The sequence below is a fragment of the Aulonocara sp. 'chitande type north' Nkhata Bay genome, linkage group LG14, assembly GCF_057382095.1.
Source record: "Aulonocara sp. 'chitande type north' Nkhata Bay isolate Kocher_YH1m ecotype deep benthic linkage group LG14, A_spYH_male_GT1.1, whole genome shotgun sequence".
Classification (NCBI taxonomy): Eukaryota; Metazoa; Chordata; class Actinopteri; order Cichliformes; family Cichlidae; genus Aulonocara; species Aulonocara sp. 'chitande type north' Nkhata Bay.
In genome coordinates, this window is record NC_141357.1 from 25,568,178 (window position 1) to 25,693,158 (window position 124,981).

Here is a 124,981-nt window from a genome sequence, read left to right on the forward strand (position 1 = left end):
GCTGCTCTTTTCCCTTCACTCTTCCAGGGCATGTCTAAACCTATCCTCTCTTACTTGTCACCGTTTTCTTCCTTTAAAATGTTCCACGATGGGTCCAGATTTAGTAAAAACATGTTGCCATCAACATGTTTTTTGATGGCATGGTAACGTTTGATTAAAGAGAAACTTTTGTATTTTGAAGTTTTACCATTTTTGACCATTTTAACCTTTGTGTTTAGCTAAGAGGTTATCTACGGGACGATTTCCTGGCTGGGTACGTGATAACAAGACTCTGTAAAAGGCACCGTGTGTTGCCAAGAAATAGTCCAGCACACAACCCCATCATAAACCACAAATCATTACTTTGTACAATTTTATTGGGCTAAACAAACAAGATATAATTTGTGAAGTGAGCCGTGGACATAGTGGTTTACTTTGAGGAGAAGCTTTTGTTTGCCCATTTCCATTCTGCATGATAAGCTAAGAGTACCAGTTGCATTTGATGTTTTCACTTAACACTTGGCAAGAAAGCAAATAACCAGATTTCCTGATCTCAAACTGTTTATTGAATTTGCCACCAGATTAGGTTAGCAGGACTTTTCTAAAATGGCAATAAATTCATAAGAAAATAATGCTGTCCTAACTCTTGTATAAAAGAATTAATTTAACATATCAGTCCCTTATTGGGACTCAGGTGTTTCCAAGTATTTAAGGCCACTTGAAAATACCCTAGTCCCACCAAAGAGCTGAACTTAGAAATAGAGAGAGTTTGATAAAGAGCCCATTGTGATGATTACTTAGAGGTATCTAAGTACAAGCACAAACTCCTAGCATTATTTAGTCAGCATTATTAATAACCACTCTATATTTCCAAGATAACAGACTGGGTCCATCTTTAGGATTGAGAACATAATGACTTGTTGAACAAAATGAGCATGGGAACCGGCATGTTCAACGAGCAGTTTAAAGTGTTTCCACAGTGACTTAAGTCTAAAACGCCTCTGGGTACTGATATATATACAGCAAGCAATCGAGGTACTTGTGTGCTTAATAGTCCGTATACTACGCCCTGACAGTTCTTGCATCCTTTTCGTTACACCACTGAGTTGTCGTGCTGATAACTGGGATGTTTAGTTAAAATCCTCCAAGATGGCAAATAGGCCTAAATGTTATAGTTTTTCCCAGAGTGTAAGATAAATGACAGAGGGAGGGGAAAGAGGAGAAAACACAGGGGTGTTAAAGATAGGAGGAGCCCAAGCAGCACGTCTGTCATTCCATTGTGGCAGTTTGTTAAATAGCAGAAGGAGAATTTTATCTGTTGATGCCATTAGTGTCACTGTGCAGTAAGATCATATGACATACGGTCATTACTGCTCTTTATTTATTTATCCCCACACACAAGCTCATACATAAATTCCATCGTGTCGCACGTCACGCCGATCAATCAAACGCACTAAAACCTTGAAGCAAAAACAAACAGATGCGCAAACACAGAACTGTAACTTGCGCTTTCCCTAGAATACGCCCTTCATTCACATTTCTGAACGCTCTTAACATGCTGCCAGTCCCCCCAACCCCCAACCCCACCACCCTTCCCCAAACACCACCCAGTTACCCCTGTATCTTCTTCCTGTGGGCTTGCCTTCACGTGGCATTTCAGGGTCTGTAAGCCTCAAACCATATGGGCTCCAAGGGGCTTAGTGGACCTCCAGCCAGTCCCCCCCTGGGAGGACCTACTGTCTGAAGTGAGTTCACGGAGGGCGTCTTGTCCTCTCTTCAGCTATTTCAAACTCTCTGTCCTGACAAAAAATAATAACTCTTGGTTAGCTACTATTGTTTTAGTTTCTCACTTTCTCTGATTCAGTCCGTCTGTTCTGCCTGTTGGATTTTACGTAAGCCCAAACATTTTGCATATTTGCAAATATAATTCACTGCTTGTCACAGGGCAATGTTAGTTTGTTGTTTAATTATTATTTGGTTTGTGATTTGTGGATCTCAGCAATCCAGGCCGGGCAGATGGCTCTATCGCGCTCACCGATGACTCTCTGTCTCTCTCTTCCTCTTCTTCCTCTCTATCACGTTGTGTGCGTGCATGCATGTGTGTGTGTATCTCCGCAAATGTCTACATTCGTGTGTGAGCTTGCACGTCTTTGTATCTAAGTGTGAGTGTTTGTGTGTTGTTTTAGGAATATCTACTCTGTGGACCATATGGTACAACACTGCCTGCTGGGCAAAGATAAATCCCGCATGCAAAGGCAGCAGAGACACCAGTGCACACACGTTCACACAATTAGCCTATTCTCTGTATCATGTACTTGTATTGTATATTGTAATTAGTCTGCACCTTCACGTCTGTTGTTGTATAACAGCGATACCCAACAGGCCTGTCTTGTGATCATCTGTCAGTCTGTCTGCTCGTCTCGCTCTTCCCTCCTCCTTTTCTCAGGCTGATTTGCTTTCTACCTGCCTGCCTATACTTGTCTACATCCCTTGATTTCCATCTTTCTCCAAAGCAACTTGCCCACAGCCTTCTGAGTCATCAGCCCTTTCCTGAGTTGTAACATATAAGTCCGGTAATATACATTCTTCCCACACATCCAGTGGCTCACATTTAATTTGCTGCTTCAGAAAGTTTTGCCTCTTTCTCTCCATCTCCCTCTGTTTGTTTCTCTCCCTCCATCTGCCTGACTATGTGTATTTATATCATATTAAATATCAACTCTTCCACTTTTTCTTAGACCTTGCCAAAAGTAACTAACATTGCCCTCACCAAGTAAGTTACTAATGTCTCTTGATAAGAAACAAAACATGAACAATCTGCCGCAATTAAGTGTAGCCAAAAGGAGATGAAAGGTAACTTTCATATCACATCATGACATTAGATTGTGCGGCTCCTCTTTCTTTGTTGTATTCTCAATAGACCAACTGCAGGAATGACGTCATGTTGTCTCTTCTCAGCTGTTCCCTATCACTACAAAAGTATTTGTATTTATGTATGTATTTAATGACAATCGGCATAAAATCTATCCATGTTTTCAAGTTTAGGAGCTAATATTGATATGATCCTGTTGTGCATATTGCTGTCTGTGTGGCTGTCTGCCTGCGTGTGCAAGGTCACTAAAATCAAAATACTCCAAAGCTCCCACGCTTCTCCGCTAGTCAGGCTTTCTCTCACAGATTAGGCAGATCACATAAAACCATTTACCTCAGTGTCTCTGTACACCAGGGTAAACAATGAAACATGTTGTTTCCTTTAGAAATGTGGGGGGAGACAGACTGTAAACCCCCTGTGGCACAAATCCTCCACCCCCACTGCATCTTGTGCCACAATGTCTGCTAACTGTCTAACGTGGCAGCATGGATGAGGGCACAGCTGGGAGAGAAACTGAAAGAGACATACAAAGAGTGAAGCAGTGCACGAGACAAGGCATTTGAAAGCTGGTTAACTGGGATTGTTTTTGATGTTTTTCAGCCAGTCAAAGAGATACAGGCGGGGATGAAGTAAAATGCATGCACTGAGGAGGGAGGTGAAGAATAGAGACGTGCACAGGAACAAAAGCAATGGCATTTAATATGAAACAGAATTTCAGAGGTAGCCCACTAGCTTAGTCACCATGACAACAACACACTTAAACCACCATTTAATTGGTGCTGTCTGCACTTGTCTGTTGTATCTCAATCCACTCCTTCTATGTACAGTATATAATTGCACAGTGATTTGTGGGTATCACAAACAAGCACAAACCCACTTATCTATGGTATATATCATTTTCATGGTTTGTAATGTAATACAGTAGTACGCATCAACTTTCATCACAGTCAGATCATATTACGGCTGAGTATTTGGATCAATAAAATGAGGATGAACGATTAAGTCCAGTGGTTAGGATCACTGTGCCTGTGATACATACTGAATTTAATATTTATTTTGCCCGATGTATTTATTCACTGCAGTTTGAATGATGTTTTTCAGAGATGTTTGAGACACTGTAGATGAGTCTGTAGCCATAGTTCAGGTGCAGGCTTCTTTTCAGACAGAACAATTTATTGTAAGAGTTCGTCCATGAACTCTGAACAGGGTTGGTTGAATCAGGTCAGAACACTGTTTGATGTTTACACAGACAGCACACAAGAGAAGATGGTATGCTTCAGGTGTGAAAACAGTCAGCTTCTCTACTGAAAATACTCCTGCCTGGACAAAACTTGCAGGGCATATGACGAATGCTGTCAATACACCAGACAATTACTTGAGCAGTTCTCACGTTATCACAAGCCGGCAACATTCTGTAGTAGAAAATTGTCTGGGTATCCATCCACACAACCATCCATATAATCATGCATACATACATTTTTCTCCACTTATCCAATTCAGGGTGATAGGTCATCAGTCTATAGCAGGGCCAACATAGAGAAACAGATAATCATTTATATTTACATTCACATACAAGCCAATTTAGAACTGCCGAATAACCTAACATGCATGTCTTTGGACTGTGGGAGGACGTCAGAGAGAACCCATGCAGGCACAGGGAAAACTGGCATTCAGATTAAAACCCAGGACCTTCCGGCTGTGAAGCAGTGCTAGCCACTGCATCACCTTTCTGCTGCTATCAGAGGAAAAATCATTTAATGTTTAACTAACTAACAACTATCATTTGCATTTTCACCCAAGCCTTATAATGTCTAGAGGTTTTAGCAGCTTAAGGCTCAATCTTGCTTGCAGTAGACGATGTGATGAATACATTTGCCACACACTCAGAATCTGTGTCTGACAAGATACTTTAGGTTTTAACATTTCACTTTAATTATGCCTGTCCTCCATCCTCTTTAATATCATCAGGTTTTTTAAACACACTCCAGAAAATGTAGGAAAAATGACAACGAGAGGGAGAACTAAGAGCACGATGATATGATGGTAATGTGCATGGCTAAAGACAATTTACTGTGTCTCAAGGTGCAGAGCCTTAAATGTGTTTTTCAGGCTCCACTGTGAGTTATTTGTCTATTTTCAGAGAACTGTAGGCGGTAAGGAGTAAATGTTCAAGCCAGGGCATGATGGAGCTATTCTCTTAAGATTGTAACAGCTGCAGTGACAGAGAGGTACAGGCATGGTTAGAGGACAATAAGAAGACAAAAATCACATGTTTACATAGGATGAAAGGAGCCCAAATGCTCACTGTGCTATACATCTATGGAGTAGATTCATAAAAAAAAAAACAGTAATAGAAAGCAAAGCCTGCATAGGATTTAACACAGCGTAACCACAACTAACCCTGTCTTTATCTGTGAATGGAAAATGCATTGTTTGTTAACTTATGTAGCATTAGATGTTTCCTTAGCAAACATTTCTACCCATCCTGTAGATCCTGATCAGGGCAGTGACATAAACTGGATTTTCAAAAGGTCAGAAGAAAAAAAAGAAATTATTTAAGAAAAAAATATTCTTTTAAAAATTGTTTATTTTTATCCAAAAATACAACTTTGGGTTTTTGCTACCTCAGAGAATAGGGGAAAGAATCAGTGGAAAGCACAACCGATAACAAAATTAGGAGAAGGTAGAGAAGCTTTATCAAAAAACATACAGTATGTGTTTTGTTGTAAAAACACCCAGACTCAGCTGTGCATTCCTGTGAAGTGAATTCATTCCCCATGCCTCTTGGGGAACACACACCAACACACTAACGGACACACACACTCTTTCTTTCTCTCTCTCCCTCACATACTGTAGAGTTTTGTGGCTGTGTCTGAGCCTGCAGTTGATAAGATAGGGTTGGGTTACACAGCTTGCAGGCAGATACCATTGTAGCCGTTGACAGGAAGCTAAAACAGGGTGGAAATGTGTGCCTTCAAATTTGTGTCTATGCGTATGTGCAGCTTGCTTGAACATTTGCCCTCTCCCCTCCTGGCCAAATGGTTTCCCATATTCACTGTTTTCCCTTGATGAATGCTTCTACTCACTCCTGGACTGAGTAGGCTCTTGTGCGCTGTGTGAATGAGTATGCCTGCCCCAAAAAAGTCTAAAAAATGAAAAAGAGAAGCCATACTGTAGGTCACTCTGCATTCTGCCGTTTGGCCACCAGACGGGACAGTAGGGCGACTGTCCTAGCTGGCACCATTGTATTCTGGTGAATGGAGGCCCTGTCAGAGACCCACAAACACACTGACCTCGCTTGTTTTTTTTAATGCAGCCTCTTGTTCAACTTCTGAGTTAATGTGATCACATGCTTCATTCATATCATTCTAATGTGATTACAATGTTAATATGATAAGGGAGTAAAACACATTTTTCATGTGACAGATTTACATGACCAACATTTTGATTGTAAAGTCATGAATTTGAATGTGTGTTGGGAACAAACATTAGTTATTTACTAATAACTAACTAATGTGGACTAAACCTTTGTAATAAATGGAGTGAATAGTTTATCAGATGCACTATCGCTAGGACTTTCTTCAAAAAGCAACCACTTTACATTACAGCCCATAGTTATAATTTGACCATGACCATGGCTGTGTGATAGTAAAATGTCCATGGTTGTTGTCACCTGTATACATGAGGCAGAAAACAGCAGCTTGAGAAACACAAGTTTCTTATATGTGTTTAATGGTGTACAAGGACCTGTTTTAAGTCTAACTGTGATCTTTTCCAAACCTTAACAAGGTAGTCACCCGAAGTGGTTTTCCAACAGTCTTGAATGAGTTCCCAGAGATGCTGAGCACTTGTTGGCCCTTTTGCCTCCACTCTGCAGTCCATCTCATCCCAAAACATCTTGATTGGGTTTAGGTCAGGTGACTGTGGAGTCACTAGCAAAGCACCCCCGCACCATTATACCTCCTCCTCAATGTTTCACAGTGGGAACCATGCAACCCTGTGTGGCATTTATCCAGGCTCTAATCTGAAGTGCTGTCAATTTGCGATTTCTGAGGCTGGTGACTTGGATGAATTTATCCTCAGCAGCAGAGGCGACTCTTGGTCTTCCTTTCCTGGGGCAGTCCTCACATGAGCCAGTTTAGTCATAGTGCTTGATGGTTTTTGCGACTGCACTTGGGGTCACACTCAAAGTTTTAGTAATTTTGTGGACTGACTGACCTTTAGTTCTTAGAGTAATGATGGACTGTTGTTTCTCTTTCCTTGCCTGATTCAGTCTTGCAATCATATGGATACAAGCATCAAATGGTGGACTCCAAGGGCTTTTTTTTAAATGCAAAATTTTATCTATAGCAAGCTATTTATAACATATATTATATATATTTTTAGACAGTTTAAGTTGATTTGGACACACCTTTAGTATTTTACACAGTAGATCTATGCATATGTACTGTTAACACAGAAAGTGTTTTCTCCATACCTTGTTCAGTAAAAGTACACACCACCTATTAACTACTAAATTCTTTCATTTTTGCTCCAAACAAAAGCAAAGAATGCAATGAATAAAAAGAAAACAAAAAACTATGAAATTCTAAATCTTCTAAGACTCACCTGATACTGCTGAGGCTTGAGGCTTCAGATATTTGACAGGAAACCTGTATTCTCTCCTGGTGGTGTGAAATTTGAAAGTGTAAGTTCACTGATGCTCATATGTAAAACAGGTGAAGTGACGCCAGAAAGCTTTCTTGCATTCAAAGAGCACCATTTAAGGTAAACTGCTCTTTCATTAATGACGTGACAAAGGCTGGTCATATTACATGCAATTAGTCTCTAACACGAGTATCTTCCATTATACTTACCACCATGCAAGGCAGAGCATTATTAGACTCCACGTGGCCTGTTTGAAATGCTTGAAGTCTTAAAGGCCAAGCATGAGTAATTTACTATCCGCTAGAAAATATTAAAGATCATCACAATTATTATCATCTTTGTCCAAGTAATTTTATAAACCCCATCTTGTTTTATGATAGATAGATAGATAGATAGATAGATAGGCATTGACAATGTCAAGCAGAAGTGTTTTTTAATTTTTATTTTGTGCCTTTCTTTCACTTTTATAAGAGATAAAATGAAAAGCTTAAGGGTCCAGAGAACTGTAATCTATTTTTCCTGCTCCTACACACTGTGAGTCATCTATTCACACTCATCTAACCCCTCCTTTATCTACGATAGCACATTGGAAGAGAGCCTCTAGTTCCAGACGAGCTGTTTGACTGTGAGCCCCACAGACTAATGGAACCCTTCATCGTGACACCTTTTCACTTCTCAAACAGAATTAGAAACCTTTATGTAAAACAGGCCACAGGGTCCATTTTGCCTACTGATGCCTCTGGAATGCAGGTAGTGTTTGGACTGAACACATTCAGCACTTGCTCTAATAGCTACCTTGGATAAGTTATAGCGTCTTATTTCACCATAAAACCCGGGACCCATGTCATTATACTGTATATTTTTCCCTCATGTTTTACATACAGAAGGGTGTGAAGAAATAACACAAAGACTAGAACTGTGAGAATTTGGCTCCTGAGTCAACATAGAACTTATTATCTCAGCAGAGAATGTGTATGGTCTGAGCTTTTGCAATAAACCCATTTGACCTTGTAAACTCCAGATCCTCCCAGAGCTTTAATCTTTATTAATATATAATATATATTTAATGTGCATTCATTGACAGTGAATTTTCAGGTCAGCCTGTTTTATGTAAATAGAGACAATGGAAAGCTATGTTGAAGGAAATGGGTTAATTTTATGTTCTTGTTCCACAGTTTTTCATATTTATCATTTAATATTCTGTTCGCTACACACCAGTTTATTTCAAAATGCTTGTAATCTCAGTGTAGTTTCCTTAAGTAGTAAAGAAACAACAGTTTATCATTACTTCAAGAACTGAAGGTCAGTCAGTTCAGAAAAATTACTAAAACTTTCAATGTGTCCCCAAGTGCAGACGCAAAAACCATCAAGCGCTGCTGAGGATAAATACATCAGAGTCACCAGCTTCAGAAATCACAAGTTAACAGCACCTCAGATTAGAGCCCAGATAAATGCTGCACAGAGTTCCAGTAGCAGACACATCTCTACATTAATTGTTCAGAGGAGACTGCGCGAATCAGGCCTTTATGGTCAGTGCTCAGCATCACTGGGAACTCCTGCAAGACTGTTAGAAAACCATTTCAGGTGACGACCTGATGAAGCTCATCAAGAGAATGCCAGGAGTTTGCAAAGCAGTAATGAAAGTAAAGGGTGACAAATTTAAAATACAAAACATGTTTTGAGTTATTTCACACTATATTTGTTTACTACTTAATTCCATATGTGTTCAGTCATAGTTTTGATGTGTCCAAACTTTCAACTGTTAGTGTAAACCAATATGCAACGTTTCCAAAAATCTAAAGTATGGCTCACTATTATACTATTAAATATTATTATTTAGGACTACCACTTTAAGACATGAGCTCACTGCTTTTAATGATGAGCTCATCCTGCAGGGTCTTTGTTCACTCAGTCCAGCATTGCTTCTGCTAGAAAAAAACCCCAAAAAACCAAAACAAAAATCCATCCACCTTCTCCTTACTGAGCTGACTTGTAATTCCAACCATTCACCCTCACAGATTCCCCAGTTGCTTTGGCCACACTGCAGAAAAAGATGTAAATATGCCAGTGATGTCAGTCCATATGCCCTGATGATATCATTGTTTTTATTTATTGTAAATGTCTTCAGCACCCTGCAGATTTTAATTATCTGACTGTGACTTCATGCTACCGTCTCAATCTCGGCATGTGCACTGTGTCAATACATCCCGTCGGGCATTTTCAGAAAAGCACATTTAAAGAGGGGCAGAGAAAATTTCCACTGTGCCGCTTTCATAGTGTGTCACAAGTGCTGGAAAAAGAATCGACTGGGCTGTGAGTGTCATGTCTTTCCTCCAGCTGCTGTTGTTTGCGTGTGTGCTTTTTTTTTTTTTGTCACAAGGTAGGTTTATGTAACAAAAACCCATTCGCGTTTGCAACTTTGACCAAGGGAAACATAGACCCTCACATGAAAAAAGAAAAAGCAACAATCTGACAACTATGACAGCGTACGAGGAAGAAAAGGTCTTGGGATGGAAAACCAGCTGAAAAACATGGAATTTAGCCTGAGAGGAAGATGGTGTGAGCAGATGATAGAGAATGAGATGCTGCCAAATTTGTCAGCGGCAGACGTGGCACGTTGCGCAGAACTGTCATTCAGCTGTATTCTGGCATGCTCAGAAACAGTAGATCTATGGCAAGCTGAGGGGTGTGGGAGGGAAGACTGACAAGAAATGGGGGGGGGCTCTATTTAGAGATCCTCTCTGTGTTATGACTGAGTGACAGGACAGTGAGGTGTGTGAGATGGCTGTATATTCAAGTGATTTTTAAGGACAGTTTTACTGAGCCTGCTGCGCGCTCATGTCAAGCAGAAGAGAAATGTCAAAGTGGATTTTTTTTTTGTTTGTTTTTTGGCTCTCAGTGAAAATTTGTGTGCGCAGCATTTGGAATGAAAAAGAGCAATTTTGTCTGTCCTTGAAAATACAGTCAGATACATTTACGACTTCCTCAACTGCTGAGAGTTCAGATTGGCCTATAGTGGCAAACATCAATAATAATCCGCATCAGCAGTCTTTGACTCACAACCATGTCACCAAGAAAAACAGAGTGAGGAGAAGAAAAAAAAAGAAATATGGAAGAGGTAACAACATGGTGTGGAGATGCCGGAGGAAAATGGTCTGGAAGAGGACTGGAAATAGCCTTTGGTGCAGTATGACTAACACTTTAATTGCAGAGGGACAGAGATGTGGTCCTCTGTTTTATGTGCATGTGAGTGTGTGTGGTTTGCTTGTCTGCAGTGTGTAGCCATTTCCTTATTCATACCCCAATACAAAGATACTGCTTATCATGCAGGTTGGAGAAAATTAGTTTCATGACTGTGTGTTCCCTGATTTACCTGCTTGGGTTATAAACTTGAGTGTGTGGTGTCTTCACCCTATAAGAAAATTAAACAAAGTATGTTGGATTGGGGGGGGGTTGTCATTGTTTGTTGACCTCCTGCTAAACACACCTGCTCACACACACCATAACTCTACAATACATAGACATCCCCACTTCTTCTTTCTTTTTAGCGGTTAGCGCTCTCCTCTTTGCTTTGCTTCTCCTCGTGAGGCTTTATACTAATAAACAGACAAACCGAAGCTTCGTGATAAAACATAAGTCTGTCGCTTGCATTATATTTGCATGCACATTTCTGCGTAGATATAAAAAAAAGGTGCCAAAACTGAGACTTATGTCTTGGCTGTAGGAGATCCCAGAGGTAATCAATTGCCTCTAATAATTCTCAGTTGTTGCAGCAATTTACCTAAAACACAAAGATGAATCAGTATCTGCAGAAACAAAACAAAGAAAACTGCACTGTAGAATTATCACAGGAATATCAGGATTCGCAGTTTTCTCACAGATTCAATAAAGGGATTTCATTTTTCAGTGTGGTGAAGCTCTGTATCAGGGTCCCTCCAGCAGTGTAAAGAAAAATGAATCAGTTTCCCACTCATGTGCAGACATTTGCAATTCTTTCCCAGAGCCACCAGTCCAGAGTTATCACGAGGAAGTGATGATATCACTGCTTCCTGCTGGATTCGTCAGTACCTCTTGTTACGTGTGTTAGACTAGACTGTATATAAAAGGTGGATGACATGTGGATGAGAGGGTGGAGTGGTCACCAAAACTGGAGGACAGACTTCTTGGAAGGAACATACAATTTTTTGCTTGCAAACTGCTATATATTATTTCCCAGATAATTACATATAAAAACAACTTCAGGAGGAATAAGCAGTAGATGTGAGCATGCAAATATAGTGATTTTATTTAACCAAGGAAGACTCAGCAGTGCAACCAATATTGCTAGTTTTGCACACATGCTTGGTGAGTAAGACCATCCATAGCCCCATAAATACACCTGGCAGTTAGGCTAATTTGAAACAATACCTGAGTAAACCCTCATTTCTCATACCACCTCATCCTCCTGTAAACTTTGTCCAGACCAGCCCCAGACTGTGTGTTTCTGTCATCTGCATGTCTGAAGAAGGTGTGGGTTATTGCATCTATGGGAGGACAGGCTTCAGTTTTATTGCAATATAATAAGTTTATCTAGATCTAGTCTATTTATTTTTCATGCAAACACTTTTTATGGCCATTCATAAACGGAACTGCTATCAGAGTTCTGATTTGCCTACGACATATGTCAGCACGCCAACTACAAAATAAGTTAGTAAATGCTGTAAACATTATGCCTGCTAAGCATCATCATATTCCTATCACTGTGAATATATTAATATGGAACAATAGCATGAATGTAAAATCTTATAAAATTCTGTCTGTGAAAATGATTGCACGTGTACAGTATATACCAGAGACATCTTTTGAAACAAAAGAGCAAACCTTTTTGCAAATATTTGACTATACAATGTTTATGTATTTAAAAAGTTTCATCACACAGTGCTGTTCCAAAGAGCAGGAGATGATGACTGGGTCCTTGGAGTCTAGACGGTGGTGCAGAGTAAGCAGATGGCTGACAGAGACTCTGGATGAGATGACCGGGACAAGCCAGATGAAGTGGAGAGATGTTAGATGCCTGAAAGGCAGAGTGACGGCTCGCGATGAATAGAAAGAATAGGGTAACACCACCTGGGTCTGGGTGCAGTTCCCCCCTCCAGGGGCAAGGGTACCTAGACCCGGTTTGTAGAGTACGCTTGGGGAGTGTGATCGTGTATACAGCGTCCCTTTATGTCTGTCTCCACGTCGGTTGAGTGTGAAGTACATATGAGAGCATGAGGGTGGGAATGGATGTTTGTGTCTGTGTGTGCCTGTATGTCTGTGTCTATATGTCAGGTTGGGTATCAGACGCCACCTCTCTGGGGACATCTCGGGCCCTCCAAGGTTTGGAGGCCTATCTCCACCCACCACCACTTCCCCTGCCGGTGGCGGACTCCCTCAGGTATCGGTGCGTTGGTGGTTCTTTGTATCTGGGGGTGGGCGTCCGGGTACACACCGGCTCACTCCTTGGCGGCCGCTTATTGGGGCTCGCTCGGGCCACTTTGGAGGTGGGGTGCCCCCCGGCCTCTCGGCCTGGGGCTCGGTCACTCAGGCACAGCTGGCTGCCGGCGGAGCTCACGGGCGCGTCACTGCAACTCCCCCCCACAGATGCGGACTACAGCTTTCTTGGCTGCTGCCTCAAAGCACACTGTGCGCTGTCTATCTTGCGTGCTGCACAATATCGTTTATTATTTAGTAACTATTGATATCTATGACTAGCTAGTTTATTGTGATGGTGCTTTTTTTTAATTATTATTATGTTGCTCTTTGTTGTTTGCTGTCTCCCCTGTTTTTTTTTTGTTTTTCTTTCTCTCCATACAGGTGACCCAGGAGTTTTTTTTTTTGTTTGTTTTTTTTTCTCTCTTCCCCCCTTTCTCACCGTCTCTTCTCCCCTTTGGTTTTCTTTCTTCCTCTCCCCCTCTTTCTTTCATTCTTTCCCCCTGTCCTATTAAAAAAAAAAAAAAAGGATGACAAAGGATGAACTGAAGCTCCGCCATCACGTGATGTCACATGCTGCTGTTTCTGATGTCACTTCCAAAAAAAAAAAAAAAAAAAAAGAATAGAAAGAATAGGCAATAGATACAGACTGACCTGTAGAGCAGGGACATTGGATCACTGGACAAAAGTAGTGATGATTACATTTTAAATGAGGTGAATTGGATAGTGTGGAGCATGGAAGTGATTATGAAAAGCAGCATCTCTAGGCCATATCATCGAGAGCAAAGAGTCTACATGTACGACAGGAGAACTTCATTTCTGATCTTAAAAACATTTAGTACTTTCACTCTTTGTTTAAAATCGAATAAGCACAAAAAAAAGCACCATCTTCTATAAAAGACGTCTATTTACAACCAATTCCGTTCCAAACACTGCTCTGAATACACTAATCAATCAATCAATAAATAAATACAAAAAACAAAACACTATTATGTGTTATTGTTTTCAGTGAATGGAGAATCTGAATGGACTGAATGGGCAATAAATGGTCTAAATACCATTTAAAAATGTTTACGCATAACAGTGAATAAAGTGATGCTTAAAACAAGCAGATTATATATTTGCTGGCCGCTTTGTTAAGTACACCTTGCTAGTACGCTGGCTACACTTTGGTCATGAGGTAATGGACAATCAGCAATAATACTCAGAAGGCTTTGATGTTCAAATGTTGCTTAATTGATACGAAGGGGCCCAAAGGGGTCCAGAAAAATATCCCCAACATCATCCCACTACCACCAGCACCGGCATGCACCGTTGCAGGATGGATCCATGTTTTCATGCTGCTTATATCAAAATGTGACCCAATCATCTCAATATAATCAAAATCAAGACTCGAGATTTTTTTCCAGTCTTCTGTTGACTAATTTTGGTGAGCCCATTATAAAAATTGTAGCCTAAGAGGTGGTGGTGTTGGAAAATCCCAGTAGATCCACAGTTTCTGAAATATTCAGAACAGCTCATCTGGCACCAATAACCTTAAAATTCACTTAAATCACATTTGTTTTCATTCTGACACAGCTGAGTATAGATTTTGTATGATTTTTTTTTTTATTTGTGGGTTGTTGTTTTTTTTGCTGTTGACATTTGACAGTTTAGCAGTAAAGAGACGGGAAAGAGGGGGAGAGAGCAGAGGAAGACGCGCGGCAAAGGGAAGCAGGTCAGATTTGAATTGGAGCCGCTACATTTTAGCCTGTATGATTATTTTAAAACAAAGTTTTAAGTCATATGATTCATTTCTGAAGTATCTCTAGAAAGCAGTTATGTTCAAAACCCTGAGTTTATTATTCTATTTACAGAATCAATGGGGTTAACTGTAAGTTTATCATCTCTTTAAAGAATGAAATCAATACAACTAGAAAGAAACACAACAGCATTTCCCCATTTTTCTTTCAATGGGTTTTAGATCAGCTGAATTATATAAGCGTGTAGCTTTAGATAGCATTAGATAACACTAGACATACTAGAGAAATAATTGGAAAGGTTGGCGATCTGAGCAGGTTTGAGTCCAAAGCGTCCCTTTGATATGTGACTCTTAAAATCTTCCTCACTTCGCAATCTGTGGTGGCACAATAAGCGCCAGTGGGACTTATAGAACTTAAGACTGAAAGGCAAACAAAATGTCTTTGGCGTTTCAGAGCTTTAAAACAAATACTGTTGATTACAAACACAGAAATGACAGAAATGAGAACAGTTGATGTGCACTTAGATCTACTAAAATACCAGAGAAGCTGCAGAGCAGACAGCTGAGCATAACAAATGCATGTTTGTTTCAAAAATACAGCAATCATATAAGACCAGATGGCCTGAAGGATGCAAGATATTCAAAATTGTTTTATAATTGATGAATATTTATATGCTAGTTTATTGTCAGTATGATGTGACAGGAATATATTGTAACAGACTCTAAGACTAGAGAAATAGCTCAACCAAGACAGGATAAGGACACCTTTTGAATAAACTGGAAATTCAGTCCATCTAAATGTAATTTTCTCTCACTACTATCTCACTAGCTCTTGTTTCTCTCAGTCAATTTAAATGCCTTCAACTGATTATAGCTGACATTATTTCAGATGGCGGGGCAGTTCTATACTCCTGAGCCACCCCGCTGATCTACCAGGAAGGCTGATCCAAGTGAAAAGCTATCATACACTAGCTCTGTGAGAATCACACACCTTTGGGTCTGACACATCTCCTCTTAGGACACTAGTTTGAACATTTTGCAGCTGTCACCTCCAGCTTTGATCTAATTTCGCGTTCTCCCTCCATGCCCAGTAGTGCATGTCTCAATGCAACTTGCCAAACAAGATGACATCATCATCCTGGGGCAAACAGCCAATGGAAACCCACAGGGGAGAGTCAATCACGGGTCATCGCAGTAATCTAGGCCAATCAGCACAAGCCAAAAGGCCTGTAACCATGGTGATTAGCTTGGGTTCAAATATGTGTATATGTGGCAGATACCCCCTGTGTTGGTTCCATATGTACCAATGTACATAGTAAGCATTTGGCATCGTAGACTGTGGATGAGGATGTGTATTAAAAGGAGACAGAGTTATGAGCCAAAGTGGACTCAATCATGGGACAAATAGTGAACTGCTGTCCTAGTTTTGTAGCATATGGCTTATACATGTGATCAAAGCATCTATCAATATATCTAAATATCTATTTTTCTTTTTTCTCCAGCTCCTGCTGGTTACACACTTTGTCAGCCTTTGTAATTTATCACTGTGGCAATTACAGTCGTTACCTCTTCTCTGTATTGTTCTGCGAGGAGGATGGCTGAGGAGACGTGTGGGTGGCCATGAAGGGTGAGGGGAGGGGAAGCAAGGACAGCCAGCAAACAGCACTGCTCAGTAGGAAAACTACAATAGGCTGTGAGTCAGAGGAAAAACAGGAGCGAGGAACAGAGAGGTATGCTCAGGAAAGGTCAGCTTGTGGAGGGCTTTTTTAAAATGCCAGAAGACTGAAAAGCGGATAAATGCTGTGCACAGTTCGTCTCTGTGACTTACATCTTTAATGTTCATATTTGGCTTGGAGGAATTCAAGCATGCACAATAGGATAAACAGAAAATAGAGGCAGGAAGTGCTACTACCGAGGCAAAACATAAAATCTATCAAATGCCACAACAGTATGACTTCTTTTCCTAGAAAACTTCCAAATGTATCAAAATCCATTTCCTTAACTGGTTATTCAATTTGTGGTCAAGCAAGGTAAAGTTGGAGCATATCCTGATGTAACTGAGCAAAAGCCAGGGTGCATCCTGGTCAGATCGCCTGTCTATCACAGGGCTGACACAGACAGCCAGACGACCATTCACACTCATATTCACACCTATGTTCAATTAAGAATCTCGTGTTAACCTTAGTGCTGTTAGCGGTGGGTTGGAATCTACTGGCCTGTGTGGAGTTTGTAAGGACTCTAATCTTCCTCACAAAACCATGGACGTGTTTTACACATAATGGGAAATTAAATATAAGGTGTTACTCTTCACAGTTTACTTTAATTACTCGTCTGTCCTACTTCCTCATGTTTTGATTATCATTAACAACACAGTGATCACAATGGGAAATTATCTGACCCTTACATTCCTCACCCAGGAAACTCTGTTTTTAATCCTTATTATGTGCTTCACACCCACGGTAAATTAATCATCATTCAAATAGTTTAACAGTTGGTTGTTTGAGAGATACCACACTTCTACTTCATTCCTGTCACAATACAGGTTAATGAGATTTCATCTGTGGTGCTCACAGACTTGGAAAAAGATCTATGAAATTAAACAACAGTGTGTCTTTAAAAACATGTCCCTATCTGCATAATGCACATATCTTGTTTTGAACAATTGGAACTTGTTGTTAAGACAAAAGAAGCTCTTATCAGAAACCACTGACAGAGACGTCCGTGATTGTCCAGAGAAACCTGTTTCAAAGCATCGCCTGCAGTTGTAATTCAGTTCTTCAAAGCAGAAACCTAAAGAGAATAGCAAAAAATGCATTTTGGGTTTGTTTTTCCTGAAATTATTAAAAGTCTTGACATGAGAAACCTCCTCCCGCTTAAATTGAGACACTATTGGGTCTTGTATTGAAGAAAAAGCCCTAAGGTCGCGTTTGCTGAAAATAAGAGAGCTGATTTCCCCATGTAGCTTTAAAATGTGATTTCAAAACTTAACACTTGACACAGCAAAGTGCTGCAGAGATCTCTCCCTAGCAGAGTCTGACACAGTTTTATGCAAATGCACATTGCACTGGTTAACAGTTAAACCCTGCAGGTTAAGCGGCTTAAATACGAAAAGAATGAAGGCTAAGGCAATAATCCTTGGCACTTGGCATAACAAGATACTCTTTTATTTCTGTAATTTACACTAAATTCAGTCTATAAGCCTATTAAAGCATTTATGTGTGAGTTTTTCTTTTAATCTTGTTTTTTTTTTAATTTACATTTATGGATTGATATTCTTTGCCGAAATTGAGGATCTAGATGACAAATCTGTTGCTGACAAGTATGCATATACTAGAAATACTATTCTGTGCTAGCATTTTGCTGATTTATAGAAGAAACCAACACTGAGGCAATGATAAACAGCACAGTGCAGCAACAATGGAGCTAGTTTAGCAAGCTGCTGCAGGTATTACTCATTTCTGGAGAAGACTTCATAAATACATACGGAGCATGACCAAAAAGACATTTGTGAGCCATATTAAGGGAATAGGGACAGAGAACTCATAGGTTAGTGGCACTTGTACTTTTAGACCTCCACATTTCTCAAACATATATATTTGAGCCATGATTTAGATTTCGGAAACACTCCTACAAAACCCTGTGTGTGAACACATCTCACCTTGATGCTTAAATCAACACAACCTGTCTGTTTCAAGATGACATTTAAATTCTTCCCTGATTTAAATTCATTAGAAGTGTCTTCAGGTCTTAAGTATTTATTGGTGGGGTGCAAAGACCAGAAAGAAACCCTCCTTTTCTTCCTTTCCTCAGTAATCCCAGCTGCTTTTCTAGAAACAGTTGCCTTCTAGTAGCATGACTTTAATGCTTTCTGTCAGAGTTGTCATTTTCACTCGCACCACTTTAACCTTAGTTCTGCTTGTTGTACCTCTGCTGCTCCAAATCGTTTTGAAGCATGCTCTGCTCAGACAAGCACAAGCCCGCACCGAAAGACTGAGATAATGCTCTTGCCTTATCAATCACTACATTTAGAAAAACTTGGCATCTAAGATCAGCCAGACATAGCTTATCCCTAAAATGTTTCTTTTATTTACACCTCCCTAAAGAATTTATCACTAACTCCTTAAACTCTACAGATTTTTACTAGTTCTCCGTTTATAAAAAGATTATTTGGGATTTGTTTTTTACATCCTCTGACACAGGGGGGTTGTATTTGAATCCTCCAGTTGGAGGAGAGTGTCTCTAATGGTGAAGTCGCTATTTTTATTTTTATTTTTAACCAGACAGTCTGAGGAAATATACAGCTCTTTAAACAATACAACAGGATAGCCTGCCGCACTTCCTCAATATAACATGATGAGGAAGACCCACATGGGACCTCTATGACAAATACAGTCATGCAAACATAAAATACACTCATGATGATGCAGATTTTACTTTGAATTTACTTAATAAACACTGTGCTGGTGATGTTTCTTGAGGTGACATTAACATGGTTCTGGATTCATGTTGGTAATTTTGCACTGTTGCGTAAACAAGTGACTAACAGCAAGAAAGAATACCATGACGATTATACACACTTTTTGAAATGTGTAAATACAGCAGAGATGACAGTGATTCCATTATCTGACATGTGACTTACTCAAGGTTAAAGATTTAGTCTCCTCTGCAATATTGCGCAAAAGTCTTCTGCTAGGAAAATGAGAAGGAGGTGCAACGGTTTGTTGACAAGTGCAAACATTTATGGGAATACAGTGTATAAGAGTTTGTACAGTTCTAACCAGCATAAAAGTCAATATTTGGCATGACCATCTTTATTATTCAGCACAGCCTGATTTCTCTTAGGCAAACTTCTTATATCTTTAGGTAGTCTTCAGGAATATTTCTCAAGGACATTCAAAGCTCTTCTTTAGATGTGGGCTGCTTTTTGTTCTGTCCTCTGTCAAGATGGTCCCACACTGCTTCAATAATGTAAAGCTCCAGGGAGGCCAATCCATGACTGATAGTGTTCCACTGGAGTGTTTTCTATCCAAGTATGCTAATGCTACATCGACAGCATGTTTGGGATCATTGTCATACCGAAAGATGAAGCTGTTGTCAATCAGATGTTTCCAGAGGTTGTGTCAAAATATGTCGGCACTTTTCTGTATTCATGATTCTGTCAGTTTTGACAAGATCGTCAACACAACTGGCTGCAGCCAAACCATGACAGCACCTCCACTGTGTTTCACAGATGACTGCAGACACTCACATCTCTCCTGACCTCCTCTATACGTTGACAGTGATACAGTGTTAATCAGTCATTTTATATTTGGATTCATGACTCCATTAGATCAGTTTGTGTGTATTTGGCATACCTCAGCCTTTTCTCCCTCTTTTCCTTCCTTAAGGACTTCAAAAAGCCACTCAGACCATTTCTGATGAGGCTTTGGTAGGTGAATCAACTGAAGCTCCAGATGCATCTCTCAGCTCCTATGTCAGGCCTTTGCTGGATTTTTTTTTCCTGTTTATTGAGGATATGACTTTAACCCTTTAAGACCTACCATAGAACCAAGTCCGCCAGAGCTTATATTATATTTTTACATGCTGTGTAGCCATTTTTGGGAGCATTTCAAGTTGCTATACATCAATACAACCATTATAGCCCAAACTTTAATAATATGTCTGCATTAGGTGCATAGTAATTACATAAATTGCAAAAAAGTGCAATAAACTACAAAAAAATTGAAAATCGTTTTTGTTTTTTTAACATATATTTCTAGTTAGAGAAATTTAAGAGGCTCATCCCTCAAAACTGTAAATACAAAAAAGTTGCACAAACTAGTTTCCCACCACAGGAAATTTATTTTGAGTGTCTTCATAGTTTTCTTTTTGAAATACACCAATTTTTATACACTGCAGGAAAAACGAAAATAAATATTATACTGCAAATTTTCAAAATAACAGCATATGCATCAAAATAAACTATTTCCAGCAGTGCAATATGAGTCCTAAGCATCCCAGAAACGACACAGAAAGTCATAAACTCAAACATAACTTTTTAAAACACAAGTATAGGCTCATAAGGCCCCGATCATAAAAAAACTACATTTCCGCAAATGACGTCACTTCCGGTTTCGGGCAGGTCATGCGGTCATGTGATAGTTCGCGCTGATGGACGTAGGAAGTGTTACAAACAGCTGATCGGATCGGCGAAGCGTGTTTCTGGAATATCATGTTTTTGTTGCTGCAAGTGATTTTTATGCAGTTTTTGCAAAGCTATATGTGGAAGGAAACTGTGACCTAGGACAAGCTGATGGCATAAGATGTAAGTACAACTCCTCCGGTTTCATATGCAAAAAAAATTATTGTGCTAGCTTACATGGTTGCAGTGCTACCGGGATTTAAAAATAGTTATGCAAAATGGAGCGTGCCCGCTCAAATCAAATCAAATCACTTTTATTGTCACATCACATGTGCAGGCACACTGGCACAGCACATGCGAGTGAAATTCTTGTGTGCGAGCCCCACAAGCAACAGAGATGTGCAAACACAACAACACAAACGAGCAAAATACAAGAATGGCCAACCTGAAATTAATAAATATATGTACAATATATAAGTGTGTGAATGTGTGTGTGAATGGGTGGATGACAGGTTGTGTAAAGCGCTTTGGGGTCAATAGGGACTAGAAAAGCGCTATACAAATACAGGCCATTTACCATTTACCATAATAGTGTATGCATTTCTGGATGTGTATACTAAATATTTTCCTACGTGTGTGTATACACATTTTTACAAATTAAATAGTAAAAAAATCTGATCCGATCGGCTGTAAAGGGTTAAGCTGCTGTTTATCAGTTTGGTTGGTCTGATATAAGTTTTTTCTTTTTCTCTTTTGTTATGCTTGACACTTTGTTACGGCCCTAGCAGGGCCTCCTCCTGAAGTTGCCTGTGTGGGCGTGTCCTACCATCTCTCTTGTCTTGGGTGCCACCTTTTTATTTTATACAGCTGACTCCCATCACCAATTGAAGGTATTTAAGCCCAGAGAAAGGTGAGCTCTGGGCCAGAGTGCCATTTGAGCTGTTGCAGCTAGTGAGCTGTATTTTGTGATTGTATGCTCCTGCTTGGTGGGGAGGAGTGTGTTTGGTTACTAACCCTTTTCTGTAGTGATGGCCAAATGAAGCTTTCCGAAGCACTGAAGCTTGTATTGAAAAACGGTTCATTACTCGAAGCTTTTCAACACAGTCCTCTCCGGTGACATCTGGTGGTGAAAATTTTGAAGAGCAGCTTGAATCTGCAAAATAAAACGGACTGCTCAATTATCACTGCTCACTCAAGAGTGGAGTTCTCTCTGATATTGGGCCACCGTTCCGTTGCTTTGAACATGTAATTGGTTTTGTTTTCTCGATTGGGGGGCTGAAAAAAATGTAATGCGTATTTGCGTAATACATTTTGATCAATAAACTTTCCCTATTTAAACATGCACTATGGTGTGGCCTTTCTTTGCTCATAACTCCTTGATGTTGGTAAATACAATAAGTGAGCAATATATATAATATACATATGATAATGCACAGCACATTATGGAGTATGCCCCTGCTGTGAAGTCCTGCCTCCATCTACTTGTCGTTTAATCACTGGACAGCTGGACAGGTTCATACAAAATATTAGATTAGGCCAATTGTCCTATACATATTTTTGACCTAGGGGTGGGATTGATTGTGAACTGGAAAGGGAAAATGCTTAGGAAGCTGAGTACGGCTGCATCGTCACTGATTTGTAGAATCATTTTGATTCGATACAGGATCCGATTCAATTTGATTGGAATCTGGAAAGTTTTGCCTCAGTCAGAAATATTACAAGTCTGATCATTTAACAGTATATATCCATAATTTCGTATCTATTAAAAGAAAGCTGACACATGTGAGACTTAATTAGAGATGTAAACAGAGAGTTATGAAACCTGCAGCTGCAGAAGCCAGCGAAAAAAAAAGAGGCAAACACAGCGCGGACCTGACGACACATCAAAATCTGATTCTGACGCGTCGGGTCCGCGCTCTGTGTTCACGTTTGTATGCAGAATCCGTAAACCTGCTCCCAGTTACTGTTTTAGCTGCATGGTGTTTGACGACATGTTGTGAGGTTTAACCTGAGATGCTGGCGTTTCATAACGTTAATTTAATAACGTTAATTTACAAATCGACACGGGATTTTAATGAATCAATATCACTTTATTCAATTTAGCATGGATTGTAATCAGAAAGGCGATAATCAAAACCCACCCCTAATCAAGAACTTGCAAAGTAAAAACATGATCAATGTAAGGTAGCCCTTTTGTTATTTACATTTAAAAAGAGGATTAGTGTTACTGTGCGCTGGCTGAGTCTGTTTCTTTTCTTAGAAATAGTTTCTCCTGCCCTGGAGAAAATCCACTTGCATGGAACAGAAGAGGCTGTGGAGTGCAGGAACTACACTGCAAGTTGGTAGATATGCAGGTATTCCTGGGTCCTGCAGACTATCACCTAAAAACAATAAACAAAATGATTTTCTAAACTGTGTAGCAATGTAATGTACGTATACACTGAAAAAAATAATCAGTGGGATAAACATAAAAAAATTATTGTAATCGGTTGCACGAAATTATGTTTGGTTAACCTTAGTTTTTTATGTTATACCTGCACACATTTTTCTGGTAACACGAACATGACTTTTTTATGTTGTTGTTATGTTTTTCATTCCGGTCAAATATTTATAGAAACCACTTGTTTATCAGACATGAACTTTTTGTGTTAATTGTATTGGACTACTATGTGTTATAGTGACAAGATTATTTTATGGTAAGCTTATTTTATTTTATAACAAATTTCTAATATATAATATATAATCTAATATATAATTGAGTGTTCAATAAATAAAACTAAATTAAGGCTGATCTTACTGTATGTACTGTACACTTTCTCTTCAATCAAAGAAATAAGCAAAACATTTCTGAACAATGACCTGTATTTTTGAAAATACTACACAGTTGTAACAATGGACTTTCAATTCAGGCTTCCAAAATATACATGAGTCATATTTGTACAATGCATCTCTTGAAAAACATTCCACAACATTCCTCAAAGTTATCTGCTGTAACCTGAATTCAACATTGTGGGGCCTTATGACATCGCGCTTATGTAAAAAATTGTTTTTTAAATGTAAGAGCCATGAGGTAATATGGCAACAGGGGTGTAATTATTAAAATGACACAAAGAAGAGACTTAAAATGACATCATAACCCACAGGCACACAACCAAGAGACCTAAACTGATTAGTATTGGCTTGCTTCTATCACTAAACATCACAATCACTAATACTAGACAATGCAATCTGTTTGTAGTGGTGCACCTTGGGAATAAAATTGCAAACTGGTGAAATTGGTGCAAGGCACCATTTCCATTGAGAAAAATGGACATTCAAAGTTTGAATTTTTTTAAAAGAGCCATGGCTTGAAAAGTGAAAACTGCAGTAATAAAGGCCCCAAGTTGAAAAGTGCCAGAAAAATAAGTTTCACTATGTACTGCAACTTTACCAGTGCTGGCTTAAAAGAAAGGATGGTACATATTCGAAGAGGTAAACATGTTGTTCCCACATCATAACTGGAAAACTGTTCAATCATACAAAACCTGGGCCTTCTTTGAAAGGCTGTTCCTTTTGAGCTCCATAACCAGTTTCTATAATACCTCGAAGGTATACTTTTCCAGTGGGTAGGTGAGGTTCAAAGTGTACATTAGTCCAAACAGCATTGCAGCTGCTAGGGTATAGTTATCCAAATCCTGCCAGACTCTCTGGCCTTCAAGGACTATCCCGATGTCCTCAGGGCTGCCATTGGCATCTCTTGACTTTATGATGTAAATTCCCATGGTTGTTTCCTTATTAGATCGTTGGATAATGGCTTCATCTGTGGCCTAGAAAATGCAGAATTCCAAAATTTAATTAAACAGAACACTGGTCAAAGAACATTATACCAAATCTTATTTTAATCTGTGTCACTATTCCAAAAAATGTTACATTAACACATTAGGTGAAAAAAAAATGGATTCATTACAGCATGTGACTTGAGTCCTCAGAATGCTTAAAAAGGTAATGAAGTGAAATCTCCATGCAAAGAAGCAGAATACTGTCAGAGCATAGAGAGGTGTTCAACTATGAACTCCACACATAGTTCTAATGCAGGTAAAAGAAAAAAGAAAAAAGAAAAAAAAAAAACGCACCCATGGTAAATTGTGAAAATCCCAGGTGATTTTCAACATACTCCTGGCATAGAGTGACAAGCAGCCTTTTGTTAAAATTATTATTTTCCCTAAAGTGTATACACAAATTATTTTTTTCTTACCTGGGCCGTGGGCTCCAGAATGTTCTGAAGTCTTCTTCCTATTTGTCCTCCTCGCCTTTTGAACACCTTTATTAGTTTGTCAGATAGCACATCTATCTGCGAGAGTAATATGGACTGCAGTGGCATGGTGGTAATGCGCTTAAACTCTGTATCTAAAAAGAGAAGTTGTCACATAAAAAGGCTGTCAAAATCTCAAATCTCACAAGGTTACATCCACACAAAGTTGTTATTTTTTGTCATATTACTATTTATTAGCTATGGGTCCCATGTTGCTGAGCAGTTCCATAGTTGCCCTTACTTCCATACCACCCAAAGCCTGTTTGCAACCACAGCAGTTGCCTCCTTCTGGCCATTTTGCAGTTCTGCCAAATGACCCAGAAACTACATCTATTATTGTCATATACACATCAAGGTCTTTCATTAATACTTAGTTAAATTAGTTAATTTGACTTTTCCAGAAAATTTACCTTACAGATGCAAATCTTCACTAGTAAATAAAATAATGTTATTAAAACCTTAACTGTAACACCTCTACATAACAGCGCTAGAGAATTGTTCTGAAGCAACACCAATCTGCCCTTCAGCAGCGATAAGCACCATATATCGATACAGAAAAAATAAATTTAACATATTTATATTGTCATTATTTTTTATCTCTTTAAGCCCTCCTCTCAGTCTCTCTATAAATCAGTTAAAACAATTTGTTGGGTTTTTGTGTGTCTTTAACATGTTATCAGTAGATTACATTCACTGCCCCAGAACATGAAATAAAGCCCCACGTCATGCACTTCCTCTCCTAATGAGTACTGCATAGGTGTCATGCCCTAAATAAACCGACTTTAGTGAAGACCCCCACCCCCTCTCCCGAACACACACACAGAGCCCACCCCATGGCAAACTAGCTTATTTAACTGTTAACTAAATGGACACAAGTTTGTTAGTCTGTATTCACTGAGAAAAAACAAGCGGATGTGACTGGGCACACACTGGAAAAAAGCTAATGCACATAATATTGTCCCGCAGCTTAAGCTAGCATTATCGTTAGTTAACTTAAGGAATGACTTGTTTTTTCCATTATGTTGCTCAACAGCAATTCATGAGAAAAACTTCCCCATCTAATGGATGTTCTCTTCGTTTCCTCTCAAACATGTAGTTTTCAGTTTACCTCGACAAAGTAAAGCTCAGCACCAAACGTAAACGAAGCGAAGACAAAAAATGGCGGATCGCCACAGTGAATTTTCCCTCGTAGAACACACCCTGGGGGTGGAGTTTCAACAGAAAACATAACTATTTTCTGTTATTTTGATATGACTGGTTTTAAAAGACTGAACATCCTTCTAAAACAAGTGAAAGGCGTGAGACTTAATTATGTTTAGACCAAAAATATAAATGATTCATGTTGGATATATTTACTGTATTTTTACTAATTTAACAACCTCATCATTACATTAGTTGCTTTATGCTACTAGCATTAGCTTGAAGCTCAAGGTCGTCATTTTATTTAATTTCTTTTTCTGGGCTTACAAACAGGACACACAACATTTAGATAACCGTTACACTGAATCTTGGGTCTGTGTTGAGTCTTCCAGCTGCTGACTACAGAAGCTAGATTGACCTTTCAGCATGTTTTTAGCGGCTGTGGCTATGTGCTGATAATGTTACCGTGTGTGAGCAGTCACATTGGCAGCAGACATGTTTCAACAAACTAGTCATATCCCGGCCCTACATTAGCTTGTTTAATGGTTAAGACACTGCAGGTACCACCACTTACTACAGACACCGATGCAAGTTTGTAATAGTCTGTTAATTTAGACTGAAAGAATATACAAACAATATTAACTCACATTATATATGTTAATTACTAATTTGCTTATCGCATAATTTCGGTTACCATTAGCTAACTGGAGCTAGCTAACATTGGCCTTTCATGGTTTTCGATAAACAGCCCACATACCTGTAAAATAACAACACCCAGTAAAAGTCCACATATATAAAGGGTCTACACTCTTTCTCACTGGTGTGTTAGCTTTAAAATCTTATTTACCTTCAAGTGTAAAACTCCAGATGGTAGTAGATTTTCCAAAGCGAGAGACAAAAATGGCGGACAGTGCAGCCGATTTTTCCTTTCCAGGGGGCGGAGCTTGAGGATAAAACACGACTAACTTGTTTCTTTTCAACATGATTTGTTCTAAAAGAATGAATATTCTTAAAGAATATGTGAAAATTAAAAGACAAAAATATGTTTAGATGTGAAATTTAAATTAGTCATGCTGGATATATGAAGTAATTCTATGCAAATTCAACAACCACCCTATTGCAATTTTGTCAGTGTAGTGTCAAATACATTTTTGTAGTCTTCATTAGCTTTAATTCACATGGAAGTGTTCCTAAAGTCATATGCTGTAATGATATTTACATTATGAAAACATGATTTTGGACATTTCAAGTTTTTCACTTCGGCAGATAAAATGAATTGAGCAAAATCAACTCAAAATATTCCCACACGCCAGAACGTCCTCTCTTCCTCGCTGGCTCCATATCTGTCAGTGGAATGATCACCTCGTCGCTATCTGTCACCATCAACACACTCCACGAATCCCGTGGATGATTCACTTTCTTATATCTGTTTGAATCAGGTACCGAAGCAGTTACGTGCGTAATGAAGCTTCGGACGTGACTGGTCACGTGACTTTTGCCAAACGAAGCAAGCCTCGACACAGTGCTTCTGAACCAGTGTGTTGTTTTTTTCGACACACGCTCCGGAGCGTCAGCTTCAAGCGGGCCATCACTACTTTTCTGACTTACTTCTCAGTTTACCGACCGACGTTTGAGTTTTGTTTTGTTTCTTTAAATGGGGATAGCGGCTTGTCTGTCTCTTTTAGTTGAGTTATTAATAGAAACTTTAATAAAACTCTTTAATTTAACCATTTTGCCTCTCTGTCTCCTTCTTGCGACCCGGACACTTTTTGTTACTTTCCCTAATCGCCTGGACCCTTTTAGGGGAACGTAACACACTTCTTTTGTTCTCCACTTGCCCAGCTTCCTCAATTTTTTAAGGGCACAGTACACACCATGCCATGGAGGGGAGAGGGGGGGGCAAATAAACATTTTGAAAGGTTTTGAGAAGACAGAAGATAATCTGGTAAGAAAAGAAAGAAATGAGGGCTGGCTCAAAAATGTTGCACAGCACTATATGTGTTTAAAACACGGCAGTACACAACAATACTGACAACTGGCTGTAGGAGCAAGCGTTGCAAAATTCTGTAGGAGCCATTTTTTTTTCTTTTTGTGTATTATTGTGTAGGGGACACTTTTAATCCTGAGCATGTTATTATTTCAACACCACCTTGTCAAACAGCAGCAGGCCCACTCTTACGGATGATTCACAGGTTATGGAGAAAGTGTAGACACGTGTTTTGGCGGACTGCAAGCACACAGAGTGTAGCATGTGATCAGTGCAGGCTATAAATAACTTGAACTCGGTTTACACTTAATAGGTTTCCCAGTGTGTGGAATGATGGTCGACCTTCTGAAGTCTCCTCAGAGTACACTTCAGTTTTAAGAGCAGTGATGAGCAGTAAGCGCGACAATCGCGCCCCTTGTTGGTCAAACACATTAAGTACTGGCAAGCTGAATGCGCCACACATTACGCCCTAATCAGTAAGCACATAACATTTGGCATGTGCTTAGAAGATTTCGTGAGCGGTTAAACTGTGAGTCAAGTTTTTGAAGTTGAAAGTGGAGCATCTTGTTTAATGCGTTTGTATAATGAGAGAAAAAAGAGAAAACTTATTCCGCTGACAGTATTACGCAACGCAAATACTGGTTGTGATTTAACCACAACCACGGGTTGCAAAACACATTTTATTTGAGTGGGAATGAAAAACTATAAATCCTTTAGGGGGCTTTATTTACTCGGTATTTTTAGAAGGCTTAGCAAATGCCATTGCAAAACAACAAAACGGCGGGGACATTCTATGAATTCCACTGCTAGAAGAAGCTTAAAACGCCATGGGTTTATTATGGAGCAAGAATTTGGGGGTAAACACCGGTGGTTTTACAAACCGGGAGGAGGGGGTATATTTTCCCGATATTTCCAGCTGCCTCCAACAGCTTTGACAACTACCTTTGCACTCATCCGTGCTGTGCAAATGATTTCCATTGACTGTTTATCACAGATCATCACGACTGAGAAGGCCTGTTGCAGTTGCATCACAGAACACACGATGGCGCACAGCAGCAACAGGTAATGTTGTTTATATGCTTTCAGTGGCCACATTCCGTACTCCACTCTTTAGAGGTAATACGGCGCTTTAGGTATTTAGACTTGTTTTTGTTCCCTTTAACGTCACGCAACAACATCTTTTGACTGGCCCCGAATGTACTCTTAAGCTTAAAAAGCGTCAAAACTTTTCATTCGTTAATGACGTTAGACTCCTTATTTCCAAAAAGCAGCAGTTCCAAACATACAAAATAGATTCCTTTAAAAAGAGAGAGGAAAATACTGCTGTCAAACGTGTTTGCTCCTCTTTTCATATTGAGCTTGCTGAATAAAACCTTTTAAAATCTAACAACGCTTTATTATTTGATTCATATAAAGTGTTTCCTGCTACTTTACTGTCAGAATGTTTTCACGTTTACGATCAAACCGCACTGTCTGTCTTTCATGGAAGTCTCTGCTGATCCGTAGTATGAATCGTTATGAATCGCCTAGCAGGTGAATTCCTGTGAACTTGGGAGTGCCATTTTTTTTTCTTACTGTTCTTGCTCCCCTCCCTTCCCCTCCTCTCAGTCATAGAAACTCCCCAGCGCGCACAGAAGCGCTTCAGACGCGTTCAGTGCCCCGCACGGGAGTCGGTTAGTAACTTTCGTAACTCCGGTTTCACAAACCTTTTGTTGATTCCGCGCTGAAAGCACGTTAATTTTATCAGTTTCGCTAAAGAGGGCCGCCACTCGAGAGGGCAGGGAGGATGAACGGATTCTGCATTGGATCGACTGATTAAAGGTAAGTTGGAGACACTAATTAACCTGTGGAAAAAATCTTTTAAAATCTCGCTAAAAAGCTCTCAGTTACACGCCTCTTTATAGCTATACGCATTTTTGCAGACAGAAAAACACAGTTAAAAAAAGAAAATTGTGAATAAAGATTCTGAGAAGATTAAAAACAAATGTGGTCTGTAAAGGCACTGCTGCTGCTTAACATTGTTGCCCTTTTATAGTAGTTTAATTGCAACATTGTCTTGTAATTGGGGCATTTCACCTCAGTGAACATTTACAAAAGGGCTGTTTCTCTCCTCACTGGCTTGCTTATGTGTGTTCTTTAAGTTTAGCTGCCAGTATCAGCACTAAATCCCTGTTAATGATTAAACTCTGGGAATTTGGACACCACACTGAGTTCTTTGATATTGATTGGTATCTCTCTCTTGTTTGTTTTCAGGGTTTTTTTCCTCCCGACTCCGTGAGCTTGTGAGGTTGGACACGAATAGGGAAAAAGAGACGCTCGCATTTCAACCATGGATTATGGCAATGATGTAGATTTGTCCAACAATAATATCATGCCTTTGTGGAAACTCCGCACTGATAACAGTAAAAGGCCCCAGGACTCAAGCAATCCTAAACTGCGGCCCCACAGTTGCCACATAAATGGGGTCATGAAGACAAACTTCACCGAGGAGGACAACAAATGTTCCTTTACCTTGAGCCAGCCTGCTGAGAGACTTGTGGTCACACCCCAGTGTGTTGACAATAACACAGCGGTGTTAAAGCATGTTTTACATAAACCCTCAAAGAAAAACAGAGTGGTTCGAAGCATCAGCATCAGCCACTTCTCCAATGGACGCTTGTTGTCCAAATTTAGGTCTGAGGATAGCAAATCTGCTTCACTGGACAATAGGGTATATAATAGGAACTCTGATGGGGTGAAAGCGAGTAATGGGGAGATGATATGGCCTGAAAAGCATCTCTGGGATTCACAGACATGCATGTCCTGTCCGTTAAGTCAGAGTTCTCAGAAGGGCCAGATCGCATTTCAGAAGAATTCACCTTCAACAGAAAATACTCCTCTTAATGGTTCCTCACCTGTCTTTTCACCAGACACTCCTAACAACAACTACAATCAACCTGAACTGTCCTCCCTTTCATCCACATGCAGCTCATCTCCTCCAACCCATCGCATGCTCACCCCCTCCTACAGCTCCACCTCCAGCATCCCCTCCCTCAACTCCTTAACCTCCTCAGACCCCCCAACCCCTCGATCTCCATCGCCAGAAGACAGAGGGCAGGCACTGCTCAGTCAGTCCCAGTCATCCTCACCTATATCCCCACAGGACACCAGGCATACCTCTTCATCTTCTTCCATGTCCTCCACATCACCCTCACCGTCACTCTCCCCATCCATCTGTCCCTATAACGGCATTGTCCTAAGCACCCATAGCGCGGCTGCTCTCAAGATGGGCACCCAGCAGCTTATTCCCAAGGGCTTAGCATCCGATATTCGGCAAAGCAAGGCACCTTCCCCTGGGACACAAGCTCAAGGATCGGCAGGGCTGCTGGGATGGGATCATTCCAAACGTTCCTTGAAAGCCCTGAGCATGGTGGAAACTGGAAGCTACTTTTCTACAGGAGGCCACAATGAGGGGGAAGATGGTGAAAGTGAGAGTCCAGGGGCTCTTAGAAGAGGCTTGAGGAGTACATCGTACAGGAGAGCAGTTGTGAGTGGAGTAGACTCAGAAGTATCAACAGCAGATCCCAAAGGCCATCGGCTGTCCCAGCCCGTCATCAGAGGGCTAGGCAGGGATAAATTAGATTCACTAGTTAGCCCAACAAGTCCTGGCTCTATCAGTCTGCCAAGTGTTGCAACCAACAAGCCTGACAGCCCCATGACACCCAAAGATGTCAGCACCAAGAATTCAAAGCCTAGCCTTGGAACGGAAAAGACTAAAAGCAATGGGAAAAACAAGGTGAGTAAATCAGTTTCAAAGAAGAGAGTGGGTTCAAATTGTACGTGTTAAGAAATCGCACATATTTAACACATTTGTCATTCACTTATAGGGGAGTAGGAGAAATTTTAATATTCGAATCAATGTCTTAATATCTAGAAATTAATTTTAACCGTGTTGTTTTTTCAGAAAACAGTTGAAAAAACATGAAGTTTATATATAATATAATTAATAGAATGAATTATTGTGTATTTTAGTATATTCAGGTGACTTCAGAGAACAAGCTGTAGAGAAGTGCCATAAGTGATCAATTTTAGAAAAGCAAGCCTTTAGCAAATGATATTTGTCAATGAATACTGTGTGAACTTTTGGCATTACTTTCCCCCCCGTTCTGCAGCACATTAAGATTTCTCAACTCGGCAACAATCCCTCTGATGGTTTTATATTTAATTGTGCACAAAGATTGCTTCATGGTGGACTTTTGTTATCTGGGGGAAGGGGGAGGGGTAAAGCTCAAATTGGAAAATTACAACACAACCAGTAAAAGTACAGTGGAACAAGCTTGGTGGCAACAGCCGCAGAGGTTAGAACAAGGCCTTACAAAGAAACGATTAATGTGGTTGATGGAAGACATGACGCAACGTGACACATACACTTAAACACACTGAGGCTCTGTAATTAGACAGGGGTCACTGGAGGAGGCAACTTGCAAAAGGGTACGGACAGGTAGTGAACAGGTGAAACAAGTTTCTTTCTTTAATGGTTTGCATGTGTCCCTACTTGGTTTTTCAGAGTTCATTAAACTCATGCTGTTTTTTGTCTGTTTCAGAGTCCAGATAAGAAGAAGGTTTTGACCAGTCAGCTGACTTTTGACAGCGAGGGTGAGAAATTCTGTTTGCGTTTCTGTGTTATATTTTTGCTATAAAAGATCAGAATAAAAAAAACCTGTGATTTTGCAGAGGAAGAGCTTTACCAGAACTACAAGGAGAATGCATTACATAATGACTCAGATGAGGATCCCGATTCCAGGGAACCCAAACCCGATAACAACATTGTAGTGCAGTACAGGCCCATACGTACCTCCTGGAGCCAGCTTAGTGTGGTAAGACATAACACACACAGGCACAATAGTAGTCTCTGTTCTTCCTCTTATATTTTAAATCCTTTCTGGATCTTGGAGTGTGGTTGTGTAGTTTTGGAATGCTAGTGCTCCAAAGAATGCTGTCATATCCAGTTTGGCCACCATCTGTACCCATCCTCCCACTGTTTTCTGCTTTCCTTTGCCCCTCACTTTGTTTATCAGGGAGTACAGGAGCAGTTTGTCAAGGGCTTGTGCAGGCTGGGAGTCAGACAGTCAGCCAGGCCCACAGGAAGTCTTGGAAGCACTTCTGGGATTAATGCCAATGTGTTGGCAAACTCTGTACGCTCGTCAGACTGCAAATATGCCTAAAATGTTGCCTCCGGGGAGAGTTGTGGTGGCTTTGCATTACATAATGTAGTTAGTGATTGGAATTGAGCAGCAGAGGAATATAAGGGGAATTGGCTAATTTAGCTTTCTACTAATGCAGCCCCATCTGTTTGTTTACTGGTAGAAGATGGAACGTGTGGGAGCAAAAGCAGGCCATAGCCCAGATTGAGGAATTGAGGATTGTACTGTCTGCACATGGTCTATAATAAGTAGGAGATTGGACTGAAGGCTGAAAACATTGTAGAGAGACTTTTTGTTTTGTTTATATTTATGTCAGCCAGACACTAAAGTGAACTGGGCACAGACTGCCCAGGATTCTGGCAAAGTAAGCGTTCTTTCTATCACAGCTGCTTTACAGCTGTTCGTCTTTGTGAATGCGTTAGAGCCTTCAGCCTGTGATCTAGTTCTGAAGAATTTTCTTCACCCTACAGATTCAGGAATACTTGTGTGATTGGTCACTGTCCTGGTGTGACGGGAATTTTTTTTTTTCCAGTGGAGCCGAGAACCGAATGTACAAGTTGTCATCTTGTGACTCTTGCTTAATCCTGAATCTGAGCAGCTCCACCCTTCTACTATCAGTGTCTCATCTTTTTGATGAAATGTCACATCCCAGAATTATCATGGTTCTAAGAATTACCATTCACGCTTTCAGAAGGTGCGGCTGTTTTGGAGCTAACTTGCGCAATTGTTTCTAAATTACCTGAAGGCAACCTGATCAAGTGGAAAAAAGGAATAAATAGTTGCCATTTTATAATGACACCTGATTAATTATGCTCAATTTCAACCAGAGAAGGACGATGCTCAATTGGATAAAACCTCTTTGCTCATACAGAGCAATTCAAAAATGGGCTGCCAGGAAAGTAGGAGCAATATCTAGTAACACTGATGGCTGTATGTGTGAAAGAAATCAAATAGTGTGTGTTTGACCTGCTTCAGGTTTATTTGTTCTCAGTGTTTGGAGAGCTGCGGGGCAGATACTCCTGCAGGAGTATCTCTTCCTTATTGCTTTGCACAAAAATGGGTTGAGGAGCTAGTGCAAGTAAGGGAAACTATCTTCAGGATTTTTCATTACTTACATGTATCGGTAAAGTATAATGTGGTTGAGCCCCAGGTCATATTGATTAAATCTGGTGTAACGAAAGAAGGTGTTTATTACTCAGCCTCATATTCAGTTTGACAAAGCCACAGGCTGATTAATTCAATAGCACTCCGCACCCAGTCCCTTTCAAAACGTTGCTTTGTTTCATTCTCATTCAAACATCTTTCGACCAAAGCTCTCCAGCCACATACCAATGCAGTTTCCTTTCAGCTATATTCCACTTTCAAAATGAGCAGAAGTGGTTCCTGTTTAATCTTAGTGTTTGGATCCAACAAATTTCTATACTCCTGTAGTGTTTCTTGCAAAGACTGCCTTTCTTTGTGCTTCTTAGATATGAAAAAAAAAAAAGCCACAGCCTACACCTGTGCTCTGATTGCATGTAGTTAAACAAGTGTCTATCAAAAATGATGCAAGAAATGTTTCTGACTTATTGTTCTGTTTAGGTTAAGAAAAGTGGCCTGTGTGAGCAGATAAGTCAAGAAGAACGCAAAAGACAAGAGGTACGAGTCGTTCTTTCTAGCTCATTTTAAGTTATTTTTTCCGATTCATACTTTAAGTACTTAGATGTGTAATTAGTTTAAACGCATACCTCATGTGATTGAAACCCAGGGTCATCGTTACCAGGACCTAGTAGGATGACAGAATCCCATATATCTGACTTTTATGTTTCCTCTCGGTTGATGTGTCTCTTGCTCCTCCTTAGGCCATTTTTGAGGTGATCTCGTCGGAGCACTCCTATCTCCACAGTCTCGAGATCCTGATCCGCATGTTCAAGGATTCTCCAGAGCTCAGGGAGACCATGACCAAGACTGAACACCATCACCTGTTCTCCAATATCACTGATGTCTGTGAGGCTAGCAAAAAGTGAGTGTTGCTGTTTTGTAAGTATATTTGTTATCAGATGAGCACCTTTATTCGTCTTCATATTTGGTAGTCATGCTGTTGGTTTAAAGAATTTGTTGGTTTAGAGCAGGCGTATCAAACATAAGACACAGGGGCCAGAATTGGCCTGGGAAAGACTTCTGTCCGGCCCACTGAATGGCTTTGGAAAAGTGAAGGAGGACATAGATTTTAGACTTTAAGTTGTTTTACAGCTTGGCCTACTGATAAAGACCCCCCCACCCCCCCCCCCCCATAGTAATTTGTACTACACTAAAGTAATTTATTAGTAGATAAACAATTAAATACCATAAAAGTTCCAGTTTTTTCACTTCTATCTACTATAGAATATGTATATTTTTCTACTACTACTTGCTTGCTCATAGGGCGTCATATGAGTGTTGGGTTTTCTCTGAATCTATTATTGTACGATCTACCTTACAATATAAAGCGCCTTGAGGCGACTGTTGTTGTGATTTGGCACTGTATAAATAAAATTGAATTGAACTGAATTATTATTGGTCCACAGTAAAATAAATAAATAATAAACAAAAGTACATTTTTTTTATGAATTCACAAAAATCTTCAGTTTTGTGATTACAGGTGAGCTATCAGAAGTTTCTCTGTAATTTTACAGATTTATTTATTCTTGCTGACAGATTTCTTTCATTTAGTACAGCAGCATTTCTTTATCATGTTAAAAAAAAACCTGAGACTTATTCATGCAATTGCACTTGCTTTTCCTGAAAGATTTTCAATGTGTTGTTAAATGTTTTTACATTTATACAAAGGGGAGTTTCACTGGTCCGGCCCCCTTAAGATCAAAGTAGGCTGCATGTGGCCCACGATTTTAAAGAGTTTGGCATCACTGATTTAGGGGAATTGGTTGGTTGTTTAATTTTTAGGCTTCAGGTGTCTTTCATCACCTTGGTTTTGCTTAATTAGCTGGATAATTTGGCATGCTTAACTATCCAGTGTATGCTAATACAGACTTTCAGCTACTCTCCTCCCTTCAGTAAGGGTTGTTTTCATTGTCAAAGGATTTGTGTTTACGCTGCGCTGAGCTCTTTTCTGGATGCGAGTGTAAGTGAAGTCGCATGCTGATTGACGAAAAGCAGACATGGAGAAGAAGCAAGGGGCAAATTGAGTGAAACGACAAGGAACAAAGAAGTCTTCCTCATAATTATGGTTGCATTGTTAAAGTGAACATTCCTCACTGATTGAAAGCACTGAAACAGGCAGCATGTCTGGGGGTTTTTTTATGCGTCTATGAAAAATTGCTGCTATGGATCCTCTGAGGTTACCTGTCCATCATGACTTTATAGTTCACTGTTTAATAACATTCCTGGCCACGTAGCATGACCTTCCAAAAATCGTATAAAGTGATGGAAACAATCATGCATGAGAGGCCATGAAAGCTGAGACTGATGAAAACTGTGATGGCTCAGCAATTACTCTGGTGGATCCGACTCCATTATTTCTACGAATGATTGGCAGAGCAGTTTCTGGCCGCCAGTTGCTCTTCCTCGAGTTTATCTCCGAGGCCACTTTTAGCTATGACATCATTTCTTAGACGCTTTCCATGATATCAATATGACAAAGGTTGAACGTTCAGCTGCAATTCAGCCTGTTAATATTATCACATCAGTGTTTCTATATGATGGTAAAATTCTCTCAAATCACTGTTCACTTTTAGTGCAGTCCTGTTTCTTCCTTCACCTGTTTTAGAAACATGTGATTTCACTTTGGTTAAGACCACAATTAGCACAAGATGTACAATACTTTTAAGTAAATCACTTCAAAATCAAGAGTATTTTGAATATGATAATCCTGATGTTTAATTTTCAAGTTTGACTCTTTAATCAGATTTGCATTAAAATCTCAGATTAAAAAAAATCTGAGCATGAAATGAGATTATGCTGTCATTTTCCAGTCTCCTAGGGCGCTTGTTGGTTTGGGGCTAAAATGCAAAAACAACCAAATTATCTTAATACTGCTCAGTGAGATGTGTGTGTGCACATATGCATAGAAACTACCAGTTATTCATGACATTTGATGAAGATTACAACTTTACATGAAAGATTTCACCCCTGGTATATAGTACACATATACCTGGTGCATCTCCAGTACGCATACGTCCTCCTCAATATTTTTACATCATACTAATATGTTTGAATTTCTTGAGAATCATCTTACACACAGGCCAGACACAGTAATGAGAAACTACCCTTGATACTTGGGAAGGCAGATCTTAAGATACACAGAGCCCTGTAGCACTGGTTAAACCAGATGCTTTACTAGGAACAGCTTTGAGGTTATTATCTTAAAACATACCTGAATATCAATCTATTTTCAGCCTTCTGTGTAGTCTGTGTGTGATAGCAAGTAGGAGGGCTGTTGTGTATTTTATATGCAGATGTGTTACTGATTATATTTGACTTGTGTTCTCGGGCTATTACATGCTTTAGTCCCACCACATTTCATAAATCGGACTGTATTCCTAATGCAGCATCTGTGACGCAGTGTATAAAATGAGGAATTCTTCTGCACTTGGAGGTAGACCAGATTTCATTTCACTTGACTTCACTCATGATCCTCGATTAGAGGTCTAAGTTTGAATAATTAAATTATTTTACACTGTTGATTTGACTCATTTACCGTGACCTCGATCCTCCTGAGGACATCCATCAGGAGATGCTTTGCCTCAGAATGAACAGCTTTGACCTGTAAATGTCCCAAATACATCGTTTAGGATGTGAATTAGCATGTGTTTCTTTCTTTTTTGTTATCTCGTGTGCACATGCCTTCATCAAAAGGTTAAGCGTACTGGGTCAGGCATGGGCACAAGGCTACATAGCCACAAAAAGTTTTTTTTTTTCCATAGATAGTCACTGTGTGTGTATGTGGAGTAGGTATGGGGGGTCTGGTTAAAGGCTCTAGAGGTGCTTCTGCAGATGAGCAGGAACCTGTTCCAGCTTGGTCAAGGTCCACATCCTGTGTCTGTGCAAGTTTCCTGTTTATCACCTTAGTTGGACATGTGGCATGCCTTTTGAAATGGCCATCTGCTGCTGCTCAGGAAGAGGAAAAGCCTCTGTGTTATGGCTAATGGCTTGCTATGTCTATTTTAAGTGGTGGAGAGTTCCTCTTTTGTCATCTTATGGTGACTTTAGAAGTAAGTTGTTGGCAGCTCTCCTTGTCTACCGGACGTTGTCATTTTACTATTCTATATTATTCCTCAGTAGGGAATGACTCAAGTTAGTGAGTCACACTAACCTTTATTCTTTCACTTCCACTTTGGTGTCTAGGTTTTTCAAGGAACTGGAGAAAAAACATGAACAGAATATAGTGATCGATGACATCACTGACATCGTTTGCAAGCATTCCCAGTCTAGCTTTGATCCATATATTACATACTGTTCCAATGAGGTCTACCAACAGAGGACCCTGCAGAGGCTGGTGTGAGTGACCGAGCAATCACACACATATACGCTCTTATCTTATCATTCGTGGATTTGATCCAACATGGCTGTTCCACTTTTGCCTCGACCAAGTTCACTTTTTTCACCCAGTGCTGCATCTGCCTCCTTATTCCCATACAGCTCCAAGAATCCAACATTTAAGGAGGTGCTGACCAGGATAGAGGGCCACCCTGACTGCAGGAACCTCCCCATGATCTCCTTCCTTATCCTGCCCATGCAGAGGATCACTCGCCTTCCCTTGCTCATGGATGTAAGTGCACTGAAAACATACAGCAGGGCTAGCTTAGGAATTACAAGACTGCCTCTTGCACAACAGTTTGTTTATCTGTGTTGCCCTTGTTAAGTCAACACATGGTTTGTTCTAGTGTTAAAGATCTTTCTTTGACCTTACATAATTCTTTAATAATCTTAACTGATTTGTAATGTTTTTCTTCTTCTTCACTTTCATGCTTACTTTGGCAGAGCATTATTCCATTTTTGCTTTGCTTCCCTTTCTTCCTTTCGCTTGTTCTGCTTTTATCCCCCTCTTCTCTTCCTTCCGTCATTGTCTCCTTAGGGACCTCTTGGGTTTATGCTTTTACATTTGGAGGGTTTGGATCCTGAGAAAGTTTGGTTTCCATTCATTTCTTCCCACAGCTTCAATATGTGATCAGGCTGCTGAGAGTGACGTGCATGAGTCCAGTGAGCTGTTGTGGGTTGTTGTGAACTAATGACTTTAATGTGTGTTTTTAATTATACAACCTGTGTGAATCCATGTTTTACAGACAATTTGTCAGAAGACAGCCAAAGACTCACCGCAATATGAAGCTTGTAAGAAGGCTTTACAAGCAGTTAGCAAGGTGAGGGCACTGTTAAACAAAAGTTCAATGTTAATGGCTTGCACCTTTGTTAAATTATTTAACAAAATTATTATTGACGTACGGTTATTATTTAGACAATTAGTTTGTAAAACTAGAGTAACAGTTCCTGTTCTGTTGTATCACTGTGAGCCACAACAGGAAATGATTAATTACTATGCAAAAAAAGCTAATCTAGCTTTCTTGTACTCTTAATTTTGATATGTGGATATGAAATGACAAGCAGAGTGCCTGCATGTTGACGTTTTTACACATTTTATGTGTGTGTGCATTAATAGGTGGTTAGAAAGTGCAATGAAGGAGCTCGGACGATGGAGAGAACAGAAATGATGTACACCATCAACTCTCAACTGGAGTTCAAGATTAAGGTATGTGGGTTTTTTCAGTTTTTTGGCAAGCAAAAATATTTTTGATTAACAAATGACAATAATAGAATAGCCCTTTATTGTCATTGTACGTGTACAACAGGTTTGTTCATCACATAGTGAATTCTGAAGTAAGTTGGATAAAAGAGAAAATAAAAGTTTAGAAAAATTATACCTTCAACTGCTGAAAGATACATTTTTTTTAATTGCTTCGGGCTTGGTTGCCTAGCAACAGACATATCATTCATACACTTTGTTATGAAGGCTGCTAGAGCTAGCTAGATAAGGTTGCTAGAGGAATATAAAGGGAACTGTAGTTAGATAAAAGGCAAGTAATTATCGCAGAGCTGAATGGGTCGGGGATGGTTATTGAGCCGTGGCAGAGTGGAGGACGGACCCGTGGACAACTGGATGAGTTGCTGGCTGTGAAAAGCATTACGGCAACTTTAGCTGAACGGAGCAGAGTACAGAGTGTGGAGAACTAATCCAAGTAAGCGAACGGTGAAATCTGCAGCAGACCAGCTGAGTCAAATGGGTTTCAGGTGTGAGGAGGTAAAGGGATGCACACTGTGGAAAAATTTGAGAAAAATTTACAACTTACTTTCTTCAAGAAATTCCTACTGCTATTGTTGCAGCATGGGGTCAAAATGACCCTCCCTAGTAGTTCTAGGGTTAAACAGATACTGGTGATGGATGTGTATGCACCGATATCACTAGAGTTCAAAGGCAGTTAGGGAACGGCAACCCTCTGGAAAGACTCCCATGACATTATCTGCTCCTATGTTCTCCACCACATTCAAGAAAACCTGGCTGACTAACCACAAGACTAACTGGTCAATGATAACACATCTCACTGAGGCTTTCCTGTTATGGGAGACTGCAGGGAAATAACATGAGGAAAGAGCTAGTCTGTCACCCTTAACTGTAACAGTGTGCTTGTCCCAGTTAGGCTTCATTAACATAACATGTGTTTTGATGGCGTGACAAAGTGGAGTTTCTAGAGAAAATTCGTGCAGGCTTGTGAAAAACATACAAACTCCACACAGAACAGCTCTGCCTGGGTTTGACTCATGTACCTCTCACTGTGAGGTGGTAGTGTTAACCCACCATGTTTTTGTATAGAGTTGTATGCTAAGTGTATCACAGTCAGTTTTAATGCTAATAGGCCACATCTGCTGATCATATTTAGCAAGTGGTGCATGCTAACACGTATGTACACGTATCTGTCAAAAAGAAGAACTCACCCCTGTATTGTCATGAGTATCGACAGTAAACACAGGGTTTGGTAGGTTTAAGTGTGCGTAAGCCATGTGGGAAATTGCTGTTGGCACATTTGGAGCGCACGGATGCCTAGTGAACCGTTTTTCATTCTCCAGCTGTTCATCCCCAACATTACAGACATTTTAAAATTTCTTTGATTAATTAGATTCACCATCTTCCCCTGTTCACCATATTTTCTTTCTTATGCTCCTCTAGCCTTTCCCCCTGGTCTCATCCTCCAGGTGGATGGTAAAAAGAGGGGAACTGACTGCATTTGTGGACAACAACATCTTTTACAAGCGAACATCACGGCAGCAGGTCTATTTCTTCCTCTTCAATGACGTCCTCATTGTCACCAGGAAGAAAAGGTGAGTCTCGTCGAAGTTGTAGAGAACTGCCAGGCCATGCATGGGAGGGTCTGCATCTGATTTACTTGGTGTGAGTTTGAGCTTGGTCTGCTGGCTCTGCTCATAATTCACATGTCGTGGCATGTTGAGTGTGAAAGTTTAACCGTAAGTCTTCAGGTTTTCACTGCGTGTGAGCACTGTATGTGACCGAGATCCTGAGTGCAGGGTGTGTAGATTTGTCTTCTCTGTCGTCATGTTTGAACTCGTCCTGGGAAATGAGCCTGTTTAAAAAAACAAAACAAAGCAAAACAATATTTCTGTGCAAACCGAAAGCAAACCACGAGAAGTGTTGGTAGCAGGTTTAGAGACCGTTAAAGGAGTTTGATGCCACCGCAGATGTAGACTGCACTTCCACCCTGGCAACATTATCACGTGTGTTTTTAGGTAGATCAGGTGCAGATACCTGAACCTGTTGCTATTTGGCACTATGAGAGGTTTTTTTGGCTCTTGACATGTCTTGTTGCCATGAATCACCTGGAGCTGTGAAACCTGCTCTATTGTCAGACCCGTCAGTGAGTCTGCTTTCCTCTTCCCCTATTTCCTCTAGTTTTAGGCAATACCATGGAGAAAAGAAAAGAAAAAGAAAAGCTATAAAGAGGACATCCTTGATATGACTTTCATTTGTGTGTTTGTGTGTGCATGCGTGCGCCTGCTTGTCTGTTTTTGCCAAAACAAAAATTCCCGGCCATCTCCTTAGTGTCTGGAAGTAATAATCCCGCCACTCGCAGACTAAGAATTCCTCAGAACTGTATAAAAGAAAAGAAACGTTCCATATGATATTTTTCTGGGAATCTGATCTGCCACGGCAGACTCCAGCAGTGTGTGGTGTCAAGCCTGTGTTTGGAAGACGGATTCGGGAAAAGGGAGGGCTCCGGAATCACAGTGTGTATTTATGTGTGTGCGTACGTTTGGATGGGGGAAGCTGTTATAATATTGGTTTGTACTGTGGAGAGCGCTGAAGTCCAGCTGTGGCACGCTACTCTGCTGCACTCCATCTGCAGTAATCCAAACAAAAGCTCACCAGGGGCACACAAGGCTATCCAGGCACTCCTAGATCACAAGCGCTTGTAGGTATAATGGCAGAATGGCCTTTTCTGTTGAAATTAAGACTTATAGTTTGAGTGGTATATTTTGCAAGTTCAGTCTTGTCTCACTTTAACATTTTTAGGATTCTGTCAAAACCACAAGAAAGGGGTGAAAAGGTCAGAGCCAAAGCACTTACTTACACAGTAGGCTAGAGAAAGCATAGGCATGACCTTAGAGCCATTTGAGAGTGTATATATAACCCTGTGCTATCTGAAGAAAGAAAGGCTAAATCTGTTTGCCTGTCATTTGACTCCATGTATTCAAAAGTAACTAAGCTGTTTGTAAGTTTTTAGTATGCTGTGTGCTTACCGATGTTCACTATTATTTTTATAATCATCTTAGATTTGTACAGTTCCACACATAAAACATGATATCTGAAAAAAGTTAGTTGTTTTTGTACATCACCCACTGCTAAATCTGTAATGGAGAGGACAATATAGCCATTAAGAAGAGACGAGACAATCTTTTTGTTTTATTGACTTTAAACTATGGACCATCCCTTTGTCAGGCTGGGCCTTGTGTCATGCACTGGTAAAGTGTTGCTCTGCTGGACTCTGGCTCGCAGGAACACTTACATAACACTCCAGCTGGCTTCGTTCTCATCCCCCCCATGTTCCTGTGTAAATGCTGGGCATCATCTAAACATTAATTCATGTTGAGATTTCCATCTATTCTTTTTATTTTTGCTTTTTTTCTCTCATTCTTTTCCTCTTGATCTTATGGTTTGTTTGTGTTTTTTGCTGTATGTGCCTGTGTCTAGTCTATTCTCCTTTTTTTTTGGGTCATAGGCTCAGCTTTCAGCATTATACTCTTTATTTTGTGTGTGGGCACGTATCCATTTACATGGAGTTCTATCTCAACATGTCTTTAAAGGTTTATATTAGTTTTGCTTGTTTCTTGAACTGTTTGTTCTTTATTACAGCTGTGATAATGAATTTTTCCTGCTACTAGAAGGGTGTGTGGGTGTGTGTGTGTGTGTGTGTGTGTGTGTGTGTGTGTGTGTGTGTGTGTGTGTGTGTGTGTGTGTGTGTGTGTGTGTGTGTGTGTGGGTGTCCAGGAAAAGGAAAGCCACAACTTGGGTTTTCTTTATAAAATTGTTTAAGAATTTAACGTTTCTCTCCCACATGTTGACAAAGCATATCACGGCGATTCCCCACCTCAATTCATCTGCCATTTGGCAATGATCTGACACACATGCAAAAAAACTCAAACCTCAAGCATGCAGTTTCCCCACCCATCGCATTCCCAGTGTCATGATGTCAATGGCATTCCAGGCATTTCACCTGTAGGTCAGTCAGGAGCCAAAAAGCTAATGATGCTAATGGCGTGTTTGATGTTTTATCTTGTTAACGCTTCATTTTTGTGTGTTTGAAGAGATTCAAATTCCAAACACTATTTTAGTATCTCTAATTGCAATTAATGGTCACATTTGAAGATTATCTTAGATTGTTTTAGGTGATTAAATTCATCGATTTAATTTTTCAGCCAAAAAAAAAGATAAAGTGAAATGCAGCTTGTTTGTCAGCTGAGTGGAATTCAAAGGCTTTACCCTTACATACGAAAAAATAATCTGTGTAGGAATTGAAAGACGTTTGTTATTTCCGTTATCCATTCTGCCCATAGGCATGCCCAGATCACGTTACAAGTTACAGACAGCTGGGAACAAACGTTTGGTGGGCCTTTATCAGCTTGTTTTGATGCTCAATTTTTTTTTTCTTTAAAAATTACACACATACAGGAATGTGTTCATACACGTACACAGAATAGCTCTAAATGGAGAGCACCAGACCTTCTTGAGAAATAACTGTCACAATATAGCTTTACGATAAAGGGTTCAAAATATCTTATAATAACTGGAAAATTTGCTCACGCACGCACGCACGCACAAACACACACAGACACACCTCTGTTGCCTCCATCCTGTCACTCTTTGTCTGTCCCTCTAGGGTTCTCTTCCTTTTCCTACTTTTCTCTTATCAGTAACACTTTCCTGCTTCTATTTGTTGCATTTGCTCATATCCCCATTCCTGGATAAGTGTTGAAATGACAATTAATGTGCATGTCGAGGTCAGAGAGCTCAGGAAAAGCATTTTTTTTTTTAGATAAATAGAGTATATAATATAATATAATATAATATAATATAATAATGCAGGCAAAGCAGAAATATTCACATAATTCATGTTCCTTCAGTCGTGAAGGGCAGCAGGCCTGTCACTGTCAACAGTGGCAGTCTGACTTCCTCAAATATAATCTCCATTCCTCAATGAGCATAGGAGATAACAGAGGTTAAAACTGACATTACATAGTTAAAAATAGGTTTTGGTAAAATGCACATTTTGAATCTGGAACGATAAATGGACTGTTTAGGGTAACTCAACATAATGGTAGATGATTATCCTGCTTTTGTAATCACTCGAATTATACCTCTAATGCTCAGCAGAGAACATTTTATTTTTCAATATCTGACAAGTATGAAAAATCTAACCAGTAATCATGAAAAGTTGACTTTTATTAGTTCATTTTCAGTCTTTTGTTAAGCTAAGCTAACTAACACCATTCTATAGACACGAATTGCATTCTAAATCTGCAGGAATGCAAATTTCCCGTGGGTATCATATTATTATTATTATTATTATTCCTTTAAACAACTCCTTTAAGAAGTTGTGAGAAGTGTCTAGTCACAGTTAGATTTGTGCTTGTCTTACATCCATCTTATACACAGACACACAGTGCAGTGTCTCTTAAAGCTACCTCTTCCAAGAAGTGTTACGTAGTGGGGAAAAAGGTTTTAACTTGTGGGTGATAGTTGGAGAGTAGGTGTCGGTTAAACCTTGTGAGCCTCCCAACCATGACTGGATTCTCAAAGAAGTCACAACCGTGAGTTTCAGAGTTTTGTGTGGAAAATCCATGGAGCATGCCTCTGCTGCTTGGCTTTGGCACTCACTTTACATCATGTATAAGTCAGACGTGCTCACTGCTGGCATCTGTTTGAGTTTATGTAATGCACAAGCTAGCTGCTGTCCAGTAGCTTCTCGGCTTGGCTGCTGTTTCAGTCTCAGGTTGATAAAACATGAGCTGGACTTCAGCTCCTTAACACTATGAATACACACACACACACACACACACACACACACACACACACACACACACACACACACACACACACACACACACACACACACTTTCTCTTCAGGTTCAGTGCCATGTCAGGGGTGCAGTGTTTCACAATCAGCTCCAGATGTTTCTGACCAACTGCAGCTGCTACTAGATTTTTTGAAAAAGTCGTGGGAAATGTAGGCATGCAGTTAAACAAGCAAAAACAGAGTGCAGTCGTAGGATATATAGACAGTTGCACATTTGGACTTTTGATTGGAACCAAATCTGAGGGATAATTGAACATTTTCTTCATTAAATACCATAGTACAGTCTTTCCCACTTCATGATTCATAGAATTGTATGGCTTGCTTTGTAAGTGATGTGGACTAAGTACACTGAATTTTCATGCAATGATCACTTTGTTGTCTTTCTTGTCAGTGAGGACAGTTACACTGTCATAGACTACGCTCTGAGGAATCAGATCAGTGTGGATTTTTGTCAACCCAGCGATTTCAACCGGTCACCGATCAGAAGCACCACCAGCATGCTGAGCTCACGGCAAGCTGGCGCCAACCACCTCTTTCGACTGAGTTTCCCTAGCAACTGCTCTGGTGACAAGGTGACCATGATCGTTGGAACAGAGTTGCTGTAAGTGCTTTTTTTTGTAACCTTTGTCCCTCTTAAATGTGCTGTTTTCGTTTCACTTGCATTTCACTTGTCACAGATTTATGAGGCATGGCGATAAGGAACTATGAGTCATTTTTGACTCTCATTAAAACACTCATGTGTATTCTATCATCATTTTGGGAAACTAGAGTAGTCGTGTGATTTCACTTTGAACCACACAATAAGGCTCAATCTCTTAAAATTTTAAGACCAGCATGTCTACTCTTCTCTGCAAGGGAGCTTGGATCAAATTTCTGCTCCCTTATCTTTTCTGTATGTGCTCCAATACACCTTTTAACTTCAAGCAAAGAAGATTCATGGTTCTTATTTTATAGTCTCTTTTTGCACCATTACAAGTCACAGGGATATTTTGTTACTTAAGGAAGAGATGGGCGCACTGTTAAATAAAGTCTGCTGTTCCATTATACAGTCGTACTGTCTGGAGTTGTACTCTGAAACAGACCGGCTGTATCAGATGATTGGGTTGGAATAAAGTCAACAAAACAATCATGTATTCTAAATAGAAGCGGCTCTCTTTATTTATAGTCTAAGGGGTTGGTTCAGAAATTTGTCGCATGTGCCACTTAAATATTTACTCACAAATACAGTCAGTGTAGCTGGAGCTTTGGATTCTGTGTCTTAGTACAACAAAAATATTTAAAGGCTGCTTGTATAACCCACACAAACAAAAGGGATCAGCTATGCACTGGGCTTCCTGCAAGGTTTATTTGTTCTTTTGAGTACTGGGAGCTGCAGCTTATGCACACATGCGCACTTCGATGAATGCACAGGCGTTTGCGCACGCATCTTGTTGCTGTGGTTTGATACTGTAAGGAGTGTTTTCATATGTACGGGGCCGGTTCCCCCTCATTCCTGTGTAGTTAGAGAACCTCCCTGTCTGTTGCCTTTACAGAAGCTGTGGTTTCTCTGTGTAGGCTGTGTATATGGCACGTCTACACTGCAAATTGCAACCTTAAAAATGTCTTTCGACTTGTACCGTTTACTGTTTATAATATTATTGCCTTGTTTTGGTGACTACAGGTGTGCAATTACATTTTATTGATAAAAATACTACATGTTTAAACCTGGATTTAGTCAGCAATAACTAAACATGGATACCTTACAGCAAGCCATCAAGTCAAGCATTCAAAAGATTAATAGTTACTTTTCAGTCCTGATGGAAGTTGGCCAGTACAGGCAAATAAGTGCGAGGGTTTAAAGTTCCAGGGTTAGATGACCTACAGAAAATGAATCTGTTTTCACACTGGATGAGTGTTTTTTGGTTATTTCTAAAGTTACAACCCCACCCTAATACCATTCTCAGCTCAGGGTAGCAGATTCTGCCGAACTGCCGACACCTCTTGCGTCAGAGGCATGCACACAAGGTGTCACTGACGTACCGGCTGTAATCTTAGAAGCAGAGCGATAACAATTCTCTCTAAAGTCCTCATTAAGAGGTTTGGGGGGTGGCAGTTGCAAGTCAAAAATTTGTCTACCAGGAGCCTGTTTCCCCACCAAACATTGGTTTAGGTTCTTAAAAGTAATTCATAATGACTGTTATCGGCAAAACATTAACCAAGCGAATTTTAAAATGACAAGTGCTTTAAGCATCCATATGTGAGAGACCGGTCTGGTTTTATTTTATTTCCTTTTGACTTTTTGCTTTCACTTTAATTTCAGTTTTTCCAGAGTAACTTTGCTTGTTTCAGTTAATTTTTTACTGTTTCAAAATGTTTAGTTTTAGCTTAGTTTCTGTTAGTTTCAGTGATAGTTTGAGCCTTTATTAATTATTGTATGGGAGGCAAATGTCTAAGAAGAGGTAATAGTGCCAAATTAAGAAAAACACATCGATCAGTTTCAGAATAAAGTTGAAATATGGAGATTAAAGTGGTCGTTTCAAGTCAAACAACTCCCAAAGCTTAAACTCTCTACAAAATGCCTCGTTTAGAGTAGTTACTGAAATCAGTGCTTCATAAACCAGTTTTAGTAACGAGGAAATAATTTCTCTTTAAGCACATAAACACAGTGTGGTGATAAGTGTAAGGACGTTGGAGATATGGTGCAGAAAGCTGCATCAAGTCAGCAGGAAAAACAACACAAATTTGGAAGTGCAAAATAAAATGGCTGGCAGTGGACAGATGCAACGATACTGAGTTTTTAATTTTTAGTTTTTTATATCCTCATGCAGTCAAGAGGATATATCTTTTGAAAAGTTGCTCGACATATTTTACCAACTCCATCTACAGAAGGAGTTTTGTACGTACAGCAGCAACTGTAATGACTTTAAACTTGAAATGCTATTTTGAGAATAATCTCCAAATGAGCACAAACTTGTTAACTCGGCTCATCGTTTTGCAGACTAAACATGATGTGATTAATGAAGAAAATATTCCTTCTCCCCACCGCAGGGAAAAGGGTAACACCACCTGGGTCTGGGTGCAATTCCCCCCTCCAGGGGCAAGGGTACCTAGACCCGGTTTGTAGAGTACGCTTGGGGAGTGTGATTGTGTGTACAGCGTCTCTTTATGTCTGTCTCCACGTTGGTTGAGTGTGGAGTGAGTGCATATGAGAGCATGAGGGTGGGAATGGATGTTTGTGTCTGTGTGTGCCTGTATGTCTGTGTCTATATGTCAGGTTGGGTATCAGACGCCACCTCTCTGGGGACACCCCAGGCCCTCCAAGGTTTGGAGGCCTATCTCCACCCACCACCACTTCCCCTGCCGGTGGCGGACTCCCTCAGGTGTCGGTGTGTTGGTGGTTCTTTGTGTCTGGGGGTGGGCGTCCGGGTACACACCGGCTCACTCCTTGGCGGCCGCTTGTCGGGGCCTGGGGCCTGGGGCTCGCTCGGGCCCCTTTGGAGGTGGGGTGCCCCCGGCCTCTCGGCCTAGGGCTCGGTCACTCAGGCGCAGCTGGGGGCCGGCGGAGCTCACGGGCGCGTCACTGCAACCCCCCCTGGCTTCTGCTCCGCGGCTGCTGAGTGAGCCCTCATCTGGGACTCTCCTCAGCTCTTACTGGGACAGTGGCGCGGCTGCCCCTCTGTTGGTCTTCCATGGTCTCTTGTGTTCTGGGGGCCTCTGGATGTCTGGAGTTTTGATCTCCTCCATACCCGCTTCACACCCTGGAGGACGGGGCTGAGGCCCCCCCACACTCCCTAGCAGATCATTACATGGAGAAACCTTTGGAATGCAAGCATGCTGATCCACACAGGTATGCACACATGGGTATTCACAGACGCGGACTAAAGCTTTCTTGGCTGCTGCCTCAAAGCACACTGTGCGCTGTCTATCTTGCGGGCTGCACAATATCGTTTATTACTTAGTAAATACTGATATCTATGACTAGCTAGTTTATTGTGATGGTGCTTTGTTTTCTCTATTATTATGTTGCTCTTTGTTGTTTGCTGTCTCCTCTGTTTGTTTGTTTTTTTTTCTCCATACAGGTGACCCAGGAGTTTTTTTTTTTTTTTTTTGTCTCTCTTCCCCCCCCTTCTCACCGTCTCTTCTCCCCTTGGGTTTTCTTTCTTTCTCTTCCCCTCTCTCTCTCATTCATTCCCCCTGTCCTATTTATTAAAAAAAAAAAAAAAAAAAAATGAATGACAAAGGATGAACTGAAGCTCTGCCATCACGTAATGTCGCATACTGCTGTTTCTGATGTCATTTAAAAAAAAAAAAAAAAAAAAAAAAAAAAAAAAAAAAAAAATGAAGAAAATATTCAACAGATTATTGGGTAATAAAAACGACTGCTTCCAAAACACGACACCTCACACAGTACGTCATTAAAACAAAAGCCTTCATTTTAAATGATTTGTTTCTGCACTTTTACTAAGTGCAAAAACCTGGCAAAGTATCTGCAGTAGTATTATGTAATAGTACTATGTGTGAATGCACGGGAGGCAGATTCAGTGGACTTCCTTAAATGCACCGCCTGCTGATGCCTTGACCTACTACTCTGGCATGCATAATTGTGATCCCCCACCCAATCTGAGTGCCTCCTCTATGTAGTATAGCTTGTTGCGGAAACCCCCTAGACTCCCTTTTTGATGTATTTGGGGCCCTTGGCTCAGATGATGAGATGTGTGGGTATGTATGTGGAGGGTCAGCGCTTCACTCACTGTAGTCCTGAATGAGCTAAGAAGAGAGGAGGTGGGGGGGGGGGGGGCACTCTGGCAACTGTCCATTGTTACAGTGGTTTCTAGTCATTGTTGAAGTTGTTGCCTAGCAACAATCCACTGCCAAGCGGGCTTTTTCCCACGACTATCCTTCCCCCTGCCTGCAACTTAACTCTTCCCGATTCTTCCTCACCGTCCTGTCTCATCACTTCAACAGCAGCCAATGTCTTCGCTTTTTGTTTTTAAATCAGTGGATAAATTCCTTTTCCTCCATTCATTCATCCCAATTTGGCGATTTAACCCAGCCTGACACACAGTGTTGTTTCATTAGCCAGCCTGTTTACGAGCTAAATGAAGCAAATAAGACAGATAAATAGATGCTGGGCCTCGGAAACTGGTGTCACAGTGGACATTAACATGACTACAGGATCTCAGAATATAAACTTAACCACTTTTATAAAAATTTTAAACACAAGTCCATAAAATATTGTTCGATAATTCTGTTCACCCGGGTGACTTAATCTTCATTTTGGTGAACAGTAATGCAGAAACTTTTTGAAAGTACTAGTTTATCTATAAGACTCGGTTAAATGACGTAAAATTGTGAAAATGTTCCATTTAAATAAAATTCTGACATTATTTGCATGACAAAAAACAGTTTTAGGTTCTCATCGAGTAGCCTGCATGCCAGTTTGTGCAGCCTGTGAATGCAATAAGAAAAGATGAAGCATCCACTATTCATTTCATACTGGATACAAAGCAGCACAGGAAGAGCCCCAAAAAGCATTTTTGTTCAGTTTAAACATTTGTTCCCTCCATCATAGCTGACTAAATGTCCTAATATTACACACAATATTATGCCACAGTATCAAAATAAAACAGATTGAATGCAAACACTAAAACAGGTCGATGTGTACATTTTTCTTTTGTGGCTCTCACTCACATGACTGACATAATGAAATATTATACAATAAGCAAGGTACGAGGCAGTTTCTTAAAGAGGCAGTGCAATCAAATAATTTGCATACATCGTTTACACGTATTGGATGAGGTTGGTCCCAATCATGTTTTTTAATCTTTCCAAAGTGAAAGCCTAGACATGCAGCTGCTAACTGGATAGGGTGGGGCAGGGACTTGATTTGCTTTTCCTGTCACTGTCACAAAAGTGCTAACGACAAAATGCAGGTCTGTGCATGATTTATCTGTTAATGAGTGTTAACACAAATATACAAACATTAAAAAAAACAAAAAGAAAAAACCCTTCTCTATATTCTCCATATTCCAAAGGGAAATTCCACACATTCTGACTCGAGGCAGGTCTGTTTTTGTTGAAATGAAACTGTGGAAATGGACTGTTATTGTCAGTGTGGTTATTTCTGCTTTCAGTTCATTTTTTCTCTACCTTTTAAGCTGATGCCTTAGTTTAATTTGAGTATTTTGTGCAAGGTCTAAGAAGCTTACATACAACACAATGACCTCTAACCTTAGCAGCGATGTAATGCATCAGGAATTCACACAGACAGCTGGATTTGAGATGGCACAGGGACCTCAGTGTGGCTTGTTTTGCTGTCTGTGGTAGTGTTTATGATTCTCCTCTTCTCTGTCTGTGCCCTCTTCCTTTTCTTTTCTTTTCTGTGTATCCTTTTGTTTGCTGTGCTCATGTCAACGTGTCTTTCCCATGACCTTGATGCTGTGTCTCGTCGTCAGTGAATAGCTCTTCTCTATTAGTGAAACAGAGACGCTACAGAGGTCTGCAGCAAAACAGTTCTGCTTGTCAGATATGCAGCTACAACACAAAGCAGCAGAGATTATGTGACGGTCTCTACCAGAGACTGTATTCCTGTTGCACTCTGGTTTTCTTACTCTTTCTACTTTCATTTTAAGTGATAATAATGAAGAAAAAAAAAGTAGTTGCAGATTGTTCCCCTTGGTTTGGGAAATTCCCTGGCTGCGTTGCTCCGTGCTGAGATATGCCGCGTTTCAGTCTGAGAAGTAGGAATTGTACCCAAATACTGTCAGTTAAGGGTGGGAACAGGAGCGATCGGAGTAAACAAACTGACAGGAAGGAAAGAAGATGTAAAGATGAAAAGCAGTAGCGTGCTGCTGAAGTTGTCAGGGGATGGAAGATTAGAAAGAGGCAGTCATTTCTTCTTATCTGTAATATGTAAAGACATTTTACAATGGAAAAGGAGTGAAACAAAGTCCTCTGGATTTATGATGCTCGCCTAGAGCCTGTGCTTGTTATATTTGAACCCATAAATGAAAGTGGGTTCAAACAGGCATCTCAGCAGCTTTAGTGCGAGGTGACTTGCTGTGATTGTTTGCACACATGTATCTGTATCTGGCATGCACCTCCAGCTGTCAGAAGCAACAACTAACAGCTGTCTTTCCCCACAGAGCAGCTTGAATGAATGTAAAGAACCTGCATCTTTAGCACAGAAATGAACAAAGGCAAAACTCTGTCCTATTTTTAAAAAGGCCATCAAGTGACAAAAATGCAGGGTTGCTTTCAAGCACACCGACAGGTGATAAAGAGAGGTGATTGGTTCAACAGTTGATCGTTATGAAATGTATCCACCAAATCCAAAGGTCACACCGTGTGACAGGCATTGATATTGCAGTGTGGGTACACCCCGTTCTCTTAATTTCACGATTTTATTAAAAGTAATTGTTATCCAATCTCTACTGACCTATATCATTGTCAAGTTAGTTGCTGACATGGCCAAGATATTTCCCCCCTGAAAAGAACCAGAACAGATTGAAATGCAGTAATGATGTCTGACTCATGGGCTTCGTCTCTTCACGTCCCGTTTGAGGCCCCTGTGAAGAGGGTCCATACAATTGTGCATTTTGTTCTCATCTGCAAGATCCAGGGCCAGCAGTGCTGAGTCACAGAGGGCCTCAGCAAACCCCCGCAGGTTCATTTCCGTAGGCTTCTTTATCTCATCCTCTCTCCCTTTCCAAATCCTTTAGAACAGGTGAAATGAGAGGTGGATTTTCATGGAACCTGATCTGTGCAACTCCGCCCACTTTTCCTCGCTGTGAAACTCAAACAAGAAAGAAAAAAAGCAAAGCAAAGCAGGGCAGTTCTTTTCTGAGAACAAGCCTTTGTGCTTGTTCCCTTCAGTTCCCTCTGACTACAAAACACACCTCTGTGCCCTCTCAATAACACGGGACAGAGGATAGCGAGGGAACACTAAGCTTCCTGTGCGGCTCACACTAGCCTGTAAAGCTGTTTGCGTGCAACTCCACCTCATTTTATTTTCTTTAAGTTGATTCTGACCGCCCTTTGTATCTATGATACAAAATCTGAACAATAAAGCATCTTCGACTGAAATTAAAGCAGCGAGGAACTCCCATAGTAGAGCAAAATTTTGAGAGTTGTGGTGTTATTAAACTTTGGGAACACTATAAAGTCCTTTAATAGTTCCTCATGTGCCATTACGTTTTCTTTCAGGAATGAGCGTGCTCGGTGGATCAGTGCTCTGAACAATAATGACAACAATAAGAAGACTCAGGACCGAACCAGTGAGTTTCCACAACACATAATTCACATGGACGCTCTGTCCTGACTTCTCTATTTAGCCTGTTGCGCCACCTTGTGGTTATGAGTTGAAACAGTTTCCTCATGCTGAGTTGGTTGAAATTAGCCTGTCAAAAGATATTTAAAGTGCCAGCGTGACTTCTCTAAAATGATTCAGATGTGCTCTTTCAGATCTCATGCAGGTGGAGATGATCAGAACTTACACCGCCAGGCAGCCAGACGAGTTGTCTCTGCAGGTGGCTGATGTGGTGCTTGTCTGGCAGACTGTAGAAGATGGTATGTCAGCTCTCTCTGCCTCCCTCATATCTTCATATATCCTCACTCATACTCTTTAATATTCCTCTCATTTTCCACCTTCCTGTTTCAACGGTTTCCTTTCATCATTTACTTTTACATACTCTCCATCTCTCTTTCAAAGTCTGCATTTACTTTTTCCACATAATGGATCTGATACCTGTTTGAAGATGTGGTTTCACATCTGTGCAAACACATGGAAGCCTTTTTCACATTAAATAACAGACAGAACCAAAAAAAGAAGAGCCAGTAAAAGCATAAAGTACCACACAACACATTCTTCTGTTTTCATTTAAAGCCAGTTTCTCTTCTTAGGCTGGTACGAAGGCGAGCGGCTGCGTGATGGAGAGAGGGGATGGTTTCTAAGCGAGTGTGCTGAACCAATTACATGCCAGGCCACTATTGAACGCAACATGCAGAGAATGGACCGCCTGCAGGGCCTTGAGACTAATGTGTGATAGGACGATGAGCAGACTGCTTAACCTACATGGGGCTTTTCCCTGGCCATTAGTGAACCCTCAACACACCAGTGACCTGCCTTTTTAAGCACTGAACTCAGACGAATGAGTTCAATAACCATACCACTGACCTGTCTCCAGGGGACAACTGGACATCTATGAGAGCCTTGCGGCTGCTAGGCCCTCACAGTGGAATAAAGATGGAGCCACAATCATCAATAAATATCAGCCACACTGTCTAAGTTTCAAAGGAAAGACTAAAAACAAACACGTGGAAGACGGATTTCCCTAATAACTGATTTGTCTCTGTGCAGGTGGGACATTTTGACAGTGGGATCTGTCACACTGATTAATTCCCTAGCCTGGTTAGTAAAACTTCACACCCACAGCCAAAGTCACTGCTTTTTTAGCACCCTACCACACAGCAATAGCTGGTATGAAATTTGTAAATGCTTTTTTTTGTTGTTGTTCATTTACAAAGAATACGCTTTATAATGTGCAATTAAAATGAGAGTACAGTAATACTGTAAGAGGTAAAACAGGCTAAATTGTGTGAAACTAACAGCAGCCTGGCATGCGCTCTGTTAATGAGGCTTCTCAGGCCATGTGATTGAAGCTTTGCCAGCATCTTGTTGATTGTGAAAGTGATAATAAGGAAGGAGGGTGTGATTGGCAGCTTATGTAAAGTGTGTGGGTTAATGTGGAAACTCCTGTGAGTGTTTAATCAGCCTCTGATGGCATGTGAAACTATGACAATATTTGCAACAGAATACAAAGTGGTGTACGTTGAGCTGCAAAAGAGAGACGGGCTATTTGTCTGAAGCTTAAGGCACTTTGTGTAAATAGCAGAATCCATTTTCTTTTTTTTTCTGGATTATATTGAAAACAAAGTAATCTGTATATAATCTCCTCTCTCTTATGGGTTAAGTGCATAACAGAAGGTAGTCTGTCTACCCTCTTGTCTCCTGTTAATGCCACCATCATGAATCAATGATTCATTCATGTCACAAATATTATTAGACGCTCCATTCACTCAATGATTTTGATTGTTTGAAATATTTTACAAGCACAAATACACAAGATCGGTCTCAGACACAGGTATATGCAGCAGCCAGCTACAACTTTAAAATCATCTTGAGCTGTCTGTGGCATTCATATAGGTGTTGCTTTGACACATACTTAAACTGCCCAAAGAGTAGTTTAAGTATGTGGTATAACACAGTATTAGACAGGTGGCTTTAATGGCGTGGACTGGCACTGATATTGGGTGTACACCCTCCCACCCCTTCATATTTATTGTGTTATAGAAGGATGGTAAAATTAATTTTGTGTGCTGATGGCAAGATCGGAAGATAGAGAACAGCCCTGCTCTTAATGGTATTGCCCAGCATGAGTCATCTTTTTAGTGTTGCCCAGCTAAAGAAGAAAAATGACTTGGTCAAAGGATGAAGATAACACCATCTATCAAGCCAACTGCTCTGGACTCAGTCCAAATGACAACCATAACTGTTGAGCCACACGAACCAAGCTATGGCGGTCGGCAGTGCTGCCATGAGGAAGGACACAAGTATCCAGACTTTCAAAGAGAACAGCTTTGCATTTGCTCTCAGGGAACATTAGCTTTGGCACCACACACATGAGCCGGTCTTGTTTAAGTCATTTCCTCTCTTGTATCTAGTGTAAATTACCTTTGTACATGTAAATATGTAAAACGGCTTAAAATGTGTAATGTATGTTTTCGTAAATACAGATTATATTGAAGCAACTTGATTATTCAGCCTTCTATATTTTTAATCAGCAACTCCTAATAAAAGCTGAATTGCCCATCATTTAGTCTGATCAATGACTTTTTTCTTTTTTTTTTCTTTTTTTTACACATCAGCAGAGACCACTCTAGGAATAAAACTTGGGACAATAAATTACATTCTTTCTGAACATTTAATGAAGGATAATCAGATAAATCCTCTGGACATTTGCACCTTTCTCAGATTGGAGCTATTAAATCGAGGGTGTGAAATATCATATTACCCAGATGATCTTAAAGCTCAGAACAAATTATGTTCTCTCATCGTAAAACCAGCAATATTTGAGATTTTCCACATCTCAGCCCGGCAAGGCGGATGAAGTTAAGCCGCATGATGGTACACCTTCTCTTTATTGCACAGGCCTGTGGCAACAGGTGAAAATAAACTTATCCAAACAAGAGGTTCACTAACAAGATAAAGTTACAGAAAGAATTCAGAGAAAGACTGGTCCTTTGATCTAAGAGGTGAAAAAAAAATTATGGGAATCAAATGCAGGCCTTTTTTTTGCCTTTCTTTTTAATAGCAGTGGCCTGTATTTGGCCTTCAGGAGCAGCAAAATTTCAATCAAGCAGAACCATCAAGAAGGCCAGCTGGTTATCATAAATAATCCAACTAGACCCTGTGTCCAAGGACGCAGGCAGTAACTTCATGGCATCTTCTTTTCAGAGACAGCCAAATCTCTATCCACTTTTAATCATCGTCATCATCTTCGTCATTGAAGTAAACATGCTCTCCTCTTGGGGCCGACGCCCACGTTCTGCCATAGCCCCTACTGCTGCCTGTGGGCTTCTCCTGGGTCGTGATGAGGTCTATGATGGCTGTGATCACAGCACAGTCTTTGGATTGACGGTTTTGCCAGTCTACAGGAGCAGGATTACAAATTTTGTCCTGCAGCAGAGAATCCAGCTCTTTCTTTAAACTCTGCAGGACAGACAGGAAGGAGAGATTAATACAAAAGAAATTTCAAAAAGACAGATGTGTTGTTGATGTGCATGTGTGTGTCGTTTACCTTAACAAGGTGAGCAATGCGTGCTGGGGATCTAAAGACAATCCACTGGTCCACTGCGATGGTTTCCTGGTCCTCGTCTTTTTGGATGGTAATGTCTCCTCCAAAGAACAGCAGTGAGAATGGTGACACCTCAGTGCAGTCGTATAGAAAGATCTGAGGGAGCACAGAGATATCAGTAACGCGCAACGACAGGGCCATTACAACAAACACGTCAACACATTTGGTGACAGAGAGCAGCATCATTACGGCACACCCTGCCTGACAGCTATTCTGTGGTGTGGGCTGAAAGTGTCCCATTAGTAAGGAGAGGCTGTGGAGTTTGAAATGTGTTTCAAGAGAAATGTCATCTTGACCAATCTGTGACTTTAACTTATGTATTACACCTCATCCATTTTTCTTCTGTGTTTGAAGGAGACTGATTAATGATTAGGGATGGGTACCGGTATCCGGTGCCATTACGGCACCGGTTCTGACATAAACGTTAGTAACCAGACCGAAAAGCAGCGCACATTTCGGTGCTTTTTGTTTCCTGAGATGTCACACACTTTGGATTCTAGCCAATCATTTTACCTTTCCAAGGATAGTAGGCGAGCCCAGGTACGTACGTTCTTTTAGAGCAGAGCTACAGATTAAAAAATGTTTGATAGAGTGATACTATATATGCCCTATAGCTGCAAAAAAGGCTAAAATTGTTATCTTTTTACAAAAAAACAAAACAAAACAAAAAACAGCTAAACATGAGGGGTTTTTGGACAAAGTTTGTGTTTTCCGTTGTTTAAGCACTGGTTCCAACCAAAGGAGGTATGCTGTATCAACAGAAAAGGCTAACTTGGTTATCATTTTGCAGAAAAAAAAGAGACTTCTAAAAATACAAACATGAGAGGTTTTTGGACAAAGTTTGTGTTCTCTATTCTTTAAGCATCGGTTCGAGCACTGTTTAAGCACCGGCACCGTTTCAAAAGTACCGGTTTGGCACCGGTATCGGATAAAACCTAAACGATACCCATTCCTACTAATGATAATGCAAATTATTATTTTTTTAGTTATTTATAGTTAAATTCTAAAGACTGCTGGCAGAAAAAGGTGTCATATATAGGTGCACTATAAATCACTCTGTGGGTACACACTAACAAAAAACTCCTTTGCTCTCAGGTCAAAAGTCAAAGACGCGGGATAAACAGCAAACAAAAACTATTTCAGCTTTGAAGGTTGAAGACCATAGTATTAAAAGGGAGAAGTAGAAAAAGATGGAGAGAGAAGAGAGAAGAAAAAGAGAAAAAAAGCGAGGAGACAGCAGAGACGACTGCATTTACTCCATGAATGTGTAATGTTATGTCTCACCGAGGGCAAGTGCGTCAGAGAAGATAAAGTCTGGACGTCATCCTTCAGTTTTATTCTTTTTTGTCCTATCTACAGCCCTGGACTTCTGCTTTCTTCTCAGGGTAAACAAATAACCTTGAAAATCTCGCACTCTCAGAATACCTTATTTTTACCATGTCATTGTGCTCAAAACCACTTACATGCGACAAGAAAAAAAAAATCATTTAATGGCAACAATAATGACAGTGAAATGCAGCAAATCATTTATTTTCCCTTAAAGACAAAAAGCACAGGCGGCCATCAGAGAGGACATAAAAGGTGTTTTCCTGCAGAATAGAAACATTCACAAAAAGAGAGCACAGAAAGAACAAAGACAAAGAGATGCAAGGGAGGGGAAACGGGTGTGAAGAGGGGAAGAAAGAAAAAAAAAGAGAGAATATAGAAAAAGGCAGCAGTCAGCAAACAGCACTGACTGTTTTGCACCCCACCACCAACTACTACATTGTATCTGGAAGCTTTGAAGCACAAGAGCCTTTGAGAGGGACTTGAAAGGCAGTGTTTTAATCAAATATTCATTAAGTGCAAAGCTGGTGTGGCACCATCGCCAACCTTTAACCACTGGCCCTCTTTTCCACTCATATGCACCATTCGAGGGACACATGCAAACTCAAGAAGACACAAAGCAACACAGACTCAAATGTAAAAATAAATAAATAACATTTACAGAACAATATAACATTTACTAGGAGAGATAGATTACTCCACCATGTAAGATACTCACACTACTTGTTCTCATCTTTAGGTGATAGATAAGCCAAGTATAGTTGAATTCCGTCTCTTCGGCATTGACAGATTTTGGGTGGATACACACTTTTCCGTCAGCCTGAGTGTACACTTTGACACTGCAAAAGATCAGATGTGAGTGAGTCTAAGTGTGTGTTTTATAGAGCTGGGAATATTCACATTCTTCATACTTTACAACATATTTTTTATTAAAATTGTCATCTTAATAAATGATGAAAAAAAGACAATTTATCACAGCAGAAGATGGAAAACAGTTAAAAAAAAAGAAAAAAGAAATTGCAACAGTTATGAACACCCCCCCCCCCCCTTTTGATTACATTTTTATAGACAAATTATTCAAAAAGTTTGGATAAAAATAACGATTATATGCAAACACTACAATCTGGTGTGATCTCTGAGGCAGAGATGAGCAGTGGAATACCAAGGACTAGTGTGTCAAAACCTAAGTATTTCTATAAGAATTAAGGAGGCAAGTAGGAGCCAGGTACTCCTAATCAAATGTGACTGATTAACTGATCATTAAGTGTGAACACCGCTACATAAGTGTTTGCAGTTTGTTGGTCTGTGTTAAAACAATAAAACGGTGGAAAGAAATCAGCAATGATCTAAGAGTCCAGCATTCCACAGTAAATTATTCAGTGGAAAATATTCGAGACATGTTATACGCCCTGACAAACTCACCCCAAGGTCATGCACATGACCTTGCAATGCACAGAGGAAGTGAAAAAAAAAATCAAACTCCTCCACCTCAAACTCTACCAGCCTCAGATAGTATGTCAAATGTTAAAGTTAATGAGAGTACAATTAGAAAAACACTAATTTTCTAAAATTAGTGGAGAGTCGTGTATCGCTTGCTTGTTGGCTTGTTTGGGTTGCCAGGAAAAAGTAATATAGTATAATTTTTGCTAAAATAACTCAGAATTTAGCTGTTCAAGAGCTAAATTCTATCAGGTGTTTTTTGGCTTTTTAATCCAACGTATGCAGAATGCTGAAAGTAACACTGTGTTCCACACACCAGTATGTTGGCCAAAGAAAACCAACTGTTTCACTACAGGGAACAAGTGCTAACCTTCTGTTATGCACTTAACCCATAAGAGAGAGGAGATTATATACAGATTACTTTGTTTTCAATATAATCCAGAAAAAAAAAAGAAAATGGATTCTGCTATTTACACAAAGTGCCTTAAGCGTCAGACAAATAGCCCGTCTCTCTTTTGCAGCTCAACGTACACCACTTTGTATTCTGTTGCAAGTGCTTAATCAAGCACTGAATTCATTAAGTGGAGAGCCGTGGTGCGGACATAAACATTTAAAAACTTGCTTGGTGTTACGAATTACTTATACAAAGGAAATGACCCTGGGAAATGACTGTGCACCTAGGTCTAAAGCTGTCAACGAGATAAACAATAAAAGTGACAGCCTGCTGTGAAAGAGTCTGTGCCCCTGTTGTGCGTGTCTGTCTTTTGCACGCAGGTCACAGCCACCGCTTATGACAGCTGCCTTTGGGCAATTTTATGATGACTGCATTGATCTTGAGCTGCAAAAGTGCCTTTGTTTTTGACAATCATCCAAACGTGGCCTCTGCACAGCCTGGGGTAATTGTCACAGTGCCCTTACAGAGCACTCTTACCAGGACGTATGATGAGATATTGCAGTGTGAAGGCTATTTTTCTCTCTGGAGATCAATAAGACTGATTGTGGACCTCTCTATCTTGGCCTGTGCAGCCCTTTCCTGTCTGTCATTGCTCATCTCCTCCTTTGGATTAGCAAACTTACCCTGGCCTCTTTTTGCTGTGAGATGGTCTGATCATGGCCACCTTAGGGTACAGACCTGCTACAATCACTGCCTTGATTAATTTTTCATTGCCTGAGGGGAAAAAAAGTGACAGATAAAGAACAAATGAAAAAGAAAATATTAAACTTAAATGCTTCATATCATACTTTGCTACTGCTTCACAGCCCAGATATCATGACCAGTTAAAAAACAACAAACAAACAGAAAAACTTCTTACTTACCCGAGTTGACATTAGATTTGGGGTCTTTGGGATCGTTGCTGCTGACAAAGCCTGCATGCATGAGATGTTCGGCAAACTGACCCTTCATGTTTTGCAGCATCTGAATGATGAAAGGACAAGTTGCTTCTAATAATACAGCACACCTTTGACTTCACAGAAAGAAGTCCATATTTAAAATATAGTCACGCAGAATCATCCCGACTCACCTGGAGTGTGTTGGCAGACAGGAAGTTGTCCCAGCAGTATTCCCTTTCATACCTGCCTCCACGCTGCTTTGCATCCTCCCAGCCCTGGGTAAATCAATGCATGATAAATTAAGATAGGATCAATTCATACAGCAGACACATCTGTGAGTACAAAATCAGGAGTCACCCATGTGGGCTGTTCTACCTGGAAAGCATTGACAATAGTGAGGTGGTCACTCTTCGAGTTTCTAGAGAGGGCCTTCCGCCTCATGTCTGCCATCTTCTCTTTACCCTAAGACAAACAGATACGTTAAAAAACAAAAACAAAATGCACACACACACACAAGTTCAAAGATAGTATACAGCGTAAGCTTTCATAAGCTGTCTGTGAACTCAGCTCTACCTACCAGGGGTATGAAAAAAGGGTCTTTGAAGCTGAGGGAAGCAGCAATAGTGAGTACAGGGTCAAGGCAGCCCAACAGAGCTCCAAACAGGATGAGCTTGCCAATGTGAGGTTCCACAGGCAGGCGAGCCAGGTGGAAACCCAATGCTGTAAGATTCTCTCTTTGGTCCAGGGCGTTCTGACAAAACAATGTCATCATATCCATAAGAAAGGGCATTCAGAAACATGTGCATAATAACTATCCCACAATTTTATTTTATTTTAACAAGTTTAACCTCATTAGCCTGAAAGCTCATTTTTATCTGGGTAAATACTAATTTCTCAGTTTGCTGCTGCAACACAAGTTACTGAATTTGTAAGGGCTTTTTAGTTAGTTACTAATATATTAAGTTACTAGTATATTATGTAATCTTTGGTCACAGCCCAGCATGCAATTGATACTCTGATTCGTAACAATCTCTTAAAAACCCTTTTAGTTACTTTCTTACCAGTTCTGTGAGATTCTTGATGGCGAGGCTGACAGCCTTTTCAGTGGGACGGTCCAAGGCTTTCTCCAGGAATCGACCTATAGACCCAAGCTTCAGTATCTAGGGAGTGTATGTGATATTTTGCTTTGATCAGCACAAGCATGTCATAATTTTTTCCACATAATTCCCTTTACTTAATCAGGTGGGCTGTTAACTATGGAAAACATTGATTTATAGACACACAGTACTGTGGAAAAGTCTTGAGCCACTCCCCATTTCTTCATATTTTGACATTCGGTATGACCACTTTTGTTCTTCAAAACAGCCTGAACTCTCTTGTGCAGCTTTCTTATTATTTCTTTAAATAATCTTCAGGAATATTTCTCCAGGCCTCTTGATGGACGTTCAAAGCTCTTCTTTAGATGTTGGCTGTCCTCTGCTCTGTTCTCTGTCAAGATGATCCCACACTGCATCAATAATGTTAAGATCTGGGCTCTGAGAAGGCCAATCCATGACTAATAGTGTTCCACTGTGTGTTTTTCAATCAAGGTACGCTTTTACTGCACTGGCAGTGTATTTGGGATGGCTGTCATGATGAAACATGCCAATCAGATGCTTTCCAGATGGTACTTCATGGTGGATCAGAGTATGACTGTGTTTTTCTGTGTTCATAATTTGGGCAATGTTGATAATACCTCTATTACCACTGGCTGAGATCCAGCTACAAAACATGACCGAGCCTTCACTGTGTTTTACAAATGGAGGCACTACCTGTTGCTCCTCTCTCCTGCCCACCTCTGTACATACTGACACCAGTTTTAACCAAAAATGACAAATTTGGACTCATCACCCCATAAAACCTGTAGCCATTTATTTTAAGTCCAGTTCTTATGTAATTTGGCATACCTCATTCTTTTCTAACTCTTCTCTTCCTTATGAATGGCTTCTTGAAAGCCACCTGTCCTCTGAGACCATTTCTGATGAGGCTTCAGTGAACAGTAGATAAATCAAAAGGTCAGATCTACCTTTCAGGTCCTGTGTCAGGTCTTTGCAGGACTTTTTTGTACTTCTCTTCATTACTTTGAGGTGTTCATCTGCTGTAGACAGTTTTTCTTCTGCCACTTCTCTTTTTGAGAACACACTGCACATACTGAGTTATGCAAATATTTCAGTTAATAACTAATATACCTCAGAAATATTATTTTAAGTCTTTCAAAATTATGAGTTTTAATGACAGTCAGATAATAAAAAAGTGCCTAAAGTACTTTTTGAAACTGATTAAGTTATTTGTTATGTGTAGACAACACTGGTTTATCCCTTAAGTTAGGTGCCTTTTAACAAAAAACCCCAAAACAAAAACCTTAATTAATTATACGCCAGTGCTAAGTGACTTAATAGACAAAGCGGAAAACCCCCCCCCAAAACAAACAAGAAAAAGTTCCTCAATGTTTAAAGGAAAACTTTAAAAGACCTAAAAGCCTGGAGAACTACTACTAAAGACTGCTTTAAAATTACAAGAAAGTCTGACTTATTGGAGGCAAAAGATAAAGAAATAAGGGATCACTCAAGACATTTTCACAGTACTATAGATATAGTAAGATCAAGTACAGTTAGCTTTGAATGACTTGCTCATATTGCTTTTTGTGACAGAACAACAAAGATGTTAGTGCTTACTTCTAATCTTAACTAACGCAATTCACTGAATGCTACGCGAAATGAATGTGATCACATGGTTTGGTTTGGCTAAATGCACGTTCATTTCCACATTCAAAAGGAACATTTACTTGTGGCTAACTGCAGAGCAATGAAACAGCCACATCTCTATGTCTGACTAACAATGTGATGTTGAAGTGTTTGTGCATTAGAGAGCCAGGTCAAGGTTAGCATGTTGTCAGTGTTTGTCTCACTTTAAGGACTGTCTGATGCATTGTGCAACTCTCACCCACTAGCTTCAAAAACCATATCACACACATACTCAAATACATCCAGCACAGAGAGTGGGGGAGACACACTAAAATGCATATCCAATACAGCAACTGGTGAGAACAATCACAGCAAACACTACATCTAAATGACCTTTGGCTTAACTTTCCATTAGCACTGTTTAAAATATGTCTGAGTGGAGCGTGAGGATTTCAAAAGAGAACGCGAAAAAAAAAAGTAAGCAACCAAAGAAGAAAAAGACTGTTTATATAAGAGAAAAAAAATGTGTAGAAAAGTAATTATACTGTCTGTAAAAAATGAGAGTAAGAGCGGGAGAGGGCATGAGTCAGCCCGGGATGCTCATCCCCAGTTCTCATTAGAGAGGAGAGGCTGTAATTCAGCACAACACCAAAAACAGCAGCGCTGTCCTCGTTCCGCCCCTGCACTCACAAAACTCATTGAGAGCAATCTTGTCCTCATCTAAACTCCCAAACCCACATCTATCTGTCTCTCTCTCTGTCAGTCTATCCCTCTTTCTCTCCGCATATACAACCTTAATCTGCAAGCACAGCTCCTCCAGTGGTGTCCTCATAATTTCAGGTAATTGATAGGCATCCAACAGGCTGGCCCTCAGACCGTTGTACAGGTGATAGCATTTCCCCGGACACACTCTGGATATTTAGAGAAGAGAGTTGTTAGAGAGACAGAGAAGGAAAAGAGGTTAAATGTTTTACAGGCCCTGTGACAAGGGCTTACTTTAAAAATCAGTGGGATGAAACTGCACACAGTAAGCAGCTCTGCTAATTGGGCCTTGCTGCACTTTGATGTCAGAGCTATATAACAGAACAGACGTCTCAAGTAAAAGACTGGAAACAACCTGAGAGTGACTACACTTTGCCTTTCTGAGTGGTTACAGATGGGAAAGCAGGACAGAGTGGTCTTACAGGGAAGAGTGATGGAGAGCTCAGATGACAAATAGATGGGAAGCTAATTATCCCATATTGCATACCCAGAGGCACTAATATAAAGTATGCCCTCATTATATTATAATCTACAAATATACCCACGTGTAGACACAAACGCACACATAAACACACACACACCTGCCAGCACGTCCTTTCCTCTGTTTGGCATTGGCCAAGCTAACCCACTCAGCCATCATGGTGCTGATGTTATTGCTGGTGTCAAAGTTGGTCTCCTTAATTTTGCCTCCATCTATCACATAAACAACATCATCGATGGTGATGCTGTGAGGAGCAGGCGAGAGAGAAAGGGGGGAAAACATAAGTTGCACGTAATAATACAGAAAAAACACTTCAAAGTTAGGGCTGTTCGATATAACGATATATATCGTTTCATTTTACGCTATCGTTTGTTTGGTGGTGTCGCAAAAATAAACTGTTTGCGGCAATATTTTTTCATCGTTTTGATGGTCACTGTAGTGGCTATATTAATTTCTTAAAGTTCTCTCTTTCTCTTATATTTAATATAACCACACTATGGACGGACAAGCGCCTGTTTTTATGCGTTGTGGTTAGCAACAACGACGGTAACACTATCGCGTGTCCGCTTGTTTACGTTCCACATAAACCTTTCACGATAAAGCTCAAGATCCTGTTGAGACTTTTCAAAATAAACTGAATCACGTGAAAGAGCAGATTATTTACGGATGAGAAGTAGAAAAGAGCCGCCAGGTGCTAGAAAATAAACCTTAGACTCAAACGTTAGAACAGGCTTTTCCCCGCAGCACGCTGTGTAATAAATACTCACAGAGAAAACGGCGGCTGCTACAACTTATGTCTAAAAATGTATCGTTTCATACATCTGTTAAAACACTCGACTCCAGCTACATGACGCGCAGCTGGAAACACTTCCCGCAAGACGAGCTGCCCGAGATTCACAGAATTTACAGAAAATGTTACATTTTTGTGATTTATATCGTTATCAGGACGACAGAATTCTTATATCGGGATATGAGATTTTGGTCATATCGCACAGCCCTATTGAAAGTAGACTCTCAAGAATTCCTAGTTAAGACTCTTACACAATCACTTAGAAGTAAAAAATAAAATCCAGCCCTTTGGTAGGTTTCTGAGTAGACTTGTAGTCAAGACCGCCTAATCCGAGACCAAGACAAGACCAAGACCAAGTTGAGACGAGACCAAGACCGAGACCGAGACCGAGACAAAAAAAGTCTTTAAACTGCAGCCAGATGCTATTCTATATACATATGCAGGACACCTTAAACTAGTTTTTTAATTAAGCAGCAAGGCAGAACAAAGTCGGGCCTGTATCAAGACACAGGGACTAAACCCCAATTCAACCAGACCCAGAACTGATCCGGAATTAAAACAGGACTACAACAGTAACCAAGACAGAACCAGAATCAGAACTAGATGATAGTAGCACTAAAAATCACCATAGACCTGCACTACACTTATTTTTTAATTCTACCAAAGTACAATATTTAGATTGAGAAAAGTTTATATAATTATTTAGCCTTGTTGTGCAAACAAGCCTGCATAACTTAATAAATATAGAATTTGAAAAGTAACAAATGGTATCTAAAAAGAAACACTAGGTACATGTTCTGATGAGTTTTGGCAAACAACCATTTGACTAACATGTGTGTCTCCCCTGCTCTTATTCCATCTCTGTTCTGTCCTCATTCTCTCTCTCCCTCTCTGTTCCTCTCTCTCCCTCTCTGTTCCTCTCTCTCCCTCTCTGTTCCTCTCTCTCCCTCTCTGTTCCTCTCTCTCCCTCTTTGTGCTGACAATCAAGCCAAACTCCATCATCATCAAATATACAGTTGAAACCAGATATTTACTTACTCTTGAGATAAAAACACTTTTTTAATTGTAACATCAAATCAAACTAAATGTTTATTTTTTTAGATTGATAAATATAAAAAACATATTTGTTAACTTTAAGAGTAAAGAGAGAAACTATCTGTATTTCTTAATTGCAAATGGCACCAAATAGTATTCAAAATTGAGCCACACTTATGGAGCTCCACAGTTCTTTTCCTGGTGTTTTGGTTGACATCTCTGGATTTTTCCCGTGTCAAAGAAACAGGCTCTGTGTTTTGCCTTATATGCATCCACAACTGTGCCACCAATTTACTCACATGGACTCTACTAACCAATCAGAAGCTTCTTCAGCTCAGAATGGAATCGTCTGGAGTTTTCTTATTAATTAACCATAAACTTAGTGTACATGTGCTCCTAAATTTGATGAAAGTGATTAAAATAGACAGCTCCCTCTTTTTATTCTGACATTTCACTAATTCAAAAGATATTTCAACATTTATTTATCTAAAACAAAAGTTTACTCTAAATTGATGTTTAACAGTAAAAAAAAGTTTGTTTTCTCCATAAAGTGTGTGTAAATATCTGGTTTCAACTGTGAATATACTGCTGTGTATTGAAATTCCTCTTGTTTTGCATAGATATACTGAACAACATCCAAAGCATAATATATAAAATAACATCTACCTGAGTTTTTTCTTTGAAAGAAGCTCCTTATGTCCATTGTTGTGTACATCAGTACACAACTGAAACCGATTTAGAGAATTTAGATTTGAGAACACAGGACCGAAACAGCGAGACCAAGACCGAGACCAGGACAAAAGTCCGTCGAGACCAAGACGAGACCAAGACCAAGTAAAAGTGGTCTCGAGACATCCAACTCTAGTTTAGAGTCTATATTTAGTGGAGTGATATGAGGGGAGTGCTGAGGGCAGGCAGCTCCTTAATTTGCTCTGCTCGTTTGTGTGAATGCAGCACTCTGAACGCATTAACAAATTGCCTGTCAGAGTTTTCTCATCCAAACCAATATGACAGTATTTGTAATCAATCCAAGAGATGTATGCTAATTAGCTCCAATCCAGTTGTAGGCCTCATTCCTGACTGAGGCACTGGCACACACAGAAAACAGATATATGATGGAATGTCATAAAAGGTCTGTGTTTTTTCTAAACCTTTAAACACTTTCCAAAGTACAAATGCAAAGACTGGACAAGCTTTTACCACAGACGCATGCTCTTACAAACCTGGTCTCAGCTATATTGGTAGCAATCACAATCTTTCGAACTCCAGGAGGAGGCCTTTTAAAAACCTGAGAAGAATTAGAGAGAAAAATTGAGCAGGACATTTGTGATATTGAAAGGGGACTAAAGTAGGACACAATTGACAAAGAGATGGTCCGAGAAAGAGAAAAAAGAGAAACTGAAGAATACTGACCTGTGTCTGATTAACAGTTGGCATGAGGGAGTGTAAAGGGATGATAACAAACCGGTCTGAAATGTAACAGGACACAAAAGAAAAACTCAAATAAAACACTGACTGTCAATTTAAGATACAACTAGTCCATAGGCTGAACAATTATGTGTTCTATAACAACAAGTATCATGAAACCATGGAGAATTCTACAGCCACAGCACCCCTACTTCAGATAGGTGGAAGATAACGGATGAATGGAAAAATTGCACCACAAATAGTGACATAGTTGCTGGAGTCCACTTAACTTAAAATGACATACGTGTTTAGCAACTTTGTCTTTACATACAAATATACGCAAAATACAAGCAATCAGCAACCAGCGGAGTCAAGTCATCTTTTGCGAAAATATAAGCTGGAAGACAAATCTTTTATAATATAGAGCCTTTATTTCCAAACCTTTGCTAAACTTTCAGAGTTAACTGTATATCACAACTGACAAAGAGACCAGTTGACTATTGCAGTCAAACTCTATTTGTAATCTGTCACCAAATGCAAAACCAGCAATCGGGAAACCACCCTCATTTTGACTCCAGTGAGACTAAGCCATAAGCAGTTAAGAAAATGGGTGTATTTCAACAAAGTGGCGCAATGATGAGTGCTGTCTCGTCATGGTAAGAAGATCCTGGGTTTGAATCTGCCTGTGTCAGTCTGCTCCAGGTACTCCATCTTTCTCGCACAGTTCCAAGACATACTTGTTAGGTTACGTGGCGATTCTAAATCGGCCTTAAGTGTGAACTATGAATGGTTGTCGTCTCTCTCGCCTTGTGATAGACTGACGACCAGTTCAGTGTACCCTGCTTCTTGCTCTATGACAGCTGTAATAGGCTTTTATATTGCTGCGACCCTGAATTCAATAAGTGGTTAAGAAAATCAAAGGATGGATTTCTCAACTGTGGAACAGAAAACTGTATAGTCAAAGCAAGAAAGAAAAATTGCAAGACACCGACGTGCATTCACTTCCATGCTGTACATCCTGAATGTGTGTTTCTGTTTGCATACCTGATCGGAACATTTGCTGAGCCATGAGAAGGTCATTGAGAGTACTGATATTGTCCCAACCAGGCAAGAACACCAAGATTGCTCCTTCCTGTCCAAGACATGATACAAAACTCTCAACACAGCTGTAAGTCACAAAATCCAGCAGGGTCTCAGTAGATTGCGGGTCCAGCAAACAAGATGCCCATGACCTCAGAGGAGCTGAGCTGAGGCAGATACTGTAGATATGATTTGCTCTCAGCTCCCAACCTCTACATTCACATTCAGACACAAAATAGCCACTGAAACTCCAACATCTTTATGACAAATGCATCTTTATAGTACAGGAGAGCATCTGATTAACATTAACAAAAGCACTGACTTAATTTTCCCCACAATAGCAAAGAGAAAAGGAAATCAATAAGTCACATGAAAAAGTACAGACACAGAAACGCTAGCTGTGAAAACATAAGAAGAGAAGACTAAATGGTGAGGAAATCTCTGCGCATTGAGCTCTTTTGTCAGTGGCTGCAGATTGCTGACCACTTAATGGATATCAGGCATCGGCGCCTCATTCACAAAGCCAAAATCCATTACAGTAATGCTGTAATGGTTTAAAAAAAAAAAAAAAAAGCTGAAAAAGACTCCTTTAATGACTGATGAAGAGCTCAGTCATTGCAGCAGCAAAGAATAGAATAGAGAGAAGGAGACAAAGAATGAGACAAAGTCAAAAATCAGTCAATTGTTTATGGTGCAGTACTGTTTCATTTCTTTCCATACAAGCTATTACCACAGTTGTTGTCTCAACACTAAATACTCAAAGTTTTGACAGAAATCAGTGACACAAATATGAAGGTTACAGTTTGTGACACAAAAAATTACACAAGGCAGTCAATGCTAGCCCATGGAGCCATGCTGGAAAGGTCAAAGATAAAATTAGTCAAATCTGTCTTTAATAAATATACAGTTATACAGACTGTACAGAGCTATAATACAGAGCAGAGTTTCAGCAAACTCGTTTTCATCCTATCCAGATTTAAACAAAGTATTCTCTAGCTAAAATTAAGCTGCTATAAAAATCGATTCTATAAAAAGCACCATGCTATTCATTTCCTCCGAGAAATGAAGGGAAGGCATAAAAAGTAGCTTCTAGGCCTTGGTTTCCCCAACTTTTTAATTAAAGCTAATTATTATCCCCAGTTCTCAACCACTGGCACTCACATGGGACTGTATGTATGTTAAAGTCTCTGCATGTGTATTTGTGAAAGAGATGAAGGTCGGCTGCCTAGCTACAACCTGACAAATTACACGCATCCAGGAAGAAACACACTCTAATTAATTCTAACTAAAAATTAAGTGACAGTACAGTACAGTAAGCTCTGGAGAGTCTACTCTATGACAGCACACACAAACACACACAGCAAACCACCCACATACAGTTGCACCCAGCAGGCATTCATTAATGCCTGTATGTTAAACCCCTAGGTGTATAATCACAGAACCCTGCAACATAATTAACCAATCATCACAGTCAAAAGCTCAGCAGATGGCCCATATCCTTGGTTCAGATTACCATCATGGTGAATCAGCCAGTTCTCTCACAGCCATTTGACAATGCCACAACAAATCAGCTGGTTGACTGGCTCAGTGTGGCCGTGACTGATGGAGATACAGCTTCATATGGGAAAGTATAATTATTCTGTCTGCCTCTGTTAGTCACTCCGTGTTCTTCTTCTTTTTCATTCTCTTGTTTATTTATACATCCAAAACTATTTTACTTCATTCAGTCATAGCACTTAACTTTTTAAAATGGTAGTAAACTAATCATTCTTCTCTCATTAATAGTAGTCTACCCTGAATCGCCTCCTGGTCAGCAGGGGGGATTTCTGTGGAGTGTGCATGTCTCCCTGTGCCTGTGTTGGCTTTCTTTGGGTGCTGGCTGTAAATTATAGACGCTAAACTGTCTCTGTAGGTTTGTGTCTTTGTTTGTCTCTCTGTGTTAGATCTGTGATGGACAGACGACCTGTATAAGGTGTACCCTGCCCTTGACCTACAGTGGGGCAAAAAAGTATTTAGTCAGCCACCGATTGTGCAAGTTCCCCCACTTAAAATGATGACAGAGGTCAGTAATTTGCACCAGAGGTACACTTCAACTGTGAGAGACAGAATGTGAAAAAAAAAAAATCCATGAATCCACATGGTAGGATTTGTAAAGAATTTATTCGTAAATTAGGGAGGAAAATAAGTATTTGGTCACCTCAAACAAGGAAAATCTCTGGCTCTCACAGACCTGTAACGTCTTCTGTAAGAAGCTTTTCTGTCCCCCACTCGTTACCTGTATGAATGGCACCTGTTTGAACTCATCATCTGTATAAAAGACACCTGTCCACAGCCTCAAACAGTCAGACTCCAAACTCCGCCATGGCCAAGACCAAAGAGCTTTCGAAGGACACCAGGAAAAGTATTGTAGACCTGCACCAGACTGGGAAGAGTGAATCTACAATAGGCAAGCAGCTTGGTGTGAAAAAATCAACTGTGGGAGCAATCATCAGAAAATGGAAGACATACAAGACCACTGATAATCTCCCTCGATCTGGGGCTCCACGCAAGATCTCATCCCGTGGGGTCAAAATGATCATGAGAACGGTGAGCAAAGATCCCAGAACCACACGGGGGGACCTGGTGAATGACCTGCAGAGAGCTGGGACCAAAGTAACAGAGGTCACCATCAGTAACACACTACAACGGCAGGGAATCAAATCCCGCAGTGCCAGACGTGTTCCGCTGCTGAAGCCAGTGCATGTCCAGGCCCGTCTGAAGTTTGCCAGAGAGCACATGGATGATACAGCAGAGGATTGGGAGAATGTCATGTGGTCAGATGAAACCAAAGTAGAACTTTTTGGTATAAACTCAACTCGTCGTGTTTGGAGGAAGAAGAATACTGAGTTGCATCCCAAGAACACCATACCTACTGTGAAGCATGGGATTGGAAACATCATGCTATGGGGCTGTTTTTCTGCCAAGGGGATAGGACGACTGATCCGTGTTAAGGACAGAATGAATGGGGCCATGTATCGTGAGATTTTGAGCCAAAACCTCCTTCCATCAGTGAGAACTTTGAAGATGAAACGAGGCTGGGTCTTCCAACATGACAATGATCCAAAACACACCGCCCGGGAAACAAAGGAGTGGCTCCGTAAGAAGCATTTGAAAGTCCTGGAGTGGCCTAGCCAGTCTCCAGACCTCAACCCCATAGAAAATCTGTGGCTGGAGTTGAAAGTCCGTGTTGCTCGGCGACAGCCCCAAAACATCACTGCTCTCGAGAAGATCTGCATGGAGGAATGGGCCAAAATACCAGCTACTGTGTGTGCAAACCTGGTAAAGACCTATAGTAAACGTTTGACCTCTGTTATTGCCAACAAAGGTTATGTTACAAAGTATTGAGTTGTATTTTTGTTATTGACCAAATACTTATTTTCCACCCTGATTTACGAATAAATTCTTTACAAATCCTACCATGTGGATTCATGGATTTTTTTTTCACATTCTGTCTCTCACAGTTGAAGTGTACCTCTGGTGCAAATTACTGACCTCTGTCATCATTTTAGGTGGGGGAACTTGCACAATCGGTGGCTGACTAAATACTTTTTTGCCCCATTGTATAATAGCTGGGATAGGCTCCAGGCTCTAGATAAGCAGCTGAAGTATGGACATATATTTTTTCATAATAACCATTTTACCACTTCCTAGAAAAGCTACTGGGCCAGTAGTTACAAAAATTAAAACTTTCTACTTTCAAGTCACACAGGTGACACTGTATTCACAAAGCTAACAACTGTGCACTGAAATGATGCCGACATCCAAAAAGGAAAGTTAACCAGAACTGGAAAAAGAAAAAAGGGAATGGAGGTGCAGCGGGAGAGCATCTGTTCAATCACTCATTAGCAGAAATTTGCTGCCAGGATCTGTGTCATTTTCTCTGATCTAATGTCTGTGTTTGGCAGCTAGCCCGCCTGCTCCCTCCATCTGCTCCATCTAGGAATGTACTGTACTTTGCCAGCCTAAGAGTCTCCATTAACTATTAGTTTCCATTTAATATCAAGCCACCTTTCACATAGGCAACTTTTTGTCAATGATTAAAGAACATGATGTCCAAAAATGACAATCTTCAAAGGCAAGCTCCTGTTACAGAAACATTCATTTTGACATTTTCATAAAGTACAAATTCAGTTTGTTGTTGTTGTTTTTTTAAATAAAACGCATCGTCTAGAATTTGGCCAATTTATGCCAGCTGCACTCAAACCACAACTAAAAGGTTAGACTCACCTCCTCATTGAGCACAATATAACGAATTAGTGCCAGAATTAGGTCCAGATCAATCTTCTCATCTCTGTCTAATATCTCGAGAGCCTCAATGGTTGTGTCAGAGTACCTGTAAAACACAGGACATGGACATGGCAACATAAGTGCTCCTGCTCTCCCCTTACTTGTTGCTGGAGGTGTCACACGCTGTAATATGGCTACAACAGGTTTATAAATATTTTCACATGCTATGCTTTAGTACAAAAATGCAGAATAGCTTTGAGTTACAGTTGATACTTTTTCTTTGTTGTGGTAATAGCACTGGTGATCAGTAACATATTAATAATTGGTTCCTTTGTCTTTTTTTCCCTTTAGAATGAGAAAAAGAGAAACATCTGTGTCGTGTTCAACTATAAAAGCAGTATTTCTGTTTTTTAAAAAATGTATTCCAGTAGGTCTTAATACAAAAATGTGTTTTATGTTGAAACCATTTGAAATCACCAGAAAACTAATTTTGCAAGCACACCGACAGTGTTCAAAGTAATATTTCTGCCTAGTTACACAATAGACTGGATGCCATGTTGTGAATTTAGGACTTAATTATTTTTTAATAACAAAACTAAACACTGGCAAAACAAACCAAGATTGAATATGCCAAGACATTTAAAAAAATATTTGTTAATATTACGCTATTTTATAAATGATCGGGCTCCTCAGTTCTCAGTAATATTGTGATTCTTCTTAAAGCTTTCAGTTCAGTAAGACAAAGCATTTTGGAAACTTCAAGTGTTATTACAAGAATTCTCACTTGAGAAAAATAGCCTTTTCTGTTCAGGGTATCAACATATCGAATTCCTTACCTATAGTATTCAAACTGGATCATGTCCAGGATTACTTTAAAATTAAACTGAAATAGTTTTTGAAGTGGAATCCAGTCACGTAGACATGAACAATCTTCTGTCTCCTGTTTAGAGCCTCTGTTGTTATATTGCAGGTGTGTCTAGTGGCATCTTATCTCCATTCTGTTGTGTTGTGGGATTGTCTTAAAAATTTTAAAGCAGTTATTAGAGAGAAATTTGCACCCAAAAAATTTAGTAAGTGTCAAATTGGCAAAGCAAAGTCCTTCACAGCTGTAATTATGTTTTGAACAAAAGCAACTAAGCTACAGTGTTGCTGTGTCTGTACTAAGCAGACCTTGGAACTGTCTGTGATGGTGCACTTTAATTGTAGCTGTGTTTATGTAACAAATGCATCAGACATCAGTTTCAAGCACTCATCTTTCTCTTACTGTTTGTAGATCAAAACCATAATTCTCTATATTTAATCTTCATTAAATCAGAACTTTAAAAGAAATGTATTTACTCAAAACTACGAGTCTCACAAATCCTCCTGCTTCCTACCTAAAAAACCCCCAAAAAACTGGCAGCTGTTCTTCCAATTTAAGTAGCCTGATTTTCTCACCAACTCACCTGCCCTGTAGTGTTCGTGCGTAACATGGCCAGCTTTCCTTGTATTCAGCCTCTTTCTCCTCTTTCTCAGGTCTGGAGTTTCGCCCCTGCCAAAAACCTCTCTTCCATGAGGGGCGACGGTCCTGATTCTGGGGGCGATACCTAGCAGAGAAACCCAGCCTAGTTTATACGAGGTCCCAATGTGTCTTTGTGCATGTACATGTACATGTGTGTTTGGTAGAAAAGTGGTTCTACCTGGTCATCTCTATAATGTCCTCAAGTAGGAACTCCTCCACTGGGAACGTCAAACCAGGAATGTGGATCATTGGGCAGTTGTCTAAACCGAGAACAAAACCGTGAGCGGCGAGAAAGAGGAACAGCTCAACTTATTAGAACTGCAAAACTTTTGCTGACAATTTGGTGAAGAAATTAGTGAGCTACACACCAAAATATTGGGAAAACTTCTCTGCGTTGAGCGTGGCACTCATGAGAATGATCTTAAGGTCATCTCGGAGGTTGAGTAAGTCCTTTACAATGATGAGCAAAACGTCTGATTGCAGGTTTCTCTCATGGATTTCGTCCAGCACCAGGTGACTGATACTCGACAACAATCTGACAATAAAAGCAAAAAAGGTGAGCAATTTTTTATTTTTTTTGCCTTTTTCTGTCTAAAGAGTTAAAAAAACAAACAAAAAAAAAACAATATTGGTTGACTTTTTTTCTTCTTTTTACAAATTCTCTCTTGTTTCTCTTTAAAGATCTTACAAGTTTCAATTAATGGTACTACATTTTTAAGTACTTTTAAGTGAGATTTAAATTATTTAAAATAATTTCACAAGGCACAGACGTTACCCAAAAATAATTTTTTTAGAAAGTATTTAACAGAGCTACAGTCCATACAGACGTCCACTTGTAAGCAAAGTGATGTGCGACTTTAGCTTAACACCAAAAATGCAGTTTAGTCAGAAAAGGGTAGCCCTGAAATGACTCACTAGAGTCGTGCTAACGAAAGAGCATGAAGTGAGACAACAAGGAAAAGCTGGCACTTTCACTTAGTCTGTATTTCTTTTTCTGAAGGCACTTAGAATGCAAAGACGAGCATGGAGGAATGAGTCAACAGAAAATGGGGACCCATACTAATGAATCTTCCACAAACAGTAGCGTCAACCCCAAATCAATGGGGACAAAACAGAGTGACAAACAAAGGAATGGCTGGAGTGGAGATATAGGGGAAAAAGCAGAGAAGATGTATAGGGAAAAGATGTATACAGGATGAGAAGGCAGAGGTGGAAGCAAACTCACGGGTCTGAGCGAAGCCACTGAAGAATAATGCCTGTTGTACAGTACAGGATCGAACCTTGTCTCCTTGGTAACCGGCTGGAAAATGGGAGAAAAAAAAAAGAAAGAAAAAGATACTCTTACATCTGTGCAATTTAGAAAATTTAAAGTAAGGTCACCAAAATAAAAGCAGGACTTCTCTGAGAAATGAACTTAGGTTTTGTAACAGTTAACTGTGTTGCATTTCCACTATTTTTGCTACTTTACTTTAAATAAGCACCACTTTTATGTTTAACCTTTACATAGAAGTGAAAATAAAATGTTGCTGATACCAAATATTATACTACAATATGTAACGGAATTGTAGTATGCTACAGTGCACTACAGTAAGAAGATTTATCCATGCTTTGTTTATGTACTAATGCTGAAAGGTTTATTCAATTAATTACAAAATAGCTTCTCTTATTTTAAAGTTATCACTGTAGGAACTGCCTTTCATATGATATCTGATAAAACAAAATTCATTAACAACTGAGCCTTCTAAAAGGGTTTGTTGTATAACTGATGCAAGATTAATGTGCCAAGAAGAGGAGACTAATTACACGATATAATATTCTTTTCTTTTTTTGTGAAGCCTGAAGTCCAAAGAATTAATGTATATTTCACAAAAATCAAAAGAGAGTAAAACCAGCAAAAGCACCACGAAAAACAGTGAGTCTTCTGGACTGGTATATAAATACAGAGCAACATGTATCAATGGCAAGACATTCATAGTAGAATACAGTTGTAACCACACATTTCTATACTGTAGTATTGCAGAGCAACATGTTCACTGCGTATTTATTCACAAATACTCTGGATCCTGTTTCACAAACACTCTAGCACTGACACAGCTGGCTGCTTTACCTGGCTGTTACCCAAACCTTGCACATAGTGAGAAGATTCTGTCACCTTCATTTTCATCAGTGACTGTGAGTAGTGGATTAACCAACATGACTTTGGCAATGATAGCCTATGGAGTGAGTACTGACTACTATCAGTAAGCTAAATCAATTGTGAAAAATCAGCCAGTAAATAACAAGCAGAATTGGGTATTTTATTATAGAAAAAAATCCAATAGAAATCAGCATACTCCCCTATTGTATAAATCACTGTTCGCTCAGGCTGCACAACAGCAAATTGCTTTTGTTAAATTTTTGCTGCAGATGTTTAATGAGTGTGTTTTTAAGAAAAATCATTTTATGGCGTTCATTAACCCACACATTTCATGTATCCATCTTGAGTCCTTTCACCAAGTCTATGTAGACTATGTATACATAAAAAATATAACACGCTGTAGATCTCATGCAGAACATCTGAGCTCAGTAAGCTTTTAATTTAAATATTAATGAGCTATAACATATGTCATGTGTTAAAACTGCTAACTATGTCAAAATCTGTGTTTAAGATGTCTAAATCTGTTCCTACTCTGATCATGCTGGCTGATATCACCAACTTCAGTCTAAACCACAAAGCCTCAGCTGTTACCGCCAACCTTGAAAACAGCAAGCTCAGTCTGAAATAGACAGACGTAATCAGGGAGGGAAATAAAACAGTCTGATTTCTGCAACAGCGCTCCCATCAATTTAACCTGCTGTGGCTGGACTCTTAACCATATCAGATCTAAGGGAAATGAGCTTTCTAAACATAAGTATTGCTTTTGGTTTCTTAGCCTCTAAACCAATTACAGAATGTCAATTAAATATACAGTGAGCCTAATTTCACCTTCATACAATCCCTGGCCACTTTGTTAGGCATGACTGTTCAACTGCTTGTTAATGCAAATATCTAATCAGCCAATTAGATATTTGCTCATATAGTAGCAACTTAATGCATTCGGGCATGTAGACATGGCCAAGAGAGCAACTATCTTCAATGGACAGCAAATGGTCAGAAAAAGATAATCCAGTAAGCAGCAGTTCTCTGGGTGAAAATCCTTAGCTGGTCAGAAGAGAAAGGCCAGTCTGCTTCGAGCTAATACGAAGGTAAAAGTAACTCAAATAAAATAAAAAAAGGGCATCTCTGAAAGCACAACAGGTCAGCCTAAAACTGATGGGCCACGAGTGCCACTACTCTCTTGGTTCAGAACAGGAAATTGAGGCCACAATTCACAGCAGCTCATCAAAATTAGAAAACGGAAAAATGGAAAATCTTTGTCTGGTCTTTCTTAAACATCCTAAACATGACAATGAGTTCACTGTAGTCAAATGGCCTCCACATTGACCAGATCTCAAGTTTCAGGAGAAAGAATTTTAAGCATGAGCACTTCTCGAAAGTGTTGTGTACCTCTGCAGGCGGATTTGGTAACCACATGAATTCCCATTCCCAACACTTTCTGCCCTCTCAGCCGCTACACGCTCTGCAACCTGATAGGAAGAGCACACACACACAAATAGGATTTAAGAGGAGAGACAGCATTGTATTGCAAAAAAGTAATAATTTCTATATGAGCGATGCCGAAATTTTGCTGTATGCAAATGCATCGCATTATTTTTATGTCATCAAAGTAACAACCAGTTGTTATGTTTAAGGGGCAATTGCTTTTTCGAACAGGGCCATGCAGGTTTTAAGCTTTCCCCTTATTAAAGAAAATCATCACTCAAGTTCTGCATTTTGTATTTATGAAATATAGCTCAGGGAGTAGAGCAGATCATTCACTAGTCAGAAAGCTGGTGGTTCGTTCCCTGTTTACTCCAGTCTGCATGCCATAGTATCCTTGGACATAGAAAGCACTTAGGTGAATGAGACATGTCATGTAGGCTTGTGTAGAGTAGAAAAGGGCGATGTAAGGAAACAGTGCATTTGCCATTTATTTATTCAATATAAATATGCAAGAAATCAGGAAGGAGACAAATATTTTCCACAATAAAAAGATTTTAAAAATATATCCATATCTTTTTTTAATCAAACTAATTATTTTGCCCTTTTATTTCATTGTTTAATTTTAGTTAAGTGTGGAAGTTTGTACTTTGCATTCATTCACAGACAGATCACATTCTTTCATAGGTTCTCTACTGTTATTGTGTGTGTGTGTGTGTGTGGCTGGACTCATGGTGCTGTGTTTGTGTAAATTTGCACTGCTCTCTGGCTCACAGTGACAAAGGTTCTTAGTATTTAACCTATGCAGTGGCTTAGAGGCACATGTGCATGCACTCTTATTAACAGCTAACACTGAACAGTGATGCCTCTATGCATAAGCCTAATTCTGATTGGTTATAAAGACACATTTGATGGCAGAGAAGCTAGCCTTGGACAGAGAACCAACAGGTCTGCTAGGAATCAAAAATGACTGCCTGACCTATCCCATAGAGAAGCAGCATAATAGAAGCATTGCCATGGCAACCACATTAAAATCAGTAGGCACACAACAACATATAATCCTTCAGAGGCCAGCAGAGTACATACCGAGATGGCACTGATGCGTCGAGGCTGTGTGCAGACCACACGGCACATTGAGCCCATGCCTCTGTTGATATAGTCATCCAGGATGAACTGAGTGACCTGAGTGGTTTTGCCACATCCTGTTTCCCCACTCACCACTAGGACACGGTTAGAATTGATCAGCGTTACCAGCTCCTGAGATCAGGAGGTTGAAGAGGAGTGATTTACAGATGAGGCAGGAAAGCAAACAATAACAAAAAAATAAATAAATCAAATCTGAAAACCAGTAATGAAGTCTTAGCAGAACTAGTGATTCATGATAAAAGCACATTTGCATGTGAAATACTTGCCTCTTTTTTCCCATAAGATGGTAGTTTTTCCCTGAATTTCTGAAGACAAAAAGAACAGATGAGGAGTAAAATAATGAGATAAAAATTCAATAAAATTAGGAACAGATACTTTAAAAAGAAAAATTCCATAATGGGAACAGTCCTAGCACATCAGAAGTTATCCAATTCTAATAACCAAAGATAAATACTGACTCTGCGCAGTACCTCACTAATACAGTGGTAACCACTTGAAATGATGTAGCATGATAACATTATGATAAATTGATTGAATACTTGGTAAGAAGACTTTTCCATTACACATCATCTTGTACATAAATTAAACTTTGCACACCTATTTCCACAGTAAAATTTTGCACTAAACAATTTAAATGTATAAATATAATAAACATTTACTTATTTACACAAACATAAACAAAAGCTACTTACATACAGCCAATGCAGCAATGCATTTGGGCAACATTCTTTTTTTTTTTTTTTCCCCAAACATAGAACCTTTCAACTGAATGAAACCCATTACTTTTTATTTTTCTTATTAAAAACACTAATTAATTAATTAAATTGGACTTTTGGACATTAATTGACAACAAATGACTAGTATAGTAGTAATGTTGTTATCTAAAGGCACTAAACATGCTAAACTACCAAAAAAATCCCACCTTGTCCCCACCTTAGCTATTTTAATAAATATGTTCATGCTAGAAACTTAAACCTAGATTTTATACCACTGAAAACTCTTACCAGCATTTCTTTGTACTTTCCATCTGATTTCTTACTCTGCAGATCTCTCTTCAAGTAGTCATCCAGGGACCTGTCTCGGACTACTTCTTGATGTAAGAACTCCAGATCCTTATCTTTAATAACTGGTTTCGCCGCCTCCTCTTCCTGATCTTCTTCATCCCATTGATCTGGCGGCTCATCTTTAACCGCTGTTGTAGAGTGACTAGAAGAAAAAAAAAAAACATTCAGCGGTATAAACATCCAATATTACCTGGAAAACCTTACATTACTATTTGTTCTGCAGAATTTCTAAATGATTTAAAAAAATAAAAAAATCACACATTTTTACACAAAGTTACCTTTGTGATTTGCCAGTTGCTTTCTTCTGGCCTGGACTACCTTCTTCTTCCTCCCATTTGACCTCAGTCTTAGTTTTTTCCTCTTCAGGCAAATCCCCATCAAAGTAACTAATGATGATAAACACACTAAATTAGTCATGATGTCAGCAGTCAAAGGGGAAGAAATAACTGAAATTTTACTATTCTGTCTAGCTTTCCTATTAATTCATTATAAGTTAGTAACGACAATTGATAAAGCTATACAAGCCTCTCTCACCAGTGGGCACTATCCCTGGCAGCTGTTTGCCAGCTGTCAGAGGTCGAGGCTCTTTCATCCCTGCGGCCCCTTTCTGGGCCGAGCTGGTCATTCTGGACAGAGTTAAGCAGTTTGGTAATGTGTTGCTCTCTTGCCTCATCCATCTGGACCACTGCCCGCTGCACAAGCAAATGGGAAAAGGAAAGTTAGCTATGACCTTGCAACAGTGTTTTTCCAAATTTCCCTTTATACCACTGAAAAAGAAAATACTACTCATTAACACTTTGAAGACAGGGACCTGTCTCGGACTAATTCCTGATGTAAGAAGATAAATATGTAACAGAAATACTTACTGTTGTAGATGTAGTTTTGAATTGTGCTGTGTAAGTAATCCTTTTTTTTTTTTTTAAACACAATGACAGATTGGATATTTATTCAGTATATAATGATGGTGGTGGTGGTGTGTTTGTATTATTAGTATTATTATTAATAATATTTTATATATAATTATTACCATTCTTATATATTGTACAAGCAACTGTCTGTTAACCAGCAGGGGAAAATGTGACTTACTGCCCATGTTCAGATCAGTGTGAATACTTTCTGTGCACACAGTGAGCAATTTTCCAATCAGCTTCCCACACTTTGATGTGCTCAAAGATCTGCTCCTAACAGGCAGGGGCAGATCTAGAAGGGTGGCATGGGGTGGCAAGTGCCACCCTAAAATGATCCCTTGCCACCCCAGTTTTGCATATGACAGTGTTGTTAATTACAATACGATAGCATTAACAGTTTGAGCGTAGTTACAGTCAACAGTGAATATAAATGCTAAAACTGTATATATTGCATAGTGTCCCCCCGCTCCACCATTAACAAATGGTTCAGCCCACAACAGGACCGGCTTTTTCCTTGTTTTCAGTAGCAAGCGATGCTTATGATTGTGCCAGAGCACATTCTGAACAACACCATGGGAATTTCGGATTTTACACAGGTGGGTGGATGTTACACTCTGGAAATGGAATGAAGGTGAGTGTTATGAACCCCCTGTGGTCCACCGACACGCTGCACCTCTAAATCACATGACTATTTTAAGCTGACATAGCAACAAGTTGCAGCCACGCTGGGTCTCTATTTCAGCCCACATTGAAAGTTTGGACTTCAAAGTTTTTAAATTTTAATTACAGGCCAGTAAATCCAGAGTTACAATAATATATATAAGCCACGCTTTTTTCTAAATACTGTCGTCACGTTTGTGTGTGTGTGTGTGTGTGTGTGTGTGTGTGTGTGTGTGTGTGTGTGTGTGTGTGTGTGTGTGTGTGTGTGTTTTAAGCGTTTTGTAAGGACAGCGCGAAAACAGTAAAGAAAGGAAAAAAGCCACCTCTTTCCTATCGCTGGAAATATGTACCATGTCGACCAATTTAAAAAAAAAAAAAAAAAGTCAACACGTGGGATTTGGTTGTTTAGGAAGAGGGAAAAGTTTTAGGAGTGACGGTAACGGCAGCGAGACAGAGCGAGCAAGGGAGAGAGAGAGACAGCGAGTTAGAGAGAGTTTTTAGATGTAGCCATTTGTGACGTTTAGTGTGGAGTGTATACTTAGTGTGTTGGGTTGTCTTGTGTAGTTCTGCATTCTGTTGTGTAGTCGTTTTGTTTTGTGTGTCAGTGAGGGCACTAATGAATTTCACAAAGGCACATTGCAGTGTAAACACTGTCACTAAGTAGAAAACCAGCAGAGTGATACACCTGGGCCCTATTTCAGGAAGCCGGTTTAGTGCAAACTCTGAGTAAGTATACCCTGAGTTAACGAAAACTCTGGGTTTTCGGTTTCACAAAGCGAGTTTAGATTAATTCTGAGTGAGTTACTATGACGACACACTCCGTGAAGCTAACCTGCCCCCTAGCAGGTTTACTTCAACTAACCCTGACGTTCTCCGCCTCTTTGTCGGAAACCTGACAGTAGGAAGTGTCAGACATGGCGTGTCCCTTCCTTGAAGAGCCAGTAGATGTTGAAGCCCAAATTCTCCGCAGAGCTCTCCGCCGGGAGAGAGTGATTAGAGCGCGTTTGGACATTTTATCATTTCCTGATGATTTCCTGTGTGAACGTTACCGTTTTTCAGCACAATCTACAATTTATTTGAATAACATCCTCAGGCCATATATTGCTCATGTGACACATCGTGGACATCCTCTCAGTTCTGTACATATTATTTGTATCGCACTTCGGTTTTTTGCAAACGGGAGCTTTCTGTATAATATTGGTGACGCTGAGCACGTTTCCAAGGCTACCGTCTGTCGGGCAGTCAGGAATGTTACAGTTGCACTGAAACGTCTCCTGTACTCGTTTGTGGTGTTCCCCGGTCATAGACCCACAAGATTTATCAAAGAGGGATGCCACAAAATTGCAGGTAGCAGGATGAACAAAACTTAATTCATGATGTGGTGATACTTAAACTACTGCTTAAATTTTACATTTATTTTCACAGTTCCCATGCGTGATTGGCTGTATAGATGGCACTCGCATTCCAATCATTGCTCCTTCAGTAAATGAAGGAGACTATGTGAACAGGAAGTCTTTCCACAGCATTAATGTGCAGGTACATAGTTCCCTGTAGCATTTCAAACTAACAAATTATTTCATTATTAGTAATGGATGCTAATTTGTGTTCTCTGCACTGTGAAGATCATATGTGATGCTGCCAACATTATCACAAATGTGGAAGCCAAGTGGCCAGGCTCTGTGAGTGGTGGTGGTGGAGGACCCCCACCTGTTTTTCGGGCCTCCGCTTTTTTTCTAGTGGCCATAACGGGCCACATTTGAGCATACAGAGTAAGCAAATATGTACTTGTAATGCTCAGATAATTTCAATAAGTGCTTACAGAGGGGAAATTAATGTAGCCTCTAACTGCAATTGATTTACATCGGACAAACAGACCAAGCACTATGGCTCATAATACAATTACACCTTACCTGTTTGGACTATATTTTTATATTTCATTTTTACTTGCTGCCAGGAACGTTTGGGGCCTGTTGGGTTGCACCTGCACTCACATCACATCACAAAATAAAATGTATGAAATAAAAAATAAAATATAATAAAATAACGTGTTAAATGGGTGGGAAATCCCTAGATCAATGTTTAAATTAACACTCACGCATTGACTCTGTCGGCTATGTTTTGCCATGCATGCTCCCTTTCTTTTGCAGCTGAGCCTGTGTTACTTTTTTTCTGCAAAATTTGCATGTTATCGGCATATACTGCCATCAGAATTTCGGCCTCAAGCGCTGTAAAATACATTGACCGCGCCTTCTTTCCCTCCGTCTCCATGGTGACTCGCTTAATCTGTGCTCCACTAATCAGGGCTTTATGTATCCTCGTGCGCGCGCTTAATTTGGGGTTAAAGCAACTCCGCGTTGATTGAACTAATTGTTATCAGCCTTTCTGAAACCGAATATTCCGAGTTGGACAGTTCGGGGTTACTCAACCCTGCGTATCGTTTTTCACTCTGAGTTTTCTAAACCGGCTTCCTGAAATAGGGCCCTGCTGTCAGGCCTGCAGATTTATCCGTGCTGCTCTCCTGTCTTTTGGTGGACAAACTTTTTTTTTTACTGGCACACATCATTTGTGGGGCATCTTATTGCGAAACCTGATTGTTCTCTCATTTTAGTTTTAGTAATATTTTTAAATGGTTGCATAAAATGAAAAAAAAAAAAACAGCAGGTGTATTGGCTGCATTTTTAGATAAATAGTTGTATACATTTACAAAATGTACAATTTATATTTGCATTTCAGGTTATAAAAATTTACTCAACATGTCTGTGGTTTTTTTTACAGTAAAAAAAAAATGCTACTAGGATTTTAAGTTATTTGTGTGATTTCAGATCAGTAATACTAATGCAGTATGTCAGTGAAAGAACAACTAAATTCAGTTGAGCTGAAAAGAATGACACCAAACAAGGCAAGGGGGAAAAAATAAAATGAAACAATTTGAGGGTGAAATACAAACATAAACTCAAAAGGAGTCAAAAACGGCTGTTGTATTACAGACCTCTGTGGGTTGATCCAACAAATCATGAAAAATTAGGTTTACATTTTTGTTCATGACAGTGCAGATTTCTGACATATTGTGTAATTTAAGCATCTAACAATGTGATTGTTTTCTAACAAAAAACAGTGTGAAACTTAAGTTAGACTTGTGTTTGTAAATGAACCGCCCCATGTTGTGTAGCTTTCTGGATTTTATACTTGTTGGGCTACATATTTATTTATTTATTATACAGGCTATACAGTACATACAATCAAAACTCACATGTTTTATGTAACTAAAGTGTTTAATTATGTGGACTACAGAGAATAATTAAGTTCTAGAAAATATTTATATGAAAAATGTGTATACTTACTGCATTTAAGTCATTTTAACCATATGTAACCACCTGCATATGTGTTTGGGGGGGGGGGGGGGGGGGGGGGGGGAGGCTTTGATTTTGCCACCCCATTTGATTTCTTTGCCACCCTCATGCCACCCTAAGAAAATTTCTCTAGATCCGCCCCTGCTAACAGGGTGACTGCAGTTATACAGACAGACCTTCCATGTTTACAATGAGCATGACTTCAAGCACAGTCCATACCGATCTCCGGTCAGCTTGCTTCCTCCTAACGGCTCCATATCTTGCGTACCACAGTCCAATCTCACGGCCCTTCAGGTGTGGAGGAGGACGGTCTCTTTGCCCACCTCCTCCCCGATCCGGGTCAAATTCGGACATGTTTCCTCTCGAGCCTCCTCCACCTCCCCTTTCCCATCTTTCTCTGCTGTCATCTCTGTGCCCGCGACCTCCTCTTCTACCTCTTCTTCCTCCTCCACCGCCGCCATATCCATAGCTCATGTTGCGGTTAGAGGCAGGCAACGGTAACGTCCGTTAACCTGCGTTCAATTAACGGCTTACAGCTACTCGCTAACCAGCAATATTCAGTGGATTTACGAACTAAATATTTCACTTCAAAAATATGCGGTGACACTCACGTAGCCACTGACAGTTGGGTTCTCGATAACTACACCCCAAACCTAAATTGCGCCCCTCTAACTCACTTATTAAACAACAACATCCCCTTGAAAAAGTGTCACATCCGAGATACTTGCTGTTTTCCATCTGGCATGTCGCATAATAATGCCGTCAACATTTTCAGCAACTAGATATTGACGTGGCGCTCTAGGATTGGTTGCTCTCCATATTACCGTTTTAAACGCTGCTTTCTAAATCTAGCTGACTTCTTCAAACGAAGTTATCATAGTAATTAGCATACAAATGTGTATTTCAGTTCAAATTTCCAGTTTATTTTTTATGCAATTTGTTATGATTTACTGTGTAGATCAGGACACTGACATTTTACCACTAACCTTTAAACATAACTATTTGCCTCTGAATTATTGTATTACTAAAGCATTCAGTCCTGTTACTTGTATAATTTCTAGCAGTGCTTAACAAGTTTATTAGACCATCACCGAATGTAAGAGTTATATCAGAGCTGCCCAAAATTAATAGTATTGGTAATTATACTTGTGCTTTTATAATAGTTAATCAAATTGTCACTCAAAATATATATGTATTGCTAATATTATTTTTTGATTAAGATGCCAAGTTACAGCTATTTGCTTGCATTCCTGAAGAGGTGAAAAAAAAAACTTTTGTAGTTAAGTGTTATGCTTGATTAATTCCTGAAGCTCAAATTTGGGCATAAAAACATGAGTTCAGTTTGCTATGTACCTAATAAATAATAATATAATTTTTAGTTGTAAACATTTTTTTGACATTTTTTCTTGTTTTTATGATAGGTTATTGTGCCATTTTAATGCATTTATTAAACCCTATGCGTTTTTACATACAATACGTTGTTCTCACCCAACATCAGCGTCTGACCTCATAAATGCGCTTCTGAAAGAATAGTCAAAAACTCCCAAACACACTTTGTTGAAAGCCTTTTGAAAAGAGTTAAAGCTGTTATAGCTGCAAAGGGTGTGCTATTAAACCCCAGAGATTATGAACGGGATGTCTCTCAGGGAATCCATAAAATATTTATGTAAATTATTCACTGAATAACATTTAAACAGCATAAAAGTATAATTTTATTCTTTTCCAGATTTTAAAATGACATAATACATTTTAAAAACACACTAAAAGTGTGTTTTCAGCATAACCTCTGGGGTCATGTGACAAATTAAAATACATAAAAAAAAACTGTTTCTTTTTTTGAAGATGTACACTTGAAGTAGGGCAAGTGCAGAATGCCAAGTTTTTTACTTCCAAAATTTCTCTGAAATGAAGTTAGACTGAATTCATCACTACTAATACAAGTTCACATATATTACTGTAGACTCTCAGATTCCCACCTCCATGATTTAGAATTCAGGAAGAGTTTCTAATTAATTTTTACTTTCACTTCTGTGGTATTTAATATCCATTATCTACACTCAACAAAAATATAAACGCAACACCTTTGTTACTGCTCCCATTCCCCATGGGATGGACGTAGAGACCTAAAATTCATTCCAGATACACAATATAACCATCCCTCCCAAACAGTGGTCACAAATCAGTCCAAATGTGTGGTAGTGGGCACATCTGCCATATTGAGATAATCCATCCCACCTCACAGGTGTGCCACATCAGGATGCTGATCTGACATCATGAGTAGTGCACAGGTGTACCTCAAACTGCCCACAACAAAAGGCCACCCTGGAATGTGCAGTTTTTTGCGCTATTGGGGGTCTGGGGACCCAGAACCGGTCAGTATCTGGTGTGACCACCATTTGCCTCATGCAGTGCAACACATCGTCGCATGGAGTCTATCAGATTGTCAATTGTGGCCTGTGGAATGTTGGTCCACTCCACTTCAATGGCTGTGCGAGGTTGTTGGAAATTCGTGGGAACTGGTACACGCTGTCGTATACGCCGGTCAAGCACATCCCGAACATGCTCAATGGGTGACATGTCCGGTGAGTATGCTGGCCATGCAAGAACTGGGACATTCTCAGCTGCCATCTGCCCTGAACAATGTGAACCATGATTCATCCGTGAAGCGCACACCTCTCCAACGTGCCAGACGCCATCGAATGTGAGCATTTGCCCACACAAGTCTGTTACGGCGACGAGCTGGAGTCAGGTCAAGACCCCGATGAGGACGACGGGCATGCAGTTGAGCGTCCCTGAGACGGTTTCTGACAGTTTGTGCAGAAATTGTTTGGTTGTGCAAACCAATTGTTCCAGCAGCTGTCTGGGTGGCTGGTCTCAGACGATCTTGGAGGTGAACCTGCTGGATGTGGAGGTCCTGGGCTGGTGTGGTTACACGAGGTCTGCGGTGGTGAGGCCGGTTGGATGTGCTGCCATATTCTCTGAAACGCCTGTGGAGACGGCTTATGGTTGAGAAATGAACATTCAATGCACGGGCGACAGATCTGGTTGACATTCCTGCTGTCAGCATGCCAATTGCACGCTCCCTCATTGCTTGTGGCATCTGTGGCATTTTGCTGTGAGACAAAACTGCACATTCCAGGGTGGCCTTTTGTTGTGGGCAGTTTGAGGTACACCTGTGCACTACTCATGATGTCAGATCAGCATCCTGATGTGGCACACCTGTGAGGTGGGATGGATTATCTCAATATGGCAGATGTGCCCACTACCACACATTTGGACTGATTTGTGACCACTGTTTGGGAGGGATGGTTATATTGTGTATCTGGAGGTAAATCTGAAGAATCCTTTATAATATATCCATCTGTATAAGATAGAAGATTGATTCCCCCCCCCCCCCCCCCCCGGATGATCTCAGTGGCCTTTCTGGAAACAAATTATGCTTCCATAAGTTTTCATGAGTTTTCTTTACATGTCATTTTTTCATTTTGATGTTTATTTAATTAGTTCAAGTGCAAATAAATTTAATTCACTCAGTGCCCTGGCACATTAACCTTCTCATTAACGATGAGCAAGTTGCAAAGTTCGATAGTCTGAACTTGTCCACGTACTTTTCTGTCATTTGACAGAGGATGCTCATGCCCTCTTACTTTTATCTATTATCCAAAGTAGAAAATATTTGTTTAGAGTCTTGCTAAATCTGTTTATGCATTAAACACCAGTTTAATAGGAGGGTTCCGGCCCTGAAATAACCTTTTGTTGACTATTTAGATTGCTAAATATCTTCTGGGGTCTCTGTGCACAGACAAAAACAGTCTGTCTTGTCAAAGTAATTGCTGTACCAGGTTCACACTGGTACACTGCAGTTTAAGGAACATTAGGGAATGACCTGCTATCTGGGCCTTAAAGGTTGCCGCCAAATGAAAAAGATTCACCATGACTGCTGACTGTCACCTTAAAGGGTCTCTCTGCTACACTTCAACACTGTTTTTTAATATAATTTTTTGTCAGATTTAAAGTGAAAACTAAAACATTAACAATTAGTAGTAGTAGTGATACATTCTTATTAAGTATCTCCTCAGTCACTGATTGCTTTGGCTTTATCTGACTTTTGTAGCGGTTACAAACAGTGTTTTCACATTTCCATACGTCACCGTTCACTGATTCTGTTTCTGAATGCTCCAAATCTAATTGGATTATACTCTGCATTCTCTTATTTCAAATTAGCAGCAATGCCATATGGGGAAAATCTGTGCTTTTTCCTTATTGTTTACCTCTCTCTACTCTGTGTCTTTGCCCTGCAAATTAAAAGCAATAGACACCCTATCTGTGCCATGAAGCACATTTCACAGATGAGAGAGTAGAAAGAGTGGTGTGAAAGATTTGTGCAGGATGTTCATGGGAGGTGACAGGGTAGATCCCACCCTTAATCTTTCTGTTCCTGTCAGGAAATATCATGCTTTGCCACTTTTAAATTAATTTTTTCTTTTCACGCCCACTGTGATCATCAGAACCATCAAAGACACGATTTCCTTTTATAATCAGTGAAATGAATACTTACACAGTACTTCCACAATCAGCTATTTTGTTATTAAGGAGATGCATTTGAAAGAAGACAGTTTCCCAGATCAGAGAATAGTGATTTGTGACGATGAAACGATTTATTAGCAGTTTGGTGTGAAAGACTAATTTGTGTAAAATCTTATTTTCAGTTTGTATTTGAGAATCTCATTTTCATCAAGTACTAACTGGACCTGCTTGTACAAAGGCTCCCTGTTCAGCTTTGACAGAAATATATTCAGTTGTGTCTTTGGACATTAAAAAAGAAAACAATTCCACAGTGATCGGGTAAACTTTAAGTTGGGAGTGACTCATGTTTTTGCTTCAGCTGCCAATTCTTTTATCTTTGTCATTATTTTGAACTCTGTGAGTACTATCAGTATCTCAGCTGGGTACTCTAAAGAGAACAGATGGGGGATTCAAAATGAAGGGATGTCAGAGAGAAAATGATACAGGAAAAAATACTGCTAAACTTGGGGAAGGTATTAAAAAACATACTGGGAGTAAAGCCTTTTGAGTAGTAGAGGGATTGTGGAAAGCAAATGACATGAAAGAAGAAAGCACTGTTTCATATGCTCCAAGCCTCCATTCCCTGAACCTTTCAGCACTGTAGCAGGTGTACAGCTCATATATACACCATGTTTGTTACCCTAGGGGCTAGCTGTAATCCATACAAGCAATCCCTGACCAGATGAATTTCAAAAACCTCCAATAAAAAGCCTCAGGTTTTAATATAGTGGTTTTATCTCCTTCTGGATTTTTACATTTTCAGAAATCGTGCTGTGCTCTTTAGAGGTGCACATATTGTACTAGAGGTCTCACACAGTGCCACTGATGCTGCATTTTGATGCAGGCTTACCTGCACCTTATTGTTTCAGCATAAACAGTGAGGTTGTGAGTGGGAGGTGAAAGTCCTTGAATCAGAGAGAACTGATGAAAACATCAGGAATAGCTTCTGGTCAAGGTTTCTGATATTGCAGTTTTGTTTTGTTTTTTTACGTTATGCTTTTGCAGCCTCATGCAGCCTCTTTTAAATTTTCTCCTACTTTCTTGTCATTTGGTTTCAAAATAACTGTTAGCTGTACACGGATAATATATAATTAAGCAATTTCAGAATTTTCCCTATGAAATAGCTTATAAAAGAAATATGTTTTTGATGCTGTTTTTCTGTCATCTTGAACACTGAGCAGAATAAAGACATCATACAGCTGTTGTGGATTAGTCACATTCCAAACCCTAGGGCCACAGCAACCAATGATGTTACATATTATATAGGTCACTCTCCAAAGTAGCTAACTATTGCACTTTACTTGCCTTTTAATTTGTGGTAAATAATTCCATTTGAATCCAAACGGTGTGTTACCAAATAGCTCCAGATGGTTGACATGAATGAATAAACATGCAAATACTGGTGCAGCTGATGTGCAACTCAGAATTCTTAATAACAAGACAAATAACAATTACTTGCTGAATTTATGAAAATTCTGGACCAGAAGCTGAGCTGTAGTTTAACAATGAGAACAAGCACATAATGGAATCACATCCACGCTGTTAAGCTGGAAAGATGGCGCACTGCTCAGCTAAAAACCTTTGGCACCATTAACAGTTGACATGGTTGATATTAAATACAGTGTTGCATTCATCACAATTCACATGCCTGCACAGTATTTACTCTCATTTTGCCTAGGAGCACTTGAACTAGGAATGCATCGCACTACTGTTGGAGGCAATTTTCTTGTATGAATCTTTAATGAAAACGGTCTTCAGGAGGATGGGAGACATTGAGGCTGATGGCTGGGACTCCCTAAAGAACAATTCAAAAGCTTGCAAATGAAGTCCTTGCTGTGCCAAGGCTGTGTTGAAGTTCAAAAAACCAAACAGTTAACATATAGAAGACATCACCATAAAACAAACATAAATACATATATACTTTAAAATTAGTCTTCAATACCAGTTTCACTGTTTTTTCTACACACAAGTACATGTATATGTGCATATAAAGAATGATGTCATCTGAGAGAATGAAGATTTATATGATTCAGAAAGACATTCTTAACCCCTGTCAAACAATACTGATTTACACAGTCCCATCTATGAAAATTTTACTCCAGTCCTGAATATATGCATGTACAGTATTAGATAGAAAGTAAGAGGTCCCTGTGGCTCACCGATTGGATGGGAAGCAAACCGAGCGGTCAGACAGATGATCCCCCGAAGTGGTTTTGGAATGTACATTCATATGCTGCCTGCTGTGGTGAAATATGCACAGTCACTCATTTAAATTGCACTAAACATGTGCAAGGCAGAAAACTGTTCTGAAGAAGTAACAAAAAAAAAATGTTTGCTTCACTTCTTCTTGTTTTACATCCTAAACAGTGATGGTGGATCCACCCTACCCTCCCAGCCCCAAATTAGATAGCAGATAGACATTTTAGACATTGCAGCTGGGTGAAAATGAAACACAATTTGAAGAAATATATGCAGAATAAACACAAATTTTTTTTCACGGTAAGCATGTGAAGATTTTTGTTAACTGACATCACAGATCAATGCTCTCAAACATATACCCTCATCTCTATGGGCACAGATACTAAAATGCACAACACATGCTCAGATGAGTCAGACACATGGGTCAGGTGACCCCTCGCCTCACAGCTGAGTCACCAGTGACGTAGTCTACTGGAGCTGTTTCATGTCAGACACGTGATCACACCTTGGTCCTTTTTTCCTCCTTTACATCTGTGATTTTTTCTTCTACCTGCTTCTTCTGTGATAACAAACTGGCATATGGTGAAAGCAAGAATACAGATACACTACTAAAATACTGATTCTCTTCTACTGTCTATTTGACATAGGTCTGTATTCCACTCGATTTACAATATATATCATTTTACAGTCTAATATATCTCTGTGTACTCTACATATAGGCAGTAAATGTGCTCTCCTGATATTAGCTAAAGAGGAAGTACAAGAGTAGGCAAACAGACTATTACAGTCTTCAGCTAAGCCTCTATTTGGGTCACCTGTCAACTCTGTTAGAGCGGTGATCAGAAAGAAGTAAATGTGGAATGATTAGGAAATTTGTCTCACAGCCTTTACTGTCTGAGGTGCTTTTTCAACCTCCACCAGAGAGCCACCCTATTATTATTCTGTATGTATTTCACTCTTCCCTCTCCCCAGCTTGCTTTCTATAGGCCTCATTGAGCAGCTGTATCTCCTCATGATACCCCGAGCTCTCCTGTGTCTGGCGTCGGCTGTTCTGCCGATGAGCCTCCACAGTGTCAGGTATAGTGATATTTATGGTCTCTGCTTCTGTGGTGCCACTGCTGGGGATGAGCAGGGAGTAAGAAGCAGTCTCACCCAGGTCACAGGAGACAAAGCGGTTCTCCCTTCGGGAGTAACGAAGTGATGGTGAGCGGGCATGGGTGGAGGACTGACTGATGTTAGATATGATAGAGACGCTGTCCATTGCCTCTTCATTGTCACAAATTTCCAAAACTTCAAGATGGATCTTGACATTAGTGTCCCCAACCCCAGCTCCAATTCCCATCTCCATTCCAATCTCCATCCCCATTCCTACACAGCTGGCGTTCACATCTCCACCCTGGCCTCTGGATGCTGTTTCGTCTGCACTGGGCTCATGGCCAACTGACTTCGAACGATAAACTTCCACCTGAGGGGAAGAGAGATTTCATGTTTTGTTTTGGACCACAGTGTACTTGATGTCGTACAAAAATATCTCACAATGTTATAATTGATTTCTAAAACTCTATTCCATTAATCTTTTCCCAGTGGAACTCCCTGAAGAAATTTTAAATCTACTTTTTTAAGCTAGTCATTTTATGAAAATAAATGGTTTCTTTTTATTTGTTACATAGCGCATATGGACATATTTTATATTTATTGATAACTAGGAATTTCCTTTTCCACATTTCACTGATTCAAGGTCTTATAGGGCTAATTCTAGAAGTGAGTTGTGTTGCAATCAGGAGCACATGACAGGATAAATAATCTAGAATGTTTTTGATGGTGAGAGAAATGGCTAAAACTATGCCGCTCTTGATGGCTATATAAGAGAGTAAAATTGATCTCACAAACAATATTTACCTTGCATAAATCTTAAATATGATGCCAGAGCCAGGCAGCTCTTAGCTTAATTTCAGACTAGATTTACTTACAGACTGGAAAATGATTTCAAAGCTTAAAAATGTACCTAACAACATTTTTAAAGCGAACTAAATCATAATTTACCCCTTTCTTTTAATTTAAACACAAACAAACACATTTAAGTAAATTATAGTGATCGATGATCACAGCATAACAAAGGAGTAGGCAAGCGATTCATATTTGTATTTATTCTCAGTACGAATGCAAAGAGCATTTCCCACAATGCCATACTACGGAGGAAATAAATTCTGTCTTCCAACGTGAGTTTAAACAAAGAGAGTGCTGAGATGACATTACCTTTTTGGCATTGTTCGGGGAGATCTTTCGACCATCACTGCTGACCTCGTAGGTGGAGAGAGACAGCGTCTTCCCTGTAGGTGCTTGTAAAGATACAGTTCCCTGAAAGGCGCACAGGGGAATTGATAGACCACCTGATGATCGCTGCACAGGAAAAACACAGAAAAGAACAAAAATTCAGTCAGAATTTAGCACATCGTCTTTATTTGAAAATCAAACTGCTATTAAATTCCGCCTTGGCCGCTCATTCTTGACAATAAATCCAAAGCAACTAATACTTCACTGTGACTACAACTCATTTTCCATCTCATTCCTGTTGTTTAAAGTAACTGAAGTTACATTATGTGCCTGATGTCAAGTGCAGTAAGATGAATGTGCTGACCAGTCATTTCTATCCAAGAATTAATGAGGCTTGCATGTAGAGCCCTAACAACAGCACTTGGCTGTTAAAATGAGATGTCAAGACTTCATGCATGTAGAGGCCAACAGACCTTTCAGTGAAAAAACACACAAACACAAATAATGACTGACATATTTTTTTGGCCGTTATTAGATTCGAATAGCAAAGTTTCAGTGCACAGTATCAGGCAGATTTTCTCCAACGGCTTATCAGCTTGCTTTTAATTATGAGTCTACATTTTTAGTTTAATTTTCATTTTTTCAATCATATTTCATGTTTTTCAGTCACACATTTACACTGCTTTTGTAGAGATTATGATGCCAGAGAGTAGATCAAAGTGAGCCTCTGTGAAAACATGTTTGAGACTGTGCATACTAATGGCAGAGGGAAATAGAAGCATCATGTGGCACAGAAGTAGGGAGACCTGTGGCAGGTCTAATTAAGCTTCTAAATTATTTAGTTAAATATAATAATCTTATTGTGACTATGATGCACAACAGAAACAAAGCAGATGCCAGTCTCTTGGCAATCTCCCCCAAATCTGCCTGGTTCCCTGTCATTATGTTTGCCTCATTGTGAATGGAGAGAGACATAGAGGGAGAGACAAAGACTGCAAAGCTGAGCTGAAAACACATTGTCACGTAGATCAAATAATGTTCAGAACACATCATGTGGGAAGCACACGGATGGATTTCTTTCTGGATATTTTCACATGCCTTTCTTCATCTTACATATAAAATACTATTTTAACATGCTCCCCAAAGGATCACCTGGCTTTTCCTTTTCCAAGTTAATTTTTTCTTTTATTTTTAAAATGCCTTTAAAAAAAAATCCACAATAACCATTTTGCACCTCTTTTGGTCTGTCCAACGAAAATCTAACTTGTGCTAGAGGACTTTGTTCAGCTGAAGCTATTTGCAGATCGAATGAGTTATATAAGGTTAAAAAAAAGTCTGCATAAAAAATAAGAAGTGGTGGGACTACACAGAAGGCTTACACCTGCGTGTGAATGTTGTCAGATATTTCCGTGCATATTACCATGCTTTTCTAGTGGGTGTAGGGTGCAATGGAAAGGGGGGCTAAGGGACTAAGGGAGCTAATTTCAAATTCTGCCAATGCAGATGTGATGATATTTTAAAATGAATACTAATAAGGCCTGTACTTGTATAGCGCCCAGTCAGTGTATTCTAACATCCTTTGAACTGTTTCCTTATTTGCTGACAGTAAGTCTGTTCTGATTTTTTATGTCAAATTGATGTTGACCCCAGTGATTAAGGAAATGGCAACAAAACTACTGGATCACCATTAAATGTGGTGCTGACCTTTGCAGTGATGATAACTTTTTTTTAAATTTGCTAACAGAGTTATGGTGCAATCACTTGCGTAGTGAGTGCGCATAAAACTGAATCAAAATATAGATATTATTTAAATGCACCAAGGGAGAAAATTATAGTAAAACACATTAATATTACTTTATTTAGTATGAAAAACTAAAGTTACTTACTTGCACTCCTAAACAGAAAAAAATATTAGGGGTGGAATGTTGTACTTGCTTAATTCCTAACTTTCTTAAAAATGAATTGAATGAACATGAATTACGTCCAATGAAGTCAGTTATTGTTTTGTATAAAAACAAGCTTCTGAAAGATGCTTCTGTTTTCTTGTTTTTTAGGCTAATAAAGCTAATAAATTTGTTAAGCACTGCACATGGATGCTAACATGTCCAGGCACATGTTGTGATCCAAAAATTGGCATAAAGCTAATATTTGTTTCTAAGGAACAGTAAATAACTTTTACTGTAACAAGTTAGATCCAGTTCGTTTTTTTTCCTTTTTAATTTACAGCAGGTGACAACTGAAGAGCACAAATACTGTACTGAAGTTAACTAATACTGAGATATTTTTTGATGTGTCACTATATTTCATTCCCTTTTTAGATGAATACCAAGGCTTGCTGTTAATAGGTTATATATTGTTTAAATAAGATATTTTGTGTAATGTAATGAACTGAACAGTTAAATAACAAGTAAGTAAACAGTAATTAAGTTATTCTCAATTACTAATTAATAGTAATTAATACGCTTGTGTAGTTCTTTGTGTTTAAGGTTAGTTGGTATTAAAATCTTGGTATTCAAATACACTAAATAAGGATAAACACATTAGGACAGCAAAGCATCAGGTTGTCAGCATGACTCATTTGCTTATTTCACACCTTTAATTAATTGAAGTGTCATTAATTGAAGTGTCAGCATACACACGTACAGTAATCTATTATTTAAATTGTATCAACTTCATACTTATTCAAAGTCAGTATTTTTTTAAGTCTCTATATTTCATTGCATTGGACAATCTTTTTCTTTAGAGTAAATTGGTTTCAGTCCTCCATACCTTAATGCACATTAGTTCTCCATTTCCTCTTGGGGAAAAGGGCTTGTAAGTGGACCCTGACTCTGTGCTTGCTAACAGATATGTCACAGAGAGGGTAAAGATGTGTTTAAGCTCTAATTCCACCTCTTTCCCTGGCTCCCGAAGGCCAGATGGGCTGACAGTAAGGAGAAAAGACGATGGGTAATGACATCTAGTCTGCTAACACGGAACAAAACACAGCTTGGAAGAACTATAAATCACAAAGTATTTTGGCTTGTCTTTCATCTGTTGTTTGGCTTTCTGTATTTATACAGTAATAACACGTTGTGTGTGTGTTTCTTTATGTCTTTTGTAAATGTGTTTGAGGAACATAATGGTTGGTGGATACAGAAAAAAAGGCTTCATTTTTCTTTGTTGTTTGGCAGTGTTTTTATCTTTGTTTGTAAACTGCACTGTAATCGTGATTCCACATTTAAAGACCCCAATCAATGATTAAGGCCTAGAGAGACATATATATAGACTGGTATACTGAGAAGTAGGGCAGGGAAACGCACACACACATACACACACAAACACACACGCCAGCAGTGAGCATCTTAGACTTATACATGATGCAAAGTGAGTGCCAAAACCAAGCTGTAGATGCATGCTCCATGGATTTTCCACCCTCTGGTGATTTTCAGAGTGAAACATTTCAAACTTATAAGTAGAGCAGAGAAAGAAAAAGAAGGAGAGACAGCTACAGCGTGCGTTCATGTGTGTACATGCCTGTATGTTTCCATGTCTGTTTACATCCACAGTCTACTGAATGAGCCTATATCAAATCTAATAGTGTTATTGTTCTAATAGTCACAGTTTGGTTTCAACGTTAATGCTTGTGGCTGCTCTGTTTCACAAGAGAGGCTGCTCTCTCATCTGTGTCATTTATCTCCAATGCCAGGATACATTAATCATTAGGCCTTTACTGCTTTGTCCTTGTTTAACAATTCAGTTGGCTCTAGCGAAACACAAAGAGAATTAAGCTTCTGGTATTATAAGAACACAGGATGTCAACAACAAAGAAAGAAATGGATTAAAATGGATTAGTGGATAGTGGTCTCTAGCAAACTGTCTCAAGCTTTAGTGGTCTTTGACTTTGCTAGTGGATAGAGTAAAATATTGAGTACCTGAATAAATGATAACTTTGAGTCCCGGTATAGAAACACCACTGTACAGTATATACTGAATCAATGTGTGTGTTTGATTAAACTTGAACTACAGAATGAATTGGAAATAAGTTTGTTTTTTTGTTTGTTTGTTTTTTAAATTCAACTTTCACTCAAATATTTAACCTGCACAACTTATTCATAAACACATATGAAGGAGCTAACATCCAACGAATCTCACTGATGCTGATCTTTAAACTGTAAGCATTTTAAAGCTGCACATTCCTCCAACTTCAACTTATTTCTAGTGAAAGAAATTCACTAGACATAATAAATTTTAAGTTTGTGGATGTATATTTGGTTTTGAAAGACAGGCTGGCATTGGCTACTAAAATGGTGTGCGGTAACTTGATCAATTGCTCTATAAGTGATAAAAGCTCAGAACAGATAAGAATATGTGAGGAGAGGAGAGGAGAGGAGAGGAGAGAGGATTTTAAGCATTTTATCTAAATCTCACGCACAGTTCCAAGGCTGTCAGCCTGATTATAAAGAGGCATATCTTTAGATGTGGAAAAAAAAAATCCAAACCAACAGTATGTAAGCCTTTCTCATCAAACACTTCCTTAAAAACTGTCTGTGTAAATATTGCACCCTATTCCATCGTCTATCATCCTGTGTCTCTATACAAGTGGACCACAATAAAAAATTTTAATTTCCTTTCAAACAAAATGTAAATGCACAAAGGGAGATTATAAAATGTGTCTGTTTTACGGTCGCGAAACACTAATTACTCTTAAATGATCACCACTACACTATGTTACTGCACGTTGCATGGTAAAGCCTAGGTTTCTTTGATTAATTTATGAAAGCAATAGAGTTGCAGTGTGTGGAAAAACTGCCTAATGCCAGCCATAAACCACAAAGTGACAGACACAAATGATTCATTTAATGGTTCAAGAGCCAACAAATAAACTGGTTACACTGAATGCTGGTGTACCTGTCTGGGCGTTCTCTCGGATTTACTCCTGCACCACTCCCAGTCTGTCAGCTCGATTTTCCGACACTCCTCATGTGAAAGCCTCCTCTCAGGCCCCTCAAACACTGATGACGTGTCAGTGAGACTATGATCCTGTTCCCGGTGATGAGAAGCCAATGAAGGGACACAGCAGAATTTCTCATCATTCCCATGGTTCTCATGGGGAAGTGGAGCACAATCAGCCAGTGCCTCCCCGCCACCAGCCACTGCTTCCAATAGAAGATCTGCATGAGAGGAGCTGTCCACTGGGCACGTGGTGCTGAAATCAAAATTGGGCCCCAGCCTAGAGAGCGCACCACTTTGAAGCGCATCATGACGGGCATTAGGGAAGTCACAGTTAAAAAGGCTGTGATAAGCAGGCTTCTCAATGGGAGGACTGTTATGTGACATGGTGGCATGTGACAACTTATACACTCCGTAGCCTTGTTGGAAGGAAAGGTTGAACTTAAATCTTCTTTTCATCACTGTGAGAAAGAAAAGTGAGAAAATTTTATTTTCTTCACCCTGCAAAATCATCACTGTTTCCCCCTGTACCACACGGGAACAGTTGTTTTGGCTTTTACTGTGCAAAAAGACATTTGGTTGTGCACAGTTAATTAATTTGTGCTGTGCCATCATCTACCTGAGGGTTCTGGTGTTGGTTCCCGTTTGCAGTTAATGAAGCAGCCACATGGCATGTGGATCCAGCGCTCAGAAAGCATGAATAACGGAGTGACCGCAGGCGCCAGCAGAGTGAGAAAGAAGCTCAAAGTCTCCAGGGAGGAGCTGCGTGCACTGATTGCGTGGCGCACTAGTACCAAAGTCTGTGAGGGGGGAAAAAAGGAGAGAAATTAAGTCATTGAGGAGTCTCTGACTTAATATGCATGAGGAAGTTGTGGGAGGGAGACACATGAATGAAAATAAATTGCATAGACCTTTCACACATACTGGGCTTTCTTGATTTTAATTTTCCTATGTTCCGTATTCCAGTGGGCCAGCGGCACTTTAGCATTGCACCTGAGTATTCTCAATTTTAAAGATGGCTACAAATAATACAGCTACAATAAAACAAAACCAACACCAATGAAAATATTCTAATCCACAGAAACAAAACAGAAATTACTGTATTTCTGACCGGTGATATCTTGACATTTTCGTATTAATCATCATTTGTTTTTATTCATTTAAGAGGGTTGCAAGTTTGGAATGCCAATTCTCTTTGTCCATCACTGCTGCACAGCATTTATCACCTACACTTTATTCTTTTGCTTTCTTTTTTCTTTTTTTTTGAACAAGAACAACTCTTGTAACAGAGGAACTTGGTGTTGCAAAGCATGGATGTATTTCACAAAGCAAACCCAGTGAATAGTGCCCTAAAGGCTTTACATAAAACTTGCAAACAATTGTTCTCAAAGCCTTTTAGGGAGATTATTTTGTGAAATACAAAAAATGCATTAAAAAAAACGTATTTTTAAAAATATCAAGGTTTTACAAGACAGGCAGCAAACCATGAAGTTAAATTGAAATAATTTATTAATATTAATAAATTCCACAATCTCTGACATCATTCACAATGTGTCCTCCTCACTGTGAAGGATTTCTGATGGAGTCTTTAACAAGATAAGGAATTTCATTCATTTTTAGTGACAGAGAAAGTAAAAAGAGAAGAAAACACTTCTATTAAACGACTCCACTTTATTTCCCCTCCACATTATTAACCCTTACAGCTTACAGCATATGCGCCACCAAGAACAGTGATCTGATTAGGGGATACTGTTCAACCGCGTGCCACACAGAGACCCTGGTAGTCTCTAATTGGCTGTTAAGCACTTTCGTGGATTTGCTCGGATGGTGGCTGCTGACGTCACCCTTGGCCAGAAACATACAATATAACTCTTTACGATAATTTCCAGTGGTCTGCTCACCTCACCGATTACGGCAATAAATCACCAAAACAATCTGTGTAGCTATATAAAGCCAAACAGAGACCTTGGGTTAAAGTGATTTTACTTTAAAGTAAGATATTGAGGTTTTATTTTGTTGTCCAGAGGTTGTTCTATAATTATGAGGCGGTTTCGTGTTAGATTTCGGTTGGAGTTTCATAGATTTTCTACACACAGAGCGCTGAATAGCATTCCAACTAAATGAATAATAAATGATTTCATTTCAAGGTAATACAACTAAAAGGCTCCAAGCCAAGTAGAGCAATGGGTTGGCAGGCCATTTGCTAAAAAGTTATTATGGTGTTGTTTTTGGCACCATTTACTGGGACATTTGCTTTTATGAGGCTTCTTACCATCATTGGCATCCATAAAACAACTCTGACAACTGCCAGGATCATGGAGAAGCGCTTTTGTGCAAACACCACAGGCGAATCCCCGACAGTAGCTGTCCTTTGATCACTGGCAGACACTGGGGACAAACTGCTGTCCTCTTTCTCCCTGATCTCTGTCCCGCACGGACTTGGACTCAGTTCGTTGTACGCCCCGAAACTTTTATTCAGGCTGTCCCGGGAAAAGGACTGCAGATCACAGAGAGGAGTGGTCCCGCTCAGTCCTCTTGCCATTTCTAGATAGCTGGGGTACAATAAAGTCCTTTGGGGCTCCCTGGAGCACAGCAGCTGGTAAGTGAGGGGGATAAAGAAAAATAACAAGCCGCAAAAACACAGAAAATATAAAGAGAAGAGCAGCAAAATGTAAAAACTGTCGCTCTCTGGGAAACACCCGAGAGAGGCCGGCGTAAAGCTTCCCCATCCGCATAAAGGTAGGACACTGACGGCCAGGCTGACCGCCCACACACCGGCAATAGCCCACATTACTCTCAGTGGCCGGCGCACAGACTGAAGCACTCCGAATCTCTTGGTGACATAAAAAGTGTAGGCTGCTATAAGGCAAGCCTTCATATTGCTCGAAACACCTTGGAACACGTACATAAGTCCAGATAAAGTGCACAGGCTGCCCGACCCTTCACCTCCATTTGCTTCCCACTGAAGGAGCATGAATAAAGCGAGTGGGACCAAACTGAGCAGGTCGTCCACCGACATGGAAGCCACAATGACACACAGGGAGGTTTTTTTCCTCATCCGGAGGACAGACAGCAGCGAATACACACCTCCAACTAACGTTACAGCGGCGATGGTTACGCACAAACCGAAAAGCAGCAGGCGGATTTGCCTCTCCATCCCGGAGGGGTCTGGCGTGTCGTAGGTGGCAGTTGGAAGGTAGCTTTGGTTAGGCGCTGGGGAGCTCTGATACGTCGTAGACATCTCCAGTGAATTCATTGTTCTGCCTCTTTTGGCACTTTTAAGTGTTCAAATTTGACTCATTAGCTTGTAAAGTTCACCAGGCTGGAACGACGCGAGAACAGCACAGCATTCGGCTCATGCTTTTTTTTCTTTTTTTTTAAAAAAATCACCATCCAACTGAGAACGTGTGCAGACGCTTTCCAGTCTCTTGGATGTGGAGCTGGTGAGGTTGTGTCGGGAGGCACCTGTGTCCACCGTTCAAACGGCGCAGCCAGAGTGCCTCTCGTTTCCAGCTGCTGATTTACGCGCTGTCGTCATCAGTGGTTACTTTCACGGCAGTCACTGGAGGGTTGAGCCAAACGCAGCATACTACTACAACCGGTTCTATATCCGTGTAGGACCGGTTCGATTCATCAGGGTGTATTTTTATTTGTGTCATGGCTCGACTCATTTGACGAGACATTCCAATAATCACCCCTGTCTGAACAAGCCCTTTGACAGAATTTAATGCAAATGATAAAAAGTAGAGGGTCTTATTCATGTATTTATTTTTTTTATTTTTGGACAATTCAGATTTTTGTTTATGTGTAATGGTGGAGCCATCACTTACTGAATAATTCCATTTGAAATCCATCTACACAGGCTGTGCGAGCCATTTTCAGCAGATTGGTTTTCATTGCTTTGTTTTCAAACCCCCCACCCGCGCCTTTTTTTTTTTTTTTTTTTTTGCTTAATGGAGTCAGGAAACTAAATGCCAGGGCTAAAATAATAAGGGAATCATGTGGGGTGGATGCTCTCTCGAAACAGAGTAAGGCCAGTTTACTGTAAGTGCTTACATGGCTGTTTGTATATGATCCCATGTCCTTAGATTTGAAAAGTACTCGTAAAGTAAGATGAAAAAAAGTGTGGCAAAGGTTCTGAAGGTTATAGAAATAAATTACCCTTATCTGTAAAAGGAAGCTGTGTTACAGAGAGCTACTACATGATGTATTTTCTTTCAGAGAATATTGTGATAAAGAATATTATGAATGTTCATTTACTTTTGTTTTTTCAAGAAAAAGAGATCACACCTCCTGTGTTGTGCTTTGTTATCATTGTTGATAGCTTTTTGGTCTTATGCCCTTTGTGCAAATATGCACAGAGATGCATGATGTCAGCTCAGGCTCATTTATTTACACTCCTCATGTTCTTACTCACTGTATGATATCATTATCTGTGGATGCTCCTGAGTGTAAGTGCATCTGACTTCAGGTCCTGTAATTAAATTATAGTCTGGGCTAAGTGACTTCCAGCTATTCTAATGACTCAACTCTCTCGGGGGGCAGGAGGACACAGAGGGGAATGTAAAAGGACAAAAACACAATCCACAAGGGTACATAAACACTAAAACACAAATACACACAAACCCACACAAATATACCAGCTGAGCACAGCCTCACACATCAAGGTGACCTACTTTATGTGTATCTATCTCTGTGTGTGTACTGCATGCAGTGGTTTGTTCATGTGAGCGCAAGGTAAGTGTGCAGCTCTGTAAAATAAATTCAGAAACACTGTGCAAAAGTGCATCGATGAGGAACAGAGTAAATGCAGGGTCACATGATCTGTTAGAAAAACGAACACACTTTCATTATCTGTTGATGGAACAAAGACCTAAAGTACATTTTAATTCAAGTCAGTTCGATGCGGAGGTTGAACAGAAGAAATACACGGCTGAAAATTATTTACCACAACAGAATATTTAACAGTAGGTGTATACAGTTTTGAGTAAGTTATTAAAATCCTCATGTTAGTGTCGATTACAGGGCAGAACAACACAGTACGTCCTATTAAAAGTTATAAAATAAATGTTAATCAGAGCAAACACAGTGAGTGTGTTTGAACTACAAGTTTTGATGTAGCTCAGTTTTGAATAAATAAATGAATAAATGGCTATCATAGACTCCACATTTTAAGTCTTAAAAAAGAAGTTAAAAAAAAGTCATTTATACAATCACAGTTAAATTCAAGGTCATTGTAATACATATATACAAATTCATGCTTGGGTGATGAAACATTTATTGCAAATTCCCAGCACAACCACAACTAGCTTATCATTGTTTTCTAGCTACATGATAAAAGAACTTCCTCCATCTGCAGACTGACTGACACACATGCATGCTGCACTATGAGGGTAATAAGAGTTTACACTGAGCAAATCTGCATAGACTCTAACATGAATTTTATTCTTATTGGATTGTGTGTTGTTGCAAATGAGGCTTGCTATGGCTAGCATTCTCCTTGTGTTAACATGGAACGTGTGCTTTGTAACATCTGACATTTTTATTGGTGTGTCCACCAATTAATGACGTCCCATGAAGGAAAATAAAAGTAGATTCAAACTAATAAAGAGCTTCATTTGAGAATTACAGCCATATTACCACATCTAATAAATCCATTTACTGTAATATTGGCTTTGATATGAAACCAAAACCATGGGAATACTTTGAAGTAAAACCTTGGTGTAGTTCATCGGGACCATGAAAAGGAAACAGCTAATCGATGATTGATGATTGTAATATACTGTTCAAATGCCCTTCAAATTCATAAATGATGTACTGCATTGCATCATATACATGAATACGTGTACAAATATAAAACTAACAATCCTCTGTTGCTTACTGGCCTCTGGTGGTACATCACAGCTTGTAACTTTAAACTGTAGAGCTGCTGGAGTGCAGCTCTCGTCCTCTCTCTAAACACAAATGTACCCACATCTACATGCACATACACACATATAAACACAGAGTGTCTAAGTGCATCATTATCCTAAGTCACATCAAATATTAATGAAGCAGCACTTGACACAGAGATATAGAGACAGAAACAGGATGGAAGATTATATTTGCATAAAAGAGAGAGCTTTAAATTTAATGAGCAGAGGAGGATGAATAGTTAGTGCCATGAATTTATAATTGCTCAACACTCAATTCTCTGCTGAGTGTACCATGTAAAATACAACTGGTGCATGTTGGCATTGTTCAAATGCTGTTTTTAGAATTAAAGTGACTTTGAGATCCAAATTATATCCAATGTAATCATTAAAACTTGTATGGTACAAACAAGTTAGTCCAGCATTAGTGAGTAGAAATGTCTAAAAGACACATTAAACCTGTGTTAAAAATGTTTTCATAGAAGTGCAACAGTGAATCAAATGGTTTTGTGCAATTAGGTTTTTAGTGGTAAACTCTGAACTAAAAGGAGAACAAATATCTTAATGTCAGTAAGTGAGCAGAAACCATTCTCATAGTTGTTGGAGTAAGCAGTTGCTTCCATACATTCACAACATTGCCTCAGTTCATTGTGGTTTGTGGGCTTTTGTTTATGCACAGCTCTGACACTACTCTGACAGCATTCAGTTAGCTTGAGGTCTAAACTAAAGTCATTGTCCTGTTGCATGAGCCAATTTGATCTAAGCTTTACCTGTCAGACAGAGGGCTTCACATCTGACTGTAGGATGCCATGAGTTCATGGTTAAATCAATGACTAGAAAACGTCTGGGTTCTGTGACTGCAAAATAAGCCCAAGTCATCCCCCCTCCTCAGCTGTGCTGACAGTTGATATGAGGTGTTTATACCGGTGAGCTGTGTTTGGTTTTTGCACGTGCATTGCCACTTTCTCTAACTCTCATCTGATATTGTTCCAGAAGTCTACTGTGTACTGTTATAATCTTTAACGTTTAACATACTATCTTAGGCCTGTGGAGTCTAAGATGTAGCTCCTGGGTTTTTTTGCAGTTTCTCTGAGCATTGGACGATCTGGCCTTGGGGAGATTGCTTGGTCGACTCTGGTGTTTTCTGCTAAATGAAAACATTGATTAAGGTTGGTTGAAGAATACAACATCTTTTGTATATGCATATACTATTAACTGTAAGGTGTGTGTGTGTGTGTGTGTGTGTGTGTGTGTGTGTATATATATATATGTATATATATACACACACACACACACAATAGGGTGTTTGATCAAATATCCTGTGAACAGATCCACAAATCCAAACTAATTTCACCAATTGTAAAATTGACTGAATTTTCATTCAGGTATGTAAGATAGTTTCCAGGATCACTGCATTTTTTTTAGACCACTCCCTGTTTGTCCAATTTAGATGGCTTAACAATTTTCAGGCTATGATGCCTCAAACTTGTGCAGAGAAACTCAACTCAACAAAATGTGATGAGACCAGGATCTCCAGCTACGGCCAAGACATTTCCAGTGTTTCCCAGCTGAAGAATATTCAAAGCCAGTCAAATAAAGAGCGAGATAGGGAGCATGATTTGCTCTTTTTTTTTTTTCTTTTCGAACAGAACTGCTCTTTCCTGCTAGCTCAGAGTGCACTGAAAACACAGGTTTTGCCACAGAAACAAAGTCTGGACCCTTTCCCAGATTTGCCTTGTGCAACTTAGTCCACATCTCAAAAATTTAAATCAAGTTGAAAAGTCATGTTTTGACATGCTGGAAGTGATTTAGTGTCCATTGCAGAGGCTCAACTGCTGCAGAAAATAATGGGACTTACAGCCATGCTGAAAATGGTGCAGACGCGCACCAGAAATATATTCCCAAATCTGTGATTTACCAAATTTAAATAAGACAAGGCTTTTCTTTTTCTTTTTTTTTGTAGTAAATATACTTAGGTGCATAAAATTTTGATAATAGATTAAACTTCAAGTAAATAATGTCAACCCTATGTTTTAAAATGTTATCACTGAAAATGGGAAATACTAAAAAATGTGCCCAGTTAAATTAACTTTGTATTTTGAATTTCACCTTGATTTTGCAGTAACTTTTTTTTTCTATTTTTACTGGAATCTATACTTAATAAAGGCAGTGTTGAAAAACAGAAAAGGCGCATGGTGAGCAGGCTGAAGGACAAGGACCCTCTCTTCTATTAAAGTGGGCTTTTAAAGGTTATTATAATAAGCAAGCAGGCTGAAAAAAATGCCTAAAATCAATACATAAATCAGCACATTCACTGCTTGTCAGTTTGTCAGTATCTTTTCAGAATGCTTTTCAAATTGTGCAGACAAAATTCAAATGAAACTGGAAGTGCATTTATTGTCCATTTGGTTCTCTGCTGTATGCACCTGTAAATGACTGAGATCTGAAATAATGTATGCAGATGTGTTAGGAATCTATATCTGCACGCAGTTTAAGTGTTGTCATATATCACAAATTAGGCAGACTTGTGAGCAGATTCTTCTTCTTCTTTTGTAGTTTTGTTTTTTTTTAACAAAGTAATAATACATTGTAGTTAATAATTAATTATTCAAGCGCTTAAATGTAGGGATTATTTACAATAATACTTATAAAGGTGAAGCAGTGTGTGCTTGCTTTGAAACAATAATGTGTTGATTAACACTTACTTGTGATTTTTGTTGCACTACATAATGAACTACTGATCAGGGGATGTCAGTGGTAGTTAGATGGTGAAGCACATTATTTTATTACCCACCCTGAGACAAATGAAGTGTTTTTTTTAGGGAGATTGAATAGCATTAGGGGTGTCAGGTGCATAATAGCTCATTTCTACTTTGTGTGTGTGCCATTTCAACTCAAGCCAAGTTGACCATCAGAAATTCTTATCAGACCACAAACAATTCTGCACCTGTTTCCACGGAAACGGTGACAGGAGTTTAGCGATATGCAGGTTTGGTTCGGTGCTGTTTCCCTTATTTATCTCTCACATAAGCAAGGACATATGCACCAGTACTCAGTTTCCATCAGCACTAATTGACTGAGTTTGAATATAAATTTTTTACTTTCCCAAACAAGTTACAAAAGTGACTAATGGTGCACTCATAGAGGTTTAAGTGGAGGTCACATCCCCATCAGCCAAACAAAATGTGGTATACCTTTTAGTAATAACGGTTCCTTTTGTTGGCTGCGATGAGTGCGACAACATATGGCAGTGACAGTACCCACAGAAACAAATAACTGCCTAACACAAATGCTTGAAATTGAAATTAGGCTGAGGTAAGGTTAAAGAAGGCAACACCTTCCAAGTAAGGAAGACAATCCTTTTGCGTTATTAAAAGTTTTTCAAAGCCATAAAGTTCAGTGCTACATTAAGCTGATTTGCATTTTTAAAAGCCGATGCCTTGTTGGGCTGGAATGATTTTAATGCACCTGGTAGAAATGAAAACAGTAAAAAACAACATGCTATTTATAAGCCACAGACCTCTGCGCAACCACACTGTGTGGTTTTTTTTTTAATATTTTGACAAGGAAGCAACAGATAACTGGTTAAATGAGGGGGAAAATGTAACACATTCAGATGCTTTCATACTCATTATAAAATTGCATAATGAGAATGAAAATGATCCATGTTTCAGGGGAGATAAACACCAACAGGTAATTTTGTCTGAAAGATCGCTATCCATCACTATTGCCATGATAGTGAATGAAAAGACATTTTAGTAGGAGGAACTTCATCCTTCCAGTACACTTTTGGAGTTTTGGAGAGTCTTGACAAGAAGAACTGAGGCTATTATGAGATCCCAACACCTTTCAAGGATACTCTAATGGGGCTTTGCTTTTTGCTTCGCCACCTATTTTGAGATTTGTAAGTATATGCTCTTTCCCATATGTTCCTCTGAACAATGCCTTTGTTTGTTTAGGGGGATCACTGTGAAATGTCACAACCACTAAATTCATGAATCATTCAATGAATCCTGACTGGAATCATTTAAATGACAAGTTCAAAATGTTTTATTAAACAATGACTAAATTACAGGGATCATGGATCATAATGGATATTGTGGTCTCTGTATGTGTTTTTGTTACTTTTCTGTATTAAAGCTATAGATAATAAAGTGTGTGGCTGTATTAGCTAATAAACAATATGAATATGTGTGTTACAGAGTAAATATTAATGGAATATATAACCAGTTTCCTATGTTTTGTGTCATTTATTGACTTAATTTCCAACCTAAGAGCTGCTGTAAGATTTCTAATGCAGGCTGTCACTGGAAAAAAGAAATATGGGCTAGTAATTAATTAATGTCTATTTTTCTTACTTGCCATTACTTTGTATGTGGAAGCAATACCAAATAACTCATCAAATCAGAATGTGTAAGCCATTCTGATTACCCATATTTGGGTAACAGGACCATAATTTGTTCAGAAGCTCAGTCTGAAGGGTCCTGAGACTATATGAAAACGTAAAAGTAGGAAAAAAATCCAGAAGTAGACCTGGCTTTTTCTAAGGGGCCGGTTTGGGTTTCAGTGTGATTGTTCTCATGTTGTATTCCTACTGAAATATTATTTCAAACTCTGTTTCCTGGACTGCACTTTACTGTGGCTAGAAAAACAGATTTTCTACTAAAAAGTCCACTTTGCTCAAAAAGATAAACTTTAGAACATACTTTTGCGTATGTTTGGTGGTTCTTGGTGTCCGGGGCTGGGCGCTCACGTATGTACCAGCTCACTCCCGGTGGCTACTTGGCGGGGCCTGGCGCCTGTTGCTCGGTCAGGCCTCTTCCGGGGCGCGGGGTGCCCTCGGGCCTCTGGGCCTACGGCTCGGTTCACTCTGGCACAGCTGGCTGCCGGCAGAGCTGGCGGGCACGCCGGTGCAGCCCCCTCTAGCTTCTGCTCGGTGGCTACTGGGTGACCCCTCGTCTGGGGATCCTCAGCCCTTCCCATGAGGGTGGCACGGATGCCCCTTTAGTGGTCCTCCTTGGGCTCTCGCACTCTGGGGCCTCTGGATGTCTGGGGCCTGGATCTCCTCCATGCCTGCTTCATGCCCTGGGGGACAGGGCTATGGCTCTCTACATCCTCTTGCAGATCATTACATGTGGAAACCATTTGAATACAAGCGCGCTGATCCACACAGGTGTGCACACGGGCGTTCACTGCTCGTAGACTTAAATTACACCTTTCTTGGCTGCTACTTCAAAGCACATTGTGCGCTGTCTGTCCTGCGTGCTGCACAACAACATTGAATATTTAGTATTTACTGCTGTTTACACTTAGCTAGATTAATGCGATGGTGTTGTGTTTAGTATGTTGCTTTGTTTTTTTTTTGCTTGTTTTCTCTTCTTTCTCTCTCAACAGGTGATCCAGGAGATTGTTTTCCCCTTTCTCACTGTCCCTCTCCCCTTCTGTTTTTCTTTTCCTTCCTCTTTCTTTCTCCCTTTCCTATCCCTCACTCATGTCTGTCCCGTCTGTAACAACTGAAAATAAAATAAAATAAATAATAAAAACAAGGGTCGATCAAATGGACCAATACGGCAATGCCGTGATGATCCATTTGGCAAAATAAATCCATTGGGTATCCTTGTTGGTCTTCAGACAACAATTCTGACGGCTAAAGAACCAAATGGGACAGACAGAAAAAAAACCAAAAAAAAAAACCATACTTTTGCACATAACAAGGATTGCATTGTTTTTACCCAATTACCAACATGGCAAACACACCTGGAACGTCACTTAATGGCCAAAATGAACAGACATGAACAGGTCACGTCAAGATTCTAATTTGGCCACCAGATGGACCTATTGCACTGTGTAATGGCTCAGCTGTGTCAGAGTCAAACATAACCAATAGTGGATCACTCAGGAGGAACCAGGCTTCCAAAGCTTTGCCTAAAGCCAGTGTAAGATGAATACAACCAGAGCCAGATAACACTGTATCTGTCTTCTACACTCACAATTCCTTTCTTGCAGATTTGTCACCCTGCAGGGGGTGACAAATCTGAGGGGGGACTCTGGCGCCACTCAGGTGGGCCAGTGCTGTAGTTCTGCAGAGACAGAACTCATCAAGTATTTTTAGTATTTAGTATTTATTTATTTATTGTCATTGTCAAGAACAATGAAATTGCGTTTGGGGCTTCCATACAACCCAAAAAAAGAAGAAAATAATAAATACCCCTTAAAACCCAAGTGTACATATTTAACCCAGTGTGACTCCAATGCAATAAGACAATCCTTAGCAATAATGTTCGTAGAAATTCAGACAAAGACCTGAGAAACATGACAAAATACAACAATGCAACCCATTCAATATTATTGTACTGTGAGATATGATATCAGATATGATAGTTATCTATTTAAGAAAGGCAGCTGATTGTGGAGAAATGTGTCAAATTAGCTTTTTGCTTCTTTGACCATCTCTCTCCATGATCTCTATACTCCATCTCAACAACCTGCAGCACACTAATCAGCATAACGAATTCATCCAGCATGCCTGGCTTAATGGAATCAGTTACTAAAACAACAACAAGAGAAAACCCAGCTTGTGTCTGAGATAACGGGGGAGTAATACGTCTGATCATTTATGCAAATCAACTGATGATGATAAACTATTATTTGTTTTATTTCTTATTATACAAAAGAGATGGAAGGGAGAGAAGATAAAAGGAGCTCATATAAAGGAGGTGATGTGACAAGCCCATCTGTCTTCATATGCATGTTTTCATATGTGTGCCCAAGCACTGAGCCTCGCTTCCTTTCCCTATCCATGTGTGTAGTGTGTGTGTATGTACTTCAACATTAATGAGCAGACCAAAGATTTTCATTAAGGCCCCATTAGTACCTCTTTTTCCCTATGGGCTTCTTTGCTCTCATTCATTCTTCTGATGCAATAACCAGAGAGAGAGAGACAGAGAGTGGAAAGAGACATGCCTCACTGTCACAGGAGTTCAGTAAACTGCAATATATCTGGCACCGTTTTAGAATACCCCAGCTTGTTTGAACTCCTTTTCATTTTAGAAAAAGAAACATCAGCTGTTGAGTGATGACAAGTAAATGATGAAATATGATTGGTTATTAAATAAACATTTTGGCACTAATCATTTCAACTTGAGAGGCAGATGCTTCAATTATAGAAAACAAACAGATCATAAGGGACTGAGCTCAAATCCGAAAGGTTTCCTTGACTGACATCTATGCACTAGCTTGGCTATCATCCCCGTGCTGCTGACAAGCATGGCTGGGCAAACTTTTAAAAACCTTTCAAGCAGCCACGCTATCAAACTGGAGCGCACTTCAAAACACTGTGGACGGGTAGCGACTCCCCAACAAGTTAACTGGCAGCAGATCTTATCTTGGGAAGTGTGTTTTCAATCTTGGTGTTTCCAATCCAGTGCTCATCTCAGACAGAGATGAACAGTTTGAAAAATTTGGCTGGAGTAGAAAAAAAAAGCCTTTCTCTTGAACATCACTAAAAATAACAAATATGCTTCACCACAGGGGGTTACAGCTAGGAATAAAACATTGCTGTGCTTTCATTACAGAACATTAGAGGGCAGTGGGTTTGCATAAAGTGCCAAAGCCGATTTCAGATCAACCAGAAACTTGTGAAACAGCAGACACAACACTCAGTGGCTGGTGTTAACTAGTCTCTCTTTGTAGCCCGCTGTGTGCTTCACCTTCATGCTTACTTGACCTTAGCTGTTGCATAATTTTCACTGCCAATCAGTATGCTCACATTTTGCCAAAGAAGATGGAAAACTCAAACAGGAGTAGCCCCCTGAAAAGTCCAAGAGGAGAGATAGATGCTTTTTCTGTGTCTCTGCTGACTCTTCAAAGTGAAGTAAAACATTTCCTGTCAGAGGATTTCAGACAGAGGGGAAAACAAGCGAGGGTGAGGAAACAAAGTAAACCCAAATAGAAGCGTAGGAATTTCAGTGGTGGTCGACAGATCATGTTAGAGTGTTAAGACAAATATTGCTTGAAAACATACAATGTCCGCTCACAGAAAATGGCACACTGTAAGAGGTGACAGCATGCAGCAATGCTGCTACTCACGAGGAAGCTTGGCACATAGTAGAGTGGTTAGTCACACAGCTCCAACCCAGATACCACACAATTAACTCTACGATTCCTGCTGATTCCCAATGAATGAAAAAAACTGTTTTGGAACTGGTCTAGACATGTCTTACATTTTGATCAGGAGGTGTATTCAGTGAAATCTCTTTTCAGTGTCTGGATTAGGATAAATCCCACTGTACCTGCATTGTTATGTCCCCACATTTTGTCAAGTCTTGATTCCTGCTGGAACATGTGGTGTGATGACAGAATGAATATAAAAGGCACAAAAGAATATAATCTGTGTGGAAATCAAGTCATTGCTACCCTAAAGATAACATCCTATACATGGAGTGATATTGGATTTAGTGAAGTGTGCGATGTGAATGGATATCACACTTGTACTTGAAGCTTTTTGAAAAATCAGTAATCCGTGAGAGCAGAAGACAGAAGTATAGATACTGTTCCGTTATGGCTCAGTCAAGGGATTATTGCATAAAAGCACGCCTTTGTCCCATTTTAGGAGTAGACTGACTAAGAGCCTTCTCAGAAGAAAGAACCATAATTACTTATGACAGCATTATTGACTTGGAAAAACACTGGTAATGAAATGAGTCAGGATGTAACAGGAACTTTCACAGTGCCTGTATGTTAAATAAGTGCTTTGTGTTTGTTTTGTTTTTGTTTTGTTTTTTCTTACAATTTTTGACTTGACTTGAACTCCTTATAAAGTCTTTCCAAACTCTTTCAAAATTAACGCTTCAATTTTTGTATTTTCCCTGGAGCCGATCTCAGTGCAAACCATTCTGTTTGTAATTTAAGCGGCAATCTCAAAGATTTCAGTCCTGGTTGATTTGGTGACACCCGTAGTTACTAGTGGTAACTCCAAATGCACTTTAATACTGCGTGTGACAGAGTGCTGGGACCAGAAAAGCAAACTATTGTTGTTTTGATAAAGAAGTCAGGCAATAAATCGAGCTTTCTCCATCATTCTGTGAGCAAGTCTGATCTGATTTAATGCTGCACATGGTTTGAGTCTGCAAACAGCAGAGCACAGTGAAAGGACACAGTAGTTACCTTGCTGAGAAGTTGGTGGTGCGCAGCCTGTCACCTATAGTCCATTGTGGCTGCTCCTTCTTGTGCTATTAATCTGTGCAGTATTCTAAACTGAAAATGAATGATGTCCTTTTTGTATATACATTTAGCACTGACCAATAAAGGTAAGTCCTAAAAAGACTAATAAAATATTGCATTTCATGTGACTGTGTGTTACTGCTTCATAATAAAATACAACTTGTAATTTGCCAGTTAAATGTTTCACTGTGAAGTTGCAGCAGGAGGAAATATTGATCCCTCCATTTTCTAAAGCGGTTGAGGATTGAAGGAGGTTCGTGGGGGGATAGGTCACCAGCCTATGGCAGGGCTAACACACAGAGACAACCATTCAAACTCACACTTACGGTCCATTTAGAATCACCAATTTTTTGCCTGTCCCGTTTGGATCTTTAGCCATCAGAATTGTTGTCTGAAGGCCAAGAAAGATGCCAAGCGGAATTACTTTACCAAGTGGATCATCATGGCCTTGCCATATTGGTTAATTTGACTGACCTTTATTATAATTATGTGTTTATTTTATTAGATTTTCGGTTGTTACAGACGGGACAGACAATGAAAGAGGGGGAGAGAAAGAAAAATAGAGGGGAGAAGAGATGGTGAGAAAGGGGGGAAGAAAAAAAAGAAAAACAAACAAAACACCTGGATCACCTGTATGAAGATAAAAAAAAAAACAGAAGAGAAAACAAACAAAAAAGAGCAACATAATAAATAAAACACCATCACAATACACTAGCTAACAGTAGATAACAGTAGATACTAAATATTACATGTTATTGTGCAGCACGCAAGATCGACAGCGCACAATGTGCTTTGAGGTTCCTTGGCTGCAATGTGCAGCCAAGGAAGGTGTAGTTTGTGTCTGTGAACACCTGTGTGCACACCTGTGTGGATCAGCACGCTTGTATTCAAAAGGTTTCTCCATGTAACGATCTGCTAGGGAGTGTGGGGAGCCATAGCCCCGTCCCCCAGGGCATGAAGCAGGCATGGAGGAGATCCAGGCCCCAGACATTCAGAGATCCCAGAGTACGAGGACCCGAGGAGGACCACTAAAGGGGCAACCGTGCCACCCTCCTGGGAAGAGCTGAGGAGAGCCCCAAACGAGAGGTCACCCAGCAGCTACGGAGCAGAAGCCAGAGGGGATTGCAGTGACGTGCCCGTGGGCTCTGCCAGCAGCCAGCTGTGCCAGAGAGGACCGGGCCTCAGGCCCAGAGGCCAGAGGCCTGAGGGCACCCCACCCCCCGGAAGGGGCCCAGCCGGGCCACAGGCGCCAGGCCCCGCCAATCGGCCACCAGGAGTGAGCCGGTACATACGTGAGCGCCAAGCCCCAGACACCAAGAACCACCAACACACCAACGTCTGAGGGCATCAGCCACCAGCAGGGAGTGTGGTGTAGACATGTAGAATCACCAATTAACCTAACCAGTTTTTAGACTGTGGGAAGGAACTGGAGTATCTTTAGAGAACCCACACAGACATGGGGAAAACATGCAAACTCCACACAGAAAAGCCCCTGTCTGGTTTTGATCTTGCTGTGACTCAGTGGTGCTAACTACCTCACAGCTGGGCCTCAAAACACAATTTACATTTTGCAGTAATATAACAGCAATTATCCTGTTTATATCTGAAGACAACCAATTTATAGTACTTCATGTATAACTATCATCTGAAAAAAAAAGTATAACTATCATCTTACTTAACAGACCTTTATTTTAATACAAATCTTCAAGATTGCCAGTTAAGATCATTTAATTCAGAACTGCTCCTTGGTATTTCTTTTACTAATTGTAGTTAATTCTTTGAGACAAGCTGTTCAGGTCCAAGTCACTCATGCTTGTGGACCAACCTCTGTCAGATCATTTGTGTAGTAAGACAAATTGTTCAGTGGTGGACACAGTGAAAGGGTTTATCACTTCTGAAAGCTTGGAACAGAGGTGCCAGAGGGTGGAACACACTCAGGAGCAGGCATGCTAAATGGCCATGACTGATGAGCACTATTAGATAATTCTTCTGGGTCATGCATAACCAATTCAGACCAACTCAGGAAAATACACTCATGAGCAACACACAGAGATGCATTTATATATTTATATGCATTTAACCAAAAAATAGTGCCAATTAATGATATGCATATTTGTTTCTTTGATGCATCTTATAGAAAATAATTACAAACAAGAGTCAAAAATATGGCTGGATAAGCCCGTATTTGAAGCCAATTAGTCATAAAAACTGGATACCTCTTCATAGCAGAGTGGCTTTATCCCTTGCACACTGGAATTCAAAGAGAAACACATACTGTACTGAACCAGTAGACCTCAGTCTGGGAAGTGATCACACTAAGTCTGAGATCAAAGCTGTGTAGCAGCAATCAACTTGACCTCTTCAACCTCCAGCTGTCAGCAAGTGAGAGCTTTTGGAGGGACAACTTTCTGTGTGTAGGTGTGTGTGTCTTTGTGTGTATGTGTGTGTATGTGTGTGTGTGTGTGTGTGTGTGTGTGTGTGTGTGTGTGTGTGTGTGTGTGCATAGCTGTTAATATATGAGAGTGAAAAATTGAGTAAACAAGGACATGTGGGGCTGATGTGAAACACCTGCCCAGCCACAGTTCTGGACCTGAGATTCTAAGAGAAGTTACTGGCCTACTGGAAAAGCAGGTGAAGAAAAGTAACAGCAGCATCAGTTTAGAACTGCTGGTTGACATGTATTGAACTGGTGTGACATAACAGCTCCCCTTTGGAGAGTCTGTAGCTTGTTAAATGTGAAGTATTGAGTCTGTCACTGAGCTACAAGCCAAGTCCAAGTGGTGCTTCTAGGCAGGAAAAGGACATTTATAGCCAAATTATGAAGATTTTCTTATGACATTATGATGGGGTAAGTATATATGTCCTTCTCCCTCTGGGCTGGAGCGAGGGAGGTTCTGAACATTAGAAGCATGTGCTGTTGCCTGTTTTTGGGGGCCCCAATGAAGGAAATTCAACAAAGAGGTAAAACACATATATTATCAAGTCATAAAATTCAGATTGATGCAACTCGGCACAAAAAACACAGTTTTCATTAATTTAAATGATAAGAGTTTATCACCTCAGCAGTAGAGTCAGTACAGCAAACTGGAAATACAGAACACTCTGGTGGGACTCCTGTCCTTCCTCCTGTACTTCTCCTGCACCACCTACCTGTGACTACACTTGTTACAAGTTGTTGTTGCTACTACTACTACTATTTTGGTGCATTTGTTTTTTTGTTTTCTTACTGACTACTTCCACGCTAAACGAAACGAAACGAAACGAAACGAAACTAAACGAAACTAAACGAAACTAAACTAAACTAAACAGATAATAAATCTCAGCACAGCTTAACAAATGCGCACAGCTTTAAAGGCTCACTTTCTTCCACTCTTTTAATTATGGAAAGAAATTTGCACCAAAAGGGTTGCAAATGTGTACATAATAAGAAGTAATCTGACCACACATTAAAACAATTTTACAAATGCGTATGCCCAAACCTGAAAAAATACTGATCATTTTTGCACAATTTATTAAGTCAAGCTTTGTGAATCAAATAGTTTTGTCTTAAGTTTGCCAGTGAACATCTAAATTATTCAGATGAGGCTTGGAAGAAAGTGCTGTGGTCAAATGAAACCCAAATCGAGTCCTTTGGCATCAACTTGACTCACCGTGTTTGGAGGAAAACAAATGCAGAGTTTGACCCAAATAACACCATCCCCACAGTTATATATATATATATATATATATATATATATATATATAACACCCAGCACGCCCCTGCGGGCGGTTTATCCTTCAAGCTCGGGTCCTCTACCAGAGGCCTGGGAGCTTGAGGGTCCTGCGCAGTATCTTAGCTGTTCCCAGGACTGCGCTCTTCTGGACAGAGATCTCCGATGTTATTCCCGGGATCTGCTGGAGCCACTCGCCTAGCTTGGGAGTCACCGCACCTAGTGCTCCGATTACCACGGGGACCACCATTACCTTCACCCTCCACATCCTCTCGAGCTCTTCTCTGAGCCCTTGGTATTTCTCCAGCTTCTCGTGTTCCTTCTTCCTGATATTGCTGTCATTCGGAACTGCTACATCGATCACTACGGCCGTCTTCTTCTGTTTGTCTACCACCTCTATGTCCGGTTGGTTAGCCATATATATATATATATATATATATTTATATATATATATATCCATCCATCCATTCGCTTCTGCTTATCCTTTTCAGGGTCACGGGGGGCGCTGGAGCCTATCCCAGCTGTCATAGGGCGAGAGGCGGGGTATGCTCTGGACAGGTCGCCAGTCTGTCACAGAGCCAACACACAGGGACAGACAACCATTCGCATTCACATTCATTCACACATTCACACATTCACACCTAGTGGCAATTTGGATTATCCAATTAACCTATCCCCACAAGCTGCATGTCTTTGGACGGTGGGAGGAAGCCGGAGTACCCGGAGGGAACCCACGCAAACACGGGGAGAACATGCAAACTCCACACAGAAAGACCCCGGCCTGACGGTGGAATTGAACTCAGGACCTTCTTGCTGTGCGGCAACGGTGCCACCGTGCTGCCCATATATATATATATATATATATTATACATATATATATATATATATTATACATATATATATATATATATACATACATATATATATATATATACATACCCTCTTCATATATATATATATATATATATATATATATATATATATATATATATATATATATATATTTATATTTATATTGCTAAGGGTACAGGGTGACTTTGCCACATTAACTGTGGCAAAGTCACAAAGTCTTCCAGCATGACATGGTTTCAAAACATACTGCCCAGGCAATAAAGAAGTGGCTTAAGAAGAAACACTTTAAAGTCATGGAGTGGCCTAGCCAGTCTCAAGACCTCAATCACACTAACAAATCATGTTTTTTGGGAGATCAAATACTTATTTCATTAGATAACATGCAAATCAATTTCTAATGTTTATGTAATGTGTTTTTTTCTATATATTTTGATGATATTCTGTCTCTTTCCACTAAAATGATGCTACCATGAAAAATTAGAGACTGTTCATTTCTTTGTAAGTGAGAAAACCTAAAAAGGCAGCAGGGGATCAAATAATTATTTCCTCTGCTGTATGACTTTAGTTTGAAGTTACAGTATACATGCGAGTTGTTAGTGAAGAGTTACCTATTCATCTACTAAGCAGAAAAAAGGAACACACTACCTTCTGAGACACACATTTGTCTTTTTAGCTGCTAACACTCCATTATAGTGGCTTAACTTTTAAGTTTGATGTTTGGTGCTAGGGGCAGCAGCGTCTCCTCACATTAAAAATGGGTTCAGGGACTCAACCTGCTGCTTGGTAATGCTTAAAAGCACAATATTAATAGTAAACCAAAATACTAATGACTTCAGAGCTGACACATTAAACTGAGGGATCGTAAAACATGTGTGCTAATTCTCCTCACTTTTAGTACTATAGGTAACCTTGTTCACATAACTGTTCATATATTTATAACCAGCATGGTCGGTTGCAAGTGCTGGCATGCATCAGAAAAAGTATCAGGTAGTAAAGAACAAAATGTCTCTAGAAAAGAACATACTGAGCTTAAACTAGCACTGCATTTATATAATGTCATATTTATCAAAATATATATTTTTTTACTTTGAGGAAAAAAAGAGAGTTTATCTGATTGGGAAGGAAGTTTTTTGAATCGGTTTGCATTCCTTTCCATGTCAGGAATTCTTAGAGCAGCTCACAACTGCAAAGCAAGAATGGACAAGTGAAGAGGGTAAAGAAGCTGTCTTTTGAATTTTCACAGCGTTTATGATGACTATCGATAATCATAAAAAACAGTGACGCAGACGAACGCACTCGCAGTTTGCCTGCAGGCCTTTTTGTCAGACATGATCTCTAAGGTGTGGTTACCAGTTTTAAAAGGGTGAGGTTTAACCCAAACCGTGATCTTTATCTAAATCTGATCACACTGCAGCTGAGAACTGGAAATAGGATAAGGGAAAAGAACGCTTTTATGCCTGACAGCCTTGCTAGCGGAAAGCCCTGAAGGCAAACTTCTTTCAGGAAGACGCAGGAAAGAAAGAGGAATAGATATTTGCCCCACTTTTGCAATTCAAACAGAGCAAGTGAAATTATCAGCACAAACAATCTCTGCACAAATAATGAATATAATAAAGAACACTGTATATTAATGGGTGTGGGTGTGAAGTTGTATTATTGATAACAAAAAGTTATCACAGTAAGCACATGGCAGAGATTATGTTTTTTATTAGTGGTTGGACTTGGCCACATGGTAGTTATGCATATGATTCAAAGCAAGGGAATAAATGTAAGTCACTAACAAATACATGATATACATGCTAATGGAAGGCATTTGCTCAAGTGGAACAGCTTTCATAATATTCCTGCACTCTATGTATACATCTACCTAATACTACATATAGTATTTCCCAGTGATTCCAGTAAATCACTGAAGAGTTAGTGTCGTGGAACTGTAAAATAACAACAAATGAATTTTGTTAGTGTAGTGCAGAGTATATCCAATTCCTTGTGACAATAATTCATAAAAAATAAGAACTAAACAGTCTGAGCCTGTGTGGAAATACTGAGTAATCTGGTACTTTTAACCATGTTCCTGTGTTTTCTATGTTTTGCACTTCTGTATTCCTCTGCAAGCCGCCTCATGACTGTCACAAAGCTTGGGCTGAAAGTCCATCTCTATGAGTGACAAGGTTATTAATGTTTGTGCAGTAAATGTGAGTCATTAATCTTGTGGCTGTGTTTCTGTGGATCTGTACTTCGGGTGTAGATTATGTGTGCATGTTTATGTGTACTGACAGCACATTTTGAGCTGAATTGGATGGCTCGTCCGTTGCTGATAGTAGAGGTGCTCCCGTGACAGTTTCTGAAAGGAGCTGCTGATAGTACAACCCATCTGAGCGACCTTGATACAAACCGAAAACCCTTCGTACCTTGGCTCCTCTGGCGACAAACGCCTAACACTTAGACATCAGTTACATTAATTACGAACAAAGCATATATTTTTAAAATTGTGACAAAGTGCCTGTCCTGTGTGATTCAAGCATCCATCTATTTGTTTTCTTCAGCTTATTCACAAGCATATGCCTACCAAATGCAGAAGTGGTTATTAGTCACGGTTTTTGCTTCCAGTTGTCTGGAAATCAATTACATCCACAAAATTGTCACACAAAACTCAGCTGATGAATCATCTAATGAAAATGTGGAAGTTTTTATTTTTATTCTAAGAAATAAATGGTACTAAATTGAATTAAAATGACAGAAAGGCAGCATTTCTTTTTATTCAACCCATGCGATGTCCACGAGGGTAATTGATGCATATTTGTATCTGTGTAATGCCATTTAGAACTGAGATGGTAAACATGGAATTGAGCTTGGATGAAAATCATTTTAGATTAGTGTGGGACCCCGTTGAGCTTGAAAAATACAGCCTACCTAAAAAAGACCCAAAGACCTAAAAAGAATGAAAAGAGTGTGTGTCTGTATGTTTGTGTCTGTTTTTCCACACATCGACCTATTTTTTACAACAAAAGACTTTTTAATACCTGTGTCACCCCAGGCACAGCGCAATTAAAATCCAATACTCTCCAGGAGTCCATAACATGCTGGGTTTACTGACAGCGAACAGAGCTCAAATGGCCAACAGAGAAGGGGCAATAGGTTTTATGTGAAGAGCACAGAAACACAACGATGGAAAATATGATCACAGTGGTTGCACTCCAGGCAAATGAACATCCTTTAAATGCACTGACAGACAGCTGCTGTGAAAACCGCTGTCAGTTCAGCTTCACAGATATTCAAAAGATATACACAGATGGGAATTCCTTGGAGGGCATGCCTACTGTTTTTGTGATTGCAGACAATGAAACATGGACAGGATAATTGGGTGACATTAAATAGGCTTGCTTATTTTTTTTTCCTGGTGTAATTCACATGATTGATAGTGGAGCTGACAAAGTAGCTTATTGTGATCTATGACCTTCTGTTTTATTGTGATAAGGTCTTTTATCTATAATGACAAGAGCTAAAGAGGAAGTAAGGTCACATAGTTATACAACCACAAAAGCTATCTAAGAAAGAGCTTGGGGTGAATGAATGGATCAACAAAACTATAACTACTAGGCTTTAAAACTATAACACAGGAGAGTGATGTTTATTTTTTGAGTTTTAAACCGGGGGAACTATGAGCACATGTTTATTTCCCCACCCATAGCAATGTTTTTTTCTTCCTTAAACTCCATCAAGCAATCATTTTTTCTCAACCTGGACTAACTGGACCATTCTATTGAATTTGGACATGCACGAAAAAGTAATTTGGAGTTCTGGATCTTAGAGTTTGAGTGCATTTTGCAATAGGTGTAACTAAATCATGTCTCTTTGACCAGATAGTCCATCTTTATTACAATATTGTGAAATGTTTATTATACTTACTAATAAATAAATAAATAAATAAATAAATAAATAAATAAATAAATAAATAAGACATGAATAAATGACATCATTCATTTTCCAGTGTCATGTAGTTTCTACCCCTCTCACTTTAATGCTGACTTTCACTTTCAGTTCAAACACCACTGTTTGTTAACTGGTCTTACAGGAATGGCCCACTGGCGAACATTGTTGTTAAATAGTAAGTGGAGTAGGAGCAAAAGGTCACAACTAACTCAACAGTAACATGGAGAATATAATAAATTTAAGTTTTTTGTTTTTTTTGACTTGTCTTAAAAACTCACTAACACCCAATAGGCACGATACTATGACAAGGCCAAACAGTTCTCATACATCCACAGATATATTTAATATAACACTCCCAGCCCTGGTAACATTAAACATGATTTAGGTAGAATAGACTGACAGTTTAAAAAGAATTAGACAATCTCTATTCACTGTTGAGATCACTCCACATAGACGGTGTAGATTTTTATGGTTCAGTTCAGTTCAATTCAATACAATTTTATTTATATAGCACCAAATCGGAACAATAGTCGCCTCAAGGAACTTTATTATTCTGAGATAAAGACCCTGCAACAATAAGTAGTCAATGGTGAATCAGTGGTGAATACATGTTTTATGTTTGCATCTTTAG

General features: G+C 39.7%; 4 protein-coding genes across 5 annotated transcripts; 1 reads left to right on the top strand and 3 right to left on the bottom strand.

Moving 5' to 3' along the window:
• Positions 1 to 22,879: 22,879 nt before the first annotated feature.
• Positions 22,880 to 27,351, bottom strand: LOC147314679 (uncharacterized). Its single transcript, XM_086260199.1, has 3 exons — positions 27,090 to 27,351; positions 25,046 to 25,197; positions 22,880 to 24,617 (listed from the first exon to the last, which is right to left on the bottom strand). The coding sequence occupies exons 1-3, from the start codon at positions 27,223 to 27,225 to the stop codon at positions 24,384 to 24,386; spliced, it is 522 nt and encodes a 173-aa protein (XP_086116325.1). The 5' UTR covers positions 27,226 to 27,351; the 3' UTR covers positions 22,880 to 24,383.
• A 2,194-nt stretch (positions 27,352 to 29,545) lies between these two features.
• Positions 29,546 to 56,878, top strand: LOC147314680 (rho guanine nucleotide exchange factor 26-like). The gene is made up of 15 exons (XM_086261791.1): positions 29,546 to 30,050; positions 30,483 to 32,004; positions 32,813 to 32,864; positions 32,943 to 33,085; positions 34,994 to 35,050; positions 35,254 to 35,414; positions 38,735 to 38,887; positions 39,029 to 39,158; positions 39,673 to 39,747; positions 40,044 to 40,133; positions 41,607 to 41,758; positions 46,418 to 46,627; positions 54,211 to 54,281; positions 54,469 to 54,573; positions 54,907 to 56,878. Exons 2-15 carry the CDS (start codon positions 30,559 to 30,561, stop codon positions 55,047 to 55,049), a joined length of 2,988 nt encoding a protein of 995 aa, XP_086117917.1. The 5' UTR covers positions 29,546 to 30,050; positions 30,483 to 30,558; the 3' UTR covers positions 55,050 to 56,878.
• Positions 56,879 to 57,185: 307 nt separating this feature from the next.
• Positions 57,186 to 87,550, bottom strand: dhx36 (DEAH (Asp-Glu-Ala-His) box polypeptide 36). Of its 2 annotated transcripts, none has more exons than XM_086261790.1 (26): positions 86,970 to 87,547; positions 82,367 to 82,524; positions 82,111 to 82,218; positions 81,773 to 81,974; positions 81,035 to 81,073; positions 80,709 to 80,879; positions 79,590 to 79,669; positions 77,289 to 77,363; positions 76,432 to 76,598; positions 76,242 to 76,323; positions 76,008 to 76,148; positions 74,563 to 74,668; positions 70,261 to 70,348; positions 69,223 to 69,278; positions 69,033 to 69,097; positions 66,085 to 66,228; positions 65,535 to 65,652; positions 63,080 to 63,178; positions 62,596 to 62,769; positions 62,394 to 62,480; positions 62,210 to 62,293; positions 62,004 to 62,103; positions 61,764 to 61,854; positions 59,965 to 60,085; positions 57,864 to 58,016; positions 57,186 to 57,775 (listed from the first exon to the last, which is right to left on the bottom strand). In XM_086261790.1, exons 1-26 carry the CDS (start codon positions 87,222 to 87,224, stop codon positions 57,545 to 57,547), a joined length of 3,195 nt encoding a protein of 1,064 aa, XP_086117916.1. In that variant the 5' UTR covers positions 87,225 to 87,547; the 3' UTR covers positions 57,186 to 57,544. The 2 variants fall into 2 exon arrangements, 1 of the variants encoding a protein (XP_086117916.1); XR_015124701.1 differs by lacking the exon at positions 57,186 to 57,775 and adding an exon at positions 59,205 to 59,296 and having other exon boundaries at positions 57,879 to 58,016; positions 86,970 to 87,550.
• A 6,128-nt stretch (positions 87,551 to 93,678) lies between these two features.
• On the bottom strand, positions 93,679 to 104,271 carry LOC147314682 (putative G protein-coupled receptor 149). The gene is made up of 5 exons (XM_086261792.1): positions 102,994 to 104,271; positions 101,341 to 101,521; positions 100,680 to 101,182; positions 95,772 to 95,915; positions 93,679 to 94,980 (listed from the first exon to the last, which is right to left on the bottom strand). Exons 1-5 carry the CDS (start codon positions 103,975 to 103,977, stop codon positions 94,468 to 94,470), a joined length of 2,325 nt encoding a protein of 774 aa, XP_086117918.1. The 5' UTR covers positions 103,978 to 104,271; the 3' UTR covers positions 93,679 to 94,467.
• Positions 104,272 to 124,981: the final 20,710 nt, after the last annotated feature.

Coding starts and splice junctions, on each gene's coding strand:
- LOC147314682 (XM_086261792.1), bottom strand. CDS start 103,977: ATGAATTCACTGGAGATGTCTACGACGTATCAGAGCTCCCCAGCGCCT. Junction 101,183..101,340: donor ACCAACACCAGAACCCTCAG/GTAGATGATGGC, acceptor TCTTTCTCACAG/TGATGAAAAGAAGATTTAAG. Junction 95,916..100,679: donor CCGAGAGAACGCCCAGACAG/GTACACCAGCAT, acceptor TTTCCTGTGCAG/CGATCATCAGGTGGTCTATC.
- LOC147314680 (XM_086261791.1), top strand. CDS start 30,559: ATGGATTATGGCAATGATGTAGATTTGTCCAACAATAATATCATGCCT. Junction 35,051..35,253: donor AAGAACGCAAAAGACAAGAG/GTACGAGTCGTT, acceptor GCTCCTCCTTAG/GCCATTTTTGAGGTGATCTC. Junction 39,748..40,043: donor CTTTACAAGCAGTTAGCAAG/GTGAGGGCACTG, acceptor GTGCATTAATAG/GTGGTTAGAAAGTGCAATGA.
- LOC147314679 (XM_086260199.1), bottom strand. CDS start 27,225: ATGTTGAAAAGAAACAAGTTAGTCGTGTTTTATCCTCAAGCTCCGCCC. Junction 25,198..27,089: donor CTGGAGTTTTACACTTGAAG/GTAAATAAGATT, acceptor TTCTCTTTTTAG/ATACAGAGTTTAAGCGCATT. Junction 24,618..25,045: donor TTCTGGAGCCCACGGCCCAG/GTAAGAAAAAAA, acceptor TGCATTTTCTAG/GCCACAGATGAAGCCATTAT.
- dhx36 (XM_086261790.1), bottom strand. CDS start 87,224: ATGAGCTATGGATATGGCGGCGGTGGAGGAGGAAGAAGAGGTAGAAGA. Junction 79,670..80,708: donor GACGCATCAGTGCCATCTCG/GTATGTACTCTG, acceptor TCTTCCTATCAG/GTTGCAGAGCGTGTAGCGGC. Junction 69,279..70,260: donor TCAGCAAATGTTCCGATCAG/GTATGCAAACAG, acceptor GTTACATTTCAG/ACCGGTTTGTTATCATCCCT.